We start from the raw sequence: 125,576 nt of genomic DNA on the forward strand, positions 1-125,576 counted from the left end.
CCAAATAACAACGAGTATTGAAGTGCGACAATTAATTGTAATAAGTATAATAATATAATTAAAAAAGAATGTAACTGAGTTTTACAGTTTGTTCTTGTTTTATGTAGCTATATAGTGGCGTTGCACCAGCGTCCAAGGTATGGAAAGTGTTGAGCGCTCAAAAAGATGTTGACCCCCACAATACTCTGTGTGTGCCTGTTTTAAGACTATAATCTTTGATTTAGTGGTTTTTATGGGTTTATGTCTGTCGTATTTATTTTTCTTATTGTTATTGGTGATGTCATTATTTCTATTCGTTTGCAATATTGAAATTTTCAAGTCGGGACTTAATATTGCTGCCTATACGGTATAGTTTGTTTCCTCATTATTGAAGGCTGTATGGTCTCCTATAATTGTTTATATTGTCGTCATTTAAATTCTAGTGAATATTTGTCAAGCATACCACATCTCTTTATTCTTATATGGTAAACAATATAGTATCACAGAATTTTCGCAGGTACCGAATGCAAATGAAAATATATGTAACCAGCTGAACCTTGCTTGCTACAGCATGCTTTTAAGAGTAAGGAAACTTAAGGATTCGATTTACAGCAGACACCGATATATGTACATATAATACGTTTATTTCGTATAAAATTCAGTCAAACAATGTTAGATCAGCAATAACAGTGTGATTTTAACAAATGATTTTGATACATCATTGGAGAACCACCTGCTCTATGTCAAGCGACTAAGACCACTCGTCCAGCTAGGCTATAACAGCAGTTTTGTAAGTCAAGTAATGTATTCCTTTATCAGAAGTGATAACAGTAGAAAATTATGTTTTCGATTTTCGATTTCCTGACGGTTCTGTTAAAATCAGTTACTCTATTCATAAAGAAGCTTAGCCAAGGCTTTACATATCTAACTGATCTGTCCGATATCAAACTTACTTGCCTGGTGGTTTAAGTTGCAGATTGTGCATAGTCCTTTTTAAATCAAGCACAAGATTTTCTAATCGAGAGCGTTAGATCTTCACATAATGAATAGGGTTTTTTTTTTTTTTATGAAAGATTGTATCTTGAAATCAAAGTGTGTTTTCTGTTAAGTCGTTGTCTCTTTATCAAATGGTTGCGGTCATATTGATGTATACGCCATACTCTTTGTAATAGATATGTGACTTTCGTTTTTAATAGTAAGTTCATTGACCTTTTTATGTTGAATTGCTGTCTTAATTTTGCACCTTGATATACAATCTTTTTGACCAATGATACAACTAAATAAGACAGACAAAATTATAATAAATATTAAATACAATATCTAGTGATGTAATTATTCACTAGTCATTCATAAAAAACAAACCAAAGACTTGCCATTCTTTCTTTTACTCTGGTAGGCTTTTTAAGAGGGCCTTTGAATTTATAATATTTACAGTATTACTTATTCAACAATAAAAATAAACAAAATAACAAGTTGTATCATTGGTGTATTTTTGTATGAATTATTTAAATGCAAAATCAATATAGCATTACATGCATATAAATACACACGGGTTTTATATAAATCATCGCAAGTTTGATTTATTATACAAATTCATTATGAAACACATGTTTTCTAACATTTTCGTCAGAAAGACAAACTAAATGTTTGACCTATTGATTAAAAGATATTATGGCTCACGAACCTGTTCTTCGATTAAAAGATATCGCGGCTCACGAACATGTCCTTATATAACCTTTGTGATTTATTTATATAAGCAGATACATCTGAAAAAACGCAAATGAAGGCAAAATAATGATAAATTTCACAATATTTAGTATATCTGTTTTTGCGGTCAATTTTAAATAGAAAACACGTATCATATAAAATTATAATAGCCACGCGTAAAGCATGTGTTTTGAAATACCATTTGCACTCCAGACCAAAAGATAATAAGGCTAAACATATAAACTTTTGAGGGACAAAATAGGTCTAAACAGAAAGGGCATACCGTCTTATCCGCGTGTTTCTAGAATAAACAAAAAACAACAGTTCGTTAACGACAATATCTTTCATGATAATAAAAAAATGTACTAGTATATACTTTTATATACGATTTGCATTATAAAACATGAAAATGGAAGAGTCAAAAGTACATTACAAAGTTAAATTCCAATGTTATTATTTTTTTAAATATTTGTTTTTTATTGAATAAACATACATATACATTGCTATTTATATTGTTTGTACTTAAAATCACCCAAAACCTTCAAATTAAAATGTAAACTTTACAATCAAAATTTTATAACTAAAACAATGTATAAAAAATAAATGAACATTCCAGAGCCCCATAAAGTGTCGAGTGTTTACATAATAGTACTGTGAAATCTGATTGTCAACAGTCCTCAAAAATATACTGGAGAAGGAGTTATTTTAAACTTACTAAAGATTGATAGATGGTTAAATAAGACACAAGGAGGGGTCGTTCTGTTCAAACAAATGGGCCATCCAAATTTAATCGCTTAAAAAGGCGTATCTCTTTTATGGCTTTTTAGAATTGAAATTCTTTCATTATCAAATTGAACTTAACATTGTACATTTTAAATGATTTAGAAACGGATTTTACATGCGTCACTGATAGGAAATACTGCTGTGCAGTGATAGATATTTTAAAACTCAGTAAGTGTCAACTCATACCTTGGGACAATAAAAGTTGATAAAAATGACTTGTAACTATGAAAAATTCATTCTTTGACGGTTGGAGATAGCTATATATAAGTTGTCTAACTAAAAAACAAACGTAGTTATCAGACTGTTCTTTAGAGAACATTATATCATTCATCATTGGAATTAAAGTGACAACCATTATGTGATTGGTTGCTGGAATCCACACGTCATAAAAAGGTAGGTTTTTAAAATGCTAATCTTATGTTGCTTTCTTAACATCAATGAAACAATATACTCTGTAGTAATTGAGTCTTTACTGTAGACGCGGTTTAAAATTGACATAAATATGGTAGTTGTCAATGCAACGTATATAAAATAAAAATAAAAAATCGACATGCAACTTCATTTTCTGATCGTATATATAAAAAACTTTTTTAAAAATATACTCTGTAGTATTTGAGCATTTACTAGAAACACAATTGAAAATATATATAAAAAGGGTAGTTATCAATGCAATGTACATACAATTAAAAAATTTGACATGCAACCTGATTTTCTGATTTGAATGGAACTTGATAAAAGTATTGAGTAAAATATATCGTAGAAATTTCACCTATTTCTATGTGATATGGTATGTTAAACGATTTATACCATTAAATCAGGTCGTATGGTCCAATTTACGGACTGTATTACTTTGATTATGCAAATCTTATGTCTTTCTTATGTTAAAAAACTTATATTAGCATTTGTGATCATTTGTCAATACCAGGTTTATAATGTTTTAAGCTGAAAAATATTACCAAGGAGAAAATAAAAACTATAATTGCCCGTGTTCTTACTTACGTCCGCATTACTTAAAAAAATAACATATGTTACATACAGAACAAGACGTATTTATTTACTAAAGAGATGAGGCTCTTCATCATAACTGTAATCAGAAACATTTGTGTATAAATGTGTTATATCTGCTGTAAATTTCAGAAGAGGATTTATAGGGGGGGGGGGGGGGGGGGCTTGGAAAATGTGAAAAATTTGATTGATTATATATATAGGGAATCAGCGAAGCGATCCCCCTCTTAGGCAGTCAGTGAGCCCCCACTTATGAAAATTTCTGGATTTGCCACTTAACTTTAGTATAAAACAATTACACCCAGTGCTTGATATTTAAAAAAAAAATTAATCCAGAGTTTGCATGGATATCAAAGTGAAGAGTTATATTTGTATACAAACGAAATAGCATCCTTAATATATAGAGTATACCAATAACTATATAAAGTAACTATATAAAGCCACCACATGGTATCTATCGATAATCATACAGTTGAACCACACATAGAGTATAAACATATAACAGTAGATACTTGGTATATCAACAAGACAGCACACCAACTATACAATGAAAGCATGTTTAAGGTCAACACAAAAGGTCGTATGACCTATACAAGTAAATAAATATATACCAAATTGTTTTAAACCTGAACAATATGGGAACTATTTTTATAGGACAGCAACCAACGACACAAAACGTCAAAAGACACATTGAGGTCAACATACGACCTTCAACAATAAACATGTGTTCATACATATTTTAAGCTGAGATCGCATCGACTGCCATTGAATAAATATTGTGAAAAGAATTTAGAACAGATGATCGAAGATCTGCTCTGAACACCAAATTAGTATAATGACAAATAAACACCCGTACCAGCCGAGATTTTACTGAAACATATACAAAATGTTCTAACGGCGCGTTTCTCCCATCTCATTTATCGAAATGGAATTGATTCAAACACAATTGATGCATGACCTTAAATTCAGACTAAAGAAAAGATAGTTCTTTATACATTGCTGTATATTTTTAATGTTCCTATATTACTGAAACTTTAAGTTAGTTACTTTCCCCTTTCTATGCTACCACTATGCTATTGAATATCTAGTAGACATTTATATAACAATAAACAAACAAACAAATCTCTATATTTGTCTCCCTAAACAAACAAATTATTGTAAAGTATAAATATAAACATATAACATGTTGTTAATACATTTCTAACATCTGTGTCAGCAAACATGGCTTATTATCCTTTACACAGTTAATTGATTTTGATTAAATGACTAGAGTAAGAGGTATACTGATCATGTTTCTTCTTTATTTAAAAATGATTTTTAAGAAAATTAACAGTGCCAATCATACAAATTCGTAATTCATCCATGGACACAAGTAGGGAGATTTCAATGAAATGCAGTTTCACAGGTAATTTCTTGATATTTACATTCAATTTACAGTCCACCAATAGCTAAAGACAAAACATTATTGCAGATAGTTCCTTGTTTTATTGTCGTAGTCTCAAGCAGTTTCTATGAGTTTTAATACATGCAATGCTAATAATTCATTTGCAATTTCGAACATATGTACTTATAGCTTGTGCTTTCAACGATCGGTATTCCACGACAGCTTTTGTGAACATATAATATTTAAATGTGATGTCTGGTTTCTTAAATGTTTAGTGACATGTTATGTACGTATCTAGCATATATTAAAAACTAGTCCGAACTCCGATGTTCAGCTTGAAATATTGTATAGACACTTTTGTGCTTTTGAAAAACATTTGCGTACTAGTTATAGTCCTGTCGCATAGGAAAAATCTCCACATCTCTTTTCTTCAAATATTATAATGAAATGACAAAATCTTTTAATTTCATATACTAGCATTTTAATACCTAAATTATTTAGCTAGTTGATCACGACCTTTTTCAATACCTGATCCGTAGAACTTGAAATTAGTAATAAAACTGAATGACGACACATTCCAGAATCTCACAATAAGGCGACCAATTGGTCGATTTTTTGTTTTGTAAAAAAGAAGTTGAACAAATATTTGACAAATACACGAAAGTATAAGCAGTTGCTCCTGAATGTGTCTTCAATCACACAAATTAACACCTATATTATGATTACTAGAAGATATTACTTCAATCAAAGTGAGACATACTTTATAGTTTTATTCTATAGACGAGGAGCGAATGAGGGCTTAGACTGGTTCTCTGTCCTTTGTCTGTTTGGCTTTGACAGACATAGATATCTGAGATACCCGTATGTTGCAAGGGAGAAGACCAGCCTATTAAGAGTTTGACATATTGAATAGACCTCTGTTTCTTGACTGTTTGTATCGTTTGTTTGCTGCATGATGTGACATACACTGCAGTATTCCTTTTAATGATACTAATCCAAATAGTGATTAAAAAAATAATTATAAAATCAACATCAATTTTTCCTGCATGACTGTTTTAAAATTAATGTTTTTTCTTTTTAATATATTATTTTTTGTCATTCATGTGACTTTTCACATTTATAGATATGAGGGCCTTTCGATAAAGCAGTTAGTTGTCTGTCATGATTTATATGTTAGTTATTTGAAAAAAAAACAAAGTCCTAATGAACAAAGATCCTATTTAAGTTATTTTAGTCGAAATTTGATAAAATATGAGATAAAAATGACGACTTTACGAATAATTAATGACGTCGCCACAGAAATTTGATTTGCTGTTTTAACATGACGATTTTTGGATTGATATAAACACATTATTCCATACCTCACTGTTTTGAATTCAGTACTTTTTAAACACTATACTTCAGCCAGTTAATTTCATTGTCAAAATTCCAGAGAGTTTTGAGTTGCTTTTTTTCAACTGCGCTAATCGATACAAAATGAATTGTCTGAAAAGAAATTGAAAATATCTAGATAAAAATGCAATGATTTTTTATATACAATATCAAACACTGATAAATATTGATGAACTATTTTATTTCACTGCGACATTGAACAAAACATCGTATTCCCCACTGGACTTCTCGCGCGGTTTACATACGGTAACCATTTAAACACTTTTTATACACTAAAATCAATGTTGATATCAGGTCTATGATCAAAATTTTTTTTTATTTATTATAAAATGTTATTATTTACTATTTATGCCATGTAATTATAAAAAGCAAGGGAGTATATATGAAATTACATTTACCTACAACATTCATTTTCCAGGTCTTAAGGAGATATAAAAGACTTGTTCACCCTCGAAAATACATTTACCTCAGACGATGCCCTCGGGAAAAAAGGAATTATAAAAGGGGGATCCATTTTTCCTAAGGCATCAACGTTACATGTATGTTTAGATTTTGAATTAAGATTTAGAACACAATACGTATTCTCTTTCCTAATACTAAACAAATAAGAAAATGTGGTATGAGTGCCAATGAGACAACTCTCCATCCAAGTCACAATGTAAAAGAAAAGTAACCCACAGCATGGAAGTAAATAAAAAAAAAAATCATTTTAAATCTTACATTAATTTAATTGTGGTGCTTACATTTCGGTTGAAAGCTGTCTCTATGTAAAACGTAGTTTACAAAAAGAGCTTAGCACTATCACATATGTGACCAGCCACGACATATCCAGGCTTATGGAGGTAGAAAGTCATTGTGAGAAAAACGCCATTAACTATATGTGACTAACCACTTCAAGGCTTAGGAGGGTACATTGTCTAAATTTTGCTTTTTGTATATTTATCTAGAAGATCTAGTCATGTTTTTGTGACATTTTTGTTGTAAAAGCAACGAGTCATTTCGAATACCGGTATGGAAATGAGACTGTTCTATGACGATTTTTATTTATTGAAGGCACTAATTTATAAAAAACAAAATTGTATTTATTGGCTCTTGGTGATGTTCAATAGCGTATTTGAATAAAATATCAAAGACTTAAATTTACTACAATACAAACAATTCTGATCTCTATTTTAGAACATGTAATTTAAACTTGTTGAAATGAATTTAGCTTAAAATTTGTCAATATAAACTTTAAAAATTCCTTTTTTTTTTAATTTAGATTTATTATGCATGTCTCTAAACATAGTATGCGGCGCGTAACAGTTTATGAGGTGTTCTCATATATTCATTTAATTCGGTGAATTTATTATGGATATATTTCAGACTTCATTTATGAAAAAAAATCTTTAGAGCAGTCTCAGCATTTTTGTTTTGTTTGTAGCTCTATTCTAGAACATGTAATTTAAACTTGTTGAAATATGTTTAAAATTTGTCAAAATAAGCTTTAAGAATTCCTTTTTTTTTAGATTTATTATGCATGTCTCTTTACATAGTATGCAACACGTAACAGTTTATAAGTAGGTGTTCTCTTAAATGCATTTAATACGGTGCATTTATTATTATGGATATATTTCAGACTTCATTTATGAAAGGAAATCTATAGAGCAGAAATTTTTTTTTTGTATCAATTTAAAATGTAGATTCAAATACTTTTCACTTCACACAATAAACTAAAACTTCTTCAAAACTTATATATGATGTATAATTCGGCGTCCGCAAAAAAGAAGCCAAGGAAAGTGTTCATCTCTTCTTTGCAATACGTATTTCATTGAATCCCGATATTTATCATGTTTATAATTTTTCTAACAATGACGTTCTACCTCCATAAGCCTGCAAATGTCATGGCAGGTCACATATATGTGAAGTATTTGCACAATATAGCCAGAAAATGCGCAAAGATACACTTGATCAGGCCTAGACTGAAAATTTATTAAGAAAGCATCCACTGCGACTATTCTCAATGATGCAGAGCAAAGAGAGGGATGAAGGGAATAGTTATTGCCTATAACTTATGATGGGCCAGAAATTTGATTTTTACAACAAAATTACATACTTAAAATCTGTTTGAACCTCATCAATACATAGTTTCTACTACATCCTAAGAATATTACTAAATATGAATACTGAATGTGTAACCTGTGTTATAGTAGTCTCAGGTGTAACTTGGATGGAGAGTTGTCTCATTGGCACTCATACCACATCTTCCTATATATATTCATGTTCCGTCTGGTCTGAACGCAATTGAACTCACATGACCCAATTTTGAACATTCTTGTGTGACCGTTTAAAGCATTAGAGTCTGTAATTGGGGATTCCGGAAAAAATGGGCGAAAACACTGACAATATGTTACAGCATTAAAGCAACACGTGACCAAACAATTCAAATAACAAGAGAGTACAACGCGTGCAAAATAATAAACATTAGGGATCAAACACAAGAAAAATGTACATTCCGCAATATGCACACTTATCGAATATAATTTATTATAAATCGTATGGTAGAAGTTTTTTCTGCTTTGAGTCACGTTCGTGCTACATTACAATGTGCAAACAATGCATTTTGCATATGTCACCAACAGCTAATTACATATATTACGTCTGATATTCATTCATGCATGAACAGCTCAATAAACAAGTTGTTTCTATGCATATTAATATTTTTTTTGTATGGTCTTAAATATATCATATTTTCATTATTTACAATAAGCTCAAAGTTATCAAAAGAACATAGTTTTAAAAGGTTTTCTTCTTGGCAGAAATTTTTATTTGGTAATATTTTTTTAAAATTTATTTATTAACATTCTCTGTACTTTTGGAATTCAGTCTGTTTGCATTGAAAAAGGTAGGTTGTTATACTTCTCTTTCGCAATTTTGAAATTCAGTAGTTTTTTCATATTTTGAAGGAAAAAAAACCAAATGCATTTAGATATTAAATCAAACTGACCTATAAATTCAAAGTAACATAAGAAGGAGGGCAACGGCATTTTAGAGACATAACATTTATGATTACCTCACAATTTTGAAGTCAAGGATATTTTGCTTGGGTTAATTAATTACTTTTAAAGCCAGAAGTATTGAAAATTGCATATTTACAAATTAATGTGAACCATTAAATATCTAGATAAAATATTAGCATCATATAAAATTCAAGCGGCTGTCGAATTTACTTTACTTAAAAATAACAAGATTTAACCGGATAGGATTTACATGTCTCATATGCCAGTTCGAAATTATTATCATACGACTGACCGATGATCTAACTTCTTCAAACCAAAGGATGAAGTATGTCCAGTGCACGATGTTTTGTCAACGTCGCAATGTCAGCTTTATAGTGTCGTTATTGTGTTAACAGTGTATCCTATCTTTATGTTCTGTACCTTTGTCACATCGTATATTCGTGATGTTAACAATTCGTAATAGGGGATTCGTGTCAATATCGTGTTTATGTTGTATATCGACTCTATAACTTTCTGTTTACATCGTTGACATCGTATACATCGTGATGTTGACAATATCGTTATTACATTGTCAACATTGTATAAATGTTGTGAACCAAGTCTTAATCTTTGTGTTTACATCGTTCACATCGTATACATCGTGATGTTAACAATATAGTTTTTACATCGTCAACACCGTATAGATGTTGTGAACCAAGTCTTTACCTTTGTGTTTACATCGTTCACATCGTATACATCGCAATGTTGACAATATCGTGTCAACATCGTGTTAATGTTGAATATAGAGTCCATACCTTTCTGTTTACATCGTTCTCATCGTATACATCGTGATGTTAACAATATAGTTTTTACATCGTCAACACCGTATAGATGTTGTGAACCAAGTCTTTACCTTTGTGTTTTCTTCGTTCACATCGTATACATCGCAATGTTGACAATATCGTGTCAACATCGTGTTTATGTTGTATATCGACTCTTTAACTTTCTGTTTACATCGTTAACATCGTTTATATCGTGATGTTTGAATATTGTTTAAACATCATTTACATCGTCAACATCGTATAAATAATGTGTATCAAGTCTATATCTTTGTATTTACATCGTTCACATCGTATACATTGTGATGTTGACAATATCAATAAAAAGTTTTTTTATTCATTTATATAATAATTATTCAATGAATTTTGTCGATTACATATATATAGTTTGCATTTTTATGTTTTTTTTTAACAACAAATATTTTAATTAAATGTGATGTTATAGCTCTAATTTGACACAAAATAGTGTCAACATAGTTTATATGGCGATGTAAACAATGTAAACACAAAATCTTTTTAACATTGTATACAATACGATGTTTACGATGTCAACGATGTAAACAATAAATAAGAGTTAAGACAATGTAAACGATGTACACACAATATCGTGTAAACATTGTATACATCGCGATGTTAACTATGTCAACGATGTAAACAATATATAAGAGTTCAAACAATGTATAAGATGTTGTGTCACAACATCGTGTTAACATTGTATACATTGCGATGTTAACGATGTCGACGATGTAAAAAATATATAAGGGTTCAAATAATTTATACGATGTTGACACAACATCGTGTTAACATTGTATACATCTCGATGTTAACGATGTCAACGATGTAAACAATATATAAGGGTTGAAACAATGTATACGATGTTGACACAACATCTCGTTAACATTTTATACATCGCGATGTAAACAAATGTAAACACAATATATTTTCTAGATTGTATACATCGCGATGTTAACATGGTCAACGATGTAAACAATATATAAGGGTTCAAACAATGTAAACAATGTTGACACAATATCGTGTTAACATTGTAGATATTGCGATGTCTACAATATTGATTAATCATCGTGCACTGGACATGAATGGAAGGATCATAGTATATCTGTGACAAAGCACAGAAACACGGATATGTTCCAAATGATAATGGATTCTTTCATCTACTGTCACATTTACACCGAGTTGCTCTTGAAACGAAGAAAGCCATGGGTTTCAATTCTGAAGAAGGATCAGCCTAGTCTACCCTGGGCGCCAAAGACTTTTTACTGTTTCTGACTGTGTGCGTGTTACACGGTCTTTATTCCACTGGTAGTATTTTGTACTGATCTATTCTTTTAATTGTTTTGTTTGGTCGTGGTATTGTTGTTTTTTTTTTTACATGTTATTTTTTATTGTAACGAAGAAACACCGGTTTCTATCAGTCCGAGAACACAGTTAATTTCTTAGTGCATTTCTTTTAGACAATAAATTTAAATTTAAAAAATCGCACCTGCTGTATCTCAAAAAGATTTTTACAGCGTAGTGTACTATTATAGCGGGACAAATAATATCCTTCTACCAGCTCTAACTCAAAATATTGACAATTCTGTGTTAAGGAGGTCTAAAATTCAGTTTGACAGCTTCAGACGTAATAAAATTTGACTTTTTTTTTAACTGGACTTAATCACTACTTAACATAAAGATTCAACACCCAAGTTTTTTAAACATGTAATCACATCTTCCTTCATTATACATACATTAAATATCAAGAAATAAATTGGGAAAGTGTATCGAATAAAACATGCAAGTTGTACACTGTTCACACTAGGGACTATATTCGTAAACAATGAAAACCAAAAACTGCATGTTTCCTTGGACCAAATGCAATTTGATAAATCGATTATCAGGTTGTCTACTGCATATTGATATTATTAAATGTCAGCTACTCGACACAATATAAAGCTTTTTTCAACTCGTTCGGTGCGCTCACTCGACAAAACAAATCATATTGTTATTCGCAGCTGATATTTTAAAATATAAATACACAGACAAGCTGATAATCGGTACGGAGCATAGCCCGTTGATTAATGTAGAGTATAATATCATTACCCATTACACTGTAATCAGAAGGAATTAGTATACGTTTTACTTGTGTAAACAAAAGAAGTATACGGCAAAGTGAAACGATGAACAGTAAATTATCACCACCTTGATAAATGTGACAAAAATACTCGAGTTATTTACTTAGATAATATGAGTAAACAACTTGAAAGAGTAAGGGTCATTATATACCGTTAAATAACATTGAAGAAGTTAAGAGGATAAAGAATACTCCTCGTAGACATACAAAGATATTAAGATGTCGTGATATATTTAATTTTGGCAATTATTGATATGTAAAAATTGTTTGGCAATTATTGATATGTAAAAATTGAGGATACTAATAACTAGAAAAAGATCAACGTCTCACTTGTATACTATAGGTATTAAATAAAATATAAGAAAAGAAGTTGCAAAATGATTGACAATTGAAAGAATTAAAATCTTTTATTTTTTAAAGATATTTATATTAAATGGAAAATGTATGAAATCTTTATATTTTGAAAACATATTGCAGGAACATATGTGTACTAAAACAAAGATATAGGACATGTTCAAAAGCAACACTCTAGTAGCAATAAGCAATCAACTGACGCTTAATGCAGGTTTTACAACTAAAACGGCCAAATAAGGCCACACGAAGAGGTAAAATAAGAGCTTTAAAAGGCCCCAGAAAATCAATTGGTTCAAAGATATTTAACATTTTAAAAGTAAAGCGTTTCTCTTGGTCAAACTACATTGTCTTATTTGAATTGCATCCTTTGAAACGATCAATTGAACTTAGGGTACAGTCTTCAGTATGTCATAGGTTTTTTATTGAGCTGATGCTCATTGTCTTGCTGTTTTTAAAATGAATCTAAAATGTATTGCGATAGCTTCGTTCAATGAATACACCAGACAGTGTGGTGTGTTGTCATTCGATGAAATAAATGAAATTGAATTAAACTTCTATTCAAACGTTCACCCTGTTTTTTTTTTTAAACATTCAAATGTTGTATTAGTATTGTGTACTGCTTCTGTTTATCATGTGTGTGTCAATGTTTATCATGTGTGTGTCAATGTTTGTCATGTGTGTGTCAATGTTTATCATGTGTGTGTCAATGTAACTAGACTTATCATCAAAGTTAAAAAAAAAAAAAAATAAAAAAAAATAATGTTTCCTTGTAAAAAAACCTCGCCGAAAATGTATGTTAACAAATGTAGAACTACGAAATATTTAATGTAAATTTAAGTATCAACAATTTACACAAGTTGTATGTATTTTTTTCCGCTTTGACGGCAATTTGTTAAAGATTGCGACTTTTGTTGGTATAACATATAAATTTTATAGGAAGTAGAGGTGTGTGCTAATATTACTTGTAAACGACTTGAATACTATGGACTGCAAATACCATTTGAGCATCATATTTTCAATAACTTTCTCCAGTTATTTGGTACTGTTGACATTACATTTTCATTTGTCATACTACCATCATGCATTATTAATTTGCCATTAGACCAATATACGCCCTTTAAACCACAAAAGCATTGAAAGAAGGAATCAAAAGTTCCCATAATGTTAAGCTTATAGTTCGGGCTATTTAAGCCTTTTATTGAATTATGATATTAGGACTTCCGAATGGTCAACAATAATTATTTAAAGAGCAAACAACAAACATTTATATTTGGTAACTTGGGACACTAATCCATTTTATACAAATTATGACTGGTACGTGTAGGTGTGGTGTGTGAGGTTCAATGCCGTTTATATAATGATACCAGAAATCAGGAAAGAAAATTGTCAATATATCGTATATATATTGAATATCAATGATTGATAAAATTATCGATAAGAAATTTAATTAAGAAAGAGCTATTTAAGACCCCATTGCATGACTTAGGAGAAAAAAATATGATTAATAAAATCTTTTGCCGTTCTCTAATACATTGTATATATATAAAAGTGTTTCAGAAGACGTTTTTAATATTGTTTATTGTTTGTGTTTCACTACCTTTAGTTAGTAGTACATATATAAAAGAAGATGTGGTATGATTGCCAATGAGACAACTCTCTCCAAGAGACCGCATGACACAGACATTAACAAATATATATATATAGATCACCATACGGCCTTCAACAATGAGCATACCGCATAGTCAGCTTAAAAAGGCCCCGAAATGACAAATCTAAAACAATTCAAACGAGAAAACTAACGGCCTAATGTATGTACAAAAAGTGAATGAAAAACAAATATGTAACACATAAACAAACGACAACCACTGAATTATAGGCTCCTGAATTTGGACAGAAACATACATACATAATGTTGCGCTGTTAAACATGTTAGCGGGATCTTAACCCTCCCGTAACCTGGGACAGCGGTGTAACAGTACAACATAAGAACGAACTATAGAATCAAAAAAAAAAAAAAAAAAAAAAAAAAAGGCTCATTAAATGCAAAAATAGAAACAAAAAAAACATCTGACAGAAACACAGAGTAGACGTGGACGTGGACATACCATTTTATACAAGTTGGCAACTATCGATGCTTTATTTTCAAATAATTACATTGGATGTATGTTTCATTATAATACGTTATTCTGATTGGCTAACAGCAATCTCGCGTCATTCTGAAATTAATCATGATTCATTTCAAAATAGATTGTAGCATTCATGATGGCACAAGCTTCTGCAATAAAGTGTTCAAATAAATAAAAAAAACCTTGATAAAAATTGTGTTTTCATGATCAAAGCGGAATAGTGTTATTATAAGTATTGAATGCTTCTTTTGGTAATTTCATAGAGTTGTAAAAGCTTTGACCGTGTGCACATTTTTTAAAAATGAACTTCGGTCAACGCTCCCTATGAATTTACAAAAAGAGGCATGCAATTCGTAAATGAATTTAACATGTAGTGTTTTAACATAAACATTTGGTATATTTTGCGTCCTGTAAAATTCAGCGTTTGTTGATGTCCCCTTTGATTCTCCTCCTTTTTATTTGAAACTTTTAGAACATCTTTTTTAACAGAGCATAAATACATTTTTTTAAAGAGACGGGGCAAATTTGGACTGTACTGTTTCACTCTAAATGTCAAAGTTTACATGTTTTCACTTCCTTCTGGAATATAGAAAATCAAAAAGTCTTTATCATAATTAGCAAAAATTTTCGACAATTAAACCACTAAATAAAGCGTTATGCAACGCTGCAATTTTATTAGTGAGAATTTTGATACAAATATTCAGTTTATTTTTTACATAAAAAATGTGTCCGAAATGAACATTTGATTGGTTTAATGATTATTGATGGATTGAGCCGTAGTATATGGACAGAACGACCTTCGATAGGACAAGCGACCAAATGAAGTGTACTTTCTTTAAAATCTGAATTTAATAGAACACCAGTCTACAAATCGATGGAAGCAATTTGAATTCTTCTGTGCGTATAACAATCTCAGATTTTGTTTATCTGTATGTCAAATAGCAACAGCGTCAACAAATAAATTTATCAAGAAATGTAAAACAGGCATGTTTTTTTGGAAGAATTTATTGAAGTGAGACATTTTGCAGGTTCACGAAGGGTTAAAAATTTGCCCTAATTTTTTTTATGTTTTTGAAATCGGGCCATGAAATTATAAATTTCACATAGAAATACTAGTGATAGTACAATTAAAACAAAAATATATATTTTAGGCACCTTCCTTTAACATTTATGAAGCTATGATCCCTTAAATAAACATTTTTTTTGTAATTTAAGGTCAATTACGGTAAAATTTTCCATAATTTGATTTTTTTTGTTGGCATAATTAACATTGGCCGCCATCCACGATACAAACACTTTTGATATTGATGAATTCTATATCAAAATTGGAATCTTTTGGTTACCGCACATTTTGGATCGTAGGTTGCGACCAAGGTGTTTCTAAACCTTTTAGGTCTGAAAACTGCACAAAATCATCATATTTCGACAAAATGTCCAAAATGGGCATACTTTGGAGAATATTATGTACTTTTATGAAAAAACTGATGTATTTAGCATTAAGACTTTTGAAATAGACCCATTTACGAACCAAATTGTTACCGTTTTTATGTTTTATGACATAGTTGATATTTTAGGCCATTTTGTGCCATGTGTGCATACTGCATACAAATAACTGAGAAACAACTTGCATGTTATGATCAATCATGCATCTAAGCCTTTCTCGTGTACCTGTAATTTTTTAAAGTAATATACATGTAGTGATGTATTTGCTATAACTGTTAATAATCTTTCCCAGTAAATATATATTTTAAGCTTTATAGTTTTACAGTGGTATTGCAATTTTCATATTTGATTAAAGATTCTAGGTCATCTGGCCAAAATTCTGGTTCTTACGACCAAAACAATTCTAAATAATATAAAAGGATTGACACCAAGGAGACAACTTTCCGATAGAGTCAAAATGAAGCGGCTTTTAGCAACTTTATGTCACTACATCCTATGGCAATTAGAGTAACCCATACCATGTAGTCAGCTATAAAGGGACCGATATGACAAAATTTGTAACAATGAATAAGCTGATATTGAAAGAACTTGTTGGATGTTGATTTGTTGACTATTTAAAGATTCAGCGAACAGCATCTCAAACTATGTAAAAAAAACATAACATGCCATCGTGGATACGTCAAAGTTTTTAATCACTTCCGCAGGTACCCTCTTACATGGTACGCCTAACCTTAGCCTACATTGTTGTTAAGTACACTTAATAACATTAGCTTACATAGTTGTTAAGAATCAAAGGTGCCATAAATCACCACCAAGAGTATGTCATAAAAATTAAATTCCTATCACAATCTAATGGAACAATATTCTTTAGTATAGAAAAAGCTTGTCTAAACCGCTCATTGTACAATCAGGTTAAGGATTCGATGTAAATCTCGGTAAGAGACATACACACACCCGTTATAGTAGTAATAAAACAATTTACACATATTGTAAACAGAGACATACACACACCCGTTATAGTAGTAATAAAACAATTTACACATATTGTAAACATTGGATTACTATATTATTTAAAGTTATCTTTATAATTTTAAACTTTTAAAACGACATAAATGACATTCCATTTTATAGAACATAGCTGCCCAGTATATGTTATCTGTAGTATTTCTTTTTTCACATATTTTTGATAAATTTATCCAAGTATATGTTATCTGTAGTATTTCTTTTTTCACATATTTTTGATAAATGTATCCAAGTATTGACATTCAATAATCCGTCATAAAACACCATGTTCCCAATATAAAAGATAAAACTATAGACGATTATCATGTCTTGTTTGTTTTTGTCTACACATTTGGCAATGGCTATAGTATCCATAGACTAAGAGGTCAAACTTATAACACTTGGTGAGCTTCCGCAGTTTTCTGTTCTTTGGTCGGGTTGTTGTCTCTCTAACACATTCCCCGTTTCCATTCTCAATTTTATTATAAGATTTTCATTATATAAATAACATGTAGCTGAGAGGGTGATAGAGCAGATTATTACCCCGAGAAAACATTGTCAACGGCGGCAAAGCCAAGGTTGACAATGCTTTTTCGAGGGGTACCAATCTACTCTATCACTCTCTCAGCTATGTGTTATTTAATTTATTATACTGAACGTCATATCCTTATTGTCTTTCTTTTACAGATTAATTTTATTTTTAAAGTATTTTCTATGACGTCACTTACATAAAAACGTTACGGGTATTAGGTCTAGACGAGAGGGTAACATTTAAAAAAAATTGTCACCCTCTCAGCCATGCGATAGAGTAACTAACACCCTCGTATTAGCCAATCAAAATATGTCATTTTAACGTGAAGTATAGAGTGAACTAGCATATATATTTGTAAAATAGTTTAAATATCACGTAAAGAATGGCAAACAAATAAAAAAAAAATAGTCTCCGACTTTCCTCCTATAACAAGTAACCTAAGGTCCCGCTTCCTAAAATTCGGAATCCGGTGATAAAATACCATAAACATGTGTACTTTTAACAATCTCGCCGGGTTTTATACTAACTCAATCATCAGACATGATTGTTGACATATTGTCAATACGATAGATGTTTCTTCTGGAGCAGGATGTGCTCACTCCTCTTGACCACATGATATTTCTCGTGGTATTTAGAATTTGAATCGCACCAATCGTTTGTTTTTTGTGTTGTAGTGTTAACCCACTTTCCTTTCCTATATATGTATAGTTTGTTTTTTGTCTCATTCATGTAGTAAATATATTTTCCATTCACCCCATTTTGTTTGTATTCTGTCTAAATACGTTTGACTTTTGACAATATTTAACATTGATGTTTGTAGGGTGTTCACTTAGATTTGTATGACTTTCGATTAAGGTACACAAAACATCAGTTTCCACAAAATATCATCAATCATATATGTATAAGGTAGTTTTCAAACGACATCATCTTATGTATGAACTGACGGGCCATGACAGTACATTTATTGAGAATTCTATTCAAAGTCAATGTAGGGCAAACGTTTGTTCCGTCTCCTACTTTACCTCAATAATGATGATGACAGTAATAACACTAATATAACAATGATTGATAAACGATGTTGATACAGAGTGATAGTGTAAAAGTCCATATATTTTCATACTTTTATTTTCAAATTGAAGAGGTTTTTTTATGACTCCTAATATATGATATCGTAGACCTTAAGAACTGTGTTAAATATACCAAAGTGGCAGAATGTGTTAAATGGTCCATGCAACTATTCATGAATATTAACTGCTCCCCATCGCGAATCATTACTGAAATATATTTACCCCTGATTTAATGAATAATTTGTATGTATATAACACAGAGCAGTAAATTGTAATCTCCTATTCGATAAACCACTCGATTTCAACCTTGGTTTCAGCTTTGAATAATTTTTACATTTTCCAGTTTCGATGTAAAAATGTGATTCTGTGAGTATTCATATGTGAAATCATATCATGGTTTTTTAATTGAAATTATTCCAGTGATTAAGTAGAAATAAGTCCGGCTCTGGACATATGTAGATGTTAAACAGAAACAAATAAGACTAATCATGTAAAAGTATATAAGTATGAATGACTGATCTTTACTATCTACAGTATGTCACATGATTACAGGGAATATATACAAATAATGACATACAAAAACTATCAATAAAGTGACAGATTTTATTAAAAAGTTTAAGCTGTCTTGGCAGACTATGAAGTCAGCATTTTAATTCCCTTGAGGTTCGTTTATACGAGATCAAATTTTTTGATCGAAAACCTCATAAAAATTATTAGAGAATTAAGATTTTAAAATTCTCATTGTCCCCCTCTCTCTCTCTCCCACTTAAAAAAATGGCCAGTCGCGGAGAAGTCACAAACATAGCCATTCTAAAGGTATAAATGCTTATTATAAAGTTTAATGGCCGATTTGCATATGTTATATCTATTATCAGGTTCTGAAGCACTTCTGATGAGTGTTAATAGTAAACGTCGATAGTTTAACATTGTGTTATCTATCATATGTAATTTTAAATTACGTACAAGGAGATACACAATATATTATATATTTTATCAGCTTTATTGGGGAACTAACAAACTGTTAAAAACACACTCTGGTGGGTGCCAATAAAAAAAGATCTCTTCAACTGATGAACTTTATTTAGTTTTAATGACATTATTACGTCAACTTCGACATAAACACGTCAGCACATGCACTTGACGTTTTAGGTATATAAAACAAACTTGCTCGCTTTAAACTTCAAATTTTACTGATCAGCGCAAACAGTTATAATCCAATATATAGCGCTTAAGTTATATGTTATAGATATATCTAGGTAATAAATTCCAAAACCCCTTTGACTACAAAATTATGATATCAGCCGTCACTGATTTTCAGTTGGCATTTGCAAATATAATGACTATTTTGATTGTCTAACTTCAAGCGAAAAAAAATTACATTCATAAAAGAGGGACGAAAGATACCAGAGGGACAGTCAAACTCAAAATTGAAAATAAACTGACAACGCCTGGCTAAAAATGAAAGAAGACAAATTGATAAACAATGGAACACATGATACAACATAGAAAACTAAAGAATAAGCAACACGAACCCCAGTCAAAACTAGGGGTGATCTTATGTGCTCCGGAAGGGTAAGCAGATCCTGCTCCACTTGTGACACCCGTTGTGTTGCTTATTTTATAAAAAAATCCGGTAAATAGTCTAATTCGGTAGGTCACATTCATGAAAGGGAAGGGGATTGTAGTTACGATGTATGTTTCCGATATCATTTGAAAAGGTTAGTCCATAACGGTCAACCAACTCGTGATGGCGTCCGTAAAATTTACGAAGGGATGATTTCAACTTCACCATTTGGAACTCTTGGTTTAATAGCTTCCTTGTGAGCAGCAACCCTCTATCAAGAAAACGATGATAGGAAATGCAAGCACATGAATATATACCCCGTATGCAGGGATCTGACCGAGAGCAAGCGATTTTGAATATATTATCTCGTAAAAAAACTTGCTGAGTTTTTATTAAATGTAAAATTCAGGATTGCAAAAATTACTTTTTGGAAGTTGCATTTGACTCATAGTTAAGGTAGCGCAATAGTAAGTTATACTTATAGAAGCCAATAGCAATACTATTAAATAAGCCTCAAAGAGGTATCAACCCCTCATAACAAAATAAATATCCATAAAACAATGCATCAAATGGCACTTACTAACCTACATGTAGATTGGTACGTTTAATATCCAAAAAACAAATCATTAAACTGAAATACACAAAAACTTTGTAAAGGATATATAGCCATGGGACAACATTGAACTATTATTGATGGAAATGTATTTAGGTACCCAATTCTAATACAAAAAGCATAATTTTACCAAATATTTTTTTTGTAAGAGCATATACCTTCGTCATCAGAAAAATATTGTTCTAAGCTAGAGAAGTGACAAAGGGTGCAAATGTACGAAAACCTGCACATTGACCTAAAGAATAACAACGAAGTGATAAACATGTAACAAAACGCTACATAGAAAAATAAAGATTAACCAAGACAAACCCCACCAATACCCGAGCTCAATAGAAACTATAGAACGCATATTCTGGACATGTCCAAAATTTTTTGATGTTTGGGAAGAACTTAATAAATGGATATATTCAAAAGTCCAAATTGAACTACCACTTAATTTAGATATTGTCTTATTTGGGATATTAGAAAAAACAGAAAAAAACTACATAAGAAATCTCATAATACTATTAACTAAATATTATATATACAAAACAAAAATGCAATGTGGACAAGTAAATATTGTAGCCTTAAAAAAATATGTTAATGAAATTTGGTTTATTGAAAAAAAAAATATTTTCTAAAGATAAAGCATTGCAAAGAGCGTACGCCTGCTGAAACCCCTGGCTCCAACTAATAGAATGATTTTATAATTTAACTTTCACGTAATAAAAATATTTACCCAATCCATGCTACCTCAGATTAAGATTTTCTGTTCTTTTTATAATTATTATTATTAATATTATACGTTTATAGAAGGATTCAAAATATCAACTTTATGTATTTGTCTCGATTTTGCTGATGGTACTATGAACTTACTTACTATTAATATTATATATGTAGTTTTTTGCCAAAAAACACATTACAAAAAAAAATAACGACTTAGTAACGCGTTTACGGGCTAAAATAAATAAAATAAAACATTTCCTATGGCACGCACCGGCTTCCATAGAAATGGGCCATTATTGATCAAATTAAGAAAAGAAGGGTATATTATGTTAGATTATGTGCGCTTAGGAAATTTGATAGGCACCTAAGAACATTAAACTTGTCCATCTTTTAAAAATACTAAAAGATTAGCATAATCATTGAACTTCTAAGTAAACACAATTGAAAGATAAAAGTCGTCTCTCGAGAGTTATCAAAAATATGCCCTTTAAAATTCTAAATGAAACAAAATTTTAAATTGCTAAATTAGCTTATATTCAAATTGACATTTAAGGTTTTTAAATGCACTTCATAAAACTAATAGTGTGGAGCAATGCTATACCGAGGTTTTCGTATGTAATTAAATAAAGTGATTAAAAAATCACGCTTAAAACGGTTTGAATCAGACAAAAATACTAACGTGACGTGGGTCATCTAAAAATAATCAAGACAGAGACATTAAGATTGTTGTGTAAATAAGATTATTGATAGTATATTCATAAATAATCATAAAAGTTAGGAAACAATCCTCGGAATGAAATAAAGAGCATCCATATCTATCAAATGAATGTCTATTTAGGATTTATATACGGGTGGACGTCCAACGTACATGTGGGTAGAATTTTTCTTTTTCTATATACTATAAATTATAGATAAGCATATTAGATTTATCATTGTGCATCTTGTATCCTTATGGAAGTACTTATATTATAAACTATAAACGTTGTGGATAGGAAATAAACAACCCTGACTTAAACCTCATCGCAAACAAGACATTAACTATAAATGGATAATTAAATAACCCGTGTGTGCAGAAACTTTTGTAAGCAGTACCATTATTTTGCACCTGTCTTATGCCGTGTGCTTTTCCATTTAAAATAGTATTCCGCTGATTAATTCGTAAGTATGCATACATTTTAGATTTATTTTTATTTTAGTGTGGTTTGTAGAATCTTAAGGGCTTTTAGTTAATAACTAATTTAATAATGGAGGTTTCAAACCCCTAGAATATAAGGTTTGGATTAATTTTATTTGTTATACGGATGTTAGCTTTAAGGCAAACAAACAGCAGCCAATATCAACAAGAACCCAAACGCATAAACATACACGGTACACTATAATGTACCTGGGTTAGACTAGTGTTTTAGCAACCAATCCTTCCCTTTCATATATCAAACATACAGCAGAAAAAAAACTGTATTAGAATATACGAATCACATAACTGATGAACCGCGGCATACCGAAATATTTCATGTACTGATATAACATCATACTGTCTAGACTCTAAATCCGCAAATAGAAATATACCATACAGTGATGTTTTCTCTTAGTTCAATCAACAAAGAACTGACTAAGGTAACTAATACCATAGTCAAATGTTCAAGAAGGTGTATAATTTAGGTGAATGATTATGTAACAGTTTGAATATTATTTATTTATTTCGAAAATTTACATGTTCTTATTCATATTGGTACAAGAGCGGAAAACTAACACACAATTTTCAGAAAACACATATCTGTACATAAAATAGATCGATTGCTTGTCGATACATGTTGCATATTAATGTTAAATATTTTTACTCATACATGACAAAAATGTATATAAAACAAAAGTTTATCAACTCGTCTGGTCCAAAATGCAAATTGATCAACATAAGTCATGGAAATTCAATAAACTATAGAAAAAAAAAAACAACATGAAAAAGGCATTTTGACCAGACTCGGAAAGTCATGTAACCAGGAAGGTATTCTTTAACGTGCACGAGAAATAGTTTTCTCTGAACACGTACATTGTCTCTACATGTACAAACAGAAAACCCGACGTTGAATATTGCTATAAGTACGATAAAAGAAGTCTTATGATAAAGACAAGTCTGCTGAAAAAAATTATAATGATTATCCTTTTTCTTTAAAAAAAAATTCTTTATTCCATCATATAATGAGTATCCTAATGATAAAATATTTGGTGCCATCTGCATTTATACATTTAATTTTACAGAAAAAAATCACTAGAATGCATTGGATTAATATCGTATTACAGAACGATTGATATTTGACCAAACTGATAAGCAGATGGTTCTAAAACTTTACACCTTCTCAATTAGATGTTCTTGAACTTTTTAATTGTCTATAGAATTGTTTTCATAAATTGCATATTTGATATGGTATATCATATCTTATTCTATAATCGTATCTATATATCCATAAATTTAAAATGTTAGACTGCATGATATTTGAGCTCATTTAATTAAAAAAAAAAATAATTCGGTAAAATTTTGACTTTTATGTTAGATTTGTGTAACTAAATACATTTCCATCATTGAACAGTTCAATGTTATCCATTGACTATATATCCTCTAAAAAGCGTTATTGTATTTTATTTTTAATGCATTGTTTTTGGACATTAGACGTGTCAATCTACGTGTAAGTCAGTAAGTAATATTTGATGCATTGTGTTAAGGAAATATTTTGTTGAAACGCTAGATTGATACCCTATTCAAGGACGCTGTTTTGTTTTCCTTTTATTTTTGTACACAAATATAACGTTCTAATGCAATATCTTAATTTTGAGTTAAAAGTAGTTTTCATAAAGTAAATTTTGCATTCCTGAATTTTACTATTAACACCAACTCAGCATATGGTATAGTACAAAGCTTTTTACGAGTTTATATCCTAATAACTTGATCTCAGTCGAGAAAAATTTACGCTGGAGGTTTAAAAATCAAAATTCTCATTATATTGGCCTTCTTTGCAACTGAAAATCAATGAATGCTGATATCATAATTCTTGAGTCAAAGGGGTTTGGCAATATATTTCTTGGATATGTCTATAATTATATGACTCAAGTTCTATTGTATTTCACTATAATTTTGTGTAGTGATCAAAAAAAATCTAAGCGAGCAAGGTTATGTCATGTACTGGAACGTCAAGTGCATATTTTGACGTGTTTATGATGCAGTTGATGTAATAAAGTCATTAGAATTAAATAAAGTTCATCAGTTGAAGAGTTCTTTTTCATTGGCACCCACCAGAAGTGCTTCACAATTTGTAATTTCCCCAATAAAGCTGATAAAATATATACTTATATGCGTACGTAATTTTAAATTACATATGATAGATAACCCAATATTTAACTATCGACAGATTTACTCCAATAAATCTTTATAAATTGTTTTACTTGTTGACAAATTATTCAAAGGTAGAATGTATCTTTGATACACCCATTTAGATTACTAATTCTTTTTACCTATAATCGTGCGATCCTTGATTTTGTTTTGTAGGTTTTATTTGACAAAGAAGTGGGTAGCTTTTTATAGGATATAAGAAAATTTATTACTGTTTGCTTTTTAATCTTAACAGTGTCGACCCCTAAGATCTTTGATTTCGTAAGGAGCGCAACTTTACAAAAAAAATTTGATCGATTATGGTTATTTGTAAACGTTCTTTGACAAATATTTCATATATATTAAGGAATAACAAATATATAAGATCAAAGTTATGGAACGTTGGTAAATATTGAAGGACAGAAAGTTTCGACAATGAAAAGGATGACATGTTTGATTAGGATAGAATCTAGTTTGCATCAGACCTTCTACTATAACAAATACAATCAGTCATTGCAATTTTTGTTATTGTTCAGAGAACGATGGCATTTTCGCTTTACGAAGAACTATTTTATACGGCCATAGTCTGAAATGGTTTGAATTTATTCATCTCCGAAAGACCAGTTGACACCCCATGCGATGAAGGCATACCTTTCCAATAGAATTAGAATCTGTTTTATAATGAGTTATATTGTTTATGCTGCAATAAAGAGTACGCTTTTTGATCATTTCAAAAATGTACACGAGATTATACTGACATACTTGTACGATTTTATTTAAATACTATTTCTTCTAAATATTGCAACTTTTTCACAAACGTTGATAAAACAAATATCACATCATCTGTTTCCTCGTAAAGTCAAATAACTAATCCGGTTACAGTTATTGTTTCTGAATAAGGTTGGGATGCTTTTTTATAAATAAGGAGAACATTTCTTGGATATTGTTGCTTTAATCGTCAAACGATGTATATATCATATATGCACTTATTTTATGAATTGAAGTTGAGGGCATTTGTTGTTTTTCCTTTTTTACCATGACTTTTTATGATTTTTGAACACAAGTACAATACTGTTGCCTTTATTTACTACGATACAAACCAAAAATTCCATTCGTTGCAGATATCAAAAGAAGTCTACATAGCTAAATCCTATAGCTTAATAAATATAATAGTACACTGATTATACCATACAACCAGTGTTAAAAATCTGTACTAAACAACCAATTAAAGCGGTACTTGAGGACGTCTGACGTTTTCATGCCAGTATTATTAGGGTTTATCACTGCTGATGTTCTAAATTCGATTATTTTGCAGATTTTATTGTTTCATACAATTGCAAGAAAACACTTTCTTGATTAAATTCGTTAAAATCTTGAGAGACCAAAGCAATCAGTGATTATAAGCAAGCCATGTGACCGGAGAACTGACATTGTTCTCATCATTTTAGATTAAAGAAAAGTGATGACAGTTTCATTAAGTATAACTAGTATTTTGTTTAAGAACAAATGTACAACCTTACTTTAAAAAGTCATAAAACCTTCTTATGTTCTGCTATGGAAGAAAAATACAAAAAAGAAATATGAAAGCAGTACGATGACCCAATGTTGATAAATTCTGCGTCATTTTGTGTCTGTTGGATAGTTGTCTTATTGACAATTATATCGCATATACTTTAATATAAAGAATCTTCGAAAATGTTCCATTAGTTTACTTGTTTGTTGAGATTGTTTGATAATAAAAAATGTATAGAAACTGAATTCAAAATGGCAAAAGATTGAAGGCCGTACGGTGACCCATGGTTGATAACTTCTGCGTATCCTGGCATCCGGTGGATAGTTGTCTCATTGACAATCATATCACATCTTTTTTTTATATAAAGTTTAAGTATATATATCAAAATGTTTCAGTTTTTTACTTGTTTGTTGAGCTTGTTTTTACGCATAGACATAGAGAAGTAACACAAAATGGCTTGTTGCAACTTTTTTTTTTATCCCAATCAAATATGGCATTATTGTCATTAGTTGTCGAAATGTCCTGTCTTTCAAATGGATATATTATTACTACACAGCTACTTTCGCATAGGTACTATTTCTGTACTAAAATATAAAGTACTGGAAATTTACTTTTAATATTTAGTATTATCTCTTTACTTTAAAATTATTGTAATATTTAGGTACTTGTTAAAATTATTGTAATATTTAGGTACTTGTTAAAATTATTGTAATATTTAGGTATTTTAGAGTACTTGATCATGTTGATTTGTACTAAATATTTTGGTACATAGATTATACAATATTCCATGTTTGAAAATCATAATTTTAAGAGATTTGAAATAGAAAAACTCTCAAAATGCTGAAAAAGTAACGGTAGTAACCAAACAATCTGTAGTACCTAAATTTCAAGTACAAATTAAGTACTGTAAAATACAGGTACTTAAATATTACAATAATTTTAAAGTAACAAAATAGTACTGAATATTAAAAGTAGATTCCCAGTACTACAGATTTTTAGTACAGAAAAATTACCTATGTAAAGTAGCTGTGTAGTACATAAAATTTTGTAAATCATCAAATTTTGAATCTAAACTGTTTTTTTTTTTTTTTTCTCTATCTATTTATGAATTTCAAACAGCGGTATACTACTGTTTATTTGAATATAGTTTATTTAGTTTAATAAACAAAAATGGTATAGTCAGTGAAAAACAGCCATAAAAACGCAATAAATGTTTAATTTGTGCAACACTGCAACTCTAATCTTCACGACTAAATTATGGTCTTCGTTGGTCTACTCAGTTGTTCATTTTTAAATATCTTTAACAGGTATACAACAAATGTCTTGTAATCAATTTATTTCTTGTATCAAGCCTTTTGAACATCAAGAGTATTCTGTTTGTTAGCCCTTTATTGACTCTTTTACTCAAAATGTTCATTTACTCACATCTGCTATCATTTAACACAAGATTTACTTCCAGAATAAATCTAATTTGATAATTGGATTACTCAGAGATGATACTTCATATCTGTGGATATTGATACTACAATTTATTGTTTCAATACAAATTAATTCCTTACTCTTAAACACTGAAGCTGAAACAATTGACAATCAATTAGTGATACAAAACAATCAATTCTTATAACACTATCAGTGAAGAAATGATTCAATGAAAGTTTTTAAATCAATGACATGATTACGAAAAAGAAATGAAGAAGAAAATGAAGATTATTAGCTTAATTGAATTTTATTACTGTGAAGTTGTGAATTTATTCTTGATATGCAACATTGCGCTATAAAGAGAAACGCATCATAGAAGTGGTTGAGGAATTCTTCATATTCAAGTTTTGACGGTGAAACTAAGTTAAGCTAAACAATTAATGAAACATAGCATTAACGTTTGATACAGCACATTAATCATTAGGATAGTTTAATATATAAGGGTCAATCAGAAACCATATATAAAACAAGACAAGCCTATTGATAACAAACACAGCAGTTTGAACAAACAAAGGACCAACAACATGAACACGATCGGACAACCGAGGCTTCATTCGTGAAAAAAGGAATTCGTTCTTTTTCTCCAAGTAACAAGCAAGTAAAGAGCTGAACTATATATCCTGAATCCTGTTCAAAACAAAAAAAAAATGTCTCGGCCAACTTGGAAGATGAATATTTTTAATTTCGAATCCTTTTGTGTTTTGCTAGTCGATTTATTTTTTTTTGTAATTTAGGACATCGGATCAATATCCATGTTATTTATAACGACCTTCTATAGAATATTTGAAGATTTGAAGATGATGCCGCCACTTTTCAACTGTTATTACTAAGAAAATTAAAAAATCGGAATAAAATGTTTATTGTCGTAAGAGAGAATCTCTGACAGATAACATAGTCACAGAAACAGTCTTCGAAATAACTACCAATGGATTGATGTAGAACGTGGTTTGTTTTTTCTATTCCTTTGTAATTGGTATTGTCTGTCTTTCTCGGAAACGTACGATTCTTTTATTTTCCACTCTCTATTTTCGTACTTTTTTTCTAAATTGTATTCCAATTCTAAAGTTAGAAGTATCTTGGAATAGCTTGATTAGTTACAAAACACTTCGTCCCTACTTTTGATATTTAAATTTTTATCATTATTATTACAATATCAAAGATACTGTTTCCATTCAGAAAATTATAGCAAATAAACTTGATTTTACGTGGTATGCTTTAATCCCATCAATATAAAACATCCTGACTATATAGTTTATAGTACTTTCTGTTACTGTTAATAGCTTTCAATATCTCATAGTGCTATTTGTTATTTATTATCCGATTCCTAATTGTTTTCTCAATACAGAAGTCTATTGCAAGGTCACGTGGTTAATCTCGTACACTATATTTGAATGAATAATTCAGAGTATGTTACGCTATTTGTGTGAATGCTAAATAATGAGTTTTCAAGCCCAACGTGAAATATGACTAGACTGAGAATTAAAATTTACACTGTTTGTGTTGCTTTATTGTCTATGGTTAATATGACGTCAGTAAGAACAAATGTTATTTCAAACTGATGATGCAGAACTTCAAATCTTTTGTGTTGCACTTTATATTGTTAACAAAAACCGCAAAAGGCCAACATATATGTACCACCATCTTATGACGCTATTTCAGATCGTGTCTGTCTATTTTTAGATTGAAAATATGTTGTGACGTTGTTACTTGTTTTTGTTTGCACGTCTGACTTTTTTTGGGAGGAGGCGAATGTTGGAGTTTGTGTAATTTCTCGTATTATTGTGGTTTCCTGTTATCAGTTTTATTTTGGATTTTACATACATGCAATTTTGTATCATTCTTGATATTTGGTGCTAATCTTTAAGGTGGTAGGTTTTTACGCGCACAACACGTTTTCAGATTATTTGTTCATACATTTCATCTTTACGTTGAATAGAAAATAAACTTTTGAATCATTACATTTTAAAAATTTTAATGATTTCTATTTATCTATTTCGATTTTTTATGACTTTTAAGAAATTTAAATAAGTTTACATGTCAACTCGTTTTGACCTGACGTTGCTTTGTTAGATCCCCTCATGTTGTAGATAGAATATATTTCAAAAGTGAAGATTAAAACTTTACAGCGTTCTGCTGTACCAGCATGTTCATTGGTTTATTTGTATTTGTTTTATTGCTTTGTTCGTTTCTGTAATAAGGAATGAATATCAGTAGCAACCACAAACTGCATCATTTTTTTCTTATATCAGTTTACCAAATACATGTATATAAGAAGCTGTGGCATTTATGCCAACGAGGTAATTCTCCATCCAAGAGTGAATAAACGATAAACTCATTTACATATTTACTTTAAAAAGTGAAAACATTTCCTTTCTATTTTAAGAATGAATAAAATTGAATAGTATAAAACAGAAACAAATGACATACGATAGTCCTTAAAAAGATCGGATTACTTTAGTAAATGATCCTGTGGCAATAATGCATGCAACGGTTAAAAGTTAAGATCAAAATAAGATGCATGTACCGTGACAGATAAATTTGTTGTATAGCCTTTAGAAAACTTTCATTCAAATATGATATGTTGTTATACTTTTCTGTGTTTCCTGTGCATCTACATTTTGAATATTTGAAATAAGATCTCTGTTCTATTTAAATGATGCCTTTCAGCGATAAGTTTTGCCACTGGCAGTTCATAAACAAGAAATGGCATATTAGTATAAAGTCAAAGTTTAAAATTAAAGAAAAAATATAAATATTTGTTGTTTTTTGGATTTGAGTATTTATAATTTCTTTTGAATCTACCATAAAAATGGAATAAAAAAATATAAAGTTCGTTTTAGAATAAAGTAAAAAAGAAATAAAAATGGAGCAGATTTATTTATGGAACTACTTCCGAGACAAATTTCATATATTGTGCTTCAATTTGACGTAGGATGTGATTATTAATAAACACTATAATCATTGTAAGGAAATTTGACTAGCATGCAAATAACGGTGCCTGAAATCTTTAAAAAGTGTATTGAGTAAATTTGGGGAGAAAATCTCAATATTTGATCGTTATGTATTAGGCTGTGATTAAGAAGTTCCTGTTACTGTAGACAGAAATGAAACAATCTTCAAGATGACGGAAAAACAATAGATCAATTCTACAAACACAATATTGATGTGATGGTTAAATAGTTGATAGAAATATTTTAATTAGCGAAAAATGGACCGTACACGTCTAGTTAGACGATTATTATGAGAAATAAATGTACTGGAATTATGACCATCCATGATCTGAGTTTTAATTACCAAATATTGAGAGGATGTCCGCATGATAAGTGTACAGGTATGTGATTTTCTTCAACAAACAAGATTTATTTTAATTTTTTGCAAATTCTTCTTATAAACTATTCCAAGTTAATTTACATTTCGTAAAAATTTAAGGAAGGAATTGATAGATGTGTTAAATTGCACTTTAATTGAATTAAATATGTCTTAATCAAGTCGATATCTAAATTAGTTTTATTACTTTGTTAGTTTTTTCTAGCGTTTTGCTGTAAATTGTTTAAACGGTGGTTAAAAAAAGAAAATATCAATTGATTTGTCAAGCCCATAAAACCTTATATATCATTGTCTATCAGAGCACAACATATTTCTTTATACATAAAATGTAAACATTGCTTAATTACGCAGAAAAATATAAAAAATACTGTTGCTTCGAAAACGTTATTTTTTTTTAATTGTTGTTTGGTAAAAAAGATGTTTCATTATACATAAAATAATTATGTATCATAATTTGCCCAGAAAAAAGCAGATATGTTAAATAAAATTATAGCAAACGTCTTTCAAAGTGTAAACTTTTTAGTTCATATAAACTCATCATAGATACCAGGACTAAATTTAATATATACGCCAGACGCGCGTTTCGTCTACAAATGACTCATCAGTGACGCTCGAATCCAAAAAAGTTGAAAAGGCCAAATAAAGTACGAAGTTGAGGAGCATTGAGGACCAAAATTTCTAACAGTTTTGCCAAATACAGCTAAGGTAATCTATGCCTGAGGTAGAAAAGCCTTAGTATTTCAAAAAATTCAATATTTTGTAAACAGTAAATTTATAAATATAACCATATCAATGACAATTCAAGTCAGCACAAGTCATTTTATCAAATGATTAAACGTCACTGCTTTGTATATGACTGGTTACATTTCTACTTCGTTGCAATATTATTCGTGTTAGTATAAGACAAAAAAACGACCATCGTAATTATGTATTGGAGTTTTACACATTTCTTCGTCGGTTCTTTGATTTTACATCTATATAAAACAGAGCAATAGAAAACTCAGACAATTGTATACTGCATGTGTTGATACACTGACTGAACAATTGATTGCTTGCTAACATAAAGGAAAATGGAATATCAGTATAGAAAGGTCGAAACCTTACCCTTTCACAAATGAAATCAGTTTCTATTTTTCTTCAGTTACAAATATAGAATGACAAAGCTGAGTGTCTTGATTTCGATTTGATACTAGTTCTGTCGATACATTTTTTAACAAACATATAATTATACGAATGAGAGTTAAGGAACAAATTCAAGGGCAAACTGCTACTTGAATATATGTTTTTATTTAAAACAACATGCATACCGAAAGAGCTAGGAGGCCTATTCTATGGAAATTCTTTTTTTGTGCTTTGAAAGTATGCCCGTCAATAATCACGAATTCATTTGGTAATGATTTTTTCGATCGTCGCATACTATTTTTAAAATTCAAAGCACTATATGAACGTTCGAGGTGTATTTATTTCACTAACTTGAAAAGAAAGAAATCTTTAATCTCAGTTAGACAGAGGTATCAAAACTATTGGTAAAAAGACAAAGGAAATTAACAACTACCGATAAATCACTACATGTACAAAGAAAAATTAATGATTTAAACCCATATTGATATACAGTTATAGTTTTTGTTTGTATGTGATTAAAGCATATCAAATCTTTTGAAATTTGCTGTTTAGCATTTAAACATTTCAAACTATTATAATTCATTTCAATTGATTAAAATTACATAAATGGGAATATGAATTGTTATATAGGACTCAAAATATATAAAAAGAATGATGCGATTGCAGTTATGACAACCGGAACACTTTTTGGAAGCTGTATGAGGTCATAGTGTATTTTCTTATCTCAATTTAAACCACTTTTAAATGACACTCATATTTGTCCAAGATGTTTTATTTTAAAAATTAATATTTCCATTTTCACAACAAATTCTTGTAAATTGTAGTTTACCTATGTTCAATAGTCATAAATCGATAAAACGAAAACACATATGGGTTACAAACTAAAATCGAAGAAAACACATCAACCGAAAGAAAAAAAGGAAAAACAGAATCACTGAATTGCAAAAAAAAAAAAACCAAGTCAGGAATATGACAGTTGTTCTCCATTCGTTTGATGTGTTTCAGATTTAAATGTTGCCATTTGATCAGGGACTTTCCGTTTTGAATTTTCCTTAGAGTTCAGTATTTTTGTGATTTTACTTTTTGACATGTATCTATTTATCGATCAAACTATATAGAGATGCGATATTTTGAAGGTATACATTCAGAGAAATGATCTTTAAAAAAGTATGTTATCCCAAATTGTTCTCGAAAACCGATATCATATTCATCGTTATATCCTATTAAAATAAAAATAAGTCTGTAAACCCGTGATTAACCTTAAAAAAAACCACCTCACTTCTATCGTTACGTCATTTTTATTCTGACTTTGTACATCCAAGAAAATGAATGACTGATCAGAGGAACTGAATGTAAACTGCGCTGAATCAGTGTTTGTCATACATAATGATTTTAATGATTTTTATTTCATTTTAAATAGATATAACTTGATGATATTTAGTAAGAAGAAGTATGATATACCAAAAAAAAAAATCAAAAAAAAAAATGAAAACGGTATTAGCAATACATGACAAACACGACAAAAAGACAAATCTACAAAAGACTACATAGAAAACTTGATACTAGGCAAGGCAAACAAACCCCACCAAAAACCAACGGGGTAGAGGGTATAGGATGATCACAAAGGTCCTCATGTTGTCTCATTTTGTTTCTGTTGCTATTTGTGTTGGCTTGAAATCTTTTAATTGTGTAACAATACTTTCTGAAATGAAAGCAATAGTTTAACTATTAACCCTCTACATTAATAGTTTTACATTTTTATATAATGTATTTATTTGATTTTAAATTCATATCTAAATATTAATTTTCATCTATATAATTTGTTGCATGTTAATCTTACAATTAACCATTTCCCCACATTCTGCAAATAATAAAACTGACTGTTTAAGAGATATGTCTAACATTTTTGTAAAAAAATGTCATTTCATTTGTAAAAGTTTCTATGCCTTATTTTCTACCGTTGCATGTTGAATGGAAATAATTTACTGTAATTAAGTTGTCATTTTTATTGGTTTTTAACTTTAGTTCATTACACTATATTATGATTGATTTGAAATGTTTTTACACAAAATCATTTAAAGAATCCAATTAGCATGAATTACATGTGCAAGATGAAGTACTAAAATATATTGGTCTGCTCGTACACTATTTTCTTAGTGTTTGGTATGTTCTTGCTAATAAAAAAAACTTTGATGAATTTTCGGTTTTAAAGCTTTTCCATTTTTTTTAAATTATTTTGATTTGAGCGGTACCGGTGGGTTTTATAAATACAAAATGGGCATTCAGAATTTAGCGCCCGAATCCACACGACCACCAAATTTCAGATCAGTATTTTTGTCGTAAACTATATTCTTGTCAAAAAATTCATCCATTTTACCAAGTTCATATGTTTACACATTGAGACTTTCTGTATGTTTATAAGAATGTTTCAATTTCGATTTCAAGTTATATTTACTCGAATAATACCTACATACGACCAGGACAGGCAGCTGGGAGTTATTGTTTTGGTCTACATTAGTTTCTATCTTCTGCATTTTCTTTACGTACCCTGACCTCAACCAGGTTTTATTTTTGGGTCTGTTTTGCTCAATGGTGAGTTGTCTATGTTATATTAGGTAAGTTGTTTTCTTCTATCATTTGAACGTGCTATGGTGTTCTTTTATTGTTGATGTTCATTTTGTCCATTCTACTAATGTTATTCGGTATATGAATTCCCTTAATGGGAACTTCTTGCTTTAATTTTCTTTCCTAAACGATCTTACAGTTCTTATCCACTAGATATGTTTAAAAACAACAATTATCTTAGTGAGACCAGCATGTATCCGGAATGTACTATTCTTTGACGGATCCGAAGTTTAAAACATAAACATTATGCAATTATGATAACCGTTTATGAAGTAACCAATAGCATTGTTTTAATTGTCTATGGTATGATACATGACTCTTAATGCATTTTAAACACGTATTTGTTATTTATTTAATAGATCCGAAAGAACATTGTATTTTCAATATTCTCCAGAATTAAATGTACAACGTTCAAATACTCTTGAAAAACAGCATGAGTGTTATTTAAGAATCTTTAATTAGCTGAAATATTTATTCTATTGATTGAAATAGGGTCAGATACCATTACTGACACGTTCATATACTTCTAAATGTATTTTATACACGTACATATTTATATTAGTGGGATGCAACCGGAAACTGACCTGAAAATCAAGAAAAATAAATTAATTTAAAATTGATTTTATTGGCAATATGAAGTGTCTATAACACAAATTAGGTAGAAATAAAATGTCCCCTCATTACTTGGTTTATAAAACAGAGAGAGCATTGTTCAAACGTTTAAACTTTTGACGTTATTTAAACAAGAATCAATTAATCGATCATAGTTAATTTTATTTCACATGATTATTTTTCTCAACATCAAAGTAAATAATAATAAATTTCCGTTCAAATGTCAAGAAGGAATTGCTGTAATTTGTCAAATATTCCAAAAGATAAAAAAAGAACTAATTTCCGTATTTAAGACAAATGTATATCTATTAATGTTCTTTACATATCGTGGAATATAGAATAGATTTATTTCGAAAGAGATTTTTTGCATGTACAGTACAGACACCCAATACCACTGAATTAGAATATCCCGACTTGTAATAATCACATACATAAGTTCATGGACACTTAATTTTCCGAAACCAAACCAGATTTATAAATTACGTATTTAAACGCGCTTTTCGTCTCAACAGTGATCCTCAAATGAAAATATTTAGAGTGCCAAACCAATTACAAAGCTGAACAACTTAAGATTTAGAATATAAAACAAATGTCAAAAGGTTGGGTCTAATAATGCTAACGAAATATATACCCTGTAATAGGTAGACAATCCTTAGTGTTGAAACATTTTGTGAGTTGTATTTAAAGTAGGTTTATCGAAAATGACCGTATCAACATAGAAGTATAACAACTATCATAGGTTGTCTTGGCGATGCACTGCGAAACAGAAGTGGAATCAACCAAGTTGGTTTATTCATCAAAGATACCAGGCTGGCCAAATTAGTTCGTTTTTTTTTACATATGAACATGGTAAGACCAAATGCTAAAAAAATATAAAGTTTATCACTGGTTTTGTGGTTTTAAGGGTTATATGCTCACGTCAGATGTTTGTTGATATAGCATCATTGAATTGTTCAAAAACAAGTTGAATATTTTGAATACAATTTTTGAGCTTGAAGTATTTTGTTCATATATTTGTCGCTTGTTGAAGCCGGTTTGTTGTCCTGTTGATGTCGTTGTAATTCCTTTTCATTTAGTGTTGCTAACTCGTGTACATATACTTATATGTCTTTCTAATACAAAAATGTATAACCTCCGATAATTATGAACTACGAAAACAGCAATTTAAACTTGTCTAGTATATGTAGTTTTATTAATATTTATAATTTCAGTATTTTACTTTTATAAATTGTAACAGAATTCTGTGGAATCAGTTGTGTCTTATAACAAACTGATTTTTTAGACGTTCCTACGGGATATCATATATTGAAAATGGTTCCTCTGGTCGTTGATGTGTTTTCCATGGTTTTGGTTTGTGACCCGTATTCGTTTCAGTTAGGTCAATTGATGACTATTGAACAGGTGTGTACTACTGTTGCTTTTATGCAACATAGTATTGGAAACAAATGTTTAATATTTGGTAGTTTTTATTCGTTGGCTGTGTGCTTTTGAGTTTGAAGTATTAGAGTATACACTTAAATGTATTCTCGGGTATATATGTATTTATCGAATTATTCTGTTTCACGTCGATGTATGTATATAGCCAATATAGGAATTCAACTAACGCTGTTAACTGTCGATATTTCTCGAAATCATCTAGTTGGCACTTCTGAACTGATCTATAATAGACCAATTAACTTCTGTAGATTGATTAAACTACATCAGTATTGTTTCTATGATTAACTCTGTGTAATAATCTTTCTTTTCATATCATGAGATATAATACATGTATGAGTGTGTTAAACGATGTGATTTGTATAACATTTTTGTCTATGAAGAATTGAAGATATTTAACACGGAAGCAATCAGACACTTTATATCGCAGGACAAAATTAAGTTTACTTCTACCACTTCTTAAATGAAAAAAATCAAAAGGAAAACAATATTAGAAAATTGTGTTCGGTTTTTTTAAGGGCAACACAAGTTACCGATGTTCAAATTAGTTGGTTCACTTACTAAAACTTCTAGCACAAAGAAACAAATAAAGGTAAACAAAATAATTAAATGATAAAAGTTACCATGTTTATAATTGTGTACGCCAGACGCGTGTTTCGTCTACATCTGACCAATAGTAAGGCAATTGTAAAGACAGTTGAAATGCCAAATCTAATACAAAAGCATTAACAACCAAAAACTCAAACAGTTTGTGCCAAACATAGCGAAGGCAAACTAAAACGGGGGTACAACAACCTTCGTGTTTCGAGTAATTTAATATTCTATAGAGGTAATTTACAGACAAATTAATAGATCAATGATATTTCATGGCAGCACGAAAATGCTGCTGTATTTGGTTTCAATATATATAAATCATGTGTATAATAGAAACATTTTATTGATACGCAAAATACTCAATATTTGAGAAGGGCTGATCTGAATGAAGACGAACCAAACTTTGACAAATCAAAACTGTACGTTGGTGTTTAGATAATCTTTTGTTGTGTATTCGAAAGTGGTGAGTGTATATATCAAGGATGTAAACCATGTCTGCGTTTATTTCAATTAATCTTATTATTTGACGCGTGAATGTTTAAGTTTAGAAAAAAAGCTTACTAGATTTCAGGACAGTAATAGCCATTAAAATTTTAATTTTGTTTCGGTTCATTTGTAGACATTTTATAAAACACTCACACTAAGGCACGTCTCAACTCAGTCCTATGAAATACATATCTTTGTAAGAAAGTCAACAGAAATCCGCTATCAGTTGACGGAGACATAATTGATGTGTTAGTGTCGTTATATTCATACTGTCTATCTGTCGAATACATTGATTATAACTGACATCGCCGTGTTTGAGGTGTCGTTTATTACACTGAAATCTATTTGTTCGCAATATTGGGCTCAATTTTGGTTTTTCTAAGACAATGGTAATTGTCGCTTGTCAATATATTTTATATAAATGACAAGAGGATGAGAGATGGTTACAATTTTATTATTGGACGACACCTATGTCTATAGTCCAGCCATTAATAACGCTCATGATGATAAGAATAACTTGTTATATTACAATATAGACAATTACGTTTGATGTGGAATGGCCGAATAAAGTAATTGAACGAGTTATATAAGGAACTTCAAAGAACATTAATCGTTTTAACACCAATATTGTAACATTGTTTTTAAGGAAGGTATAGAGCTTTGGTGGAAGAAACTGAAAATGCATTTCATTCTGGTGTATTTCTTAATGTTGAAGAAACAAATTTTGCAAATCATTAAGGTTAAGATGCAAAAAACTAAAGTCTCAAAAAACTAGAGTAAGTTAAAACACATCAAACGAATGGATAACAACTGTCATATTGCTTATGTGGTACACGCATGTTCTTATGTAGAAAATGGTGTATTAATCCTGGTTTTATAGCTAGTTAAACCTCTCACTTGTGTAAATGAAAAATAAGTAAAGTAAAGAATTGTTTCCGTATTAGTCAATTATTTCATGGTATTGTTTGGTATTTAGCTGTATTATATATATGTATAAAAAAATTAAGAAACATAATACTTCTATATGTGAAGCTCTCACATTGACAGGTACATTGCTGTTAAAGCTGTAACAGTAAGGTAATTAATAATAGCTTGAGTGCCCACAAAACACGGTTTGGTAAAGCTGGTTGAACGAAATGAATGGTATCCTACACAAACGTCCCTCTTCAGAATGGGTTTGATTTCCGATTGGCAGCTATACTGATGATGATACCTCCATATCCCAAGTCAACCTTTGGGTTTCGTTAGAGAGTCAACAAAACTGAAACAATACTGTTTGATATATTTAATTGTTCTTTTTTACTAGTAGTTATGATCTGCCATGGGAGAACCTTTGTTCTCGTTTCTGTTCTCTCTAACTGGATGCCATAGACTCTCTTTTAAATTAAGATGAATGCAAATTTCAATAGTGATTTTAGTATCAAGTCAGTAAGTTGAGTGTTACAAATCAAGCAAGCCCCTCAAATAATGAATAAAGAAAATAAAGGTAGTCCTCATGAAATTATTAGAGAACTTTGAGCTTTTGATTTTGCCATTGCATTAGAGACTTTTCGTTTTGAATTTTTCTCAAAGTTCGGTATTTTTGTTATTTTAAATTTTTATATGTATTATCAGAGTTTACTTTACAAAAAAATATACATAAGGTGTTACTTGCAATAGTGTGGATCTAAACGCGAGTGGTTAAAAGTGAATTAAATTCTCTGAATTGTTCTTGTCATTGCAACCGGTCTCGCTTTTTTTTTTTAGAATTTATTCGATTTCCTTAGTTTTTATTTGCTTCCTTAATTTGTATCTTCTCTTCGATTTAAAAGAAATCGATTAAATTCTGTTGCCTAAGTTTTCGGATATCATCATGATACGGACAATCTGCGTCAGATGACAATGGATATGTTCCATTTCTATGAGCCTCGTTCTTGTTCTCCATCCACACTTTTGCGAATTATGAACGGATGTTAACTTCTTATGACTGACACAATTTTGACACAATTTTTGATGGCCCCGTAACAAAGTTGTCGGTGCCATATAATTTAACCCTTGTCCGTCATTCCGTCATTCCGCAACAAACCATTATAAAGACTTTTTTTCTAATCGTTTTCAGATACTGGGCTGATTTTTTATATGTGAGTTAACCACGATGAGTTATAGATCAAGTTTAAGTTCAGTTCCGCTCCGCTGATTTGTGCCAAAATTAAGGGTTTACGACTTTGAAAATTGTTGAAAATCACAGTTATACGGACTTTTTTTCTATGCGCCTTCAGATTTTGAGCTGATTTTTTTATATATAAGACTACCATCATGTGTGTGTCCACATGTGTTATTGATATTGCAAATTTTAAAAACTTTTTGAGACGGGGCGATTCGTGTCGTTTCGACACATCTAGTTTTTTTTCATGTTACTTGTCTATTAGATGTCTTAACTGATAGATACCATCATGACTTGGTTGACTGAAGCGGAAAACTCCAGATCAAACGACAACGAATATGTTACACTACTATTAGCCGTGTTCCTCCTGTTCTTCTTTTGTACTTGAGTCAGGTATAATTCAAGTCAAGTTAATGACCATATGTTTATGACCCGATGGGGTCACAATTTGACAAGGAAGTATTGTTTTATGTTTATGTAGCTCAACCTTTATTTTTCTATATATTTGTTATGGGGACTGTTATTTGTCTTTATATCCTGGTGTTGTTTAACCATTGTTTGCGTGTTCGATGATTGTGTTTTGTTTCCCCTTATTTTGTTATTTGACATATAATGATATTTGCTTTGCCGATTCCTTTGTTATTGTATTGCTGCCACCTGTTGTAACGTAATATCTCATAATATACAAATACATCAAATAATAAGGCGATAATTATTGAAAATGATAACACTTTCGCTGATGGTACTCGCTAATCGAATATGTTTAGATTAATGTAGTGAAAATGTCAGATTATCGCAATCAAAACTAATTCTAATTGACTCTATAGTTGTATTATTTTTAACAATAACGACGATCTCAACATGGTTTCCTGAAATGAAAAGGATACGATTACCAATATCCTATTCCGTTATCGTTGCAGGAAATAGTGAAAGATATAAATATTTCATTATGAATGGGACCTTCCCTTTCATTCTTTGAACCATATATACTCCGGTTTTATTATCGTAACCGTTCCTAATACACTCAAATTTTATAATTCCTGATAAACATACCCATCTGTTGAATCAACAACAAAATCGTAAAATCATTGAAAGAGCAATAAGTTTATTGTCCAATATATAATAATTTCTAATTAAATTCTATTTGCAGTGAAATGAACAAGTGGACAAGTATTTAATTGTTCTTGAAACCAGACTGCATCATTAATAGTTGATTGGTACTTTTGATGTAAAGTACACATATAATTTAACAAATAGAAGGACTGTATTACATAAGGGCATGGCTGTCTAATTTTATTGAAATTTTTAAAAATATCAGGTGATAAGACAAATGTCAATAATGTTTGTATACGTACAGGCAGCTCTGGCATTTAACAGTCTTCTTGTTTGACTCTTGAAAAGTTTTATAGTACACTCGGAATACTAAGAACTATGTATTAATTGGATTTCCAAAAGTGAGTAAATTATTTGTTTTGATAAGATATTTCCATAAAAACTGTGACATACACAAAAGCAAGGGCAGATTAAGAGGATACTTGGTGGATGTTTGTCCCTACATTTCACCACACGCGGTTTTTTATTAAAAAAAAATGAATATGGCACTTTGCTGCCCTTTTTTGTGTAAGTTGAAAAACTCTTTGCTCCTACATCATTAACTTATATGTCATATACCGGACCTGTGGATTTCGGAAACTCTCTCCTTTTAATCAAACGAAGAGATGTTGAATATGTGATACTATTTATATAAACTTTGTTGTTGAATATCATACAGGAAAGTATAACAAAAATACAGAATTCCACGTTAAATTCAAAAATAGCAATTCCATAAAAACTAACCAAATCAAACTATTATTTAGACGTTATCTACTTACAGAACGAATCATAAACAAATGTCATAGTCCTGGTTTGGTACAGGCATTGTAAAATCAGGTTTAATCTACCATTTTCTACAGAAGTCCGTACCAAGTCAGGAATTTGACAGTGTTTATCCATTCGTTTGATGTGTTTTAAGGTCTTAATTGATTTTGCCATTTGATTGGAGACTTTCCGTTTTGAATTTCATTTTGGGGTTTTTACCTTTTGTCCAACAGTCCAAGGAGAAATATACAATTGAATGAAAAGAACGGACGTAAATCATGAAATTGTATTGAGCATGCTTCTGTATTGTTTTCACTACAGTGAGAACTTTTATATAGATGGCTAAATTACTTTACAGTTAAGTGTGCAAAATTATCTGCCAACTATTGTTCGTTCCCCAAAATAGATAATTTTATCGTTATTTTAGTAGTTCCCGTAATTTAATAATAGTCACACGCGGTTACATAGCGGTGCTGTTTTTACTTGACGCCATTTTTTTTGTAGAGATTTTATCTGCTAATACCATCCACCAGGAAATCAGGGATTCGCTAACGGACTTTTATTAGATATATTTTGATAAATTCTAAATTAGAAAATGTGGTATATGATTGCAAATGATACAACTTTCGCAATACAAGAAAGCACGAAGGTGTATCTTTGCGTCTTTTGATAAAACAAAATGAATCCTTGTATCTTTGACGAGCTAGTTTATGTAAACCAATTCTGGTCAACACTGTGCCTTCAATATTACGCGAAACCCATTGTGTATGGTAAGCATAAAGCGGACAGTGCGTTGTTTTCGGCTGTTATTATTTGATAGTTATGTTTAGGTGGTTGTGTTTGTCTTGGTTATTGGTCACATGGTGCATTATGAATTTTTACTGGCACTTTGTTATACCTGTCTCTTTCATTCTGTGCAAACACTGGCAAACTAGATCCCTTTAGAATAGAAAATAGTAACTCTTTCTTAAAGTTATTTCTAAACAATAATCGTATATTTAAAAGAAAGTATTTGTTTAACTGTGACATTCGAAATAAACACGCAATTGTTTGACTGTGGTATTAGAAATATACATGCAATTGTTAAACTGTGGTATTAGATTTATACATACAAATACATGAATGTTTTATTTTCAATATTTATCGAGCTGATTTCAATAGAATCTTTTAAAACTGGGAAATATAGAAAATGTTTATCTTTTCTGAATATTGATACTAGTATAAGAAATTGGGGGAAAAAATAATGTACATACAAAATCCAAAGATCTTTCTAGTCACCAATTTTCGAAATGTTCGACAGTCAATAGCATTTTACAGTTCCCAAATTAAACCTATTTTGCAGAGCCTACGTCGGACTTGTAACGTAAAATTAGTATATAGAAATATTATCTTTCTGTGAATATATATACAGTATATGTACATTGTCGGAAAATATGAAATTTATTTGTATGAGCTTTAGAAACTGGACGAAAAGCGAAGCTCGCCGAGCTTTTCTCCTGTTTCGCAGCGAGTACAAATAAATTTTATATTTTCCGACAATGTACATATATTGTTTTTTCCTGAAATTTACTCCCAACACTTGAAAATATAGTTATCTAACTCTAAATCAGTGTCTCTAATCTTTCAAAGAAATCGACATAGTTTAAACGCGGACCGCGAAGAGGACCCCAAAATGGACTGGTTCGAAAAAGAAATATCCAGTTACCGTATGCCCAACATTGAGGGCGGGATAACAGGAGACGTTATTTGTACAAGTACAAATAAAGCTTATAGAATAACTAATCGAAGAATTCATATAGAGAAAAATATTCAACGCGTGACCGAACAACACATTAATTCACGAATGCGCGTAGCGCATGAGTTATTAATTATCAGTGTTGTTCGGTCACGAGTTGAATATTTTTCGTTATTTGAATTCTTTAATTAGTTATTCTTTTTATTACATTGGCAAATGCCTTTTTTAAAAGAAATTAATGTAAAACATGTAAGGAACTATATCTTTTTTCTACGCATTCACAATTTGTTTTGATCCGCCGTTATCGACGTCTTGGCAACGCCTATTGTTGTGTGACGTCAGAGAGTGAAATAACCACGTTTATTTCACATGTGAAATTATCGGTTTTTATTTAACAGGGAAATCAATGTAATTCATTGCAACCAATGTAATAAAAATGTTTATTTGTGTACCCTTCATTTGTACAATAGTTGGCTGATTGCAGGATAAAACGATTTAATAGTTGCGTATGTGTATATTGAAGAAAAAAATCAAAATGAACATGCCGCATTAAGTTTATATTTCCGATTTGGAGAAATCCAGACATTGTGACTTGGATGGAGAGTTGTGTCATTGGCACACAAAACTCATCTTATCATTTCTATGCCAGTATGGCTATTCCCCCATGCTAATCCTCGTGGTCTTGCTACATAATGAAGTTGACCATTATCATTTTTGAACAGCCTCAACAAAGATCCAAGACAGGCTTCTCACCTCAAGTATACAATTGTATAGTAATACTTTAAATGACCAGTTTTCTATCATATATTAATGACTATCAGCCCTCTGTTGTATGGAATTTGCAATCTTATATTTGATGCTCTCGTGTTCAATATTTCAAATGTCTATCACATTCCCACATTTACCGGCATTTTACCAGCAGCATGCCAAATTTCCCGCCCTTAATTCCAGACGACCCCTATCACAGGACCTACTCGTTGTATTATTTATTAATATGTTTTCGTCTTGAACATGAATGAAATACTTGCCACTGCTCGTTAAGCAAAATAAACTACAATCACTTAATCACTTTTTTAAAAGAGAAAAAAAAATATAGGTATAACAGACCGTACCTTGACCTATAATGGTTTACTTTTATAAATTGTGACTTTGATGTAGAGTTGTCTCATTGGAACTCATACCACATCTTTCTATATATATAAAGGTACTTTTATAGCTTGCTGTTCGTTGTAAGCCAATGGTCCGTGTTGAACACCGTACTTTGACCTATAATGGTTTACTTTTACAAATTGTGACTTGGATAGAGAGTTGTCTCATTGGCACTCATACAGGAGAGTTGTCTCAATAGCACTCATACCACTCTTATATCTTATTAAAGACCATGCATTCATCCTGTGTGATTCTTTAATCAGAAAGCAGTCATACTCCTTGACTCAAGGATGAGAAAAAATATTGAAATAGTTTTATTTTAACAAGAGGATTTTTTCCATTCTGGCTTAAGTTGTTATGTTGCACATATATCTATAAAATATATTTGTATTAAAAATTCATAGTTTCTGTATCATTTTGCAAATAACATATCGATTTCTTGTAACAAAATACTGATATTCTATAAGGCTTTTCTGTAGAATCGTACGCCATTGAAAATAAAACGGCATTTACTCTTAAATCCAACACAGCTACAAAGAGTTAGAAAACCGGCGGGAGAAGTTTAAGACAGTTTAAGGTAATATTTTTTTCAGCTCGCTTCGTGTCATTTCGAACTTATTTTTATCGTTGCTTTGATCTGCCTTGATATTGAGACGGTAGATATTCAATTTGATAATGGAAAAATGAAAGACAACATTTGATACTTAAATTTAAATTTTAATGACAAATGAAATATATGATACATTAATGTATTGTTTTGCAAAATAATATAGCATAAATCAATGATTTACATAAAGTCTTCTTGGTTTTGAATTGAAACAAATCAGGACAGAAGACATTTAAAAAGTGTCTGATTTTACGTACAAAGAAAAAAACAAAACATAAAAGAACGAAAATTCGTCATTCCCTTTATGCATGCAAGTATAATTAGTATGGCGTTCATTATCACTGAACTAGTATATATTTGTTTAGGGGCCAGCTGAAGGACGCCTCCGGGTGCGGGAATTTCTCGCTACATTGAAGACCTGTTGGTGACCTTCTGCTGTTGTTTTTTCTATGGTCAGGTTGTTGTCTCTTTGACACATTCCCCATTTTCATTCTCAATTTTAAGTATAACGCAATAAGAAGATATAATAATAAACTTCATTGTACTATTTTTTTTATATTAACAAGGTAATGCTTATCTCATTTTTTATGGTGCTTTACACTAAATCCGTTGGATGTGCACTGATTGATAACTCTGTTTTGGGGAACATGATATTTTTAGATTTAATTGCTTTGAACTGGTTTAACCCCTTCACATCTCTCTCCCAAGTTGGGATGCCGTATTTCATTGGATGTTGTTTGTTGCTGGATATTACATTTGTTTTTCGTTTATTGTTTTTGTACATAATTGTCTATTCTAGCTAACTATATGCTGTATAGCTGTTGATCATTGTTGAATGTCGGACGGTAACTACAGTTGCTAACTTCGACGTCATTTGATCTTTAGTCTTATAATTCTAATTGCAGTTTTCAGTAACTTCGATCACTCTTAAATCAGTACTTAGTGCATTTCGTCTTAATGTTTGTTGGATTTTTATTTTGCTCTGTGCCAATCTGATGACTCAAGCCATTTCAAACCTAATTTTACAGTGTGTTTGTCTACTCTTATTTTATTGTCATTCTAATGTATGAGTACTTTTCTTTTCTTAGTAAATTTCAAAATGCCTTTTTTTCTCGTCAAAAACCACCCTGTTAATTAACTACCCAAATGCTATTAGGTAATAAACGAAGAAAAAATAAAGATTTTATAATTTGTTTAAAGTTTGCATTTGAATATACTATTAGTATAAAATCAATGGAATTGTATTAACTTTTTAACTTCATCAAATAATGTGTCTTGTAGAAGTATTCTACCTTAATGTGGTTCAATTATCCGAATACTTTTTAACTGTTTAAAATATAAAACTCCCTGTAAGAAAGAATGAGTTAAAAAAGGGACATAATCTTTCTAAAAAAAATAGTCATGTATGTATACTATAATATATTTGGTGTAAGAAAGGATATGCGGTGTACATACATGATGTAACAAATCCATAACAGACAGGTTGGAAGAAACAATTTTCTAAAGAAAAAGCGCTTTCATTGCAGTTCCTCATCTTAAAAGTTGTATTTAAATATAAAATTAGACTTTTCGACCTTTGTATTTAGTACAGATATTCATTTGCTAGTCATATATAAGTGCAATAACCTAAATTGAGTAAACAATCCAACATAGGTTATATACCAACCACTATATTACATGGGTATCATCAAATTGAGTAAACAACCCAACATACGCAATATACCAACAACTGCACGTATTACATGGGTATCATCAAACTGGGTAAACAACCCAACATACGCAATATACCAACTACTGTATTACATGGGTATCATCAAACTCAGTCTACAAAACAATAATCATAAGATTTATACATTAATTTATCACAAATTGGTTTCCTTTCTAATCTTGTACACTGCTGACGAGAGGTTAATAACGGTAATATATCAATAAAACAACCATCAAACCTCCCGTACCAATTGGCATTGATTTCACTGATAATTTCTTACTATTCTAATTTTTGATCGCATTGGGAGCAATATGTTCATTTTTCCGGAAAAAGAAGATAAGATATCTTTTTCACCCTAGTGAACACATATGAAATTTGGCACTCGGAATTATACAATAATTTCCATATTAAAGTTATAAAGGTTAGAAATCGAGGAGATAATCAATTTGACAAATAACTTAATGGAATCTTGTCAGAACGACTATGGTAAGTGGGAGATTATTTTACTTTTTTTAACAGAAAATATCGGAATCTTTTTGTGATTTATAATCATGTAATGTTTTAACGATTGCTATCATTTAGCTTTACATGCATATAAACTTCATACAGTTTATACGATTTTTTTAATATTTTTATATATATAATCGTCATTTTTTTTAAAATTTATTCTTTTATTTTTTTTATCTATCTTTTAAAATTGATTTACAATTATAACCATTTATACAGAAAAACAATGTTTGTTTCCGTTTCTTTACGTAGGTATAGGAAGACGGATTAATATAAGGGAAACCTTGTTTCCGAATCCCTTTGTGATATTGTATCACTGTATTTATATGTGTATGTCATGTACATGATTTTTTGAAATAAAATATGTTTAAAGTAAGATGTGGTGTGAGTGCCAATGAGACAACTCTGCATCCAAATAAAAATTTTAAAAAAGTAAACCATTATAGGTCAATGTACGGCCTTCAACACGGAGCCTTGGCTCTGAATTACATGCCGCTGTTTTTTTGTTTTACTTGATTCTCAACAGAACAAGGTAATAAACAAAGATATGCTGATGTTCTTACAGGTAGACTTTAGGTAGACGAAAACTATTGTTTCAGACAAAACGCATGTATTGAGAGCAATGTGTTGGACGTTCGGTCGTCAAAGTCTCCATTTGAAGTTTCTATCCATGTTCCCATATTCCCATGATCAAAATCGGTAGCAATATTTATTTACATTTCATGACATGAATCGGAGATTACCTTTTTGATTGTTAGAATATTTTCCCAATGTCTCATCAACTTTATTCGGATCAAACTGGAATCCTTTGTTCATTTCAACGGAAATTATTATTTAAAAAAAAGCCCTGATTTGAAACTGAAAAAAAAGGTTAAGTTAATTAAACAAATTTTGAAAACTTTTAAAGGGTTGATAAATTATAAATTGTAAAAAAAAAACGATAAAAGCATTTTTATATTAGGTATAACATTAATCATAGTTCACACTTGTGTTTTAATGGTGTACTTTTAAAGTTCCTTAAATCATATTATTTTACTATTTTATCTATAAATATGTTTTTATTCATACATTTATTTTATTGCTTTTTGATATAAATGACGAAATAACCCGAATCCGAATTAACGACTCGTTAAAATGCTGTGGTTGGTTTGACTAATGGACACCTCTTATTTAGATATATTCCACTAGCCAAAAAAAAAAAAAAAAAAAAAAAAATGAAATATAAATAACACAAAAAAGCATTAAATTTGAATAAAAATATTCTAATGCGTAATATCGTCCCTACTTCGGAGGCGTCTTATACGTACATGTTAGTTTTTGTAAATATGTAATACATTTTCAAGCGTCATGAAACCGGCAATTATATTAAAAAATTACTACGGTATTAAGCGATAATAGTAATAATTTTGTACTTTTTTTCTGCAGAGAGAGACCAGATGACTGTTACATGGTGAGTAGCTTTCTTTACTATATTACTCATTAGCATTCTAACAACATATATCAGACATATGTTGTTAGTTAATCAAGTATATTTCAAATTCAGTTTGAATTTCAAAGTTTTTACTTGTGAAGAACAGGTTTTAAAAATGCTTGATACTTTAGAAATAATACGAGTTCATAACAAAATGTCACCCATTTTGTCGTGGCACACAGTATTCAGCTCTTTTTTAAAATTTGATGCGACGTATATTGTATAAAAAGCTGTCTGAGTGATGTTAAAGGTTGGCGTTTTTTAAATGATATGTAGTATATGATTGCAGCATATTTTAGTTCAACAATAAGAAATTACAGTACGATTTACTATTCCGGAGCGAACGAAATAAGCTCAGGGGTTGGCATCGCCTAAAGCTTTCAGATCGAATGACTTCGTTCGTCCTTAACTTCGCAAATTATCCTAAAGTGATCCTTTCTTTATTTGTCCAATTGGGTCTGTGTCTTATGCTAATTGTTATTTATATTTTAACAACAATATCTTGTCGATAAATGTTAAGGAATATCATTTAGTCTCGTGCTAGAATTTATTACATTCAATCGATTCTTTAGTACTTTTGGTTTTCTTTCAAATATATTAAGAAAAAGAAAATGTCTGAATTTGAGGTCTTCTGCCATTAAAAAACTAATTACAACGTTATAACAAGTTTCGGTGACATGTTTCGTCAATCCTATCAGAAAAAGCAATAAAGTCACATGTCAAATGTTATAAAGAGGTGCTTATATCAGTTTAAAAAGCTCAACTAGTCTAACGTTTAGAACGTGAGGAAACAATATGTCTCATGTATTAGACTCCAATATCATGGATAAAAGTATTGTTTGATATTCTCTCCTCATTTTGTTTTAAACGCTTTGACTATACATATATTGTCTACTCATATAACCAAGGTCGTGCCAAACTATGCTTTCGTCTTTTAAAGATACTAGTGGCATGTATAAAAATTAGGATATGTGGTATGATCGTCAAACCAAAGTTCAAATCAAGTGCATGTAATCAATTATAGGCAACAACACGTCCTTCAACAATGAGAAAACCCAAAACTGTATATATAGTCGGCTATTAAAGGCCCCGACACGAGAAAATGTATGATTATATGATATTTATTCCGAAATATTTAAATTCATAGATATGATAAAGTACATGTATGAAATCACACTTTTTCGAAAGACAATCAAGTACGACTGATAAAGATATTTGTTAGTATTTTTTTTTTAATGTTTTACAATACAGTTCATGATAGGTGATCTGGGATACTTGTATTCTCCAGACTTATGTAATAGTTTAGATAAGATCGTTAGAAAATACCTTGTAGACGTAATGAATGAACGTTCTTTTCAAATTGATAAGATTTCCAATGTATAATATCTTGAACTGTGTGTGAACGTTTTCAGTGTTAAGTTGGTTTTTTTTTTTTAATCTTTTATGGATGAAAGATTTCAAAGTATTTGTGCATATGAAATTGTCACTGTAAATAACCAATTCATTATGATATTTTAGCGTTAATGTATTTATAAGACTTTTAAAGCCTTTTGCAAGTATCTTATACCATTTTTACTACAATCATATAATGTTGTTTGTAAATACTATGATGTGCATTTTTGATGACGCAGGTGTCAGTACCCCGCTGGCGCTTGCCCCCGTTGTAAAGGGGTAGTTTCACAATAAAATATATATACATATATATATTAATGTTTTACAAAAGGTTAAATACTTATAAGATTAAATTACTCTGCTTAATTATGTTTAAGAAATATCTGCTAAAACATATGCGTATTGGACGTACATTTGGTCTCTTCAAAATCATTGCATTTGCGTAAAAAAATATTTGACCCTTCTCAGCTGTACAAAATTCATTGGCATCATTTCGTGTTATTTATTGTACTAGTATTCAATTGTATAATTAAAACTAAATAAAGAAAATTTTGAATAAGAAATGTGCCCTTAATATAGTTCTGGTTTGAACCGTAATTTACACGATGGCATTTTTATTCTATTGCGAGGGAAAACCTATTACCATCACAAATCTTGTAAGGGAAATGTCGAGAGGACTTATTAATACCTTAATTGAATGCAAAAGTAATAAATCACTACAATTGTTTTAATCTTAGGATTTTTTCAACATGCTACAGTGCAGTAAATATCAACAGGTTTAATCTTATTGGTAAAATGACTATAGTCAGCTAACTGACAAAACCAAAATCTCTGAAAAGAAGATTTTGTATTAAAAATTGAAACTTAAAGCAACATGAACATAAGTTCAGTCTGTGTACACAAGTGTACTAAAAGTACTTTAATTATGTACATTTTTTCAACAATTTTCCTATCTTTGTTTAATCATTCATACAGATTAAATTAACGTTCTGAAACCGGTTGGGGAAAATGTATAAATATCAAAAAGTTGTGAAACCTGTTGGAGAAAAATGTAGCTCATTCAATTGTTTTTAGTACATTGAGAGTGCACACCATTATTGGCATCATATTGCTTTTTTTTATAAATCTTTTTATTGGTATAGCGCTCTATAAAATTGGTTCTTGTTTAAGACCTTAAAAATTTGAAGGGTAATTACTGAAAAAATAAATTCCATACATCTACCCGTTGATAACAATGTATATTTTATTTTAACTAAACTATTTCCTGTTTAAAATTCGCCCTTTCAGAATTTAGTGCTATTCAGTTGTGCGATATTTACAAACGCGAACATCAACGTGTTTTAATATGTTTCAAATGTTCTAACCAATGGAAAATCAAACTATAATATAACGTCATTTTCATTTTGGTGTACGAACAATGAGATTTTCTATAAGATTTTGAAAATTTGTATATTTTGTATTTTTTTTAACTTCCTGATTACTCGTTGTTCTGCTACTTCATTAACGGTCAAACATTTACACTCTCTTACTGTTTTTTCTTCATCTATATTTTAATAGCAACACTACTAGGAATAGAAATTTGCTGAAAAAAAATAATTCATATCAAACTTTGCTTCGATGTTCATAATCGAGTTGCCTTTACGTACATTGACACAAGAAGCATATAGTAAAGTATCATATACGGATAGCTCGAGAAACGGAGAACTCGAGAAATTCTAAACTGTCAAAAATCAAGGTGGAAGGGAATCACCGTATTAAATTGAAAAACGGTAGTGATAACAAAGAAGACACGACAGTTAGCAATGCCAGCAACTTCAGTGTGGTTCCTGAATTGGAATGTTATTGATATGATTGGTTATGAATAGGAATGTAGTAAAGTTAGCACGTTAATTTAGAAATTATGAAATTATGAAATAAGAATATAACTTGAAATAAATAATTCGTTTATACTTTTATATGTTTGTATTTAAAACTAAAGTAACTTCATATGTTCCCCCCAATAAGATGATATACATGTAGTCGATACTTTACAGTTTGTTTTACGACTTTTACCTAATACATGTATTTGATGCATAGTATTTAGGGCGCTTTAGAAATGGTGTTGGCATCATTATTTAACGAACTATAGAAATTTTGTTAGTACTGTGAAGGTCATATCAATAACTTGTTCGTGGGTCTATTTATCTAACAAAACAAACAATAAATATCAATACTTTATAATCACAAATTAAATTTTACTGTGAATTCTTGCTTCTCCAGTGTCAAGAAATTAGGAATATTTGATAAAATTCAATAAATCTCCCCGTGCTAATGAACTAATCAAGGGAACAGTATTGGTCAATATTTGTGGTCAGCAAATAACTGTATTGATAACAGGTGCGATTCAGACAACTTTCTCCATAGGTTAATTTCATAATTCACACATTTAATCTATATTTCTATTTGTTTCATAACTTAACTGATATGAGCAATTAATATATTTGTTCCTTTAATTATGTCAGGGTAAACAGAATTGATACTATATTAAGCTATGTCATTTAGTTATATATAACTATGTATTGCGACACGTTACATTGAAATACGAAGATGTGGTATGAGTGTCAATGATACACATTTCTATCCAAGTCACAATGTGTAAAAGTCAACAATTATAGAATCATAATTCCAGACTATTGCTTTTATTACAGACAATGTTACCATATATCTTACACTCTAGTGCTGTAGACTCTAATATCGGCCGATGTATTTTGTTAAACATTAAAACAGCAATGAGAATAGTCTGGAAAGAAAATGATAAATTTTAGAAATGCCCAGCGTCATTTTGTGCATAAATTAGTATTGAGAAAATGAAATTAATGAAAAATACATTCATCATTTTTTTTTTAAAGTGTACGTTTTGAACAGTACTTAACGCTTAACCGCGGACTGTTATCATTTTTCTTTTGCATGGCCTTGTGCATACAGTAAAGATCATCTAGACTACCATATTACCCATTAATAGCGTCACTTTAGGCACGAGTATCATGTTAGGTATGTCTAGGCTGTATTACATATGACCAATAATCCACTCTATGTAATTCTGAACTAAAACATGAATTATACTTCTTTGTAACATGTACTTATTTATAACGTTACGTGATAAGATTGTCATAATCTGTCAGATGATACAGCCTTTTCCCCATCTTTAAGTCCTTAAAAATGTCCATCTCATGTCTCGACATAATAACTGTGGTGTTTTTTGCATTGAAGGAATAATGTGAGATGTACAAATTCAGATGTCCAATTATAGCTTACTGTATTTCACTATTTATCGTTTGTATTATTGTTTATATAATCGTTAACCATGTTTTTTTTTTAAAATTTATTATATACATGTAAGCATTGTTATAAATGGCTGTTTCCAATGTTGAATTCTTCAGTCAAAATGGAAGGAACGTAACAGCTTTATTTTTGTCTATACTTGATTTGATAAATACATATTATTATAAAGATAAATAAATTATGATGTGTGGTTTGATTGCCAATGAACTGAGCATCAACCAGAGAGAGAGGGGAAGAAAGTAGCACTAATCCTACACAATTCAGGATGACCTGAGGTGCTCCAGTAGGGCACCAAGGAAACAGTTAACTTTATAACTAAAAGGAAAACAGACAAAAATACCATAGCCAATTAACAATGTTGTCCACTTATATGATCGATAGACTATGTTTTTGTAAGTGAAAATTCTGATATAAAAAAAATAAAACACAGTGCACGTGACATAATGTAGTTAAGTTTAAATGAAAGTTTCATCTGAAATCCAGTCACTACTCAGTACGTGAGAGCATACCTACAAGATCATTATCTACTTTCGTATTTTTGTAAATATGACAAATCAAAATGGCTTTGGCAAATACTGTAACAATATGGATCAAAATGGGAGATATGCAATACCACTATATGTTAAAGATTGTCTGAAAGTTCCGCTGAAAGTTCCATCACTGAAAGTTCCACCACTGAAAGTTCCACTGAAATCCAAAGTGTGGATAGACAAACGGGAATCAGTCTAACCATATACCCACCTGTCAGTAACCGGGATCAGCTCCAGTCATGCTTCATTGATTCCCTATATAATCAACCAAATTTTTACCCCCCACAAAAGGAGGCGTGCCCACCGAAAAACTCTCTAAATCCGCCTCTGATCAAGTCGTTATATACACGACTGAAGCATTAGTTATCGGGCTTGTATTACATCAAAACTTCATGACGAGACATCAGTCATTACCCACGTATAGATGTACTTAACGAACCATAAAGAATGATTAAATATACAATCAAGCATTCAGGCTTAGCTGTAGCAATAAATTGTAAAAGTCCAATCTTTCTCTCTCTCTATATATATATATTCTCTATTTAAAATTGGCCATTTGAGACGTAAAAATCATTATTAATAATTATTTCAATGCACCATTAGTTTTATGGATGAAGTATATAGGTTTTACGTGACATATGTGTCCCTGGGTCGTTCCGCTTCTTTACTCAATGTACTATCGGACATTCAACGCAAATATCTCTTGTCGAATCCTTCTTTTATCATTGTACTGTCGGACGTTCAACGCCAACAAATATAAAGTCATTAGTTAACATTGAAATTCATAATTTTCATTTAATATTTAATCAACGATTCTTTTGAATGCGACACGTTAAAATCTTTCAATAAACTTTCGATTTCTTGTATCGGAGGTTGGTAAGGTTGTCTTTTCCTGATAAAAATGTCAATGCAATACTACAACACTTTTACCAGTCTACTCGGAAACAAGTAGTATGGCACATGCATATGGGCGAAAAGATATACAGTCAAACCAAAGGTCGAAAAGGGACAGTCAAATCATTAAGATAGCAAAATGAATTGCAACTATAGTTCCATTTTAATTTCATTTAGATCATGTTCGTGCTCATGAGGTTGAAGTAAAAAGTTACCAATTGTTTGGTCTTAAACCATTCACATTCCAAACCATAGTTTTAATATTGACCACAATGAACTGGTCGCTTTATTGTTAATATTCCGTAAGGTTTTTCATCTGTAAACAAAATAGTATTGTCCAGAAAACTATGTTCCGTTCTGTATATGGTCTTTGGGTTGTTGGATTAATAAATGAATCATAACAAATTAGTATTGAACATTTTATCAGACATACCTATATTGTAATGAAATGCGTTGACTAAAGTTCACTAAAACAGAACGTAACTGGCTATATATAGTACATAACATATAATGGGTGATTGACAGGAACAAACTAACAGGTAATTTTTATACATGTTTAAAAAATTTGAATTATTATCCTAATTCATATTTTGATTTGATTAATGAAGTACATGGAACTAGCATAGATTAATTGTGTGATAAGCAAGTCAGTCCAAAAATTACTTTTTTAACGGACGTCCCTCTTTTACTGATAATTGTTTACATTTGCTGATAAACTTTTTATACTTATTCTTAATTGTATTTTATGCATTCCTAATATTATCATATTTAATCGTAAAAGTATCATCATTTTTCTTAATTTCATCATATTTACTTTCAAACGTCCGATGCATTACATCAGTATAGAGAAGTAAGAAGTGAATATCGTGTTAGTGTGCAATGAAACCATTTAAGGCGAACAAATTATAAATTATTATTACATTGGTTGCAATGAATTACATTGATTTCCCAGTTAGATAAAAACCGATAATTTCACATGTGAAATAAACGTGGTTATTTCACTCTCTGACGTCATACAACAATAGGCGTTGTCAAGACGTCGATAACGTCGGATCAAAACAAATTGTCAATGCGTAGGAAAAAGATATAGTTCCTTACATTTTCTACATTAATTTCATAAAAAAAAGCCAAATTTTGCCAATGTAATAAAAAGAATAACTAATCGCCGTATTTGAATATCAAAAATAAGACAACTTGTGACCGAACGCCGCTATGGATTAAACTCGTGCTGCGCACTCGTTTAATCCATGCGTCGTTCGGTCACGCGTTGTCTTATTTTTGATATTCAAATACGGCGATTAGTTATACTATAATTAAATTACAAAATGACCAGTTTAGATAACAATTGAGTCATTGAATATATGATTCTTAATTCAAAAAAGCAATACAGCTTATAGGTATATTAAGTATCAAGTAAATACATATTATATCAAATACAGGCATCATCACACAGTGCAATACGTAAGTTTGTTAAGAAAATAGCTAGGGTTTTAAATTGTATTAACACTTTTCGGAGATAGAAAGGGGAATGGACACATTTAAATGGCGCTAAATAACATCTTAATTTAACAGAAAAAATGTAAAATGGTATATATTTTTTTTAAGAATATGATATAGACTTTTTAATATTCAATTTTCAGTGCGAATTTTTAAACGTTTAGAATTTGTCGTTGTTAGTGAAATACAAAATAGAATGGAAATATGCCTTTCTGTAAATTTCACCTTGACATTTTCACATTTTAGTTCTTCGTACACAATTATACATAGTGCATTTCTTTGTATATATTCACATGTACATTCACATACTTTTAAAGTAAAATTTTGTAATTACGCTATTAGATAGTTCATACGTTACATCTTTATATGTGACTTTGTAGTACAGTGATTTAGTACTATCCTTTGATCAGCAATTAGTTGGCACACGAAACTGCGGACATAAATGTATTGCCAAAAGATATATATGTAAAACGTCCGATATTTACGTTACAACGTGTTGTGTTTTAAAACATATTTAATGTTCGGTGTAAGATGATTATTAGATGATTAATAGGTTTTCGATTCTTAGTTTGTCATCTAATTATAAAAATTTAAAGCTATAAATATGAAAAATAACAAATTAAAAAGCCAAAAGGTAAAATGTTATGAAATTTCGATGTATATCTAAGGCCTAACGAAACCTTAACTCGATTACATGAGAGAGAAAACATTCTGTAATCTATATTTAATTTATTTTTATTAGAATAATTATGTAATTTAAGTTGTTAAATGAAAGTTTGAAAGATATGAAAATAAAAATTCAAAAGAACATTTTTTTTTTTTTGGTGTTTTAATACGTTTTAATTGAGTAGTTACATTTATAATGGCTACATGTCTATGTGACTAGAAACATATCCGGGTTTACCAACTTGAACATGTCTATAATGAAAATATATTAAATCTATGTCCATTGATTTCGAACAAACCAAATAGTTACATCCTATAAAATGGTTAGAATAAACGGATCCCTCTTAAGGTTATACTGCGAATAAATCAACTTAATTTCAAATGTTATTTACTTCTCCTCATCGATTTACAAATAATTATGTTTAAAAAACCACAAAACATGTCCTTCAACTATGTATACAGAACCACCTGTCATCAGGAAACCGGAGACTGGACATTCGATGATCGAGTCATCTAGTATATAATTCATCCCTCAAAAGAAAAAAACGTAGTCCATCTACATTGACAAGTAGCCTGTCACTGTAAAAATCTAGTTGTTACTTCGTCTTGAATAGGCATTAAATATTTGCCACTGAACTTAAGGAAACCAATAAGCAATCAATCAATATAGTTCAGATGGGTTTTCCTCTCCGTAAACGTATTTTTATCAACAAAGGGGTCAAATAAAAACTGCTAATACCGGATATAAGGTAAATTTAGATTTTTCACTGCTAAGTTAGACTTTGTTTTTGTTTTGCGATGCGTTAATCAGATTGAATGTTAATTTTGTTTGATGAGGAAGGTCAACAGGTAACCAATACGTGTCATTTTAAAATAAACGAACAATAAAAATGGGAAGAGTACGAATAGTCTCTATCTTGTGCGTATCCGAAAAAAAAAATCATTGTTTCAACTTTTCAAGAGTTTTCTGCCGTGACATGCTTTAATAAATAACATGTTCTTCCGCAACGGAGATAAGAAAATGCATTGTCCTGATATTAGTAGTCATTTGCTTAAAAAATAAACATTTATCTAAAGGAAATTCGAAATAATAGATATCCAATTATATCAAAGTTTCGGATCGAATCTTGTTTAGATCAGGTTAACGTTTGTCGTAACACGTTTCAGTAACAATATTATTGCATTGATCATAGTTAAATAAGCGCTTGACATATTAGTTCTTTCTTGCAAAGTCCATGAACGAGAACCAACAACCTTTAATCTTGTTTTAAGATCATTTGTTTTAATAAATGTCCTGGTACTATTTTTTTCTTCTGTACTTAAATGATCATTACGTTGCATATGTTGAAGAATGACTGTAGCCTCTTCTATACATGCTCCGCAAACGGATATACGTGCATTAGTCTGTTAAAAATATGGCTGTGGCCACAAAGTAAAATGCAATACAATCGTCCGTGTACAATTGATGTTAAAAACCCCAAAGTTTGTGTTTTTAAAAGAGATATTATGTTGGCGGTAAGTTATATTACTGTTATTTATTTTTGAAATTTTCGAAATTGAAATCAAAAAGGTAAAGTTAGGGTACTGTTAAAATTGTGTTTCCGCCCCAAATGAAACTTGGAATCTCAATATGTCATTGACTACAAAAACAAACTAAACCTTACTTTGACACGTTTCCAAGTCGTTTGTTAAAACAAATAGAAAATTGACCGGGTCGAAATAAAAATCATATTTCTTGATATATGTATTACAGTCTAATTGTTTATAGTCACGTTATGTTATCTCTGGTGGATAGTTACTTCATTGACAATCACACCACAACTTCATTTTACACTTACTGGACAGTCATTTTCTCTTATTTAAAAAACAATCATATTGGATGTCCACTTCCCATCTAACTTGATTATATTGGATGTCCACTTCCCATCTATCTTGATTATATTGGATGTCCACTTCCCATCTAACTTGATTATATTGGATGTCCACTTCCCATCTAACTTGATTATATTGGATGTCCACTTCCCATCTAACTTGATCATATTGGATGTCCACTTCCCATCTAACTTGATCATATTGGATGTCCAATTCCCATCTAACTTGATCATATTGGATGTCCACTTCCCATCTAACTTGATCATATTGGATGTCCACTTCCCATCTAACTTGATTCTGATTTTCATTGTACGTTAATTTATTCACTAATTATAATTATTCAATAATAAAGATTAATACTGTAACAATAGAATTGAGCCAGAAAACGGGGAATGTATTAACCAGACAACAACTCTACCAAAAAACAGGGTGGCACGTACATGTATAAAGTCAGGAACCTCATCAGTTCTTGTCTTTATATCGTATTGTTCTAGATCTGCAGTTATTATTGAGTGGGGAAGATGATATCTTTAATTCTTTACTCTTGAATTTCTTTACTTCTTGATATAACTGAATAGGATTTAATGCTTTACAGATTTCACAGAAACATATCAGTTACTATTCAGATCTGCAATGGAAAACAACTATAATTGATGTATAACGTCATTTTTTGCGCTATTGTTTTTAGCTACGTAGTTGACCATTAGATTAGTTTGAAAACAACAACAGTTAAAAAACTGTTCTAAATTTGTCATTATAAGGAGCTCATTAAGATATAAACAAGTCAAATTAACACATAATTACAATTGAATGCCTCTCGATAATTTCGATAATGTTGTATATATTATTTTGAGGTTTGTTTTATGCAGAGGTCTGGCATAGGTCTTATGATTTGGTGACATAACTATAAAAGAACATTTTGAGTTATACCTGTAAATATATGTCCTGAATGATGTTTGTGCGAAACCAGTAAGGAAAAACATTATTTATTATGCTTTATTTACACACGCTTTTTTGTGTGTATGAGGTCAAATGGATGCAGTAAAAATTCCTATATATATATATATATATATATATATATATATATATATATATATATATATATATATATATATATATATATATATATTTAAACCAAGATGCATTATACGGTTGCTTATAGTAATGATACTGTTATGATTTTCAGAATTAAACTGCCGCGAATTCAGTTTTCGGAAAGTAAAAATTGAAATAACAGGTGTGCAAATAGAAAAATGAAGAAGTTGTTTAATGTTGTTATTTTGATTCCTACACCGTGGTCATCTCCTCTAACCAAGTAATTTATGTTTATGATCTAATCAGGTTGATGATTTACTACCAAATACACATACTTCAAGGTCACTTTAAGCTGGGAACAGTATATCTAAATATAATATTAATATACATGTTCCTGCTTTAAGCACTGCCTTCATTGGCATTAAGCTACGAATAAAGACACTACACTCTAGTAATTTGTAAACTATAACATATTTCAAAATATATTATATGGTTAATTAATAGAATGTGGTTGCAAAGTTGAACATGAAGCTGTAACGATCAAAAGTTGAAATGTTAAATATGCTACTAAATTCCTTAAATATTTTATGTTTATGGTATCAACATGATCGTGCTCATCTTTAAACTATGTAAACTGTCGATGAATGACAGTTATTTGAAAACACACGATACATGTATATGTAACGACTGTTGTAGCGAAAACATATCCCACGACACAACTCTCATTGCATATTTGCACATAAGTAAATGTTATATTTTCCCTAACTGAAAATCGAATTCTGTGTTATGCAGCAAAGGAGAAGGTCCGGTAAGGACCGATTTTGGCCTCAAATTTCAGGTTCATCTGACGAAAGATTTTGACCACTTTTTGAACACTTAAGTGTCTATTTCATTTGAAACAATTAGTTTATGTAAAAGATTTTAACTGATTTAGTCATTAAAAACGAGCCGATTCAAGCACAAATATGAAAATTCTACCAAATATGCCGAAAAATGTCACTTTTTAGATGGTTTTTGTCAAAAATGAAAGTGGCCTGGCCGCATCCGTGTTCATCTTCAGTCTTTAAGTATGTTACGTATTATCATAAAATACAACTCACATTTAAATGTTAAGGATGAACACGAATGCAGCCACTTTCGTTTAACACGAAAACTGTCTAAAATTTAACTAAAATGCTAGAATTGTGAAGATTTTAGTAATTTAGCATGACTTAATGGTGCTAGTACTCGATATATGTGCATTGTATTGTCAAAAACAGCCCATATTTATAAAGCAGAAGCATTCTACTATCCAATTAATAACTAAAAGTTTACATTTTAACAATTTTGTAAAACTGCTATATTTTGGGGCCAAAAAGGGGTCTTACTGGACCTACTCCTTTTGAAACGAGTCAAAATTTAGAACTTAACTGACTACCAGTATAGCACTGATACCACACATTATACAATTGTCTGTTTATTTGTAAAATCCCCAATTAATTACTGTAAAGTATTGAACGTCTTGCGATCTTCTTTGGATGTTTAAAAAAATATATAAGTTCGACTATCTGTGGAGTTTGGTTGCAGTGTTGTGAATGCAGCTTTAGAAATTAGTCATGCAAATTAAACAGTGATGAGCTTTCTTGTTTTTCTTGCGTAAATTGATTTTGTTTTTTTTTTTGTTTTTTTTTTATTTGTTTGAATGGCTATTTTCTTGTTTATTTTTGTCCCGCTGATATGGGGGTTTCACATTGTTGTAAGCCGTACCAAGTGTGACCAATAATTGCTAACTTCCACATCACGTGATCTCGGGCAGATAGTTGGCGATCTTATCTTTGTATCAATAACACACATACTTATGTCATCCAATTATGTTTCTGTCTAGCTTCAGTATTGATTGAAAATTACTAATTCTAATATGACGTGCTTCTTTCGCTTTGTAAACAACACCGTGATAAAATTCTCGATATATCTATACTTAGCGCAGACTCCAAGATGTACACAAATGGCTGTTTAAATATGCCTCCCACGTAAATCCACATGTATCGTAACCTATGTGTAAATGGTTGTGGATTTCGCTGTGTTAAGAATAAAACCCTACAGAACATTTATTCTGATTCTGATGCATAACAAAAAGAATATACACATTAGAGAACGGAAAAATGGACAAAAACAAAATAAATTAAAATTCCGCGAAATTCCAGTAATGATTTTTGCGCATTAACGTCATTTCAAAACATGACGTCATACGAATGAAAACGTCAAAGTTGAGGGTTTTTCTATTGCGTTTACCTTCTAAACTCGGATACAATTGCATTAAAATAAAGTATTGAGGTAGGTGTTGCTTGTTTTCTGTTCTATTGCATTATTCGCACATTTACTGGTTTCAGCAAGTCAACATGGCGGCTCCTTGGTTACAACATGTCAACAGTGAATTTGACGGTAGCTTACGATAACAAATGTAAATTTAAAATTGCAAATGTTGGGTTTACTGAGAAGTAAAAAAAGTAATCACATTTTTTTTTCTAACGGTTAGTTAAGAAATCATTTATGCAGGTTTGTTAGATTTGTTTTACATTTATCGAACAGTGGGTAAAATAGAACAGCCACACACACGGTATACCCATCATCGCTTCAGTTTTTTAATGATCGTATTTGTCCTATTAGAATCGAAATAATTCATGGAAGCCATAGATTTGTTGTAAATTTACACATGGCCTGGGCCGTGATATTCGTTAATTTTATCCCTCGATAACGCTCAGGATAAAATTCGAATATCACGGCCCAGGCCATGTGCATGAATTATTTCTTAAACACACGATACATGTAAATGTAAAACTGTTGTAACGAAAATGTATCTAACTGCACAACTGTCATTACATAATTGTACACCAGTAAATGCTATGAATCTATCAACTGAAAATCTAATCATAAACAATAAACATTTCATATTTTTTAAAGAGTCGATATTAAGAACACCATGCCCGAAATAAGATATGAATTTCGTGTTTTGATGCATCCCGTTTAGAAGTCCTAGTAAAATATCAATGTTATCTAAGTACATTTAAACAGTCAAATGATTAGTTTCAGATATGCGAATTTTCGGCCCCCTCCTTGTCCCATCTGATCACGTCGGACAATCATGAATACGTCACCTCATGCTATCAGTGTTCCAATCATGATGATGCAAATCCAAAAAGACACTTCAACGAATAAAATGATTTGAAAAGGTACACAATTTGGGAAATTTGAGGCAAATAGTTTAAATCGTTTCTTCATTAAGTTTATTTTCAAACACTTAGGTTTTTGATATTTTGCTGTCACAACTACTTACACTAAATTCAGATATGCAGTTCGACAACTTGTTAATGCGATATTAATATGAACCCTGCTTTGTACTAGATTGACACATTGACCCACGAATCCGTCTCTCACTAAAAGAAATTTCACAGCATTTCTATAATGACAAATTCATTACAGACGAGAGGCCTTTTCCAAGATAGTGATTATCTATCAGTTACTTCTAACTGAATGAACATGTATAATAGCACGTATTTAACGAAACGTGCAATACTAAACAATAAAACACACATTTCCATTCACAAGACACATGTTTGTAGAATAAAATTCATTAGGTATAATAGTACTCAAGACCAAGTGTTTGATAAACCAAAATCATGTTAGAAGATCAAAGCCGAAAGGGTCGAAACAGAACATCAAAACCGTCTGAGGTCATCTTTACTTTATGATGGTACATGTACTACTTTAGTTTTAGTACAATTTCATAATGGTAATCACATGTATATATCATGTGTATTTCAAACCTATGTGTATTTCAAACCTACCTGTTTAATTGTTTAGTTATAATGAATACTATATCTATCAGCTAATTCAGTTCTTTGCTATTACACTTAGAGGGATAACAAAAATCACCAAAAATATGCGGCAGTATTTTAGAATAAAATCGCACCAACTACCAACACCAAACGTCATCGACATGCAAACAAAGACAAACAACAACGTACAACACGTAGTGTTGGTGTGAAAAATGAAGGAGGCATGCTAGAGGGTCGTATGGTGACCTCTAGTTATATTTTGTATTTTTTTATCCTGTTTGTCCATTGGCGAAAAACACAGTCTTCACAATCAATCTTTCTAGATTTGAATAATGAATTATCTTGTTCATTCTAATTTTCAGAATGTAGAACTCGAACGGCAGGATAGTGACGGACAGAGTGATTTAGTTGTCCAGTATATATATGTCTCTCAGTTTAAGAGTCGATAAACCGAAAATGGAATCCGATAACTCTAATATGATTCGTGTTAAAATCATCAAGAAAATTGACACAGGTCTTGGGTTTTTGATCCAGCCTAGATCCGAAAAACCACACGTGGTTATTTCTGCAATCGTTTCTGGAGGGATGGCTGAAAAATGTGGGTTGATACGTATAGGTGACGTCATAGTACGTGTAAATGAAATGGACTTAAGTGATATGGTGTATGAGAAATGTGTAGATTTACTCAAATCTTTACCACAAGAAACAGCGGTATCCTTGTTACTTAAGGGACCTGATGGATACACATCATACTTGCACACTACTTTTTTAGAAAACGGAACTCCACATACTACAAGAATTACTAAACCTGTTGCAAATAATGAATCATTCGTCTCTCGTCTGAGAAGAACATTCGGAAGATCTCAATCCCCTTCAGGGCGAACACCCTTAAGACAAAGTCGCAGCGGCAATATTAGTCCAAAACGGAATAAACAAAAGCAAGAAAAAGAAAAGATAGACACTGATCAAATGGATCAAACTTGTTTTGTATGTCCGGTTAATCATAGTAGTACTTCAAAAGTTCAGAACGACGCAGAATCTCAAACAGACGGGGAAAATGCAAAACAAGTAATACCTTCTGTAACCGCCAATGGTGGTCCACTTGTCATTATACGGGAATCAAAGAAGACGGTGAACAACAATTCGTTAAAAAACATAAATAAATCAGAAATAAATAATGAAGTTGACACCATTGATAATAATACAGTTAAAAACCATTCTACAGATAGTCAGTTAAATGTAATTCCGAATGGCAGGGTTAATGGAGCAGAGAATCTCGAAGAGAGACGAGACTCTAAGGGAATAATAGTTAGTCCATCGATGCAGAGAAAAGAAGGCATGGCGCATAATTCACCAGCTCAACAAAAGCGATATGTTAAACTGAGAAATATTGCTGATAGCAAACTTGTCTTTACAGATACTCTCCATTCGAAGGCAATAGAGGTAGGTAGATTTAAATGTATACTTCTAGAGTTATTTCTCATATATCCTTCATCAAAGTTTATTTTTCAATTTTCATAATTCGGTCGAATTAATATATGATCCATAATAAGTGAAAAATAGATTTATATGATATATTAAAACTCATGAAACATGTTAATTGGTAAATTAAAATGTAATTGATATAGATTTATTTGACGTAGGCGATTTGAAATGCGGATATAAATATTGCTTGAATTGATATATTTATACCATAAATGAGAAATTATTAAAAAAAAAAATAGCAATAACATATTTTTCTTTCTTTCTTATACTTTAATGAGGTCGGTATTTTTAATTTATTTTAACACTTTTCCTCTTAAATAGAAATATTACATGTATTTGTCTCTTGGACAGACACAGCTTTTTATAAAGAATTTGAAAAAAAATCTTACAAATTATAAACTGAAAAAAAAACCCTGCCATGTTCAAATCCATGGGCAAGTAATTAACGTACATTACATCTAAAACTAACAAAGGAACATGTCATAGTTTTCCTTTTTACTTCCTTTTTTCCCTTCTATTTCTTTGTTTTATCTTAGCTTTTCGTTTTCTATTGCTGTTAGTCTATTATCCGGATTTGACTTTTGAAATCTCTAGACTTCGGTTTCAACTTAAAAGAAGTAAACGCGACTAAATGTTTTTGTGTTTTTAAGTTTCGTACTTCCGCTGTCCAGAGATTGCATTTTCGCATTTTGTTGGTAAAATTTTTTATCAAATCTGCCGGGAATGTTTGCCGTAGTTTAATGAAAACAACATCTGAGTGTATTCGCTCTCTTTATTGTCCATAAACAAAACGATAAGTCAAAGTTTTTATCTTTTAGAATGTTCCCTGCGCTCACAATAGATGTTTGGGGTCACTCATGGGTACCAGTGTGCCTGGTAGAGCACAAGGAACAGTTAGACCAAAAGAGGAGATGTTGGTTCATGCAAAGGACTTCTTTGATCAATATTTTACAAGCATCAAAAGGTATGTATATAAGTGGTAATTTGCAGTCAAGTATCACCATCTTTTTGAGTATAATTTGAAATATTATTGAACTAACATAAAATGTATCATTGCGTATGTTTTTCTCTCTCCATAAAATACATAAACCCATGTACAGCTGTTTAAAAAAAAAGCAAGAAATTCTCCTTTTAAAATTTCGAATTTCCAAGTTGACATTTTTCAGTTATTTTTTTACCTAATTTGGAAGTAAAAAATGTCAAGTAGAAGTAAAAATGTAACAAGTCGAGTGTGCGAAATGTCAACTTGGAAGTTGAAAACGTCAATTAGAAAAATTACAAATTTCAACTTGAAACAGAGAAATATCAATTTGGAACTTTAAGAATTGTCAACTTGGAAGCAGAAAATGTCAAAATGGAAAATATCTTTTTAAAAGGATTGTCTTTGCTAGTCTCTCCAAAATTATAGATGCAATACGCAACTAGTCATGTATAGCAGAAGTAGCTTTACAATAATTAGAGTTTATAAATAATAAATCATGACACAATATACTATCGTGCTAATGGCCGCTGTTGATTAAAACAGATGAACAATTACAAATAAAAGTATTGAAAAGTATACTTTCATTCATTCTAATTATACAACGATTGTATCTTGTCGTTTTGGGACTGAAAGTTCATGATAGCGATCATCACTTCACGGATTAAATAAAAATTGAATGAATTTCCCGACTAGAAATGATAAACGATTTACGGTCAACAAAAATATAAAAAAGGATATGCCGTAAAAGGGTTCTTAAATATAAAAAAATGTCGTAAAAATGTCGTTTAGAAGATGGACATATCTTCATATTGTTTCTTTATTCAAAATGGAATTGAACTTCACGGATCTCGATCAATACTTGATTCAAAAAGATTAGTTGGTCGATTGTCACTTTTGCTTTACGTCCAGTGGAAAATATTTCATGCATATTCGGTATCAGTTTTTGAATTTTCAATGAATATATTGCTTTCTTTAGGCAAAATACCCCTGCTCATCAAACAAGGTTGAGTGAAGTTTACAGCTCAATTGAGAAGACTGGGAAATACGAGCTGACGACGAGTGAGCTGACGTATGGAGCTAAACTAGCATGGAGAAATGCAGCCAGATGTATAGGTAGAATACAGTGGTCCAAGCTGCAGGTAAAATTCCTGAGGAGAGATAACCAACTCATTTACAATTTTAAGTTTATCATTATGCGTTTTCTAGATTTAAAAAAAGAATTCTAATATGAGGTGCTGCTTTCACTTGTGAACAAACCCATGCTTTAAATCCAATATAATTTGTTTGCACGTATATTGACTTCTTCAGAATAATAAATTTTATCAAATTATCTTGCACTTAATATATTTTCCTAACTTTAAAACACTTTCAAACTCTTAAATGGTGCACATGATGTTACTAATTCTCATTTATTATGACTGTAATGTGTTGCATGGAAGAGCCTACACAAACGCTTTTACACTTATACTTATCCGACATAGAAATTACCTTAATTGTCCTATTTAGAATCGAAATAATTGATGCAAGCTATACTTTATAGCTTGCATCAATTATTTCTTAATCCTTAAGTGTTACATTGTGCTTGACGTAACTGGTTAATATCCAAAAAAAAGTTGTATACCTGTTGGAAAACGTAATGTCATCCTTTGAAAAATAAACCAGTTTATACCCGTTTAAAAAATGTAATATCGTCCGCTGTAGAAACCTGTTTATGTCAGTTTAATTATTGTAATGTCATCCTTGAATACAAGTCCAGATTTATATCCTACCCGTCTATAAAAATGTAATGTCACCCAGGAAAAAAACAGGTTTGTACCAGTTTATAAAATGTAATTATATCTCCTGAAAATAACTGGTGTATACCCGTTTGAAAAATGTCATGTCACCACCCGAAAAAAAACCCAATTTATACCCGTTTAACTAAATGCCATGTTTTCACATTTTTCACATATTTTTTTTTATAAACGAACTATATATGATAGGTAAAACACAAACAATCGAGTTCCAAGTCTTTTGCAGCGTAGTTGAACTCTGAATATAAGTTCTTATGTTTTAAAAATGAAAACTTCATGTCTGGTATGATTTACATTCAATTTGTTATTAAAATTACAGCCATTCTTATTAGTTAGTTGACAGATCCATATTTTTCAAATATGCATTTCACTCCAACGCATACATATAAACGATTCTAGCATACATTGGATCTTTCAATATAAGTATCCTTGGGGATGTAGAAATCTAACAATAGAACTGCTGATCGCATAAGAAAGAAATAAACGTCTAAAGGTTTTCTAATACAGTCGATAAACCAGCCTAAGAGTCAAACTTGTTAACTATATTTTCATTTTTCAATATATTTCAATACATCTCATTGTATTAAACTGTGATTATAAAAAGACTGTAGCTGTTTCGAGTTTTTAATCAGTATAAATGTATTTCAAATGTAAATTCAGGTGTTTGATGCCAGACATATAACGACTGCACGAGGAATGTTCGAGGCTATATGCAACCACATAAAGTATGCAACAAACAAAGGAAATATCAGGTATTAATTCCCAGTAAACATTTTAATTATTACCCTTAAGATAAAAATATGACCACGCACAGTGATGACTCTAGTTATGCTTTTTATAACTTCTAGCGTTTCATGGTTAAAATTGAGAAATATTTGATTGATTTTGCATTAATCGTAAATATGAATCTTTTCAATTTCTGTGTATAAAAACATTCATGTAGCGCATATTTAAAGGGTAGCTTTTCCAAGTTGATACGATATTTCAGGATCGGATTTTCCTATCATGATTTCCCAAATAGAAGGTTGATATATGTACTGGGAAGGAAGTTAGATAACAAAGGGTTTCAATTTTCTAGGTTTCTAATTTTAAAATCATCGGATGTTTTATATTATTTAATGCGTTTCCCTCAGTTTTAGTTTGTTACCCCGATTTTTCTTTTTGTCCATAGATTTATGAGTTTTGAACAGCGGTATACTATTGTTGCCTTTATTTATAAGTTTTAAAGACGCCATTATTAAATTTTATTTTATATGGAACACTTGTTTCACATATGAACACTGATATGTTCCACTAGTCATTCGCGACGTCCTCTTTGACATCATTGAATGTGATATGGCTTTGTTCCACTTGAGTGCTCCTGCTGTTCCACTTGAGTGCTCCCCTGTTGTTCCACTTGAGTGCTCCTGTTGTTCCACTTGAGTGATCCCCTGTTGTTCCACTTGAGTGCTCCCCTGTTGTTCCACTTGAGCGCTCCTGTTGTTCCACTTGAGTGTTCCCCTGTTGTTCCACTTGGATGCTCCCCTGTTGTTCCACTTGAGTGCTCCTGTTGTTCCTTTATTTTCCTCTTATAGTTGATGTGTTTCACTCGGTGTTTAGTTTGAAACCCGGATATGTTTTCTCTCAGTCAATTTATGACTTTTGAACAGAAATCTCCCTTCCGAGTTCCTTTTTGTTTTGATTTCAAAGGGTTAGTACGGCTTTTGCCTAATATTGCATTTTTTTTTAATAATTTATATTTTTTTGTCCATGTTTCTTCTACCGTTAGCCGTCCCATTTACTATAAAGTCGTGTATTAATATTCGCTCTCGTCAGGCTCTTTTGATATGTTCTAATTGTCGTCCACAATCACTTTCCTTTTTTTTAATGCGACTTACTGAATTAAGAGTTATCTCCTTGGTTTGTACTTACACGAGCAACACGACGGGTGTCATATGTGGAGTGGAATCTGCTCAACTTTCCATAAACCTGAGATCTCTCTTTTTTTTTTTGGATGTGCGTTTTGCTTTATATTGGATTTATAAATTGTGTTTTATAAACTAGTACTGCTATCTGTCTTTTACTTGCGGAGGAAATTATGATTTAGGGCAGGAAAGTGAGAATTGGGATAGGGAAGTGGGAATCATGGACCTGCCCCTCTCAGAGCTGAAAACATTTTGATTGTGTGGATATTATTATGGCTTCAAATTTTACTAGGAATTCTCTCTTCAATCTGTGATTGGAATATTCAGGAAACGTGACAATAATATAAAAGCAAAACTCATATCTATACCTATTAAATACTTTTTATGAATCACGACAAGTTCTTCAAAGTGTAAACGCCCAGGTGTTTGATCAGTATAGTTGTCGTAAAACATTTTCATGTACCTGCTGATCGCCCCGATGTTTGATCCGTATAGTTGTCGTAAAACATGTACATGTACCTGATGATCGCCTCGATGTTTGATCCGTATAGTTGTAAAACATTTACATGTACCTGATGATCGCTTGATGTTTGATCAGTATAGTTGTCGTAAAACATTTACATGTACCTGATGATCGCCCAGATGTTTGATCAGTATAGTTGTCGTAAAACATGTACATGTACCTGATGATCGCCCCGATGTTTGATCAGTATAGTTGTCGTAAAACATTTACATATACCTGATGATCGCCCCGATGTTTGATCCGTATAGTTGTCGTAAAACATTTACATGTACCTGCTGATTGACAATTAACTAATGTGTACTATTTGTTATCATTGCTATATACCGAAAAAGTTACAGAATCTTATAAAACAATATTTTTTTTTAATTTTTTTATCTGTTATAAAATCAAATGAATACTTTATAATTGTCCTGTCATGGTAATTTATAGAATATGAATATGGCGCCTTTTATAAAGCTATACCAATATAATGAAATACAAAATATTTGGTGGGGGGGGGGGGGGGGAAGTCCGTTGCTTACAGAAACAAAGAATAAGTCAAACTCACCCAGTTGTCTTCATTGGTATAAATTCAATTCTCAAAATGCAACATCATTCCAAATGTTTATACTTGTAATTAAATAATTACTGTCTTTCTTCAATTCGATGGGTTTCGTCTGTCCCTCGGTATATTCTCCCTTTTTTGACTGCCACTTGATGTTTTCTCTCCAGCTCTACTTTTTACGTCAAAAGTTGTTTTAAAATACATGCCTTTTTGTACATGTAAATAAATACTGATTAACATTACAATATCATTCAATAAATAAAATATAAACTTATCTAGAAATATTTTTTTCTTCAGATCAGCAATTACTGTTTTTCCACCTCGAACTGATTCTAAGCATGACTTCAGGGTATGGAACACACAGCTTATTATGTATGCTGGCTACAAACAGCCGGACGGATCGGTTATTGGTGATCCAGCATCTATAGATTTTACTAATGTAAGTGTTGTAACACATAATCGTTTTTTTGCGGTGCTGCATCGCTTGATATTCTCAGCAAGTTTTTTTTTAGAAGACTGATGTATGTATCTTTATATCTTTTAAAATGCGTCAAATATGTTTAGCTGAACACATTGCTAAACTTTGTTTGTTTACTTTTCATTCCTATGATGTTCCTGACAGTGTTATTACATGTGAGCGTTACTCGACACTCCATACGGTATTATTACCAATAAGTGTTAAACTACGTTCTGCACCGTGTTGTTACCATTGATCGTTACGTTCCTCACGATGTTGTTACACATGAACATTATCCGACGTTCTACAACGTTCCGCAAGTGGATGTTACCGGAAGCATTACCCGACATAACGTATGATGTTAATATCAGTGAGCATTACACGACGTTCTGTACGGTGTTGTTACCAATGAGCGTTCACATTATTTCACAAAGTGTTGTTATCAGTGATTATTATCTGATATTCCGTACGGTGTTGTAACCAATGAGCGTTACACATTATTTCGCACAGTGTTGTTATCAGTGATTATTATCTGATATTCCATACGGTGTTGTTACCAATGAGCATTACACATTATTTCACACAGTGTTGTTATCAGTGATTATTATCTGATATTCCATACGGTGTTGTTACCAATGAGCGTTACACATTATTTCACACAGTGTTGTTATCAGTGATTATTATCTGATATTCCGTACGGTGTTGTTACCAATGAGCGTTACACATTATTTCACACAGTGTTGTTATCAGTGATTATTATCTGATATTCCGTACGGTGTTGTAACCAATGAGCGTTACACATTATTTCGCACAGTGTTGTTATCAGTGATTATTATCTGATATTCCATACGGTGTTGTTACCAATGAGCGTTACACATTATTTCACACAGTGTTGTTATCAGTGATTATTATCTGATATTCCGTACGGTGTTGTTACCAATGAGCGTTACACATTATTTCACACAGTGTTGTTATCAGTGATTATTATCTGATATTCCGTACGGTGTTGTTACCAATGAGCATTACACATTATTTCACACAGTGTTGTTATCAGTGATTATTATCTGATATTCCGTACGGTGTTGTAACCAATGAGCGTTACACATTATTTCGCACAGTGTTGTTATCAGTGATTATTATCTGATATTCCGTACGATGTTGTTACCAATGAGCGTTACACATTATTTCGCACAGTGTTGTTATCAGTGATTATTATCTGATATTCCGTACGGTGTTGTTACCAATGAGCATTACACATTATTTCGCACAGTGTTGTTATCAGTAATTATTATCTGATATTCCGTACGGTGTTGTTACCAATGAGCATTACACATTATTTCACACAGTGTTGTTATCAGTAATTATTATCTGATATTCCGTACGGTGTTGTTACCAATGAGCGTTACACATTATCACACAGTGTTACAAGACAGACCGTATATATGAATAGAATTTCACGTTATTTTTTCAAACCAAGAAGAAAAAATTCACATGTTGCATAGAAATTCAATTATTAAGTTAAAGTCTGTATTGTGCATGTGTGATTTGTTTTTATCTACCAAATAGGTTGGGGTTATTATATTTGTTTTGGGGGATATTCCTGTCGAACATACTGGTTTGACAATGTTTTATTGTTAAGGAATATATGGACTTCATATCACTCTTATGTTTTACCGTAGATTGTAAATGGACTTCATATCACTCTTATGTTTTACCGTAGGTTGTAATAAAGATGGGTTGGAAGCCTAAATTTGGAATGTTCGATGTCTTGCCGCTAATTCTACAAGCCAATGGAATGGACCCAGAAATGTTTGAGATTCCAGCGGAGTTAATTTTTGAAGTTCCAATAAAGCATCCAAAGTAATTTGTTTGAATAATAACATTTTCTTCGTTCTGCACAAGTAGATGTTGTATGATAAATAATTTTTGATAAATGTAAATGTGACTAAACATACAACGATTAATTTGTATTTGTTCATATACTGTATTTGGTTTTCGGTGAATAGTTGATTTATTGACGATCATACCAAGTCTTCTTTTTTATATGTAAGAATTATAAATGGATAGTTTATGTTAATGTACTTATTAAGTGCGCATAATCATCCTTGTTATCAAAATATGTTAAAAAGTTTGTCTTAAATAAATGTATACCATGCAACAATATTGACCGGAGTAAAGATATTGGAAAAAGAGAGGCACAATATCATACATAGAATATAAGAATACACTGAATAGTTTCATACACTATTATGTTTTTTGACATCATAATGTTCATACGAGCAGCAACGTCCTATCCCATATCAGACATATGTCGTATACAAGTATGATTTATGTCAAAATGGAGTTGCAACCCAACATTAGATTATGACAGTGAAAGCTGTGAATAAAGTTAATTTTTCTAGAACATAGAAAAGTTTCCCTTGAATTAAGGTTACAAAACGCTCAGGCATGATTACAGCAGGACAAGAAGAGTAAATAGAAGTGACATGTTTTAGAAGGTTTTACTGTATATTATTTAGAATATTGAATCAATTTGATCGAAATATTTTTTGTCAGATTTCCGAGTTTTGCTGAGTTAGGACTGAAATGGTTTGCCTTACCAGCCGTGTCTGCTATGTTGTTTGACTGTGGTGGACTGGAATTTACAGCTTGTCCTTTTAATGGATGGTATATGGGCACTGAAATCGCTTCTAGAGACTTTCTAGATGCACAGAGATATAATCTAATAGAGGTAAATCAGCATTCGTACTTGTATTTTCATTGAAGTTAGGTTATGTTTTGTTATTTTACTTTTATAAAGTTTAAACTAAGAATTTTCCCGAAGACATAAAATCAAGGATTAGTAAATATAAATCCTTGATACAATGATCAGAATAAAGTTCATTGAAAACTAATTCATAAAAATCGTCCAAGTACCGTACTTTCTAAAGAACACACTTCATGTAAAAAAATAATAAAACGCGAGTACAAAGTGGGCGATAAGCGAATCAAAGCGGCATTATCAAGTTCTCATTGAATATGAATTCCATGATTTGTGCAGATTTGATTCAAAAACATAATTATTCATCCAGCCAAAAAAGTGGCTATCGAAGTGGATAGTTCTTAAAGCATGTGCCAAGAAATAAACAATACATATTTTGCAAAATTATTATCACAGATAAGCAAGGATTGGTGTAAGCGGATACAATTAAACGCCGCAACAACAGACGGTGCCGAACTCTTTCTAAAAATACTAACTTCAAATCTGACTTTGATGTTATCTTTATTGAGAAGATTCTTTACGTGACACAAGACATCCCTTTATTGATTTGACTTTGCAATACGTTCCCATTGATGACCACTCCAACCTATTCATTTATTTAATTTAAAAATCTTGTACAAGCCAGGATCGATCCAATTTATTGCCAAAATGTCAGCCTAGTATTGACCAGATTATAACTGTACTTTACAGAAAATTGCAGAAAAATTAGGACTTGACACGAGGAAGAATTCTTCGTTATGGCGTGACAGAGTTTGTGTGGAAACAAATATTGCAGTCCTTCATAGTTATCAGGTATCAAAACATACAATATTTATCTTACCATTATGAATAGAAAAGATAATATTTGTTATTTTTGTCCAAAATATTAAGATGACGATACTATAAACGAAGAACGTAACAATTGTTAAACTGCATTATATAGGTTTTTCGTCAAATATATAATAACTTTTTTTAAGTTAATAATTTTGGATTCACTAGTATATTGATTATAATATTTATAATATATAATATATAAAGTTATGAGGACTTGTTTAGGTAACATTGTCCTCTGTTAAAATATTGTCACACACAGGTCATAGGAAAATTATAGGATTTAATACTGAATTATTGAAAATGAATTCACTGTTTGTGAACACCAAGCTCTCAATTCGGAACATATCTCTAGATGTCTGGAATTTTACGCGGCCTTTCGTTCTTGAGTAAATGCATTCGTCACAATCCCACCTCTTCAATACCTCCATCGGATACATTGCGATAAACGGAGTCACTGAGTATAGCCGTTTAAGCCTTATCGATGTAAATATAACACTTACTTTAAATGACTTTCAGGTTGTAGGAGCTACAATAATGGACCACCACGCGGCTTCAGAGTCCTTCATGAAGTTTATGGAGAATGAAATGAAACAGAGAGGTGGCTGTCCTGCTGATTGGGTTTGGGTCGTACCTCCTCTCAGTAGCAGCATCACTCCGGTTTTCCATCAAGAAATGTTGCTGTATAAACTGAAACCGTCTTATGAATATCAGGTAATTTCATGAAAAGAATACCTGTGCATTGTGTTTTTTTCAATAAATGACAAACACAAAAATATTCCAGTGTATTTATAACAAATTGAAAACAACACGTTTAATATTTTTATGCGTCCGAAGCGCTTTTCTGGATTTACCTTCATCAGGAACGCTCAAAGCCAAACATTTGAAATCCGTAGATGTATAAGTACCGAAACTGAATATACTATGTGTAAAACTTGAAGTTTAGAGAGTCTCTTAATTGATAAGAAATATAAACAAGATAAATGAAGTTTCGTGTATTTTCTAATGGACAATTGTTTTGACCTTAATAAAGGTTTATATTTTTCTTCGTTTTCATTGGTTTGTAATATTGGTGTTTTTTTTAACCATTTACCGAAGTAACACTCATACTATTTACTGCTTCTAACTTATTTTTGTATCAAATTGTATATCAGGATGAAGTTTTTAGAACCTATGTATGGAAAAAAGATAGAGAAAAGGGCAAAACAGTAGAAAAGAGACGAAGAAAGTTTGGATTTAAGGAATTGGCTAGGTTTGTAAAAAGAAATACATCAAATGCATTATTTAAAAAAAAAATCTTACTTATTCAGTTATATACATACATTTTTATAATCTGTTAGTACTAGAATCATTGTGCAATTACGCATTTGCCTAATCTGTCAAGGAGTATGTTTTGGTAAATATTGTTTATCTAGATTTTAATGCTTTAAGTGAAATAATGGAAGAAGAATTTTATGTAAAGAATCAACACTTGATTTGGTTGAAATGAAAGATGCTAAAAGTAAAATAACAAAAATATCGATATCAGAGGAAAATTCAAAACGAAATTCCGTAATCAAATGGCAAAATCAAAAGATAAAACACGCCATACGAATGGATAATTGTACTTGTTTAGCTTTATAAATATTTTGATATGAGCATCACTGATAAGTCTTATGTAGACGAAACGCTCGTCTGGCGTACTAAATTATAATCCTGGTACCTTTGATAACTTTGGCATTCCAACTTTCTTTGTTTTGTTTAGCATGACCATATATTTATAAAAGGAAATATTTACCATACGAAATCTTATTCTTTTCTATATTTTTAGAGCTGTTAAGTTTAGTGCTAAACTGATGGTAAAAGCATTGTCTAATCGTGTGAAATGCACAATTTTGTATGCAACAGAGACGGGGAAATCAGAGAGATTTGCAAAGACACTTTGTGAAATATTTAAGCATGCCTTTGATGCAAAGGTAAGGAACACTTTCATTCAATAACGCTTACAAATTATTAGTGAGATGTCAAATGAAACGTAAAATGTTAATAATGAATAAATACATGTGGTTATAACATTTTTTTTTACGTTCGTTTTTCATTACAGTACCTTCTTTTTCAAATTGCATAGTTTCTCATTGTTTCATAAAAAAGAATTAAAAAAAAATTGCCAAACTCCAAGGTAAAACTTAAGAAGGGAAATTCATACAACAGCATGCAAACTAGTAGAATCGATTTATTAATTTTGAAAAGCAGTAACCTAATGTTGCGTGTATTCATCACCACCGGACCGGAATCTCAGCGGGTGGATAATCTGTTCCCGAGGATTCTACCAGTCCGGTAGTCTAACAGCATGAGAACTAGGAAAATCAATCTATGACTTTTGAAGAGCGGTGTACTACTGTTACCTTTATTCATTCAAACTGACAAAATCTCGCGTTCAATCAATGTTATATGGTATCCATATTTCAGCATTAGCATTGAAAATATCAAGTCCTTAAACTCTTTCCGTTTCCGAATATATCTGAACATTTCTAAATAAGTGTTTTTTTCACACAAAAAAAAAATAACATCACGGCAGTTGGCGAATATTTATTGTTTGGTTTGTTGTACGCTTGTTAACTATTGTGTGTTTTTTTGTCTTCAAAATATTTACTAGAATGCATTATAGTATGAAAAGTATAATTAACAAACCTTCTATTTAGGTAGTTGATATGGCGGAGTATGACGCTATACATCTAGAACACGAAGCTTTAGTTCTATTTATTACCAGCACATTCGGAAATGGTGATCCACCTGAAAACGGAGAGGTACATAATTATATTAAACCCACCAAATTGCTTTAAACTTTGTAAAATATATAACACCGTTTATCATTGTATTACAATGTGCAACTTCTTATTTTTAAACTCTTACACGGCAAACAAATACTGTATAGCGGGTTATTTTCGCGGGGTGTAAATTTTTGCTTATTTTCTCGAATAGAACAAAATCGCCAAATAAATTCTGCCAATTTAAAAGTGTACATGCAAAGGTATTGATAAAAGTTTGAATCCGACAAAATAATAACCGACAAAATATTTCATATACCTCATTCAACGATAATCGCAAAATTTTACACCCGCGAAAATAACCCGCTATTTGGTATGAAAGATACCAAGAAACCAATCACAATCTATATCTGGAAGACATTTTCATGGAATTTTCTCAAATTGGTCACTTTAAAACATAAATTAAAGAGATTATAATGTAACAGCCCAAGAGCCATTTTTTGCTTAAGTTTTGTCTTATGTTATCTTACAGTAAAATGAATATTTTTTAATGAGAAATGTAACAGTGTTACAGAATTAACATGTGTAGTATTATAACAAAACAATTTCTCATCTGCACCGCATACAGAATATACTCTAGTAACTGATCTATCACGATAGTTATAATGTAATAAATGGTATGTTTTTAGATTTGAAGTATATGTAATTGTTGCCTTTTCGTATTCCCCATTTCCATTCTCAATTTTAAGCTTATTCATGTGAACGATTCATGCTGTAAACGGAATGTATATTTTTGTAGGCATTTGCTAAGAACCTTCATGACTTGAACGATGTTAAGAGTACAAAAAAGTGAGTAATGTGTTTTGAATGTTACCACACTAAATATGAATATGTTATAAAGTTCTATAAATAATAATTGTAATAGTATAATTAATCATGGAAAAACATCGAACTGAAAAATTAGAGAACCATATTAGGTTAAAGTCTTGGTAGGAAAACAAACGCTCTGTAATTTTCTCCGCTTTAAAAGTTTTGAATGTGAAAAAAAAAATTGATACATTTGCAATTGAATCACAGACCCTTGAAAAAGGTGAAACAACAAAAATATGGAACTTATAGAAAATCTTAAAAACAGAAAATCCCATATCAAATGGCATAATCAAAAGCTCAAACACATGAAATGAATGAATAACACTGGCAACTGTCATATTCTTTCTATGAAATTATTTCACGGCTTGACCGACCACTTGATTGTTTTGTTTTCAGTGGAGAAGGATTATCGACTCAGTACTTCAGAATGAGCACAAAAAGTGAATCAGAAGATAATCAACAAGTGGAAGATAAAATACTTGAAGAAGTGGGCCCTCTCAGCAACGTTAGATTCTCAGTGTTTGGATTGGGTTCTCGTGCATACCCTAACTTCTGTGCCTTTGCTCACTACATCGATAATATGATGAATGCACTTGGCAGCGAAAGAATATATAAAATGGGAGAGGGAGATGAACTCTGTGGCCAAGAAGAAACATTCCGACAGTGGGCAAAACTTGTTTTTAAGGTAACTTATTTTATCATTGGTATTTTAACAATGAGACCGACATTCAGATATGTTAAAACGGCAACAAATAAGAATTAAGCTGCCTTTATGAAAAGAATGAATCAAAAGTTTTGACAGTAACAGCAATAATATGTTTGGTATTTATGTTGTAATTGTATGACGATCTTTCCGCAACTTTGATATATTTGCTACTGTATCGTTGTTTTAAATAAGATCAAAATTAACCAATTCAAAGACGTTTAAAAACATTTGTAGTAATGCTAACAAAAACATTATAAGTTTCGTTATCAACATGTTTTATGAAGGTGTTTTCCCCCAATCGATTTATGACTTTTGAACATCTGTATATAACTGTTGCCTTTATATGTTTTCTCTTAGTCCTGTATAGATTTTTTTTTGTTTTCAACTCCTAGAACTATCTATAACGGTGTAACTTTATTGTGTTTGTAATTCTCTAAACTTCATAAAAAAAGATTATTATTATTTTTAAAGGCTGCTTGTGACACTTTCTGTGTTGGGGATGAAAATAGTATACAGGAAGCAACTGGTGCCCTGTCCAAGACAGACTTCACATGGTCACCAGAAAAGTTTAGATTAACACCATCAACAAACGAAACACCTTTATCGTTGTGTGAAGGTATCGTATTTTAGTACAATTTATTTTATTTAGAAAATTGGATTGCATATGTATAAAAAAATGTTAACCGTACGTCATTTAGCACATGCAATTAAGCCAATAAACAACTTATCTCAAATTTAAGATACTATGTATGAATTCAAATATTATTCTTCGAGATACAAAAAACAAAAGTAGCACGTACGTTATATTAATCGTGCGATGCTTCGTTTTGTGAATATCAGCGTCAGACAGAATGAAGTAAGGTTAAGAGTGTTTATTTGTCTATATCATGATGATTTTAAAAACAAACAAATGCAGTCACGCAGATCTACAGCTTGATATTAATATAGAAAACATATATTTTGGGGGGCAGTTCAATATAAAAATATTAAGATTTTGTGTCGCTGCCAATGCTTCAAATTTCCATCAGAGACAAATAGTAGCTCGTAAACAACTTGCTCACATGTAAACAAATCATAGCAATTACACCAGAACAATAATCTCTATTAATCTTTTCTAGCTTTAAGTAAAATGCACAGTAAAAATGTGTTATCATGCAGTTTGTCAAACCGTATTCAACTACAAGATCCAAAATCAGAGTAAGTAGTTTATTGGTTTATTGGTTAAGACAAGGGACTGAATTGTATTATTACTATGACGATTTCTTTTATTACGATGTTTTTTCAACACGTGACAATATGGAAATGATAAATTAAGGCGTCAGTAGTTGACCGATGTTCAAATCACAAGAGAGACAAGGAAGAAAAAGAGGTTTAAACAGAAACTGAGGAAACTGCTAGAACTCCAAAAACAGGAGCAATATAAGATTCACTTGCTGCATTGCAACTTAGAAGTTTTGACTTTCGCTACATTTATCATATTAGAAAAGTATCCTTGATAACATAAACAAACAAACATTGATGATGCTCTCTCCTCTATCAACAAATGTTTTCTCTTTTGTTTGACTTTGTCATATGTTTTTAAATGTTAATAGATTTTTGTCAACAACAACTATTCATCTAAACAGGGACAAATATTAACATACTGTTCTATGTTAGACAGGCCTGATGATAATTGACAACGATTAGATCCTCCTGAGAATGATTAAATATCGGATATGTCGACATAATTTTTTGCATCATTTAGGCTTGTTGTATTGTGTTCCACATTTTCTATAATTCGTAACTAGATCAGATTAAGTTCATTTTCTATTATATATAGACGACAAACTTATCTTGCAAACATTGATTTAGAGGGAAACTCAGCCGATATGAACTACAGTCCTGGTGACCACGTGGCTATTTTCCCTCTAAACTCCTCGGAGTTAGTAGATGGTATTATTACTCGTTTACACAATGCACCACCGCCTGATCAACTAGTCAAATTGGAAGTTATTCAGGAACTTACAACACCAATGGGTAAGTGCAGCATACCGATTGACTGTAAACAAACATATTATTGCGAAATACTTTATTTCGCGTTCAGCCCTTTCCAGCCAAATTCGCGGCGATTTAGTTTTCCGATCTCATTAGGAATACTATTAGTAGGTCACAATCGGTTAATTTGCAAACAAGACAAATCTATCCAAAGTTTTTGTTAATAAAGTCCGTATATTTTGAACATGCAGAGTGTAGTGTATTAGAAAAAAATAATTGTTTGGAACAGTCAAGTTTTCCACCCAATGAATCGATAAGGTTTGCTGTATTTCGCAAAACCATTCGTAATGTTGTGTCATCGGTGCACATCAATCTCGTACTATATTTGGCATTTTATTCGAGTGTAACTGATGGGTCTCTAGTAGACGTTACTCTCGTTTGACGTACAAAACTATAAGTCTCGTCTCTCAGACGAGTTTTTGTTTATTGTTTGAGATATTGCTTAATGACGTTGTTTTTTTGAATCAAATAAATTGTAGATACATTTGACGCTTGCATGAAATGTATAATTCTCTACCGCAACATGTTAATAAATGCAAAGATTTTTGTTTATTCCATTAACGTTATAAATTTTATTCTACTTGACAACTAACCAAGTTTCACTGTATTTGAAAGAAATAACGGCACGAAACACTACAAAACAAATCTGTAAAGGAAAAATAGTGTTATTCAAAATATAAATTTTAATATAAAAAAAGAGGAAATGAAAAATGGTTGCCAATGTCACCGAATGGCCATCAACGACAAGTGCAAACATCTATAACGTTTTGTCCTTTTAGAATTTGATTTACGTTATTAAGTGACATTGGTATGTGAAATTAATGTCGCTTAGATGACGACATATTTAAACTTCGTTTCAGGCACACAAAAGTCTTGGAAACAGTTTGAGAAAATCCCCACAGCCACGATGAAGACAATGTTCTCACGATTCCTAGACATAACAACACCCCCATCACAAGAGTTATTAAAACAACTGGTATCTCAAGCAACACGAGATAATGATAAAATTAAAATTGAAAATTTAGCAAACGTATGTACTACATAAATAGTAATTAATTTATTTTCATATATTTGAAGTTAAAGAAACTGTACTATTCTGTCTTAAGTTATATCTTACAATATTATCATTAATTTTCGTTTTCAACAAGTTGTGGCCATAGATGTTTTCCTGGAACAAAATCAAATGAAAAAACGTGTTAAAGCTTCCATGTCTTATTGATTCAATATTTGAAAAGAAATCAAAGTTATTAGTTTTCGTCGGTTCCTACCTAAATGTATGATAGTCAAGACAACAGTCATATTAATGGTATGATTTATTTAAGAGGGTGTTCATGGAAAAAAAAACAGACAGTGGATGGCACATGACATATTTTGTTTTCAAATTTGTTTTCGTCTATTTCATATCACAAATTCATTCTTTCTCACAGTTTAATCTTATTTTGTTATTAACTGCAACAAATTAAGAGAAAAAAAATACATAGAAAGCACTGAAAATTGATTGAAAAGGGGAGATAACTCTTCATTTTGTACATAATTTTGTTGCATTATTAGTGAACTTTAAAATAATTTTCTGAGCCATCCACTGTTGATTAAAAAATATCTTTGACATATATATCCTTTGTATGATATAAACATTGCATTGGAACCAAACATTCAGTGGGAAAAAAAATTATGTTGTACCACCTATATCATAGGATTTGCCTGATATTTACTTGGACAGCCTCTTAATTCGTTTACATATATTTCAAACCACATTGTACAACGCGTTCAAAACAGAATACAGACATGATTTGCATAATAAAATTAAGACCAAAAGTATACAAATGTTTATAGATTTGTTGGCTTTATTAAAATTTTATCTTTTTAGGACATTCATGAGTATGAAGATTGGAGATACGAAAAGATGCCTAACGTGTTAGAAGTTTTAGAAGAGTTCCCATCCCTGAAAATCAATCCCTCACTTTTAATATCTCAGCTACCATTATTACAACAAAGATTTTATAGTATAAGCTCATCGCAAAAATCATCCCCAGGAGAAGTTCATGCTACCATAGGTGTTTTGAAATATAATACAATGGGTAAGAATAATTGTATGTGATATGAGATTTAAAAATGGTGTTACGTAGAACTCGTGCATTACAGAAGATCGTACTAAGATGTTTTATATGATACAATGCATATGCTATATGTATAATAGTCATACAGTGTTGAAAATTGTAAAATTTATTTTTACGAATTTGTTTACCTAGTTCCTACAAGAACAAATAAATTTGATATTCTCCGGTTTTTTTTAACCCTACAATTATCATGTACTCTTTAACGTTTACTTTTTCACCCAACTGTTGAATTTGTTTTTTTTAATGAAATTAGCATATTAAAAGTCGACCGTGATTGGGACCCAACTTGAACTGTGAAATGAACACTAATTTGAATGTAACATTTCGCTCGAAGACGTACATGTATATTGTATTTTGTTACCTGTACACATCTATTTGTACTGTAAAATGATAGTTTGCAGAATAAATGGATGTAATGTCGTTAAAATGTTTTGAAAGATAACTTCACCTTTCAAATAGTTACGCAGCGAAAAAGACGACCTGTCATTAACGTGTTTCATATATCAAAAGATTGAATAATTATGTTTTTGTAACGCTTCTTAAATTTCCTGATGATATCTTCGAGGATAAACTGTAAAACTAAAGTAAAGAATTAAGGTTATTGAAATATGTATTAAAGAAATGAATCTTCGCAATAAAATGTTGTATGAAATATTGGTACATTAAATTTTCTAGATGGTGCTGGTGCACTTCATTATGGGGTTTGCTCAAGTTGGCTGAATACCTGTGATATTGGTGAAGAAATACCATGTGCTATGAGAATGTACGTCAACTTAATTTATCACATTTTTTCTCATTATGTCTGTTTGTTTTGTTCACACATCATTGTCAATATAATGGCATAGTTTAGTAGTACTACTCTCGTAGTTTAGTACTTTTGTGATTTTGTAACATACTAGTTAACCTGACGTATCCTATTCATTTGTTTTCAATTTGTTTGATTTGATGATCATGAATAAGGTTGTGTATTGTATTTACACCTACAATGGACATCTAGTCTAGAAGTACAACCTATACTTTTGATAAGCAGGCAGCTATATCATTAAACATCGTATATGCACTACTTTTAAAGTTTAAATCTGAGAATCATTTTTTGAACATATACTACATGTTTTTCCGTGATACTTGGACTAAAATACAAGGGGAACACATATGTGTTCGATAGAAGACTTGAGTTGATATTCTTCAGTAGGAAAAGTTTGAATGCACTAGACTTTGTAATTTCGAGGTAAAACTTACGTCAACAACTTCTTATTCTCAAACTTAATGCTTTTCCAAAGTAATCAAAGTCATAATCCTCATTTTAAGAAGAAACTAAATTATATAAATATTTTTCATATAAATAGTTGCATCACTATATGTCTGGAATATAAACGATTTACTACAACCAATTAAAGTATGACCCATTGCAATGCTTTCTTGTTCAAACTTTGTAGGGCGCCATTATTTCATTTACCAGACGATGCAACACTCCCTATTATAATGGTAGGACCTGGAACTGGAATTGCTCCATTTAGGAGTTTCTGGCATCAGCGTAAAATAGACAAGAATATGTTACCCGTGCCGAAGCGTAAGTTGAATAGTATCTACATTTGTTGTTTTATAACTTCGACCTGTTCCATCAGTTTATCGAAAGAGCCAACCAATATTACAAATTCCCTTTTACACTAAGTTGCTGTCATTTACTATAGTTTTTATACAACGAGTAGAATTTCAAGCGTAAATAAAGGCAACAGTAGAATACCGCTATATCGATTGAGAAAAAAAAACCAAATCCGAGTTACAAACTTAAACCGAGGGAACACATCAACCATAAAAGGAAAACAACAAAACAACAGAAACAAAGAAGTGCAATAAAATAACAAACGACAAATGTAACACTAGCAATACTAGTTTTGATATGTGTGATATTCCGATTAACGTTGAGGAGATAACAAAATAATTACTATCCCGCATGGTGAATTTTAAAATTCAAACACACGCGATTTTTTATTATTAATAAACCGAAATTTGGGGTTTTCGACAACGATACGTCCGGTCAACAACACAATAGCCCCGTAAAATGTAGACTATATTAATTATAGTATTCTTTTACACTTTAAAACAAGGAATTAATCCGATCAGATACATTTTATTGCTTTAAAATAATACGTAATATATAACAAAATACAGCCTCAGAATATGTATATAGAACAATTTGCATATATGTAGTAAAGCTAGCTATTTGTTTTGTTATTCATATAAAATACTTAGTAGTATTTATAATTGTTTTGCCGCTTTTGGTGAGAGTAACAAATTTTCAGTTATTTATTATTATTGTTTTTCTTTTAGATGGCGACAAGATTGGCTGGGGAGAAATGTACCTGTACTTTGGATGTAGAAAATCGGCTGTTGACTATATATATAAAGAAGAATTAGACAGCTGTTTACAAGATGACGTTTTAACAAAAGTCTACACTGCGTTTTCACGAGAGCCAGGACAACCAAAGGTAACGTGAACTACAAATGTTAAGTAAAATTTCATTAACTGACTTCGTTTTCAGTTTTCTCATACATTTAAAAAAAAAAAAACAACCAACGAAAGTAACATACAAATCGATCAACGATACCAGACTTACATATATGAATACTAGACGACCGTTTTCAACTACAGAGTGAATGTTTACCCACATTTCATTATACAAATGCCATGCTTTTGTCATAAAGTTATTCATCAGATCTTAAAGTAGGGATACACTAAATGATTTTGGACTCTCTAAATGTAATTGTTTGGAAACTTCAAGATTTCAATCAAAGATCTTAAATGAGGACATACTACACTACATGGTAAAACAAAATGCAAAGACAAAAAAAAATGTTAAACTACAACTTTTGATGAGTAAAACTTAGGCAATATGCATATCTAGTTCGTATCGTCCTGAATACTAGTATGCATCATGCATGTGGAATTCATATATCTTAAATAATTAATAATTTTCTGAATATGCATTTCATTCGCATATGCCATTAACATAAAACCTTTCTGAATATGTATGTTTGATTCATATCTTATTATCATATTATCGTTCTTAACATGAATGTAATGTGTATGCCTAAGCAACATGTTACGGTTTTAAATATGTTTTCATTGACAATTAAAACTGTCATTACAGACATATGTACAAGATATGATAAAGAAAAATGGTCAAGAGGTATTCGATGCAGTGTTTAAAAATGGTGGTCATTTTTATGTCTGTGGTGATGTACAAATGGCTTCTGATGTTACTGAAACGCTATGCAAAATAATCCAAGAGAAAGGCAAAATGTCAAAGGAGCAAGCTCAATCTTATATGCTGAAATTAAAGGTAAGTTGTTTTATGTTTCATTCAATTGATCGTACAATGGTGCCGACTCTAATATATAAGGCCGTTAGTTTTCTCGTTTGAATTGTTTTACATTGTCATTTCGTGGCCTTTTATAGCTGACTATGCGACATGATTTTTGCTCATTGTTGAAGACCGCGTGCGATGACCTATATTTGTTAATTTCAGTGTTATTCTGGTCTCTTGTGGATAGTTGTTTCATTGGCCATCATACCACACCATCTTTTTTCATGTCTACATGAATTCTGGTAAACAATACTCAAGTTACATTAAAGCACGTAAAACATATAAATAATATACTGAAATTGCAGTATCATTTGTAAAATTCAGCTTGCTGTCAATAAGGGACTAAAACAAAGATTCATGCTTTACAAAAAAATAGAAATAATACCACTGAATTAGTACATGGACATACTCCTCAAGCAAAAACAAATGTAATATTAAAGTCAAAAGATACTGCAATACGAATATCCAAAAAGTAGATTGAGGTGTTTTATTTACGTCAAATGACGAAATATGAAAACAAAAGACTCAGATAAATTTAGATAATTTACATTGCATGTCTTTCTGGCATTAGTTTAAAACAAATTATATTCCCCTATGCTCTAAATGTAGTTTTTTGCCACAAATCACGTGTTTGAAGCGTGTGTTAGACATGTTTGTAGCCTAAAAAGTATGACACAAACAAAAATTTAATGAAGGAGGATTTTATATTAATTTCCGTATATGTTTACACAACAAAAGAAGGCAACTTAACGTGATAATGTTTTTCAACCGTGTATCAACCTGAAATTTTTGTTTTTGTATATATGATATCATGTTTATAATTTTACGTAGTGATTTTATTATTGTATTGATAGGAAGCAAACAGATTCCATGAAGACATATTTGGTGTCTCTGCGAAACAAGAATTCACAGACAAAGTCAGAGATCAGGCAAAACGTGCATGGAAATATATTAATGCTACCAAACCTGTTAATAATAACAAGGAAGTCGCTGTGCCGATTCCGCCACCGGTAAGTTTTTTGTTTGCCAGTGATTGTTTTTCTAGTTTATCTTGACTTATGTCCCTTTGTACACCAAAAAATCATTTAAAAAAGCAGAAATATATACATAGAAATAGGTTTTTCTTGTATTAAAAACAAACCTTGATAAGTTGCTCACTGTCGCAGTATCTTAGCTTATCAATGTATCGAATACTTTATTCTTCTTGCAGTGCAAATTCCTCAATGTATGGTCTAGATAAGTCGCTTCAGATCTCAAATGTATTGCATGTCTAGTTTTTGTTCCTTATGTAACTTAATGAACAGGTAAATCATAAGTCTTTTTTATTTCCACAAACTAACTTTAAATTTCAGACTCTATCTACATGGTCAGAAAAGGTTAATAAATCATAAGTTTTCAAACTGTAACTATAATTATTACTTCCTTTTTCCAGTTTCACAAATTGAAATATAGGCATAAAGTGATGCATCCCAATATTCCGTCAGTTCGATGTTTTGAATTATTTTTCCACATATTCAGTTTCATGCCTTCAGCCTTACTGTCCATATCACTTTTCTTATGAATATGAAAGGACAAAATATAAAGCCTGACAAGGTATCTCAGCTATGCTTGCGGGAGATACTTTTATTCATTTAAAACAATTTCAAAAATGTTCACAGCAAGTTTTGATAACACTGTAACCGTATCCGATGACTACTTAGCAACAGGTTATTTACAAGATTAGTATAAATTATTTATATGATTGATAGAATTAAATGTTTTTAATCTCCTTTAAGAGAAAACAGAATGAATAGAATGTGTAAATTAATTTCCAAGCAGAGACTGTCGTCATGTTATCGTCTTTAAAATTGAACAGTTATAACACATATTTGATTTGTTTATTTTAATTAAAGGTAGCTTAACTGCACATCATGAATGGTAAACATGCATGCACCTTATTATTCTTTAATTCAATTGATATTTTGTTTGTAAAAAACCTCCCTATAATTTGTTCCCTATTTTTTTTTCTGTTGGTTTTCAATGTATTTATATAATTTCTTATTATTATATCAAACATTACCTTTCCCACATAATGTTTATAACGTTGTTTAGATGCATGATTAGCAGTTTAGATGCTGCAGATCGAATGTAGTTCCTTCGTATTAAATATAGTTACCGTTTATAGAATTTTAGCACACTTGCTTGCATATATTTACAACATTTTAGATCTACAGTGGTTATGTATTTTTTCAATGTCTTTTTCTACAAAGTTTGACAATTTTAAAAACTCGTCTTTTAGTAACATTCACGGTACTAATTGTTCTGCAGTTGATGCGTAGTTCATGATAATAGAACTGTGTTTGATTCTTTGTGCATAATCTTTAACATAAACCCTATGTTAGAACGCACAAAGGCACAAGTCGGCAGAGATTTTTATATGGAGATCAGTGTGTTGCAGATAGACTAAGTCCTAAGAAAGTAATAATTTTAAGCATGAAACAAAACGTTACAACTTTTCTCATGTGTTAAACAATCGTTCAAGATTGAATAAACTTTCCTTTTTATTTTGTGAATTTTATTTGTTGTTGATAATTGCTTTGCTTGCTTGAGGGAAAAATACACTCAACAAAGATTAATTAAAAATTGTTTCATTAATGCGTTATATCTGATCCTTGAATTTGTGTTGATTCTTAGTAGTCATATTCGTATTCTCGATCAAAAAGATACTATTTCACATTCATTTGTCCGTAAACGTTTATGGCATATTCACCTATTACCCCTGTCAGCCTCTTGATAATTGGCACATGTCTTGATCTGCCTATTCCATACCATGTACCACGTTTTCATTTTATTTTATGGTCTACTTTATTTTTACAGAAAACTTTTATTGTGAGCGGGATATGACCAATGACCAATTGCATGTGTTGTCAAGTGTTCCCTTCTGGTTTTTCTTCTTTTTTTTGTAATCGAATTTAATTACATCCATACAACTCCTAGGTTGAAGTGTCAATATTGCTGACACTTGACAAATTGAAAATACTATTTCTCCCATTTAATACGATATTTAAGAGCGTGCTGATGATTTCCGGGATAGAGGGTAGCTGCTTACAAAGAAGATATTGAACCAATATATCCGAGTGATGAAGTTGATATCATACCCTCGAATATGGAATATTTACTTTACAGATGACCAACAGATATGTCCTTCCTGTCGCTACCACAGTCTTTTACTCGAAAAATACTTACCGAATTAGACTTATCACCATGTTTGTGTTGACATTGAAGCAGACCGTTTCCACATGTGGATCAGGATTCGCATAGCTTTCCGGAGTATCTGAAATTCCTTTCGGTTTATGATTGATTTCGTGATGCTCCGTCTTATCTTTTTCTAACTGAGTTTTGTGTGCTGTTGTTTGTCTTTTCGTTGTTTTTTTTCATTGCGTTGTCAGTTTTTTCGACTTTCGTGTTCCCTTGGTATTTTCCGCCTTTCTTTTTCTATCTGATGAAACAGAGGAGGTTGTATAATCCCAACGTGTTGATAGGGAGATGATCTAACGTACTTACTTCTATATACTTTAGGGTTAACATTACTAAATAGGCCCATTATTAAGCTAACATACGAGTGCTGAAAACTTCTCGTAAATAAATGCGAATTTTCAGAGAACTACCATGATGCTCATCATATATTACATTAGGTACTTTACAATGAAGTTAACTTTTTTGTGATAGTTTCATTACCAATGACGAAATATATTCAGTTTCCAACATTGCAGCTTAAACGTACCCACATTGAACTTAGCATATCTTCAATATTTTCTATATTTGTTTCATGAGTTCCACTTCGAAGCATAAGATTTGAATGTTCTGCAAGTACTAAGTAGTCCTTCATTGATAAACAGCATAACACGTGTAATATTTATTTCCAATGTATTTCTATTTCATTACAGGATTGACAACTATTGTGATATTTCGATAACATTGTGTTAAATAAAGGCAATAGTCATTAATTGATTTAACTGAAACAAATTCGGGTCACAAACCAAACCTGAAAAAAACACATCAACTATAAGACAAAACAAAACAGACCAACAGAAACTCAGAACTGCTACAAAACAAACTACAACATATATAGCAAGGGGATATGTGATTGCAACTGTCATATTCCTTTTACATTAAACATTGACTTAAAATGAAGCTTTACAATATATCAGCAGCAGATTACAAAATATCATACAGATGTTTGTACAACTGAAATCATTATATTTGACAAGATAAATTGTTTCGATGCTGTTCATTATTTCAGGTTTCAAGGACCATTATGTATTTTGTCTGCATTCAATAACATTATTTCATTTCTTATTGCATTTTGTAGTATTCATGGACAATTTATTACAGTTGTTGCTACTAGTGGATTCAGTAATTTTAAAAATTTTACCACTATTGCATTTATAAAGTTTAATAATATGTAGCCATACATACATGTGTTAAAAACATATAACTACAACGTTTCATATTTTCTGTTCACAGGAGAAACGCTTACCACGTGGAAATCCTAAACCTCCAATGAAAGTGAGAACTAAAGTGATTAGTGTAGACTCTGAAGATGATATGTGGACCATTCCAGAAAATTAACATTGTTGCTCCTATTGACACTTTTACATGTTGTTGTATTTTTTACATTGCCATTAGTATTAATCATGTTATCTGTTGTATGTTGATTGTTATATTTATTACTTTAAACATTTTACATTGAGTCAATCATTAACTGATTCAATCAGATATACTGCATAAAATATATACTTTGAATTGTAATTGGTAAAATGAAAATATGCAAATTTACAAAACGTAATGCCCTGAATGATGCATATGAGAAAATATCAAATAGACTGAAAAAAAAGTATTGAAATTAAAATTGAAAATCACTGTAAAAAGGACAAGACTAGAAATTTGTCTCCTAAAAAATAAATTATATTTAAGCCGTTTTATCAATTTACTTGCACACTATGGTTTTACAAATATGTTATCGATATCTAAATAATTAAGCATCATACAAATAGGGATTTGTGTGATGCATGTTGTATTTGGACTAAATTAAACAAATCATATATGGTAAGATTTTATCAAGTTCTGCTCACTGAAAATTCAATTTAGTATGTTCTCATAATTTCTGGAAACTTATCGTCTCTTGTGTTTTTTGCAAAAGCCCACCACTGCCCTAATCAGACCCCTGCTGTGGCCGATCAGTTCCCCTAATAAGACCTCGTCTCTAGCCTATCATTGCCCCTCATTTGAACTCAGCTACAGCCTTCTACTGTCCTCATCAATCAAAATATAAATAACATCAAACGAAAAACTTTTTTGTTCTTTGGAGTTCTGTAATGAAATCCTCTGCAATAGGCATTATACATTAAACATATTATTTTTAATATTGTGATTTAGTTGTGAAGATGTAACTGTAATTTTCTACAAAATGAACTATTAGTGCTGAAACGTTGTTATTGTGTCATTTTTCCATACAAAGTGTATAAATCATACCTGATTTAAAGGTATGTATAACAATTATTTTCGGTCCTGTATGCATTTAAATAGGTTTGGATCAATTTGATAAACCTCAAATTAATTTCAAATATTCTTATTACTATTTCTCGCGATATTTACAGGTTTTATGTTTATCATTAATTTATTACTGAGATAGGTTCTACTCTATCCTATTGACAACGATATTCTTATATTTTTCTATTCTCGAAAATAAATTTTAATAAATGTTTAAGATATTTGAGTGGATATATAACGTAAATAGTTTAGTGGAGTGGTAAAATATATATTAAAATCTACATAACGCTTTCGTTAAAAAAATAATGTTTGTCCATATTCCAAATATAGAATTAATTACGTTTCACACGTTGATTAAACATAAATCAATATTTTTGTAGCAATGATCATTGGTTCACAGGTAACTAAAAATATAGAAATAAGCATTCGAACTGAAAAAATAAACAATTCTAAAAACATGTTATTTAAATTATATTTAATTATCTTTAGAGCTATATTGACATTTGGCTTTCATTGAGGCGGAAACAAGACCCGACACGATAGGACATAACTTTAACTGTTTTGTATCCGTTTGTTTTGTTTAAGGTGGTACCTAACACCTTCACTAAAATTAATTTGACTCGTTTGATTTTCATAAAATTTTTACAAAGTATTTACTTTGACCCTTTGACAAAAATATTAAAAAAAATCAAAAAATTTGAAACAACCATTTTATCAGAAAAATTACACTGGTTATATAGCAGTTTGACAAACACTTTTTTTAATCATTGAGAAGCTTAATATTCCCTTAACAACACAACGTAATTAAAACGTTTAACTGATTTTATAGAGTTATCTCCCTGTAGTGTTAGGTACCACCTTAAGCTGTTGATTTTATCATTTGATAACGGTCATTCAGATTTAAATTTTCCTTGGAAATCCATATTTTCGTTGTTTTTCTTTTTAATAAGGGGTACAAGAGACTATATTTAAAATCTTTATATATAATCTACAAAATTTACAATTGCAATGTGAAAAGTAAAATCACAAAAATACTGAACTTAGAGGAAAATCAATTCGGAAAGTCCATAATCAAATAACAAAACGCATCAAAAACGAATGGACAAGAACTGTCATATTCCTGACTTGAAGTACACCTTTTTGTTCCATTGAAATGTCATTGAAGAATCTAGTAGTATAACAGTAAATATTATTGTCAGAAAATGAAAACATATAAGGGTCTTCAGACAAATGTGTAATATTATCATTATCAACTGTATCACTCATCAATAACCTTTAACCAACTCTCAAAGTATTTCATTGGTTATTTTCATGTATTTCATCAGATATTCGTCTCCTGTACCATTGTATACATCCAACGTTAATCATCCCTTTTAAAATTTAATCCTCATTATAATGTGTATACAATCAAGAATTGATTATTTTTTTCGCATCGTATCATTTAATATTTAATGTAATAAATATTAGTGCAATACTATTTTGAATGCAAACATTTGTGATTTTGTAATTTTCAATAATATTTTTTTCTCTATATGGAAAAGACAAACTATAATAGTTTACCTGCTTCCTTATATACTTTATAATGAAATATAAATTAGGTTTTTTTTTACAGATGATTAAAGAGACATTGTAAACGCCTTTTCTTAATCTGTAAATTTCCTTCTGCTTACTAGTCAATAAGTAAAATATAGCAGTCATCAAAGTCATAAAAAAAAATGAGTTCCTGCAGGGAATATTTGTAATTGTTTTGTGTCATATTCCATTAGTCAGCATACTTATCCAACAAAATTGGTGAGATCATGATTAAACCAATAGTAACTTTCTGTACAGAACCAAGAACTAAAGTATCATATGTAAATTGTGCAGTATCTGTACTTGAATTTTGGTTTAAATTTTTAAGTAACTTTGTCTTTTTAGTAGACTATTTTTTTCTGCTTCTAGTGGTATATTTTCTGCAATAAAATTTCTTTAAACCATTTGATAGTTTTTTTCTTCCACAATTTGTCTTCAACACGTATGACTAGAAGAGTTAAGAGTGACAGGTTGTAGTAATTTGAGGCTGTGTTATTTTCCTTTTTAAATCTAATAGTGTTTGGGTGTACATCGTATCGACGTTCAGGTTTTTGTTTTGCAGTTTACATGTTGTAATGTACTATCATATTATTTTTATACCCCACCTACGATAGTAGAGGGGCATAATGTTTTCTGGTCTTTGCGGTCGTCTGTTCGTTCGTCCGTGCGTCTGTTCGTCAGTCTGTCCAGCTTCAGGTTAAAGTTTTTGGTCAAGTTAGTTTTTGATGAAGCTGAAGTCTAATTAATTTGAAACTTTGTACACTTGTTACTTATGGTATGATCTTTCTAATGCCAAATTCGATTTTGTACCCAATCTCACGGTCCATTGAACATGGAAAATGACACATTCTTGTTTATGTGTCTCTCAATCCTAAGTGTTCCTACGTTTATTTGTACTGTATTCCTGTCACGAAATGCTGTCCGTTTAGTGGTATGTTTCAAATTGCCATATCAGCAGGAAGATTGGCTAACAATGAAGCAATGTTCAGCCCACCATTTATTCTTACAAAGTCAGGAATACGACAATTTTTATATAATAGTTCGTTTCTATAAATGCTGTTTATTCTCTAATACTCTAATAGTTGATGTGTTTCCCTCGTTTTAAGTTATTAATTATGCCAATAAATACAATATTCAAAGATATAATCATAGTATTGAATTGGTAATTAAAGGACTGAAAAGTTTACTTGGATCATTTCTAAGTTCCAAGGCTCGGTTAACAGCATCACCGTAAATAGAAGGACGTGCTTACAGGTACACCAAACTACTTTGGTCAGATTGATGTCTCTTTGATATATTCCTCATCCCATTCTAAATGTTATTCCAAACCTAATATATTTATCTATTGAAGAATTTGATGTATGTACAGGTAAATGTGGGATAACGAAATCTAATTTACTTATTTACTAGTAATCCATAATTTACTGTCACTGAAATTCAAACGTCACTAAAACTCGGACTTGGTGAACCATCGAATTGTGATATATAAACACCGTAAGACGCTGCCAAAGAGACTTTTCTCGTCCAAAAAGAAAATTCATAATCGGGGAAAAAATCGTATCTTTTGTCGTTTGGTATTGTAAAACTTCAGTTTTTAAATATGGGAAAAAATAGTTATTCCCGTAATTATTTGATTGATTCAAAGTAAGTTTCTTTTGGTAAAGTCTGTAGTATATTTAGAGAATTCTTGATTATTCAACGAAAAAGATTATCAAGACAACGATCATATCTTTTGTTTTTTTACGGAATGATATGATGATTGAAAGGACAACAACAAATAATTTTTTTATAAATTATTACAAATGATGTCGAAAGCAGAAAGCACAAATTGTGCAGTGCCAGATAAGTTTCTATTAGAAAAGTGAACTGAATAATGAAATTATGGACTTGTAAGCAGCTTTCACTACCCATATATTTGAAGTAGTTTACAAATGTTTATAGCGAATCCAAAATTAATTATTTCATAAGACCAATAAGATTTTAGAAGGAAGTCATTTTTGCATACTCATTATAAGAAACTTATAAGTGATAAAAGACCTCACATATAACCGACGTAGATGCTTTACATTGTGATTTTCATCTAGCCTTTGTAGGGATGCAGTTGTAACTAGTTTTTCTACGACGAAGATCGTAAATCATTAAATGATTAAAGGCACAAAAATAGATTTATAGCATATTAATCTATATCATTAAATATAAGTTGATTTTTACCATCAATTCACAATTATTAGAAGGTGTCAATCTGACATTATCAACATTATAATCAATCATACTAAGTAAATCCTTTAAATCTTCTCAGACATACCATATTTACTGACAAATTTAATTCATGAAAGAATTGTATCCATCGATGAAAGTCTGTATTAACCCTTTATTAATATTTTTTAAAAAGTTAAGCTTTCTGTTTCTGTTTTTTTTCGGTTGTTTTTCTCTTAAAATTGATGTGTTTCACTCGGTTTTAGTGTGTAACCCTATTTTTTTTATCTCTCAATCGATTTATGACTTTTGAACAGCGGTATACTACTGTTGCCTTTATTTGCACCTTTTGTATTGTGATCTTTGTAAAATTATGTTTCACTTTCCGCACATTGGAAATCAAACAGTTTTTTTTCTTACAACGTAGCAAATACTGACCATGTTGTACAACAAGCTCTCTTTGTCTACACTTCACTTATTATCTAATCTTTATTAAATCAAACAAATTCTGTATACAAATTGATGATAATTAACTGATTGATTGTTGGTGTTTTAACGCCACATTTGAACGTCACTTTTAGGCTTTTTCGTGGCGGCTATTTGTAATTGGTGGAGGTATTCGGAGTTCCCGGTGTCCTATAGCCATTCTTCCCCCATGCCAATTTTTCCGGGGGGAAAAACTGGATCGATCCAATATTTCCCCCCAGAAAAAATGGCATGATCCAACTTTTCCCCCTCAACGTTATAGGGGGAAAACGAGGATCAGGCCAATTTTTCCCCTTTGCGGCATGATAAGCTAGTTTTTCCCCTTTATAAATTTATAACGTCGGCGACGTCAGTTAGAAATTTTTACCCTTAAAAAAAAGAATATTAACTTTTTTGATTAGTTTAGCGGTACCAAAGCTTCATCGTATTAATATAAATTGATATGTATTTATATATACCATGTATACATACAAGTTATATTTATACACACGAAGTGATCACATCCATTCTCATTCGTGAACCCTTGGTATCATTGACCTAATGAATACAACTACTTAAACCACGATTTTGACTTTATATGATAAATCATTTTTGTACCACAAGGTAAAAGTACCCATCAAAGGCATGGATAGAGAAAAATACTCATCGCCTTAAAGCTTTCATTCAGGAGAAGAAGTCCGATAAGGGTGAAACTTCATCAAACCTAGGGGAGATATGTACCCCCTCTCCAACCAGCATGGGAGACGTGCAGTGGAAACGTGGAATTACAGGAACTACCTCCATTATTGTGACTCGCTGTACAAGATCTACAAAAATATTCCACCTGCCCTAAAGGTGTATATATAGGGTCGACCACGATCTAGCACTTATTATACAAATATCCACCGGAGTTACACGGACCTGGTAGCAAGTAATAAAAGGCAACCGTACGGCCTCCAAAAATGAAAAAAAACCAAACATATATAGTCGGCTATAAAATGCTCCGACCATACAAATTAGGGAACAAAACAAACAAAACTAACAGGCTTATTGATTACAAAATAATTTACAAAAAAAAAATACTCAAACGACATGAACCAACAACAACCACTGTACCCGGACTATATGTTCCTGGCTTTGGAATGGGCATTGGTACATAAACAATGTGGTGGCCATAAACTCAACCCTCCCCAATGAACCCAACCTAGGACAGCACACCGCAAGAAAAAAAGTATCAGTTGCAATTGGCTTCACTAAAAATGTTGATACGTTGCACAAACATCACTTACATAAAAACAATAGAAACAAAGCACTGAAATAAAAGTACTCGCAGTTACTGAAAGTTATTTCAAAGCTAGTGAAAATATAGACGGACTAGTGAGCATAGACACACTGGTAAACATGTGAACAGACGGGTGAATATGTAGACAGACTGGTAAGCATGTGAACAGACGGGTGAATATGTAGACAGACTTGTCGACATATAGACAGACATGCAGTTGAGAATGTAGAAAGACTAGGGGACACAAAGCAAGACAGATTAGTTGAAACATAGACAGACTGATAAACCTGTAGACAGACTTTTGTTAATTTAAAAGAACTAAAAATTTGTATCTATAAACCTATTTCTAACACTGTTCGGTTTAATTTTCAGACGTGTATATATATACAGTGATATCTATAATATAGGGGGAAAGATTGGCATGGGGGAAAAGTGACTATATGTATACGTATTGTCAAATTTCCGCGGGGGGAAGAATGGCAATGATCCAAAATTTCTACGGGGGAAATATTGGCTCATGCCAGTCTTTCCCCCGGGGGAAAAACTGGCATGGTGGAAGAATGGCTATATAACACCGGAAAAAAACACCGACCCTCGATCGGAAAACTACCAATCCAAGTCAATTAAGATTGGAACCGAGTGCACCCGCACGGGCAAATTTCAAACTCACAACCTCAGTGTTGACTGGCTAGTGATTACAGTAGACCATTATTTAGACCACTTGGCCACCGAGGCTCCTTGCTGATAATAGAATATATAATAATATTTGCCCCCTTTTCCTATTTTAAATTGTACCTTTAAACATTGCTTTCTTATTAGCAATCTAAACTATGTAGTAAACAATGAAGCTATACGGCCCTTCTGTGTTGTGTGTGATTATAAGCATCGTTTTAGAAGATATATTCTTTGTGTAGTAATTTTAACAGAAACGATTTTATTTTTAATGAACGTTTTAAACATATTGAATAAACGCTCTTGTAAGAGTAAAAAGACTATTATTTATATTTTTTTTCAAACTTGACTTTTGTGTCCTTTTAATGATATAAACCACTCTGTTTTAATGACCTATATATGTGATAAGCAATAATGTGGCTTATTTAACTTTACCAATTACATACTGAAACATGACACTCTTGTCAAGTCATTATGACATATTAATTGAAATAACAATGAAATGAGTCTTTTTGTATATCAGCATAATTAGACTCCGTATACATGGCTAAAGGACGGCAATGAAATTTGACCTCCTAAAGAAAGAAAATATACGTCATTGATTCTGAATAGATTAGTTGATAATTATCCAGTAATAGGATAATTCATGAAAAGGCAATTTTAGTTTATCAAAAATCATTTAGTATTTATAAGTAAAGAACAGAGAAAATTATAATCCAAGCAATACCTTCAATTTCACGTCGTCAACGTTAACGTAGCACTACATGTATCTTCAGAAGCACCCTTCCGAAGATTATTTTAGATATGGCGCCTTATAAAAGTCAGGCGCCTTATGTAAGTCAATTGTTACGCAGAATTATACGTTGTGTGCGGTATCCTTTATTCAAAGTCCAGTGCAATAGCACTGTAATCAAAATTTAAATTATACAGAAAAAGGTTGCCATTTATCTAGCATGAAAAGGGTAAAGCTAGACTTGTAATTAATAAATATGATAAATGAACAAGTATACATTTGTACATATGAAGTATTATTAAATGTATAGATGACTTCATAATTATATTCTTTTCTTATTAAAGTTTTATATTCGAGAAAGTTTGAAAAAGTGATTACTGAATAAGACCAATGAGATTTAAGACGGAAACTAATTTGGCCTACTTAATTATTTACCTAATTTAAAATAAAAAAGCATTACTGTATATAAGTTCTGTCTTATTGTGGATCTAAATTGTGTATCGTGTGAATTTTAATTTTTCCAGTTCATATGAAGAAGATCAGTTAAAAACTGTGGATCACCTTATGCTGTTAAAAAAAATAATATATTTCTATCAAGCCCTCACTATTTTACAATCTGCCAATTTTAAGTTCCGATGTTTTGAATAAAAAAATTTCTCTTGCATGTATGATACAAACATTTTTTCAATTTTACTTATTTATTTTGTTTAACGTTTGATGTTTCCCTATTTTTACTATTTGAGGCTGCATGTTATTAAATATTTATTGTATATACAATTGTGTATTTAAAGATTTTAAAAATGTTCAGAGCCTTTGATTAAATGTACATATTGACACTCAAACAATAAAATACCACGGTTTGAATTGGGATTCATATTCAAAAGTTTGATATTACGCCCATCACATTAAAATGTATTGAACGAAATATAGATACAAGGTCACAAATGTTTGTATATAAAATCTGTGGCGAAAATGAACTATGTAGCTTTTCACTGTAAAAGAACTTCAAAGTGTTAACTATCTGTCGCTCAAAATCAGTCTATCATTCATACACAATTCACTAGTTCATATACTAGTCAACAAAAGAAAAGATACATGGCAATGTATTTTCCATATACACACAATGAAATTTGACACACTGTACAAAGGTAAATAATTGCCCATAGACATTAAGTGCTGACTTTTGTCATCTTTTTCCGCAAAAGAAATTTGACCCCGGTGTTTAATAACACGATATTTTCTAACTTTCAAATTTGGTGAGATTCTTAAAATCAAACGTATTTGCCTTGCAATTGAATGTTCGTCATTTGATGATTTAATTAGTTATCAAAGGTACCAGGATTGTAATTTAATACGCAAGACGTGCGTTTCGTCTACGTAAGACTCAAATTAACAGTTTTTCCGATTTATTATATTGTATGATACATTTGAGTTCAAATGTGTGTATCGTTTCTTTTGTTGACTAGTATACAATAGTTTAAGTGCAACTCTATCTTATCTCCATTAATTCACAAGATTGTTGAAATTCTTATACAAGGATAAACGCCATTTCTGAAGTTTACATATTGAATTTTAACTAGTAGGGTTATCATTTATTAGTCTATAAAATAAATTAAAAAGAGATGTGGTGCACGTGTGAATTGTCATTGAGACAACTGTTCACAACAGTTCAAAAGACGACACGAACTATGTGTTTAGAGGCCAGCTGAAGCACGCCTTTGGTGGCGGGATTTTCTTTCTGTAATGAAAACCCATTGGTGGCCCTCGGCTGTTTTCTGCTCTTTGCTCGTGGTGTTGTCTCTTTGGCACATTCCCAAATTTACATTCTCAATTTTATACAATGTTTTTATTTATTACTATGGATATCTGTGTGAAGATTTATAAATAATGTAAGAGTGGTAGTATTGTGTGGAACACTTTGTACATGTACATAGTTCCTATTCATAGATAGTTTCTGTTAAGTTATTCGAGTATATTTGAATAGCAAATTGGACTCTAGTCCAATACAAATACTTCGATTTGATTTGTATTCATCTCAAATGTTTATCAGACTTTAATTATACTTAAAAGCTATTCATTATTGTAATATTTTAATAATTATGGCTGGTTGTACCATGTGTATTGAAGGCCTTGCTTTTTCATGAGTAAGCCTGGTAGTATAAAAGCGCTTAACTACAAGATCATGTTGCAAAATGCTTCAAAAGAACAAATATTTTAAAACATTTAATTAAGAAATAATAAAATTATCAAAAAAAACCAACAGACCTAATTTAAATACGAACAATTCTTTTATATTACGGAATTCTCTGCGGTCAATTTTCAACGAACATATGTGTACTGCTTCTTTTACTTATTTTTGTAATAAAACGACCATTTAACTTTAAAGGGGGAGGCGGGTTACGTCTTTCCCTAAAATGTATTTTGAAACAAAATATTGTGGTCGAGCAGATGAATGTTGTTTTTTTTTATTTTGAATCCATACTTTCACCATACCTTATAGTGTTATATTGAAACAATATAATATGATTGTTTATGTTTGGGGGGGGGGGGGGGGGGGCTCAGACAAAAAAAAAACAATACTCCACACACTTTTTAGATATTATTTTTAATCAGTATAAAGCTGTTTGACTTGGAGAATGTCGTCTCACAAACGAAAATAACCATTTCGGGAATCCAAATGACTCTGAAATGATTTGAAATAACCCGAAGCGCCGCAGTATGCAAATGTAGAGGTGAACACATTGAGACAGAAAGAGAGAAAAAAAGATATTAGCCGGAAGTCGTAACACGAATTTACAGTCTTCACCAATTAAATTTTATTTTATGCTGCATTTTTTCAGAGTATCAGTAATCTAAAAAGTATACTTTTGTAATTCTGTAGTACAAATGTATAAAAGCATCAGTAATTAAACAAAGATTCATTCATTTTAAATTCTCCCTCATAAATTCGTCCGAATTTAAAACATTTCTAATCTATCTACATGGCGAAATAAGAGGCAAGTCAAAATGTAGGTTTCGTTTGCTCGCAGTAAATAACTTATTTTCTGTGCGATACACCATTTAATTATGATAATAAGACATTACAAATATATCCCAACAAATACACATCTAGCTATTCTAAACTAAACCATTATTAATAAATAAAAATAATATACTATGCAGAACGTGTTGTTACTTTGAAGTTACTGTGAGAACCTCGATACAAATTATCCAAGTATCGGACTTATATACCCCACCCGTATTCCCGCCTATGAAATGCTCGTGCAGTACTCACTAAAGACTTATATATAGATACTATCCAATCAGTTCTTCAAACTTGTTTTACAAACTTGTTCTACAAGCCACAGTTACTAAAGATAGAAATAGATAAGGGAAAACCCCAAATATAACGGAATAGAAATAAATTGTACAAAGACTATCGTAAAGACACTAGATTTAGCTTAAACATAAAAGATTTATTTTAAGTCGGTTATACATATAAAAATACGACAAAAGCATATATTGAAAGCAAAAAGAAAATGCAGATAAACTAACATTCATGCAATAGCTATTATATAAAGCACTTAAAGGAATTCGTTCCAGAGTTTGGCTCCTGCATATCTGAATGAGTGTAGCCCATGGGTAGTTGTCCTTACCTTGGGAACATCTGCTATGTTGTTATTTCTAAAAGAGTAATTACATTTTTTTTAATTTCAATAAGTTCATGTAAGTATAATAAACATTGTTTATCAATAATGTTATACACCTCTATTGCTATCAATATTCTTACTAAGGAACGCTTCTGTATTTTCTGTATTTTTCTGGCATTACAATCACCACAGAAGTGCCCAACTACAATAATTAAAATTTGACATGATAAATGAATAACATATAGTAAGTCTACATAATTGTCTACTCTACAATTAGAACAGTTATGCTTAATAAACAAATAAACAAGTTAAAATAAAATAATAAAGCGAAGCATTTAAACAACCATAGTTCTTTGTTATGCACTTGCAACTAAAAGCTAAACCAAGTACATGTGGTATAATTACCAAAGCGACAACACTTTGCCAGAAACCAAATTGCGTAGATGTTTACAATTATAGATCACCATATGGTCTTCAATAATGAGCAATAATAATACCGCGCAGTAGGCTTTAAAAGACCTGTAAATGACAAATGTTCAAAGCAAGTCATACGAGAAAACTGACCTAATGATTCATGTAAGATAATGAAAGAAAAACTAATATGATATACAGCAACAAACTACCACAGAATAACAGGATCTTTTGGATAGGCACACACAGAATGTGGAGAATTCAAACATGTTTTCCAGTGCCACAACCCTCTAATGACCCCCCCCCCCCCTATTCTACACTTGTAACAATTGTGTAAGAGTACTCATAAGTACAACAATAGAACAAAACTAAAAATATCAGTTGATATTGGCTGAACTCATCTGATCGATACAAAAATAAACTCCAGACGCCAGACGCGCGTTTTGTCTACAAAAGACTCATCAGTGACGCTCGAATAAAAAAAGACACAGTCTGATACAGGTCTGAGAGGACTAGCAGTCACTGGACGCTAGTGTTTAAAGCCATTATCACCCAAAACATACTTTATGTAGTTAAGACAAATATATAAATTAGTAGATGTATATGTTCCGGACCATACGCGTATGGTACTCATATGGTCCGACCATACGCGTATGGTCCGACCGTACGCGTATGGTCGGACCATATGAGTATATACTCGTTTGGTTATAAACGGGTCGGTAATAACATATCGGTAATGAAAAAAAATCGTAAGGGTTCCACGGAACCCAGTGTCTCGCCTACTTTTGCTGTTAATCGCAGACTCAACAAAAATGAAGAAAAACATCAATAAAAATTTCCCTCTCTATACTGTCTTTTGATTGAAAGAAGCTTCCAAGTTTGGTAAAAAATCCAGGATAGTTTATGAATCGAATAAATGTTTTATAAACTTTAACTGCAGACTGTATGTAATGTTAACTGGAAGAAAAACTAAGTCCATTTATAAGTAAAATACGGAAAAAGTGAATTTTTTTTTTACAAAATTTACTTCTGAATAATATCTTATGATCAGAAACAAGCTTTTGTCTAAGTTTGGTAGAAATCCAGGATAGTTTAAGAACATTATAAAAATTTAAAAAACTTAAACCACAGAGTGAATGTTTTGTTTCTGGCAAAAAAACTAAGTCCATTTATAAGTAAAATACCGAAAAGTGGAAATTTTTTTTTACAAAATTTTCTTCTTGATACTATCTTATGATCATAAACGAGCTTCTGTCCAAGTTTGGTACAAATCAAGGATAGTTTATGAAAGTTATTAAAGTTTTAAAAACTTTAACCACAGAGTGAATGTAATGTTTCCTCGCAGAAAAACTAAGTCCATTTATAAGTAAAATACGGAAAAGTGGAAAATTATTTTTACAAAATTTTCTTCTTGATACTATCTTATGATCATAAACAAGCTTCTGTCCAAGTTTGGTACAAATCAAGGATAGTTTATGAAAGTTATTAAAATTTTAAAAACTTTAACCACAGAGTGAATGTAATGTTTCCTCGCAGAAAAACTAAGTCCATTTACAAGTAAAATACGGAAAAAATGGAATTTTATTTTTACAAAATTTACTTCTGGATACTTTCTTATGATCATAAACAAGCTTCTGTCCAAGTTTGGTAGAAATTCAGTATAGTTTAAGAAAGTTATTAAAATTTCAAAAACTTTAACCACAGAGTGAATATTTGTGGACGCCGCCGACGACGACGACGACGACGCCGACGACGACGGAATGTAGGATCGCTTAGTCTCGCTTTTCGACTAAAGTCGAAGGCTCGACAAAAATGTGTTTACTATAGTTTTGACTAGTGATGGAATTTACTGTGTGAAACTGCTTATTTTATTTTGTTAATCTTGTTATTACTAATTTTTAATGAAAAATTACCTTTGGTAGTGTCTTTTTAATAACGTGACAACTAGAAGGTTATATAAAGAGGTAGCATTAACGTACCTGTTAATTACCCCGACCATACGCGTACGGTCCGACCATACGCGTATGGTCGGACCATATGAGTATATACCCATATGGTCATGACCATACGCGTATGGTCCAAATACTCATATGGTCCGGAACTTATATATAACTTGAGAACTTAACGCTTGACGGTGTCGTTTTATTAAGTGTTAACGTGTTGACAAAAGCACATTTTGTAAGAAGCACGGAAGCCGAAAGAGATTCAGGGTACTGCGTCGAGAGTGTTGTAATATTATATCCATATCTACTGATATAAAAGTTGATAACGAATTTATTCCAAGTCTAAGTCTGAATATGACGATTTCAGTGAATCCGGACACAAAATGTAACGGGGAAAGCAATGTGCTTGTATTGTTAAAAAACTTTTATTGAAATTAAGAACTTTGACATATTTTTGTTTACGGATGTAGACTATTAATACGCTATAGTCAAATATAAAAAGTTTGTTAATCAAAGTAGAATAAATGAATTAATTTGGCGTCATTTGAAGAACTAGATTAATAATGTCCTTGAATGACGGTGTGTCAGACAAATAGTGCACTCAGTAAACATATGTAAAATGATTGCCAATAATCTGTATAATAGGATAAACTCGTTAGTGGATTACATATTCAAATTGTCCTGTGAACCTGAATTACTTATAATACTATAGTAATTGCGTATCATATTAAGGTCTTCAACCTGTAATTGTCTGGTGATTAGTGATTCTTCATTCACTAATAATGCTGCATGCAAATTGCAAACTATTTGTACATCCGAACTCATCCGTGTACATGGTACAGGTTTTTTTTTTATGTCAGTAACTGCTATCAGTACTATGTAAATGTATGTATCATTGGCATTTTGCTTAGTTCCTTCTGTTAACTATTCTGAAATCGGACTAGGATTTTCATCATTTGAGTTTTACTGTGCATATTTGTGGGTGATTCTTAAAAATTTATTCTACATTGGCTAGAGGTATAGGGAAAGGGTTGTGATCTCACAAAACAGGAAAACAAATAGTCTAATTTTAAAAAAAATTACATGAAACGAGAAATACTTATGACCCCCATCAAAACCAACGACCCCCACGGGTGCGTTTCTTCGGAGGTTTGTGTGACGTCCATTTTTAACTAACAGGTACACACATTGGTTTAGGGGCCAGTTGAAGTCTGACACCGAGTACGGGATTTTCTCTCTGTGTTGCTGACCTACATGTATTGGTGACATTGGGCTGCATTTTGCTATTTGGTCGGATTGTTGTCTCTTAGACACATTCCCTATTTCCATGATCAATTCTATTGTACGGCTTCTTCCTTTGTAGAACAAACTGTAAGACGTCATTAGTATAAAAAGCTCCAAACAACTATATACACACATACATTGTAGCTCAGCAAAATACTAAAATAATTCTAAAACCTTACATTTTTTTCCAGATTGAATACTTCACGTGACATTCTTTTCAATAAATACATCTAATTTATCCAACAAATATATCTATTTGAAAGTGTTTGGTTTTGTTCATGGTTCTGTAATCGATGTATTATGTGATGGGAGGATCCAGATAGTATTTTGTTGAAATATGCATGAAAGAATCTTTTGATGACTTAACTTTTGTTTATTTAATGGTCTCGTACTCGAAATGAAATCGATTTGTGGTGTTGAAAGACGAACATACACTTGGAATTTAAAACGGTTTCATAGCGGGTAATGAATTTATTTTATGTTGTTTTTCACCTTTTTTTCCAATTTTAAAAAGAAAACATTGTACCTTATGAAATGTCTTGTTAATAGCATAATAAGTATGAATCTGTTAATGTAAATCATTTAATTATATCATATAACACTTTTTAATTGGATGATTTTTTTTTCATGCTATGTAAATGCACGCGGAGAGACGAGTTAATTTGAAAAGCAATGTTAAAAAATGACCTGATTTTAACGCTGAATATTCATGTCAAGCACGTCTCTTTCAAAACGTAAATTTTTCGTCCCACCCCTTTCTATTTTATTATATAAATGGATTAAAGTATTTTGATTCTTCAGTAAATAAGTAGAGTTTATTTAATTGTGAACGACTCGTAGATATATATACATGTAGATTTGACATTAGGGAACTGATTTCAAATATAAAATGTAGATTTGACATTAGTGGAACTGATTTCAAATATAAAATGTAGATTTGACATTAGTGGAACTGATTTCAAATATAAAATACAAAATGGAATTTTCAGATATAAGAAAGTTTCCGGATTTAGTAAGAAACAATGATAAGAGTGTAAGGGGATATGGTATTAACAGACAACGAAATCAACAAGCTTTCCGACCCACACCCAGTTCATCTAGAGTTTTAAAAAAGAAAGAAAAACTGTTTACTTCGAAGGTAGAATTGAACTACAAGTACTTGTTAATGGATGGAAATATTTTAAAATCGACTGAAAAGAAAAACGGTATGTTTCCGTTGCATCGCAGCCTAGACGTTCAATATAGAAGGCTTAAAAAACAACATTCCTTATTCGGAAATGTAAAACATAATCATACTGAACATAAAACAGTAAAATCGGGAGTGAAACAGAGTGACAAACTAGTTCATCATAGGAGTGCACCACGACATAGGAGTAACCATTATAATGAAGAAGAAAGAATTAGCCCAAGCAGCAGAGAACACACTGTTTATCCTCTACATAAATCGGTTAAACTTAAGAACTTAGCAGATAAGGACATAGTTTTGACAGATACTTTACATAATAAAACATCAGAGGTGAGAATAATTAAATAAACTAATAGGTACACTACGTTGTCAATGTAGGTACGGTTTGTTAAATGAGATTTGATCATTGTTGGAGGCCGTATGGTGACCTATAATTATTTCATCTTCATCCTTTTGTCTCTAACGGATAGAGTCGCAACAGTTGTCTTACACCCTAGCAATATATATAGCATGTGTCTGCTTAACAATGAACAGTAAGGGTCAAATTCAAAATAGTTTTTGTTTTGATATTCTTTACCCATTAGGTTTTGGCCTTTTTGATACATTAATGTATCAATAATCATTTTCTATATCTTCCTCGACAAACCAATTTAAAAAAAAATCCAATAACCACCTCTTTAAAAAAATGTACAGGTTACTGATGTGTTTTAAGATATTTGAATATTAAATGCATATTAATTTATGCATAATAATTCGACCAATTGAATGTTTTTGACCAGTATAGCTATAATAGATCATTGGTCATTTTTTGTTTAATTAGCTCTCCAGTCCGATTATCCATGAAAAAAGCAAATGTGCACATGCACTTGTTTCTATCCGTGGGAAGACCCACTATCAACGTAATATATTTATATTGTAAATTATAATATATATTAGAAAAAAATTATATAAAATATTATATATCGTAAATATACATTGATAGTGGGTCTTCCCATGGATAGAAACAAGTGCCTGTGAAAATGTGCAGCGGCAAAAATGGATCTGTTAATGTTTTCACTGTATAAATCTGTATTTTTGTTTAAGTTCAATGATATACTCGTAATTCATACAGTGCAACGTTAAAAAGAATATATCATTTAAGAATGTTTGTTCTTCTTGTTTTTTTTTTACTTTTGGATAAGATATTCGGAATTCTCTGGTTTTATCCATGTAGTGCCATTACAAAATTTCCCCACTAACCCATGTTCTCCTTTTTATAATTTTATTACATATAGTTAAAAAGACACTATTTGAAAATGCTATGAAATCTTGATATTTGTTCACATCTTTTTAAAGAAAAAGCCAGTGTTAGTTAGATAAAGTTCTAGAGAGAAATATATACAGCCAAATTTTCAATAACTTATATCTCGGGAACAAGCACACGGACCCTTAATTTGTTTCTGTTTTTTAGTCTCTTTATTCATGTACTATCAATGTATAACAGTCTTTAAGAAAGCTTGTCTTTATGATACAGACTAGCGAACATCCTTAAATCATCTCAGTATCAAAGATATGGCATGAGTAGAAGAACCTGGGGGTAGGCTGACACTCGTCCAGTAAGGAAAATGACACAGTTGTTTTTATGCTGTAATCGACATACGTGTCCTGCGTAACTTTCAATAATTATGCAGGTTCAGTAACTGGCACCATTAATTATATTTTAAAATTAGATTTAACATATAATTGCGTCGGGAAAATATATGTTGTGACTACTTAAATTTTGTGAAGGGGTTTATTATAAGGTAAAATAATTATATAGTTCTTTTTTCATTTCCCTGCCTACCAAAATTTTCTATCTCTATTCTGTCACATGTAATGAACATTTGTGCTAAAGCAAGGTTGAAATGTAGACATTTGCCTACGTAAGCTCTTCAAAGATTGTATCAAGATTTAGATTTTCAAATATTTTAGGTCGAGCATTACGGATGAGACATTAATAAATTGTACGAAATGAGCACAGGGTGTAGTAGAATTGTATTATGATACCGATAATACTATAATAAATGTAGTCCATACAAATCTACATAATGTGTATACCTGTTCCAAGTCAGGAGCCTGTAATATTATAGGTGTCGATGGTTGATGTCTGTCATATTTGTTTTTCGTTTATTGTTTTGTCATACATTAGCCGTAACGGTTGTATTTTGTTTTGTTTGAATTGTTACACATTTTGTCATGTCGCAGCCTTTTATAGCTGACTATATGACATGATTTTCTAATTGTTGAATGCCGTACGTTGACCTTAGCAGTTGCCTAAATCCGCTTGATTTTGACTCTTTTGGATATTTGTATCCTCTGCTGTCATACCACATATCTTTTTTTTAAGTATTTGTTTATATATTTGTATGTGTCTTAGCCGGCGGTGGACATTTTAAATGCATTGAGAGGACATGTTCCAGATAAAAAAGTGGATGTTTTAGCGTCAAAGTATTATAATCCATTTTAGCGAAAATTAAAATGATTTTAATAAATGCACATTTTAGCGCAAAATTCTAACCTATAATTTGATAAATAATAAATAAAAAATACGATGTCTTTAATAGAATCAAGACAGCACAAATAAAAAAATATCAAGTGTATTAAAATACAGCAATAAAAGTCTAAAAGGTAAAATCAATTGTTTTAATTTATATCATATAGAACGTACATAATGGGCGCTGAATATACCCTCTGTTCAATATCACCGTTCAAAAAACTGCAGTAGGAACTTTCTCTTCATCTTGTTTCTTTTGTTGTGCACATTCGTCTCTACTTCGTATTTTCATATGCATGTTGTTGTTTGCATTTTGTTGATACTAGAATTAATCCGGCGCTAAAATGGGCTCTTAAGTCGGTACTAAAATGTCCCCTAGTATAGTTTTTTTTTTCGCTAAAATGTCCTGCGCCGTTTTAGAAGACTGGAAACAAGTATATATGAGTGTGTATATATGTGACCAGCCACGACATATCCAGGCTTATGGAGGTAGAACGGTCGTTGTGAGAAAAAACGCCGTTAACTATATGTGACTAGCCATTTCCAGTCTTAGGAGGGTACATTGTCTAGAATTTGATTTTTGTATATTTATCTAGAATATTCCGCAACAAAACTCTCTGGCATGTTATTATGACATATTTGTTGTAATAGCAATGAAACGAGTCATTTCGAATACCGGTATGAAAATGAGACTGTTCTATGACGACTTTTACTTATTGAAGACACTGATTTATAAAACACAAAATTATTGTATTTTTTAGCTTTTAGTGATGTTCAATAGCGGATTTGAATAAAATTTCATAGACTTATATTTACTATAATACAAACAATTCTTATCTCCATTTTAGAACATGTAATTTAAACTAGTTGAAATGAAGTTAGTTTAAAATTTGTCAAAGTAAGCTTTAAGAATTCCTTTTTTTTTTAAATTAGATTTATTATGCATGTCTCTAATCATAGTATGCGACGCGTAACAGTTTATAAGTACATGTAGGTGTTCTCATATATGCATTTGATACGGTGCATTTATTACGGATATATTTCAGACTTCATTTATGAAAGGAAATCTATAGAGCAGAATTTTGATTTTTTTTTGTATCAATTTAAAATGTAGATTCAAATATTTTTCACTTCAAACGATCAAGTAAAACTTCTTCAAAACTTATATATGATCAGTGTATGTAAAGTGCGGATCCTAAAATATCATTTTTACTGTATATGCCATAAATGTCTAATGTAGAATGATAAATAAACAGACGAACTTTTTTTAATTTTTGAAGAAAATGAAGAAAAATAGTTAAAATGTATATGTTCAGAAATACATAATACTAATAAAACAAAGTAAGAGATGCGAGCGGGATTTATCGCGCCTAAAGCCATCCAACTGTGAAATATATACCAAAATTTTTAGGACATTTCACGAACAGATCGTGTAGGTGCTTTATAACTTACAGGTGAGATGTTGTTGCAGTAAAAAATATTCATTTTAATACAATTATTAAAGTTGTATAACGTAGAATATGTTTTGTCATTCAGTTTCTTCATATTTAACTAAATTCCACTATGATGATTTCGTAATGCTAGTCATGTTTACTGTCGAATAATGATACTATTCTTTCATTTTAACTGTGGAGCGAATCATTAGTATTGTATATGCGGTGCATTTTCACTGTATAATTATTATTTTTTTTATCTATTACAGCTCTATTACAGCTCATTTCTTTAAGCATGTAGAGCAAGACTTTAGTTGATTTGCTTGCTTTTTTATTGGATAATCATTATGATAACACCCAATTTAATTCAAATATTAAAAATACAGGTTAAACTATGCCTATTCATATTGTTTAAAAATGTCAATCTTATTTACAAAGTTTGTATAAACAATTATACAAACAAAGCAAGCAAGCCAACCAAAGTTTTGCTTTACATGCATTAGGAAATTAGCTGTAAAGCCTTAATTTAGCCGACTTGCTCAAATAATAGATAAAGTAAGAGAAAGATTTGATAAAATTTAACTTACGGATAAAAGTTTGGTTTTAAAACACTCTACTAAATTCAATAGAAATAACATTTATTTCAAATGTATTCCATTTAGTTTCTTATAAAGCGTATAGAGATATTTATCCTTATTTTTTTTATCCATTTCCATGACACTTCACCACTAATTACGTACATCTTGATATAGATTGCACCTTTGTTTTCCCGTTTAAAAGGTATTACACTGGAGCCCTTTATAACTTGCTGTTCGGTGTGAGCCAAGACTCCATGTTGAAGACCGTATTTTGACGTATAATGGTCTACTTTTATAAATTGTGACTCGGATGGAGAGTTGTCTCATTGTCACATACGACATCTATATGGCTCAAAAACGAAACGAGACGGGATAAAAAGGGATGAAAAAATCTACGCTACTTTTTTAATATATTTATAATGGGCTTTATATGAATCAAAATAGAGTAAAATAGTGGGTCGCATTTGGGTATAAGCGTCACGCCGGATTGCCGATTTTTTGCAAGCGTGACAGGTGAAAGTCAAATATTGTGTAGAGAAAAACGAGAAATGAAGTCTAGCGGGACACGGATAATTACAAAAAATTAGAACTGCATAGTATAAGCGGGATACGGGAATCTGACAAAACAATAAGCGGAATACGGGAATCTGCCAAAACAGTAAGCGGGATCCGGGATCAGAACCCCCCAATGAGACCCCAGAAAAAGATATTTTTGTATATTCATCCTATTGTTACAGTCATGCCTTCAATAACAAAAGTATCCGATGCATGCATTTTTTCATATTTTTGGTCCCTTTTTCAATTTTGTGGGGTCCAAATTTATAGACAAAAGTCCTTTAATATAGATATTTGGAATTCGTTGACATGCTGAATCTGACCATGTATCAAGTTTGGGGATTTTTTGCCTAGTTGCTGAAATAGCCCACATAGAGTTCCAAAGGGTCTAAAATCAACAAAAATGAATTGTAGCATGCATTTCGTGTACAATAACCCAAATGTGCATGGTTTTACCTCTGTGGTAGTATCCATTCGCGGATCTAGAATTTTTCATAAGTAGGGGCCCACTGACTGCTTAAGAGGGCCCGCTGCTGTCACGCTCCAGTGAATCACTATATAAGTTAAAATCAAGGAGAAACGTAATCTGAAGAATACAATATGACATTTTGAGAATCGCTTTTGTTGCAAGTTTGAAAAGCTATATATTTGATGAAGAATGAATGAGGAGTTTGTATTTCAATTGGAAAATACATGTATCATAAATCCTAAAGTCATCAACTAAGTTTTTTTTTCATTTGTTGCAAGTGCATTTATCACATAATTCTACAATAAAAATTCCTCGCATCTTTGAAAATTCTACATTAATAATGACTGCACTAACAGTGATAATTCATCGCATCTATAGTTAAAATGGATCGCTTTTAATAATCGATATGCTATATTATGATGCTTTTATAACACTTATTTGAAGTTCAATGCTATGTTTGTATATTATAAAGACATAACACAATGAAAATATGTTAAAACTTAACTTAAAATCCTTTAACTTGATATTTTCAAAACGTAAACAAATACAGTTTTCCCATGATCCTTTATTCTACAATAGACATACCCGCATATAACAGTAAAAATGAACTAGCTGGATTCGCACTTTATATACACTGTATGATGTATAGTTCGGCGTCAGCAAAAAAAAAGCCAAGGAAAGTGTTTATCTCTTCTTTACAAATACGTATTTCATTGAATCTCGATATTTATCATGTTTATAATTTTTCTAACAATGACGTTCTACCTCCATAAGCCTGCAAATGTCATGGCGGGTCACATATATGCACATGAAAAAGATCCAAAAAGAACACAAATATTAAAGATTTCATAGTACATATATAACAAGAGGCTGTCACAACGACAGCAAACCGGATTTATTAACATTTATTTGTGTCCTGGCAATATCACAAGAACCATTACTGATGAATGGTGAAAGTGAAAATCGTCAATATCAAATTTGACCTCCATTTTGTCATCAGTATCAACATATTAAAATTTGAAAAGCTTTGGTTGAATGGTTCATGAGAAAATGCACGGACACGACGGGAAACACCATTTTTCAATCTTTCAAGAACTATAACTCCTGAACGGTAAAAGTCAAAATCGTCATTATTGAACTTGACCTCCATTCTGTCATCAGTAAAAACATATTAAAATTTGGGAAGCTTTGGTAGAACAGTTCATGCGTAAATGCACGGACACGACTGGAAACTCCATTATTCAATCTTTCAAGAACCATAACTCCTGAACGGTAAAAGTCAAAATCGCCATTATTGAACTTGACCTTCGTATAGTTGTCAGTAATAACATATTAAAATTTTAAAAGCTTTGGTTGAACGGTTCATGAGTTAATGCACGGACAACATATGATTGACGCCCCCCGCCCGACAGCCCGACCGCCCGCCCGCCCGCCCGCCCGCCGTACATCCCCAAATCAATAACCGACATTTTTGTCACAAAAATCCGGTTAATAAAATTACATGTATGTTTCATTATAATACGTTATAATGATTGGCTTATTTCCATCTCGCGTCATTCTGAAACCAACCTTGATTTCGCAATAAAATGTAACTTTTATGATGAAATGAGCTTCAAAAAAAAAAAAAAAAAAAAAATGTCCACAGGCAATAAAAGAAAAAAATGATTTTATGGTTTTGGCAAAAAAAAATCTGTTATTATAAGTATTAAATGCTTCTTTTAACAATTTTACAGGGTTGTAAAAGCGTTGAGCGTGCGTACAAGTTTAGAATGAACCTCTTCCGGCCTTCATACAAAATGTACTTCGGTCAACGCTTTTACACCCTAATAAATTTACAAAGCATTCAATCCTTAACAACCGCTACTTTTCCGGATGAAATTGGTGATTGTTAACCTTTGTATATACGCATGGAAAAGTGTGCAAAACAACAACCAAAATTTTAAAATAGGAAACAATAATTGTAAGCATTTATAAATATTTCGGATAACAAATATCCTTCATCAGTATGATTATGATGAAGTAAAATGAATCATATCAATCTATTATGAGTGTAGGATACAATGGAAAATATTTTTGAAAAATTTGACGTTGTAATAGACAAAATGTGAATATTCATAGTGAATAGATATTTGGTGCATTTTCAGCCTTATTTTCCCCCTATTTTGTGCATAGCGTGAACAAAATTTAAAACTTTTCAATGTATATGTTTTCGTGTCCACTCCTTATTTGAAATTTCACTGAGAAAGTTATTGTGACCTGGATGGAGAGTTGTCTCATTGGCGCTCATGCCAAATCTTCTAATATCTACACATGTACTTTTTGATGTCGTTTTATTTTTGGCAAATTTTTTAAGCTAAAACTATCCTGCCACGACGCTTCCTAAAAATTTAAGTTAAAACATTGTAGTGACGTCATTCTATTGTTTTACCCGTTCTTTATTTCAGTGATTGGACTATCATTTACCTGTAAGAAACCATTATGTTACCTTTAGCTGTCCAATATTTTTAAGAATAGCCCTCCTCTTTCTTGAAAATATTGGACAGCTGAAGGAAGCATAACTGATTCTTACAGATAAATGATAGTTCAATCACTGAAATAAAAAAAAAATATTAATTACCCCCTATTCATTATTTTCATCATTCAAACAAAAATACAACCAAAGAACAAGTATTAAAAGAAACATTTTATTAAAGTCACCTTCCAATACAATAATTTTGTCACTCATCAAAACGGTTTCTCGAGGAAAAAAATCACTTTCAAACTGATTTTTTCAAACTACCAATACTTATATCACAGTCATTTTCTCATGTTTTTTTGGGGTTGTCTCTGTTAACACTTAGTCTAATTCAATATGTTAATTATGCTCGGTGTAAGTTTTGTTTTGTTGCTTTAATGAATTTGTTTTAATTTTTTAAGATTTACCCCTTCGTCCGTGTTTAGGTTATCAAACTTGACCTCTGGTGTTGCTCATATTCTTCCTAACATCATGTTCTACTAAAATTGAAATGAAAAAAGCAATAAATTAATGCTTCTAAAATTTGATAGATCATGCTGCAATACAAGGGCCATGAACAACCTAAACTTTGTCCTGTGTACAAAGTGCGAATCTTGAATTTTCTTCATGAACTTTAGGGGACTACACTAGATTTTATATTTTTCAGGTTTTGGCGTTGATTTACAAATTGTTGCTTTTTAAGTCTGATATCATTGCCGCATTTTATCTGTCAAACAAACCAATCTGGTAATCGTGTGTCCTATTCGCACTTTGTTCACAGTGATCGTTTTATAAAAGATTTTTTTTCAAAAGAAAATCGAGACAAAATTACGTTCGGTAACATTTAAAAAACCACAAGTTTGGGTTACCAATAACAATCTCTTGAAAATTCCAAAAAACTTATAACTGATTGCATGTTGTTATATCTTCATTTGTTCTTATTGATTATATATTTGAAATAAAATTGACTGCAGTGCACTCGATATGATTCAAAAGGACCCTTCATGTGCTATTTTTTTTCTTATTCACCTGGTAAAAAATAAAACCCGATATGAAACAATTGGAGAGGACTACATTTTGAAATATAATATATATAAATAAAGGCAACAGTAGTATACCGCTGTTCAAAACTCATAAATCTATGGACAAAAAACAAAATCGGGGTAACAAACTAAAACTGAGGGAAACGCATTAAATATTAGAGGAGAACAACGACACAACATTAAAATGTAACACACACAGCAACGGACTAAGCATTAGACAAAATCCGATGAGAATAACCAATATAACATCAAAACCAAATACATGAATTTAGGATAGAAAAGTACCGTGACACGTCTTATAGTACACTCAAATATAGGAGAAAACAAACGACAAAACGGAAACATAACGTAAAAATGTTACACACACATAAACGAACTATGATATAACAATGGCCATTTTCCTGACTTGGTACAGGATATTTTTAAAGAAAAAAATGATGGGTTGAACCTGGTTTTGTGGCATGCTAAACCTCGCACTTTGATCGCATTGTTAGATATAACATTAAAATGACAACATAATAATACAGGACTATAATACAAATAAATAGGAGAACGTATTAGGCAAAAAAAAACATGAATAATAGATAACAAAAGGCATCAGGTTCAAAATTCATTACGTCAAAAAGGCGCCTCGTCCAAACAAGAATTACCAGTGATACCAGATATAAAAGTTCGAAAGTCAAAAAAAAAAAAGGTGGGGTACAAAGTTGTACAGCTCTGAGGATCAAAAGTTGAAAAAAGGTTGTGCCAAATACGGCTAGGGTTAAAACTTGCCATTATTATCTGCTTTGACTATATCACGTTTGACTGTGTAATCCACACTGAAATAATGTATCTGAATCGATTCTGAATACACATTAGATTTTAATCCAAAGTTTGAACAACACAATCACTAACAATGACATCAGTTTCATCGTTTTTGCATTAAAATATTATCTTTCGTCACCTTATCCATTTTGAAACACAAAACGCATGTAAAGGTATTCACGGAAATTATGAACGGAAAATATGAGAAGTCCTTGCACACGCAGAAATCATGATACGCATACCCTGTGTCTTATTCTTCATGTAACAATACATATACAATATTAGGTCAATGTCAGAAAAATACAAAGTTTTTTGTATGAGGCTGAGAAACTGGGGAAGGGCGAGGTTCTACCGATCAGTTTTGCGCCGAGTACAAAAAAGTTTATATTTTTATGACATGTTATAGTTATTGACCAAGCAAGTCGTCATATGTCATTTAATCTGCACAGCACGAGATGATCCAATAACTCGAACGACGTAGGAGATGAAAAAAAACATAACTGCAAGGGTTATTGGGTTTAAATTAGATTAATTGCTTTTGCATTTGTTTTCCTCAATGATCAATGATATGCTTAGAAGAACCGAGGAACATGTTGTATTACCTAAATTTAAAATGTTAAATAAATAGAAAATACGTTTCTCTTTCAAACCCTTTTACTCTCCCCATCCCCCGTCCCCCCTTTTTTATCTACTGTATTACTTTTTAAGACACGTCCATCTAAATGAAGTCTGATTGATATCTAGCTAATCATCCTGTTTTAAAACAAACTTAAATATGGTCCTCATTAAATTCGATCCAAAAGTAGTCCCTTTATAGCAATAAATATTCAAAAAGTCGTTATAAGTTCCATTGAGTCTGAACCTAATCCAAATCAGATTTCTTTTATTCGGATATTCTTAGATACATTTCTTTTTGGCAGAAATTACCAAAAATTGTTTTAACTATCTTTCTAACTTTAAAACACTGATTTAGATTTACGTTGTACACAAAATATAATAAAATAGTTTATGTCCCAGCTTAAATAATACAGAAATGAGAAAACTTTCTTTTTCCTATTTTGAATCTACGATGTTTGTTCAAAGTACAACTTTGTCGTAATTTCAAGGCAGATGGCGGATTCGGGGTTGGGGGCGAACAGGTCGTTAACCCTTGGGTTAAACAATGTATCGTGTTTTAGCTTAAAATCTTCAATATTGTCTTTAGTCTCGCTATACTCGGTGATATTTTTTTATTTTGATAGAATAACGCCCCTTTCAAAATCCAGGAACCGCCCCTAAAGGTGAAAATAGATTTGAACTGTGCAGTATATCTGAGGTAGGTAATGCACACATTTGCTGTGAATTATCCAGATTAAAGCACAGTAAGAACAAAGAAATTTTACTCTTGCCATGTGTTGATGACCTGATATTGTGTTTATACTGCTACTTAAATTAATTTAAAAATGATAGCTTTTTTAATCGTAACACAAAAATCAAACTTATTTTCATCCCTTAATGGACCTCTGATTGTGGAGAATGGGTTTCATGATGAAATTGACATTATACAAAATATAGCTATGTTACTATATTTAGGAAATAAACACATCTAGTTGCAGTATAAATTATGTTGTTCACCTTCAGTTGCACTTTCTTTTTGTCTATTTTTTAAGTTGAGCTAGTGTTTACAGGGGGAAACATGTAGAATAAATTTTAATGTTAAGAAAGTTTATTCACAAAACAATTTTCATACTTGATGAAAACAAATCTTTGCTTGCTTTTTCTTTTGTTTTACCTTTTTCGACGTTTAAAACAATGTTTTAAGTAAGATATAAGCCTCTAACAGTACATTCTGTTATCGGATTATATCCCTTACAGATAAAATTAACTAATGTTCAAAACCTTTTATTTAATTTCGTGATCAAAATAAAAACTAAACGTCAAAAATTATTAACGCTGACTTATCGGGCTGCTGCCGGAGGGACACATATGTCCATGGTTAAATTTATCCAAGCTTCTCATCAATGCTCTATATCTCTCAATTAAGCTCTGCAATTGTTACATAAAAATAGTATGACACCGTGGAAACTTTTTTCTCCAGAATCACCTGTAATGACTGGAATAGCATTGCTGTAATCAGACAGTTAAATTGCAGCTTGAGCTGTTATACCTCGATCTTGCTAAAAAGGTCAATCGGGAGGTACAAACTAATTTACTTTAAATTTGTTAATTGTGTTTAAAATTAGTAAAAATTCTTGTTTGGGAAATTTAATATTAAACTTCTCAGCTATACGAAAAAATATGTAACTGTACAATATTTTTTATAATTACACCTTATGTAAGAATCCTGGATTTTGATTGGTTGATAGCCAGTGTATTTTTCACCACTTAACTGTTATCAAATGAATATCGTTCATTTTTTAACGCCGGCGGGGTATTTGCCAAAAAGATATGCCTTTTTTACCCTGTCTGTCGTGGTATTTGCCAAAAAATACTCAATCCGACTGTACGCTTGTAACGTCACGATCATCAATGCGTTTTTGAACATTAACATTCGGTGTAATTAAACAGATATAGCATGTTCTTGAGGGGTATTTGCGAAAAATACCAGTGTTGAGAATGAATTTCCCTCGCCTTACGGCTCGCGAAATTTAACATTATCTCGACTGATATTTTTCGCAAATACCCCTCCTTAACATGATATATCTGTCTTTAAAACGTTTACCGTGATCAATACTTCCCTCGAAACTATTAATGATATAATTTTTCATATAAATTATCAAGTAAGTTTCTTTTATTTTTATGTCAGTGAAGTTCTAAACTGTTCTGCAAACTGCACTCAACTGCACTTTTATTAAGCAGCAATATAGAAGAAGATCTACATGTAGTTGGGATTTTATTTTATGTGACATCTTTTCCCAGAAACAGTTGCTATGGTCTCATTGACAAAAACCCATGATCACGTCTCTTGATATTATTATATGCTTTTATTCGTTTGTCCTATTTCACCCTTATCAAAGAAGTTATCAAATTAACTTTAGATAAAAATTAAGTTAAAGTTAATTAATCCCAGCGCATGGAGACACAGGATTTGAAGTTAGTTTTTATGTTGCCATAATAATAACGTCGAGTGGAGTTCGACGAACAAATCTTTTGACGTATTTTATGGTCAAAACCTTTATGCTGTAAAGGAAATTTGTTTACACAAAAGACATGCATATCACAGTAAAAAGCTATTGATCTTGAGTACAATACTCACAGATCGTGGCAATTAGTACTAGTATATATATAAAGTTAGGAAATTAGCTTATCCTTTATTAAATTTTGTGTCGTCATCAGCCTTCCACATGATTAGAAAGAAAAATGGACCTCCCTGACGTAAGACGTTATTTTTTATGAACAATACAAATACTCTGTTTTTATATTTTGGTGGACCATTTTATTAGTCATACACATCCAACTTAACCAAAGTAATTCATTATAATCAAATTTGAAATCATATCAACACATGGTGACATGCTGACATTTGGTATTTTTGCTGAACATCTATTGTTCCGGTATTGCAAACAACTTGAAAAAAGCCCTGGTATTGCAAACAACTTGAAAAAAAAACTACCGTGTACCTTGAACTAGATATAAGACTTGACGCTTTGTGAAGATAATTAAGTTACTCAGAATTATGACATAACAAATATATGTTCTTTCAAATTCATAACAAAAAGTTTCCATGAATCAATATTGCACAGACAATGAAATCTGTATACTCTTTTAACGACATTCGAATTCTTATAAAATAACCATAGGTAATATTGAACCGAAAAGTCATTCAATGTGTATTTCCACATGAGGGGCAGAACAGGGGTTAGAGACCTGGGAATGAAGAAGAGTATATATATTTTGGAATATTTATATTTTTACTTCACAAACTTATATTGCAGATTTCACATTCTAGTCTCAAATGATTATCAAGTAGAACTGACCTTCGCTGTTCTATTCCATTGATCGATTGCGTTTGCTCTGCGCTGTAAATGGGTCAGTTTTTAGCATATTAGCTGTTTCATAACAGTTAAAAATCTCTGGCTTTATCATATTTTTATATGAGTACTGCGAACGTTTGATAAATTTGATTTTTTTACTTATGATATCTAGTACCTGTATAGCATGAACTTAAAAGAGTATACATCCACTCCAACAATGAGCAAACATTGTTAAAAACGATACTGAATTGATACTTATCATGAATAAACTAAAAAAAACAGGCTAAGAAAACGAGAAATTACTTTAATTAGTAAATATCCATGACATCTTTCAAGAACTTGTATGCATTTCCTGTTTTGTTTTACGAATATAATTTAAATAAATATTCGCTGGATCAGAATCTGGAAAGAAATCGGTTTAATAGATGCCTTAATACTGATAATTTTAATTTACTTTTATTGGTTATTTTAGAATTTTTTTGAAGTTTTAACTTACTTTCATTGGTACGGATTTAATATCTCCTTTATTTTATCATGCCGATTTTATATAAATTTTATTGTTTTATCAATGCTATATTTTTCAAATCTCTTTGGTTTTAGAAGTTTTAAACATGGGCTTTCATATTTTATTGCTAATACTTATATATGTGAATGGATATATATTGTAAAGCGCGTAGGGTAATTTTAATATTATATAATGCACTGTTATAAATACTGTATAATAATAATAAACTAATAATTGTGACTTTTATAGATGAAACACGTTTTGCCATAAAGCGCGAGGTTTGGCTAGCCACAAGCCCACTATTTTGTCTTAAAATATCCTGTACCGAGTCAGGAATATGGCAGTTGTTATCTTATAGTTCGTTTCTATGTATTTATGTTGCATTGTCATTTCTTTTTTGTTAATAATTTATTTTTATCCATGGCGTTGTCAGTTTATTTTCGATTCATGAGTTTGACCTTCCCTCTGGTATCTTTCTTCTCTCTTTTAAGTGACAACAACATACAGTTTTTTAAGAGAAATCTTGGGAGTAGAAATTAGAGATTTAATGATATGAAGACCAATTTTAAAAGGTTTTTGCCGATTTTATGTGCCCTCTATACACATATTCACCCATTTTGATATTTCAAATGACAAATGAGATAATTGAATTATTTTTTCGTTTTTTTGATGTAGTTCATCGAGCCAGAGTTGTATGCAAAATTTTACGGAAATCTGCGACATGGCCCATATACTGTTACTTGACCTTAAACTCACATCAGGTTATTGGTACATTTTGTACACTTGTACTGTCCCAGTACACTTTAGTTTCCAGGTTGCATTATTTATAAATTAAACCTTCTTTACCTCTACAGAGAACTGTCTTTGTAAATCCAAATACCTATTTTTGTCCAACTCGGAACATATTCCATAGAAAACACATTTGAATTATATATTAAATTAAGCTCAGCAAGAGATTAACACGATTCAATAATGAGTGAAAAAGAACCCACGTAAACCAATGGTTATTTTTGGCCTTGGGTAATTAGCCGTATCATTGACGTTAACTCCATATGTATTTTTGTTCGTGTATAGTTCCATGATAATCTAAATGGGACAGGACAATAAGCAACTTTCAGATTTCTTCTTTTATGTGGCACGGTAGTATGTACAATCTGGAATTTCAGTTGCCCTTTTGTGTACCCTCATTGAGTCAATGTAACTGATTTTTTTAAAAGATCTAAAAGCACTAGTGTCCTTAAGTTTGTAAAGATTAAAAAAAGTAAACGGTATTCTTTACATATTCATATTAACCTCCGAATATAATGAACAAGTGGAACATCAGTTAAATTTGTATTTAGATTTTTATGCGATGTTAGAAAGTGGTGAACAATCTAAAAGGGTTATCATTATCCCTATAGTGGTCTGGATTTACTACTGTGCCACCTTTACGACAAATATATCTCTGAATTTAATTTCAGCATTTTTGTTTAAGTAGTTAAAGCTTTTTAAGTCTAAAAATTTTAGTTAAAAACATACTTAAAAGTAGGTAAATAAAATTAAAGATTGTCAAGGGAATAATTGACAATGACATCAACTCGCTTTTTTTAAAATTGTAAAGAGCATTTATTTTTGTATTTTATGTTGAATGGAGATTCTTTGGTCAAGGGTCTTTCATTTATTTGACAAAAGTGCTCGAGAGACAATTAAATTATTGTTGTGGTTGTAGATATAACCTCCCACTGCATAGGTTGAAATATGAAATACAATAACAATTATTGTAATTTTTTTTATACATCATGTGATCCTATGCATAACGTTTTGTAGATTTGATTTTCGATTTTCTGTGTTTTAACGCCACTTTTAAGTACCGCTTAAGGCTATTATGCGGTGACCAGTTTTTATTGGTGGATGGAGCTGCAGTGCCCGGAGAAAACCACAGACCTTCGATAGGAAAACTGACAATCCTAGTCAATTATGATTGGAGTCGAGTGCACTAGCACGAGCGGGATTCGAACTCACAACCTCAGTATTGGCTGGCTATTGATTACAGTAATATAATTACTTATATCACTCGGATACCGAGACCCCTATGTAGATTTGAATTATCATGAAATGATAGATGTATTTTTTTGTAATTTTGATTAGAAATTATGACTAACATAAATGTTGATTTATACTTCTTATCCTCGAATGTGACCTACCGAATTAGAATTATCACCAGAGTTGTACTTACATGAGCTACACGACGGGTGGTCTTCAGTTTTCTTTGTTGTGTTTTGTGAACTGTTTTTTCTTTTCGTCCATTAGCACTCTGATAATGCCATGCATATCAAATAGATGATTTGCAGATTAACTGTTCGCAAAAGTATGAATTATGAAGGATTTTCTTATCCAATGCTTAGATTACCGTAGCCGTATTTGACACAACTTTTTGGAATTTTGGGTCATCAATGCTCTTCAACTTTATACTTGTTTGGCTTTTTTATTATTTTGATCTTATCGTCACTGACGAGTCTTATGTAGATGAAACGCGGGTCTGGCGTATCAAATTATTAGCCTGGTACATTTGATAACTATTTACACCACTGGGTCGATGCCACTTCTGGAGGACGTTTCATTTCCGAGGATATCTTTTTTTCATGAATTTTTCAAAAGTAGGAATTGTTCGATATTCTAAATATTTTTTTTTATTCCATGCATAGATTACCGTAGCAATATTTGCACAAACTTTTGGAATTTTGGGTCCTCAATACTCTTCATACTTATTTAGCTTTCTAACTATTTTGATCTGAGCGTCATTGATGGGTCTTATGCAGTCAAAACACGCATCTGGCGTATCTAATTTTAAGTCTATGATAGCTATTCGTATTTTGAAATGATTTT

At 31.1% G+C, this 125,576-nt stretch overlaps 1 protein-coding gene across 6 annotated transcripts; it reads left to right on the forward strand.

Annotated features, from left to right (window-relative positions):
* Nucleotides 1-2,360: 2,360 nt before the first annotated feature.
* On the forward strand, nt 2,361-94,965 carry LOC143075317 (nitric oxide synthase-like protein). Of its 6 annotated transcripts, XM_076250696.1 has the most exons (28): nt 2,361-2,862; nt 49,289-49,313; nt 64,719-65,799; nt 66,660-66,805; nt 67,800-67,962; nt 69,277-69,368; nt 71,885-72,026; nt 73,765-73,904; nt 74,601-74,775; nt 75,496-75,597; nt 76,135-76,329; nt 76,770-76,867; nt 77,426-77,570; nt 78,297-78,401; nt 79,162-79,211; nt 79,629-79,917; nt 80,410-80,554; nt 81,057-81,135; nt 81,758-81,954; nt 82,833-83,002; nt 83,840-84,050; nt 84,765-84,852; nt 85,526-85,659; nt 86,421-86,578; nt 87,242-87,433; nt 88,312-88,467; nt 89,350-89,374; nt 91,964-94,965. In XM_076250696.1, the coding sequence occupies exons 3-27, from the start codon at nt 64,780-64,782 to the stop codon at nt 89,356-89,358; spliced, it is 4,401 nt and encodes a 1,466-aa protein (XP_076106811.1). In that variant the 5' UTR covers nt 2,361-2,862; nt 49,289-49,313; nt 64,719-64,779; the 3' UTR covers nt 89,359-89,374; nt 91,964-94,965. The 6 variants fall into 6 exon arrangements, with proteins under 6 accessions (XP_076106811.1, XP_076106805.1, XP_076106807.1 ...); XM_076250690.1 differs by lacking the exon at nt 89,350-89,374; XM_076250692.1 differs by lacking the exons at nt 2,361-2,862; nt 89,350-89,374 and adding an exon at nt 22,392-22,762.
* The last annotated feature ends 30,611 nt before the right edge of the window (nt 94,966-125,576 follow it).

Source organism: Mytilus galloprovincialis, chromosome 5 (genome assembly GCF_965363235.1).
Source record: "Mytilus galloprovincialis chromosome 5, xbMytGall1.hap1.1, whole genome shotgun sequence".
Classification (NCBI taxonomy): Eukaryota; Metazoa; Mollusca; class Bivalvia; order Mytilida; family Mytilidae; genus Mytilus; species Mytilus galloprovincialis.

What these genes read in the sequence shown, in the direction of transcription:
- LOC143075317 (XM_076250690.1), top strand. Translation starts at nt 64,780, where the DNA reads ATGTCTCTCAGTTTAAGAGTCGATAAACCGAAAATGGAATCCGATAAC. An exon ending in CATCTATAGATTTTACTAAT is followed by an intron (nt 72,027 to 73,764) that starts GTAAGTGTTGTA and finishes GTTTTACCGTAG; the next exon opens with GTTGTAATAAAGATGGGTTG. An exon ending in AAATTGAAAATTTAGCAAAC is followed by an intron (nt 83,003 to 83,839) that starts GTATGTACTACA and finishes TTATCTTTTTAG; the next exon opens with GACATTCATGAGTATGAAGA.